Source organism: Pholis gunnellus (assembly GCF_910591455.1).
Source record: "Pholis gunnellus genome assembly, chromosome: 14".
Lineage (NCBI taxonomy): Eukaryota > Metazoa > Chordata > Actinopteri > Perciformes > Pholidae > Pholis > Pholis gunnellus.
Genome location: NC_136541.1, coordinates 24,073,824 through 24,201,760, shown reverse-complemented (window position 1 = coordinate 24,201,760; position 127,937 = coordinate 24,073,824). Strand labels below are relative to the sequence as shown.

Genomic DNA, 127,937 nt, shown 5'->3' with positions numbered 1-127,937 from the left:
ACACCAAACCTCGCTCAAAAACGTGTCACATGTATATCCTCGTGCCCTGAACATTAACACGATGAGCAGCAGAGAGTGAAACAACCACAAAAGGATAATTATTTTTATGGAATAGGCGCGGACATGTTTCCCACTTTTAGTCAATCAGCAAGACAGCTTTAAATTTCTTTGAAGGTAGTCTGGTGTAAATCTCGCTGTGTAAAATATATCTGAGTGTAGATGTACTCTGTGTAAACTGTGCTAAGCTTCCAGGCTGATTGTAATTATCTACACACGTTTTTACGTGCACGGCATATTAATGTTTACAATAAACAGCTGACAGAAATCAGTACATTATCCAGCCTAATCCTTCATATGCTCAATAATTATGAAAACAAAATGGTGTTGTGAATATCAGAGCAGGTCAGGTGTTATTTTTAACACGTGACAGTAAACTGTGTTGTGTACAGTGAAACTCTCAGTGGTGACTGTGTTCATGGGTTTGATACCAGCAGCCTGTAGACATATGGAAGGCCTCCTGCAGTAACAACACTGTGAAACAATTGCAAACATTTTGCACTTTACTTTGTTTTTTTCTGCATATAGTTATAGCGTATAATTTATTGTATGACATCTACTTTCTGTCTAGTCATACTGCTTTGTGCTACTGATCCTTTTAATGTGATATGTGATGTGAGAAAGTACCATGATGTGCATCAGTGGTCTGAGGGTTGTGTGTGTTTTTACCCTCAGATGGAGAGACAGCGAGATCCTTTTTGCGGCACTGGCACCCAGAGGCAGGTGTCGGAACTGTGTCAGTCAGGTGCCACAACTGTGGCAGTCGAGCGGCACTGAGCGGCACTGTTCGGCACCTGAGCGGCACTGTTCGGCACCTGAGCGGCACTGTTCGGCACCTGAGCGGCACTGTTCGGCAGCTGCCGAGCAGAGTGGGCGGAGTCACATTTCTAGAGAACACACATTGTTTTTACGACAGTTCAGCTGCCATAAATCAGTTTTATGATTTTAGTTGAGTCACCGGAGCCGCCCGTTCTCTGTATACATCCTGTGAGTAACCACGTTGTACTTTTTTGTTTGTTATTCATTTTATTTAAGTATGATTTTGCTGGTTTTGCAACAAAAGGAAACATAATACACTCCTTCCAAATTATTACTTTTATAGTCATTTACAACAATCGGCAAAAATAATGAAACTAAATCATCCGTTTTATTATCATTTAAAAGTATATATATAAAAACGTTTTTAAATGAAAACCCATAAAATCTCCAATCCAAAAATACATGTCTGAAAATATCTGAAATGTCTGAAAACAAGCTGCAAGTGACAATAGTTGTCACAGGAGTTCCGCCAGCAGTCAGAGGGGTGTCGGAGGGTGCCAGAGAGTGCCGGAGGGTGCCGGAGGGTGCCAGAGAGTGCCAGAGAGTGCCGCCAGCAGTCAGAGAGTGCCGGAGGGTGCCAGAGAGTGCCGGAGGGTGCCAGAGAGTGCCAGAGAGTGCCGCCAGCAGTCAGAGGGGTGTCGGAGGGCAGAGGGGTGTGCCCCCCCTGGTCCGTGTATGTTTTGATAGTCTGTTTTATGGTTTACTTGTTTTTCTTTTCAAGAGCGACGCAAAGTCAGACAGGTAGTTCGGAAGTAAGAATATGTCAAAAAAGGTAATAGAATGACCATATACAAGAAAATGGTTCGTCTATGATGCAAGCACATACCAGGGTAACATTAGGAGACAAATAAATAAATATAAATGAATAAATGTGGGCTGATGGGAGTGTGTTAGCAACAATAGTTGACTACATGCGATTTAATATTAATTTATCCATGTACACAGCAAGAATGAAGTTTTCGATTAATCTGTGGATTGTTTGATGCAATACAGTTTTTAATATAGTTTAATCAAGGTCATTTTTGTGTGTGCAGAGCTGTTGCTATTTATTCTTCCACCGTATTGCTTTGCTGCTTGAGTGAACGCAGAGCATAGCCTGTAATAGCCTGAATAAGAGTGTTTACCATTTCTACCACTAGATGGCAGTATACGTGTATTTCAACCATAGATTTGTCATATTTACTTGTGTCTTTGTTAATTGTCTAGGTTATTGAGACAGATGGATTTAATGCTGATTATTTCATCTGATATTTGATGTTGATGGTTAATTTGCAACCTGGTTGTATAAATCATGTATTTACTTGTTATTTGTATATAATAGAAAAGTGAGCATGTGTTCATGAAGCAATACATAATGACAATTGGAAAATAAAGAGACGTTTGGTTCATTCTTTTCAAACACTTCGCCTAATTTACCTACTTCATTGATTTAATTGTCACACTTAAATCCTGAATTGACGAGTGAAACAGAAGAAGTTAAAACGCCAAGATGAGAAACACTCTTATTCAGGCTATTACAGGCTATGCTCTGCGTTCACTCAAGCAGCAAAGCAATACGGTGGAAGAATAAATAGCAACAGCTCTGCACACACACAAATGACCTTGATTAAACTATATTAAAAACTGTATTGCATCAAACAATCCACAGATTAATCGAAAACTTCATTCTTGCTGTGTACATGGATAAATTAATATTAAATCGCATGTAGTCAACTATTGTTGCTAACACACTCCCATCAGCCCACATTTATTCATTTATATTTATTTATTTGTCTCCTAATGTTACCCTGGTATGTGCTTGCATCATAGACGAACCATTTTCTTGTATATGGTCATTCTATTACCTTTTTTGACATATTCTTACTTCCGAACTACCTGTCTGACTTTGCGTTGCTCTTGAAAAGAAAAACAAATAAACCATAAAACAGACTATCAAAACATACACGGACCAGGGGGGGCACACCCCTCTGCCCTCCGACACCCCTCTGACTGCTGGCGGCACTCTCTGGCACTCTCCGGCACTCTCCGGCACTCTCTGGCACTCTCTGACTGCTCGCGGCACTCTCCGGCACCCTCCGGCACCCTCCGGCACTCTCCGGCACTCTCTGGCACTCTCTGGCACCCTCCGACACCCCTCCGACTGCTGGCGGCACTCCTGTGACAACTATTGTCACTGGCAACTTGTGGCTACTACTGACACCTACACATAAGCAGAGGAAGAGTGAAAATATTTTCAGACATGTATTTTTGGATTGGAGATTTTACGTTTTTATACATATATACTTTTAAATGATAATAAAATGGATGATTTATTGTGTATAAATGTTTGTGTATTATGTTTCCTTTTGTTGCAAAATCATACTTAAATAAAATGAATAAGAAACAAAAAAGTACAACATGGTTACTCACAGGATGTATACAGAGAACGGATGGCTCCGGTGACTCAACTAAAATCATAAAACTGATTTATGGCAGCTGACCTGTCGTAACAACAATGTGTGTTCTCTAGAAATGTGGCTCCGCCCACTCAGCTCGGCAGCTGCCGAACAGTGCCGCTCAGGTGCCGAACAGTGCCACTCAGGTGCCGAACAGTGCCGCTCAGTGCCGCTCGACTGCCACAGCTGTGGCACCTGACTGACACAGTTCCGACACCTGCCACTGGGTGCCAGTGCCGCAAAAAGGATCTCGGCCCTGCACCTCAGATGGCCCGACGGATCGCGTACAGCCAGAGATGGGCAGTATTTCTATTACTTGTATTTGAAATACGTTTTTCAATTACTTTTGAGTATTTTGTAATTTGTATTTGATAGGGCTGATTAAAAATCAAATGTAATTTGTAACAAAATACTTTAGAGTTGAGTAATTTTGTATTTAAAATACTCAAAATACTTTCTCCACGAATCAAAAAACAGTTCATGAGTTCAGTCTTCAGATCTTCAAATTCAGCTGATTGTCTGTCAAGTTAAATATTGTATCTTGAGTGTGACAGATGTCAACTAGCTTGATGTATAACTTATGCTGGGTCTGGCTACATAGGCTATTGTATATACATGGTGATGGTTATAATATCAAGCTAGCGATCGATGCTAACATGCTAATGACGCTAGCATGCTGTCTAGGCTAGTGCATAGCCAGTGTTTAGCAAGTTAGCTTATCAGTCGAGTAGCTAGCTATAGGAAGAGGGAGATTGGGAGCTTGTATGTCATATGTGATGAATATTTTCTTGTTGATACAAAGCCAAAGTTTATGGGCTGTCAAGTCCCATTAATACAAATATATATATACATAGTCAATCAAGTTGTTGTCTTTTAATAGCTTTGCTTAGTTACACTGACATTCTGTGACTGTTCTTCCTTTTTGTGGGGTTCATCAGAGCTTTGTGTACATTATATAAACCTGAATGCTCTGCTATACCACATGGTGAGAAAACAGAAAATCCAGAAAAAAGTATTTCCTATATTTTAAATACAAAATACATGTATTTTGTTACATTTTCTGGCACCAGTATTTTGTATTTTGTATTTTGTATTTTGTTGTAATACATTTATTTGGGGGTATTTTGTATTTTGTATCAAAATACATTTTGATGTATTTTTGCCCATCTCTGCGTACAGCAGCGTCCAGATCCCGGACCCTAACTGGCCCGGAGTCTCACGGACCATCCTCAGGATCAGAGGACCCGCCTCCCAGATCGGCACCTCACCTGGACCCTCACCTGGACCCTCACCTGGAGCCTCACCTGGACCCCCCGCCAAGAACAGGAGGCTGAATCCGGAGTGGAGGAACCAGTTTAACAGCTGGTGGTGCAACAAGGCTCCTGGACCTCCAAGCATTGTGAAGCACCAGGAACAAGGTGGATCGATTCAGGTAAGTCCACCTAAACCCCCTCAGGGACCCGGTGTGCCTGTAAAGGTAAGTCCAACTAAACCCCCTCAGGGACCCGGTGTGCCTGTAAAGGTAAGTCCAACTAAACCCCCTCAGGGACCCGGTGTGCCTGTAAAGGTAAGTCCAACTAAACCCACTCAGGGACCCGGTGTGCCTGTAAAGGTAAGTCCAACTAAACCCACTCAGGGACCCGGTGTGCCTGTAAAGGTAAGTCCCGGTGAGCATCGCCCGTTATGGGACCACCCTGGGCCGGAGTGGGCGAGGAACGTGAGGCTTTATCTGGAGAGGAGAGACCAGTTCGACAGCTGGCGGTACAACAGAGACCCTGAACCTCCAGGTAATGTTCAGCACCGCAATCCTGGTAAGCACCTTTATTCATTTGAACTGAATTTAGCTGACTTTGAGATGACTTATTTAGACTGAAATGATTGTGTTGAATTGTTTAAGTTGTATTACGTTGTTTTGGATACAAGTATTAAGTTGTATTTGACTTTAGGAGCATGCTCTGTTGAGAAGGTTCTCCTGGTCACTGCACAGAGACTCAGGCAGGGTGTCTGCACACAGAGAGTGGTCTGGGGGGGATAGCGTGAACCTCCAACGTGTTTCGACCCCCCAGGGAAGCTCCTCTGTGCAGAGAATTAATAGGATGTCCACAGCATATCAAGGGGGTTCACATGTCTGTTGATGCCCACCCTTAGTCCGACAAGAGTCCTCAGTGACGAGGAGAGGAGAGGAGGAGAGAGAGAGGAGGCGAGAGGAGAGGAGAGGAAGATAGGAGGAGAGGAGAGAGGAGGAAAGGAGAGGAGGTGGAGGGCGAGTATGAACCCTCTCAAAGAAAAGGTAAATATTAATTTATATTTTTTTCTGATACAGCTGCATAATTTATATGTTCACCTTCATTCTGTGAAGATTTTAACTCTACTTACTGTTGTCTGTATTTGTTGTTTTTAGAGAGGAGAGGAGGTGGAGAGGAGAGGAGGAGATGAGAAAAAGTTCACCAAAGTGTGTACTGTTTTCCTCTTAGCAGAGTATTTCGGACCAAAGATGAACAAACCAAGACCCCCCCCCCCCCACACCCCCAAGACCCTGAAACCACCTTTTTAAAAGTGCTGACAGAGCGAAGATCTTGTACATCTGTTTGTTCAGGGTCCTCGCCTGAGAACAACATAAACACCCCTCCCCCAGCTCCGGATCAAGGTGCCGCTGTATCTGTTTGTAGCTATTGCCCCGTATACAACCCTCCACTGAAGGTCTGCTGTCCGCTTTTCAACGGGCAGCTTGTACAGAGACCACCAGCTGCCTTACGAGGAAACATCTGGACCAAAGAACTCAGTCCACCTCGACGACTCCATCCCTGCCAAAGAGCGCAAGTTCACAACCTTGTGTGGTAGACGGCTTTTTTTCATGCATCCTGAAACTTGTCCAGGTGCAGTGTTTTAAAAGTGACTGTCACATGCCACTGGTCCCACAGGGTTCGGTTTGCGGCAAACTCTCTCTGGGTTATCGACAGAGCTGTAGAAAGATGTTAGTCCAGTAAGGTCCAAGTTCTCTGGTTGCAGGAGGAACAGCTGCTTGTCGTAGCCCAACCGCCCAGCTCTCCTCAGCAGCAGCCGAGCTGTGTCGAGCCAGCTTGGGCCACAGTTGTGAAGCAGTCTTTGAGCTGTCCGGAGTCTAAAGGAGACAATTTTGGACTGGATGTCAATCAGTCCGTGCCCTCCTTCATCAACAGGCAGGTACAGAGCTGCTGCCCGGACCCAGTGCCAGTCTACGCTGGCTCTCTGGACGTCCTCTATTAGGCCTCTCGGTGGCGTCAGAGCAATAAGTTTGTGCCGAAGAGTTGATTCAACTAAATTATTGGCAACCAGAACTCTTCCCCTGTACGACAACTGGAGTAGCAACCATTTCCATTTAGACAACCGAGCGCACACTTTCTGCTTTACTTCCTCCCAGTTCTTTGCTTGAAAGCCCTTGTTGCCCCAAAAAACTCCCAGGACTTTCATTCCCTCTTTCCCCCACTCAGGTCCACCAGGCAGACTGGGCGCTGCCCGGCCCCTCCACCGGCCCACCAACAAGGCTTCACTCTTGACCCAGTTCACCCGCGCAGATGAGGCCTTTTCATGCAATGACAAGTTATCCTGCAGACATTGAACGTCCTTCTGACAAAAACACATCATCTGCATATGATGTAATATTTTATTACTACAAACAGAAGTAATAAAAGTACTACTTTATCAGAAACATGATCCCTGTCAGTGTTTTACTGTTATTTATGGATATTACATATGCATTTGTTTGCATCATTATTCCTGCTGCAGATGTTTCAGGTGGAGCTCATTCTAACTCTTTTACACTCTGTTGTTCAGTTTGGATAGTTAGGAAGGGTTTGAAAAATGATAATGTGCAAAGACTAAAGCTGCCAGACAAGTGGAGTGGAGTAAAACGTACAATATTTCTCCTGTTTTTTGTCATACTGCATTTAGAAAACTATATATTGGCACATAATAAATATGTAAATACAACCGAACACTGAATAAGACATTTTAAGCCACCAATAATGTAACGATAACTTTCATTAACCGAAAACACACTGTGAAAGGGTTAACAGTTCTAAACGAAAATGCCGACAACTGTATTTTATTTGACTCTAAATGGACCATAATTTACTAAATGAACATCATGCTGTATCGAAGAAGACTTGAAACTAGAGATTGAGACCATAAACTCATGTTTACAATGTTTACTGAGGTAATAAATCAAGAGAGAAGTAGAGTCATTTTCTCATAGACTTCTATACAACCAGAGGAGTCGCCCCCTGGTGGTCAGTAGAAAGTTTATGGCTCTTCACTTCAAACCCAGAGGTTAACGCCTGATATTAGCCTCAACATTACATTATTCCCTAAAAGTGTGATGACAACTAAGGTTACAAGCTAACTCTGAAAGTCACACCCCTGTGCATGTACACATGTACATGTATATGTGTGCATAAAACCACAAGTCTAAGCGTAGTTGTTATGGCAGACACATATAACAAAAAAATCATTACCTTGCCCTTTTAAATGAAAGAATGGTGCATCCAGAAACGCCTCGCCAGTGTGCTACGAGACCAGCGACTGGGCAGGAAGGGCAAACAAAGAAAGCAACTGGACTTGCTAGAGACCAAAGACCAAGACACATTTTGAGTGAAAAGATAATAGAAATATTGTGAGACTGGGCTCAAGTATTACAGCCCTGTCCTTTCTTAAGCAGGGGGTCATTGCAAATTCATTTCTATACCCCAACAGCATACTTAAGTGCCAAGAATTGGACAAAGATTTTATGAAAATGTCCCACATCTTTGGTGGGAACACTGGATGATGCAACCTCTCATGCAGGGGGGCACTGAGAGCTTTCCAGTGCTTCACAACAGAGGAAACAGAAGATCATCTCTCCTCTCTGTGAGGGCACTGTTTAGGATGTTGACATCTAAAACGGTCATGATTGCCCTCTAGTGGCCTTTTAGACGAGCTGCACCACGGGTCAGGGTGGCGGCCATTTTAGTCTCTGGGGCCTGTTCTGCACGGGTTAGGTGCAGATAGATCACCACAGGCACTGATTTTATCTTCTTCTTCTTCTTGTTTTTCATTACACATGCACAGTTGAGAGCGTAGAACAAAGCACAGGGCAAGGCGTCGGGTCCCAGCTCCAGAAATGAGAGGTAGGCATCTTTTGCTTCACCACAATGTATCTGCAGGACACCTATGGTTAAAAACCATGTTTTTATTATTATTCTATAACCTTCCTTAACAGCATCACAGTGTTTCTGTGCTGCTGAGGCAAATGGAGCTGGAGCTGGAAGTTTGTGAAATGTCCCACTATTTCTGAGCAGTGAGTCAACAGTGCACAACACTCCCACCAGAGTTTCACTTTGCACTTTCTGTGCAGTTTTCCAACCAAAGCGCATATTTCAGATCACAGATGAACAGAGTTTTAACATTTCTTTGGGCTTTTACATCTCTGTTTCGTCCACTGTCGCTGCATTTATGAAGTGGTGAGCATTTCTCATTCCAGTGAGACGTCTATATGTTGTAAAAGAAAGAAAGAGACCGTATAAACATTTATAAAAAATACATAAGAACAGTGCCTGTCTCCGCTCCATTCAATCGTCCCAGTGAGAGCGACAGCACAGCGCCAGGAACTGGAAATCATAGCAGCAAAGTGGCAATCATTCATTTTATTATTTACACCTGTGCTTTTTCCATACTGTGACAAGTCAAAATGTCTTCCTGTGAAAAATGCCTCCGTGCAGGTCGCACTTAAGTCATGAGCTGGAACAGCTTTGTAGGAATAAACCGTATGTGTAGGATATATATATATATATATATATATATATATATATATAACATACAAATCCACAAACAAATAGAAAAATCCACGCACAAATACATACAAATATATTTATGATTTTTTTTTTTACATAAATATAAATCGTAATTTATTTATGTGTGCATTGGAATGTATTTGTGAATCGTTCTGCGTGCATTTGTAAATCGAATATATTTGTGGATTGTTCTGTGCGCATTTGCGAGTCTTTCTGTGTGCATTTGCAATTATTGAGACTGATCTGACCCCATAGAGGACTGCTGTAGTTATATGAAAGTCAGTCTTTCAGTTGTGCGGCCTCAAAGCAAAACAAGTGATTTGCATGCCCGGGTTAATTCGGATAAACCTTGTGTGGAATAAAAAAAAAAAAGATATCACACAATTAGAGGCTTCGTCATAATTTGATGCAAGAATATCCTTTACATTTCTCCCCGAATGACAAAGAAATTGCATTAAATTGACCTATGAGCCCCTTTGTTGTAGTTTAGCTTTCAGTTGGTAAAAATATATATCAGTATTATTAATGAAAGGAAAGGTATACATAATTACACACAAATTAAAGTAAAAAAAAGAGATCCATATCAACATTCCAGTGTGAATCACCATATTTCCTCATATGCCAGTGATGGTGTGACACGTATTTAGGCCATCAACAGTTTCAATCCGGTGAATTTGGCAAGGTTTTCCTATTCCCTTTTTGTATTGCAGCTTCTATTCAACTATGTAGTTAAGTAACTGAATTGCAACGAGCCATTACAGCGAGATCCTCCATCAGCCTCCATCCTGGTGTAAACGATGATAAAACAAGTGATTGAGTTTTGTCTTGTCTTTTTTTTTTTGGTAGGAACGTAAAAGGAATCCATGGAGCGAGACCTTAACGGTCTCCAGTCCACTACAGATCACCGTGGTCCAGACCATTTCAGTCCCAGAGACGAGCGGGTCAAAAGTAGAATCCCAATGTTTTTCAACAGTTTTGTTCCAATTCCCAGTGGTTGCCACTAGAGGGTGCTATAGACTGTAGATAAGAAGTGGACGCAGTCATCGTGACATCACCCATTGGCGACTGCTGTATTGAAGCCTTGAGTTGGGCGATTTCACCTTCGCCATCTTGGAATATGGTCGTTGTTGTTTTTTGCAACTGCTGATCGGAAGTTAAAATATTTGTACTGTGGAGGAGTGAGGTAGAGTCGGCAGTCGGCAGTCGGCAGCGGCAGCGACCTGTCAATCACAGTAGCCCCGCCCTAAAGCATACTCATTTTCTCATAGACTTCTATACAATCGGACTTCTTTTTGCAACCAGAGTCGCCCCCTGCTGGTCAGTAGAAAGAATGTAAGTTTTAATACACTTCCGCATTGGCTTCCCTCGGCAGAGCCGGAGAGTTGCCGCCTGATATTTACATACTAAAAACGCTATATTTGCTACCTTTTCCGTACTTACATTTTGCAGCAATATTTCTCTGTTTAGTAAAAAGCTCCTCCAAAGGCCCTTTTTCATTACTGCCACTTCAATGCAAAATTAAAATAAATTTGTGGGCTACTTGCGCAGCTAACGAGTGATATGTTGGCCCTCCATTTCTCACAAAGCAGGGGATACCCACAGTCGTGGACCATCTCATGTGATTTATTTTGGGAGCCAACAAGCCACAGTCTAGCACTAAGCGGTTTAACTGTTGGCTCTGCTTTTCTACCATAAAGCCCTCACAAAGCCTGTGTGAGCTGGCTCCTCAGCTCGGCGCCGCCCCCTCCACTTTTCCTCCTTGCAAATACCTGTTGGACTATGTTTCCTTGGCTTCCTCCCTGCATGCTTTCATGTGGTAGCAGCCAGCCACCAATCTCTATTCGGCCGTGTCGGAGCTCCTCTCTCCATCCTGTGAAATCCCGCCGACTGGCTAACCCCCCCCCCCCCCCCCCCCCCTTCTTGCTATGCCTCTTTGGCAAATGTTTTTTGGGCTTTTTTTTACATTTTCTATCGTGTATCTTTTACTTGATCTTCCCAAGCCAGCGTGACCTCTCGTACTGTTGCTGTTTCTTTTTTGTCTCTGTCTTCCTCCACTCTTTACCTTCCCTTTTGTGATCTCTGCCTCTCTTCTGTTACCGTTTTTCTCCCTAATCTTTCCTCTTTCTGCTTCATTATTTTTGCGGCCCGATGGAAAATGTTCCAAGCTGGGAATCTGCTTCAGACGAGCACTTCTTTTGAAGCACACCGAAGTTAATCTTCTTTTGTTCTTTTGCCACGTGTCACTGAATGTGTTAGCTTCCTTAGCAGGAATTACAAATTCTATATTGGATAATGTTTTCTCCCCCAAGCTCCCATTATTGCCCACATTGCACCATAAGTTACGTCCGCCAAGATGAGGCATGTGAACCCAAGTAGAAGAAACAAGGCAACAATGTCTGCAATCTCGGCAAACAAAAATAAAAAGTTTGCAGTAAATTCTTCTCTTTTTTCTAGTACTGCAACACTGCGTTGTCATGGTCTTTTCAACAAGACGTTGCAAAGCTTAGTGAATTTGCGGTCATGTCCTGCTTTCTGAGATAATGTGAACATACAGTGGTACTCCCCTTCTCCCCTCATCTCCTCCTTATCAGAGGTAACAATCGTCTCCTCTCCTCCTCCTCCTGCCTCCTCTCTATCCTCTTCATCTTGTAGTTCCACTTGGGGATCTGGAGCTGGTTGTAGTCACTGCTCCATTTGAGTTTCTCAGGTATGAAGCTCGGAGCCGGGGCTTTGCAGAGCCTCACCTTGGGCACCACGATGCCCGGCCGCACGCTGCTCCTCCTCATCATGTTCAGAGGCAGGAGGCTCGCTCGCCTCATGGCCACCGTGGCCACGTCGCTCAGCAGCTGAGTCTGCAGGCTGGCCCTCCGAACCCTCGCCTTGGGGATGAGGAGGACCTGCGAGTTCTGGAAGAACCTCTTGTAGTTGTCCAGTCTGTCCGGGCCCAGGCGCTTCAGCTCCGACACCCGCTGCCTCCTCAGGATCTCCTGCACGGCCTGGCGACGCTTCCCGATGCACGGCGGGCTGCCCGGGCACACCGTGCGGCAAGCCGTGGCGATGACCGGGCTGGAGATGGCGGTGGTGATTTGGACCATGTGGTCAAAAACACCGTCATCCACGGGGTTCACCCTGTTGTCCATGTAAATCCTATATGAGCAGCAGGACAGGAAGTTGCTCAAACGCCTCCGGCAGGACTTTGGCTTGTGGGCCTGGGCTGCCAGCTCCTGCACAAGAAGAGCAAACGCTATAGTTGGAAGGAATCTCTAGTTTAAAGCGTTATGTGGTGCATTCAATAGTAGGACTGTCGTCATGATGGATTTATTAACCTCCAACAGGGGCCACTCCAGCGAAAAGGAGTCACAGAACTGCTCAGCACAAGGCTTGGACATCAGGCGATGCATCAGATTGGCCGTCTCGTATCGACCAGTGAAGAGAGCCCAATCCCTGGGCGTCAGACGGCGGGCGCTGTCCTGTGCCTGGATGTCGCCTCCTGGAAACATTAGGAGTTAATCTGTAATCAGTGCCGTAATCAGCTCTATGCTTATCACCAACGCATCAAAGGAGCTCTCTACCCCGACACAAACATCTTATCCACGTAGCGCTCAGTATCATTAGCGAGAGCGCAGGTCCTTAATCATTACATCGCGTGCGTGTTACCAGCCAGCATGAGAGCCCTGACGCACTCGGCCCGGCCTTGCATGGCAGCCTTCATCAAAGCTGTGAAACCGTGACAGTTCCTCCTCTCGATGTCCATCCTTGGGAAGTAGTTGAGTAGGTAGTTTGTGATGAACGCGTGACCTGCAGACCAGAGAGAGACACAGTTTTTACTTTGGCACTAGCAAAGCTGCTTTTGTTATGCACCATATTGCCTTTGTCTTTTTTACATTTCAAACGCCATGCTAGCAGCTTCACAGAGCTGCTAGCATGGCTGTAGGAGCACTAAGATGGTTAGCGGAAGGCTAGCAATGGTGTTTGGATAGGATTCCTTCAAATTAGTATTGTCATAATCACATTCATACATTCATTTGTTACTGTATACACTTGTGTTGCTTCGTCAGATGTTGTTTTCTAAATTAGCGGCCCACTCTCTGTAGCCTATAGCGCAAAATGACAAATTTGGGTTTAATGCAGTTTTGTTTCGATTTTGTATGGAAAACAATATTGCGTTATCTCTGCCATCGTTTAAGCTAAAGTTAAAATGATAACAATATTTCTTAACAACATGCTCTGTTAATCCATACACGTGAATGACTGATTCAAGAGGACAAAAGGAATATATTTAAAAGACTAAATGCAGTAATTCAACAGCACAAACTGCAATTTGACAGCATGAATAGTTTTACATGTAAATATGCAAACAAATGTCTTTCATTTATTTAGTGACTTTGTATCCTACTTTGGGGGAAAAGTCGACAGTTTTGTGGTTAAGCTGCAAACTGATTTCAAGCTTATATTTTACAAGCCCCCAGGAAGAGCGCCGGGCTTTGAAGTACATTTTCATATTGTGGCCAAACGGTGGAATTTCAACTAATAGGTCCATTATTTGTGATGCCATTGGATAAAAAAAACGTTTTTCCATAGACACGTCTGTAACTATACAGTTGTAAAATGCACCGTGGCCAAATCCAGAGTTATTTTCCTTCCTCCGTTCATGTGAATGAACCCGATACTGAGGCCGGATCCATGGAAGATCTGGGTACTTTCTTCTAAATGTTCTACGCGGAAGTCAAACTTTTTTTCTTCTTCATGCGCCACAAAGTAACTTTCATAGGAATCCTATGCTGTATCCAGTTCTCCTTAAACTTCCATGATATTTTGTCAGCCACTCTGGGGATCGAACAAGTCACTTCATTGTTGCTGATGGGATGCTAATGAGTAAATCCCGTCTAAATCCAGACTAACAAGACTTGATCTGCTGAAATTCCTCGAAGGGAGCGCAATGCACGCAACAAGAATCCATTAAAGGCTGTGGATGGTTAATACTGGCTCTTCACCTCAGAGGACCTGGGTTTATTTCCCAATACATGTCTAGACACTTTCTACTTTCAGTGAAGGGCTTGAAGGGGAGTTTTTCTTCTCGTATATTCGACCACTCCGTCGCAGTCGTGTGGACTCGTCTTGGTCACCTGTTCCCTCTGAGGTGTTGCAGAGTACTTTGTCATGAAAAGGGGATCGATACTTCTTTTAACGAAGCAGAAAATTAAGGGTAGTCTGCAGCCATTCATCACAGGACACAGAGAGCCATTCGTCATCGTTAGCAGATGAGAGGCCACGGCCCCCGTCTGATACAAGCGGCTGCATAGCTGTAGAAGTCGGGCTTTCTAATGCCAAACTTACAGCGATTCTGGCAACTGGAAGCACCAGACGTCATAATATAATCAGTTCCTTTAATTAATAATGAAACTCAATTCTGCAATAAAATGTCTACCACCGTAAAGTATGCACCAAAACTTTGTAGGAGGAGAAACATACAAGGTAACATGTCTCACTGGGAGATTTTTTGGAATATTACATAAGGTAAAAAGGGTATTAATAGGTTTATGAATGCACAAGTTGGGCTTCATGTTTGGTCATGTAATCTGTGTCTGGACAGCCATATCCACATGTTTTTTTAGTCTTAGATTCTATTGAGGAACGCTAATAGTGAAACTGTTCCACATTGTGCGAAACCGAGGAGGAAGATGGGGAAACTCAACAAGCTCTCTACCATCTCTGCACAATCTTTCTCTGGATCCCTGTCGAAGTCAGCATGTCGGTATGAATCTGTATCACTCAAATAGATGGGCTACTTGCAACGATGACACCATTAGTTTACACCGGGTTGGTACTTACTCAATGCTTAAATACTAAATTGATATTTATGTACGAGGCTGGTCGAAATTTATGCTGGTCTGGCACAGGTCTTTCCTTTTTAATCGGAGAAGATTGTCATTTGAAGCGAGATCATATCAATAAGTGGCAATTAGAGCATCACTGCACATTACATTTCTGTTCAGCTACAAGAGTATTTTGATTAAAGGAAAGCTACAGTCTGTTGCATGAGTTTTATTTTTGGGGTACCGGCCGTCGGTTCTGTTCAAACAGACCTTGTACTCACCAACATAACTACTTGAATTTCGGAACCCAGCCAAAGCACTAGAAGTAGGTTGTGTCGAGGAGCACCAGCGTCAAACAGGTTGTAAACAAAAAAATGATTTGGAAGAAAGAAAAAGGAAGGCAAACGATAAAAAATCCTTCACAGTTTACAGACTGAGATCCTGGTTCAACTTTGGCCTCACTTTTGGTTTTACTTTGACATGAAGCAGCTAATCTGGCTAACGTTAACGTTAACGTTAACAACGTGGTCAGTTGTTTGACCACTCGTCGTTTCAGCACCATTGCCATGGTCCAAGATCTCAGCAATTATTTTGATGAGTAAACTTACAGCTCGAGCTATGGTAGAAAATACTTATAGAATCAACAAAAAGAAACAAGAATAAAATAACTCAAGTTGTAAAAAATCATGGTTTCCATTAAGTTGCTTTAAAGACATCATCATTTGGTGACCTGCTTGAAAGCACAAACTAACAACCACGCCTCCTTATAAGGTATGAAATGTTAATATAATAATGATAATGATAATAATAAAACTCAATCATACCATTCATTGTCAAAATGTCCAGCCAAAGTAAGTTACATTGCCCTACCTTAAGCCATTACTGGGTACTTTTCTCTTTATTTTCTATAACAATATAATTATTGCCCTATAACGAGCAAAGTGTGTTTTATTGAGATACTTCAATATTGTGACATAGCAAGTAATACATGTAATCATTTGGTATCTAGTAATAATGAGAAAGTGTTAATAATAACATGAACTTGTTATGAGAGAGGGACCTTGTGAAAATAAGATAATGTTCATATTATAACAAGAAACAAATGTTTTTGTTAGCAAATCACTGCCATGAATATTACATTGTAAATGTATAAATTAATTTGTTTTACAAGTAATATAATTAATGAAATAGCACAATCACACAGGTGTAGACGGGGAAAACGGATGTCCCGTCTGCATATTTATTTTTTCCAACACACTAAAGATGAAACCACGCCTACTTCTGTATGAACAAACCCATCACAGGGACTCACCGTGCCAATCACAGCAGGCACAGCAGCACGTCAGGCTTTCATCGTACGGAAGTGAGCGTGGTTTCATCTAAAGTGGGTTGGACAACGCTGGCCAACAAATAGCTTGGCAGATAACCTCCCGTCTTAGTACTAAGCTACATTAGCCGCTTTCTGGTGGTAGCTTCACAGTTACCGTACCAAGTGGAATCAATCTCCTCTCGACAAGAAAGCAAATATGTGTATTAACTATTTCTTTAACTAAACAAACAGGACAAATCTCAGTCGAGTGCAGTCTGTACACGGTCCGGAAGATAAATTCTAAGAAATACTTGCCTTAACAATCCTGTAACTCAAAGATCCGAGGTGTGTATTTACCTGCTTGTGCTGCAATGATAAGAGCTGTGTTGCCCTCGTTGTCCTGCCAGTTAACATCAAGATACGGGCACTGAGAAAGGGCCATGACCACGTCCGTGTAGCCATGGTAGCACGCCATAATCAGACCTGACTGAAACACAAAAAGACAGGAGTGCTTGAGTTTCTTCTTCTGATTTTAGTTTTGCTTTTAAAACAACCAAAATGGCTCCTCGGGGCTACTGGGAGGCACGTTTGTGGATTCATAGCCATATTTCCTCGCAGGAGAAAATTGTTCTCATAAAAAAGGAAATAAGGCTCATCAGGAATGTGATCAGATCTGCCAGACCACATCTGGAGGTGGTGCGTGGATCATGTATCCAGTCCCAGATCACATGTTAATACCAGGTGTAACTCAGAGCTATGGGAAGTGGTAAATGGGTCAAAGTTAGATTAGAGTTCTTCTGTCAAACGAAATCTTTTTAACAGACACCACCTCCCGGACTCCAAAGAGAGGAACAGTGAACAGAGCAACCAAGATTCAAATGTACCAATCTTAAAAATATGAAAAATAAATATACACACAATGCAAGTAAATCAAAGTCCACCAAACAAATAGTTTAATGAGCCACGTTCTTATTCAATCCCACCAATATAGGTGCATTTTCTTTGTTCCCACTGTAGTACCGAGTGACAAGTAATAAATGATGCTTTACCTACTTACTACCTGCTTCCTCTGAGTAGTAATAAAGCACCTCAAAACGTACAGTTGTAGACTAATTATGTCTTTATGGGATAAGACAAGAACTTAATTTCAACGCAGATAAAGAGGAACATTTAGATTGTGAGACTGGAATTATTTCCAAGCTTTGTCTTTAAGGTGAGAAAAAAAGAGAGAATGTGTGTTACTGAAATAACTTTGACCGAAATAACTTGAACATACACATACTGTTGGAGCCATAATGTGGACGGGAAGCCAACAGTTTTTGACCGTCTCAAAGCAACTATTCGTATCAAGGCAACTTGTTGTGTCAATGTGGAGTCGCAGGTGATATATTATCCAGTCCAGTATCTTGTGTTTCTGTTATGGTGTCATGTAACCGGAATAAATGGATCAACGGATCGAAAGAAAGACAGCGCATTGGACAATGAAATGTTTGTGGAACACGCGTCCGAACAAGTTCTCCTGTTCACCCCCCAGTGGCATTTAGATAGAAAAAATGGATATTGGTTAAAGTCACTACACATACACTTACACTACATGTTGTCATTCACCCAATCACTGCCTGCTCTGATGGGCAGGGGCTAGGTGCCACCTTCCCATCAGGACTCTAACTAACCATTCACACTCATTCATACGCTGCAGGCACAGCCTATGGTGGCCACCGCCGAGCCTCTGATGGAAGGACGACCCGCTCTACCACTGAGCCACAGTCTGAACGTCGAAAGTCATGAATTATTGTTTGCCTCAATATAATCCCAATAGCAAATGTCCCACCATGCACATTTCCATGGCAACATATGCTGGGTCTCCAAGGTGTCCTGAGAGACATTACTGTTGCACTACTCCATGACAATCCTTCTCTGTCTGTTTCCAGCCCTGCACACAGTAGCACACCGTATCTCTGAGCAGGTCCTCAGGTCAAAGTCTCAGGGAGCCCTTCAGAAGCTGAGCTCTGACGGCAAGCTGCTGCTCGACACTGTCTCTGTGCAGTTTGCACTCCCCATCTGTCACCGTGAGATTAACCAACTGCTCTGAACCTTCCTTCAGGATTTGACCCTCAGCGGCTCGCTGGTGTTCAGGAGCTGCACCAGGACCAGCTGGCCTGACCGCAAAACCCTAATGGGACTGCCGGTGAGAGGAACAGCCGAGTTCACTCAGGGCAGTCAACTAATAATTAGTTGATGCCTTAACAGGATGAAATATTGGAATATATATATATCATAAACATGAAAGAAATTCATGTCTTATTCTTTGCTGAACTGAACTCACAACATCTCAAAGAGTTCTGACTGATGCTTCTAAGCTGTGGACATAACATTTAACAGCAACAGTTATGAAGGTTAAAACGGTACTGAGTGACCAATCAACATTGCGAGTGTCATGATGTCTCTTTGTTAGGGGCAGTGAGTTGCTTACACCATGACCAGTAGTGTTGTAGCACTGATACTGCACATTCAGATCAGCTGGACATGGGCTCATTGAGACTCCGATTACTGTTGCGATCACAATTTATAATCAAAGTTCAAGGGACTAGTTTGTGTGTTTTAAGCAGTTTTTCTTAGAATTGTGACTAGCTTTCATAACTGGTATAACACACATAGCACTTTGCAAGAACTTTGTGGTAAATAGATTTTTACCTGCCGAAGCAGCCATTGGTTTCCATTCATTTCCACACAGTACGACAATCAACAGACTGATTCTTGAGTTGTGTAACCTACCATAGTGGATGGTAAGTCTGCTTAAACTTTGTTTAAAATGATGCTATTGTTTCAAAGTGACACTGTAGACTATTCGAATTATTCTACACTTAACCTAACTTGATCTTAACTTAAATACATTGAAACCCTCGAACTCTGCAGATTCATACAGCTCAAACGTACACTGGTGCAGTCCTTTTAAGCCTGATTATGGTTATGAAACACCATGTACAGTATTATAACCCTTTATTAGCAAAATGAGGTTTCCAATGGAAAAACATTGGGATTCTTTTGGGTTCAATTGGGGTAAATGTAAACAAAATGAGACTTTGCAGGTGTCAAGTCAACAGAAAACTAAATATTGCATTAAAATGCATAAAAGTCAGACACCTACTCTTCTGTTTCGATCCGTCTCTGTCACTTCCTCTTCGGTCACTCCTTGTCTAATCATAATCTTGACGATGATGGCGTTGTTGTTGCAGCTGGCCTTAAAGAATGAAATGGGCTCGGGGCTGTCGGGGCTCGGCGAGCGGTACATGTGGGACGCGACCGAATTGTCATGGGGATAAAAAGAATCGTCCGAAAGAATGCTCTGTGTGTCCGAGCGATCCGGCAGGGCCTCGAAGTCCAACTCCTCGAACTCCTGGTAGATGTCGTCCTCATCCTCCCAATAGTTTGGCCTGTAATCGACTTCACTCTCCTCGTCATCTTCCTCTCCAGATACCTCACACTCTTCGCCATTTTCGTCAACATTGGTGAAGGACATGGCAGGTTTATCCATAGCCACTTTATTAGTCTTAAACGGAATCTCACCCAGTTCCACACCTCCGGACACTCCATTCTTCAGAACCTTTAAACCTTCACTTTGTTCCTCTGTTATTAACACCATTTAAACCTTTCCCTGCCGTCCCACGTTTTTATTTATTCTTGTGAGGCGCCAGGATAACTGTAGGACGACCTAGAGCCTGCTGCAATACGTTGAATCATGCCAGGGATAAGGTTCAGCAGAGGTCACAAACGGGACATGAGATCATCACTTACGGTCCCAATCGTCTGTCATTGTTGAATAAATCTTCTCGGGATGCCATAGAGATTAGGATTCTCCAGAACCCCACAAGACAATGTCATTTAAAACAGGTTTGATCGTATGCATGTTCTGAGGAAGTTGCTCTGGATTGGTGATGTGACCAAAGAGCGTCACATTTTCTGTCAGTCGCAATTAAAACATAAAAAGAAGTGTAGTTTGTTAAGCCCAAGAGTTTCCACGAGTTACAAATTATAGAAAAGTCATGATCCTTCCCGGTGGCACCAAAAGCCTCGTCCATCAAATCTCCTAATCGTGGCTTCAGAGCCCAGACGGGCAGCTTGAAGTCTTGGAAGTCTTGATGAGAAGTTAAAGCGAAAGTTTTCCTCTGGAGAGTAGAACAGGCAGCCGTCTTGGTTGGAAACACCAACGGCCACCACTAACGGCAACTAATTGTGTTTCCCCCACGGAAAAGAACGTTGAGCTTCCTTTGATGATGGCCGGCAATTGGATGAGACACATTCTCTAGAACTGAGCCACGGTAATCCTTTTAGTCGTTCTCTCTCTCTCTAGCTTTAGCTGTTGTGTCATGTTGCCCTCCCCAGTGCCAGGACGGTTTTAATGTTTTCTGTTAATAAAATAAAGTGTAAAATGTAATGGTACAGGCAAGCAGGGAATGTCTTAACATTTAAAAGTCTTAATATCTGTCGATGCTCTACACAGGGAAAACTGAAAAGAATAAGCTAGTGAGCCAGTGTGTTCTTTGTACAAGACGTTGAACGCCCTAAACAGAGATTATGCAAAGTAAATGCAACGCATACCTGAACATGCATGCCAGGGTTTACACCGCCACTCATTTACTAAAACAATAGAACTTGTTTAGTTGGGAGAACATGATTAAATATGTGAATGTCTGTCTCGTGTACAAGATTATACATGGCTGGACCTCTCCTCCGCTCAAACTATGTGTTATCACAAGAACAACTGGATATCGACTCACAAGAGGTGCACAAGAGAGACAAGTGAATGATTAGTAGTTAACATTTATTATGACAGATGCTGCGTTAATGAGTTACACAGAAATTCTTTGGAACTATGAACAGACAGTTCATTTAAAGCTCAACTAAAGAAATGGTTAGTTAGTACCCAGCTCTGTCAGCACTAGAATGTAACTGCTCCTCTGTCTGTGTTGAACTTCCCTCCATCTGTCTGTTGTCACCAGTCTGTCTGTTGCCGGTCGACCATCATCTACCTGCATGCATGTCTTTATTGTTGTTTAGCTGTGTCTGACTGATTCATGTATTTCACATACTCTGCATGCTTTTATGTTTTGTGCCTCTGACACGGATGTTTTTTAGTGTCTAACAACTGCAGCATAATATTGTCTTTAGTTTCTATTTTAACATAATTATCCCTCATTTTATTTGCGTTGTGTGTGTTGACTTTGAGAGCCTCTGTGTTGCATGTCTTGTTAGTACTTGACAATGTATAAGAGTGTCCTGAGTGAAGATAATACGTATATTAATATTCTCACTTTTTTTTCATTGTTTGTGCACGCATTATAAAGCGTCAATATTGTTTAACCTTTTAAATTGAATCTTATATTCTGTTTATTTTGTAACATCTGTCTCTTGGGACTACAGATGAAAAATAGCCTTTTGGCTAACTCTGGTACATTTACAGAAATGTCTTTATCAATGTGCACTGTCCCTTATCAAATAAACCAATAAATAAAAATGCACAACCTTTGTTCTGACTGAGATATTCCTTATTAGAGAATAAATGTCATCAGTGCAACAGTGACCTAGTTTGTGTACAGGGTGCAGTGGAAGACAGTTCAGGCCCTACTGCCACCTTCATCAGTGTCTAAGTGCAACGCTAATCCAATCACCAATAGGTCATATTACAATACTTGGATCCCTTTTGATTAACAAATGACTTTTAGAATCAGTTAGGCAGAATACTCTACAGTAAGAATGTGTAATAAAGTGCATAACAGAAGGTCGGTTAAGCAGAAAGTGACATCGCTCTCACCTCTCACCTATAGAAGCAAGTAACCGCTGTTTATACTTTACAGGTTTTATTTTTATGGTTTACAAATTAAGACAAGAAAATTCAAGTTTCCAAAACTATCAGGTTGCTCAAATTCTTGTCAAAACGTATTTTTTGTAACCTGAATGTGTCTGATTGCATTGCAGCAAGCAGAATAGTAAAATAAAAATAAATACCTAAAATCAAGTATTTGCATTATCACCACTACTGGAACATTGAAACCATATCAAATCAGATGTCTTCAGAGTAAAATATGTCTGTGCTATAAATTCAGTGGTGTTCAAATATCAACATTAACCTCTCAGTGGTGGTTGTCTTACAGTTGCTTATAACTTTTAAAGCATCCTATAAAGATCTCTGCTCAACTCTAGTACCTAACGCGAGGTCAAATCCTTATTGGCAAGGTTGTTGGTTTCTTTTGGCCCAGGTCTGAATCTTGTTCAAAGTAGTCCGCTGTGCCAGAGAGTATATATACGCTTCACACTCGGTCTTTGCTTGAAGTCTGGTTTTACAATAGAAGGAAAAGAAACCAAACTCCTCAAGACAGAGCATTAATCTCTTCAGAGGTCGAGGGGGGGGGGGGACTCACAGGCACTTTGCAACGGGTTGCTTTCGAAAAACAAAGCACAGATTAGAAAAATCGGCTTTAGCTTCACAGTAGAAGTCTGGTTTTAGCTGCATATGTTCTAAATATGCACTTGGTTTCCACAACTGTTAAGACTTTGCATTAGCAGGTCGGTAATTGGATTCAGCAGAAATAACCTTACATCCTGTTTCCTGGAGCTGTTTCCCATCTGATCTACGGAGAAATAGATAAATAACTGAGGGACGAATGTGAAAAGCAATAGGAACTGCCATGTGCTGATCAGTGTTGACAGCCCATCACACAATGATGTACTACTACGAGTTGGAAGAAAAGAAGAAGTACTTCTGTAAGGACGGCCCTCTCCATTACAAGACATGTGGACCGCTTCAAGGAATAAGAGACACATGCTAAGGGTTGAATGTTTTATTATACTGTTGATTGGTTTGTGGTGATGTTTTCAGGTAGAATTGTTGAAGGCTGGGCCTATAAAGACCAACATATTATTAGTTATTCAGTGTGGCTTTGTGGCACACTGACTGTAATCCTGCGGGTTTATTGTTGGAGTTATCCTGTTTTTCTTTACTGTTGGAATGCTTGTGATGAAGCCTGTCATTTAATATCCTCTGCTTGTGTGTGTCAAACATTATGAATATGTCTCCTCTCCCCCTCTCTAACCCACCCCCACCCTTTCAAAATAAAAGCCCCATAAAGCAACTGTATCTTAACATAAAGCTCAGAATGAGATTCATACAGAGATGGAAGCATCAGTTTCCTAAGGTGGAGAGGAGACAGAACGTATGAAACACACAAACCTTATCAACTCACTCACAAACAGGGTGAGTGAGAGAAAGATGCCCATGTGAGTTTAACCATTCCTGGTTCAAGACTCTGATCTCTCTAGCAATTTTTCTCATTTGGGGATTAACCTGTGTTCTAAAAAGTACAACTTTCTAATCCAACCATTGTCCTGCTCTGCCAAGTCTTTCCTCGTCTCGCCCACTTGTGTCATGGTGTGTGTACATCTCACTGGAATTAGGAAACTTGTCAGAATACCCATATTTGATTGGCTGAGCTGCATCACGTATATCTCTAAGTCATGTGTGTCTGTGAGTCTGTGTTCACTAATTAGCTCAATCAGAATCACTTGTGCGCCTGCAGCCTGTTCATGGAGAAAAAGCAGGGAAACACCGATCAAACAAATCCTCAAACCCCCATAACCGCAGCTCCTATTGCTCCGATATGAATACATGAGAGGAAGGATGAGTTGAAGAGCAGATCGACGGAGCCTCTCCCAGCTGTTAGCAGACTGTTGTGCTAGCAGGCGAATGAGCTGTACCCAGCATGCAGTTCAACGGTGAAATTTTATAATTGTACAAATATTAGTGTTACAAATTGTTTATGTGTCACAGACTGTTGTGTCGTGGTGTTTTGCTCTGTTAATTGTTATAAAGTTATGACAATGACTAGGGGTCCCTCTCAACACACATAAGATAACTAGCTTCGACTCTTACCCTTCTAGCAGCAAACTATATATGTAGCTGCCTGTTGAAGATAGGCAGCAGTTGTTCCGGCTGTGTATGACGTAATGTGAAAAATTCATATCGTACAGACTTTGTGGATTCTCCATCACGAATACAAGATTCAATTCAAGAGTATGGATCTAAAATGCAGAAAAGAGAGAAGCGATATCTCAATCGAACCTCAACGATACTACCGGTAACATCGGCGTGAGTAGCTACATATTGCGACGTCTTCGGGCAGTAGAAGCCACACTGTCAAAATGTCTTGCGAAAACTTTCTAGTTGTAGTTCTTATTTGTGTTTATGATGAGGTCATTCTAGTTCTTATTAATGTTTATGATGAGGTCATTGTAGTTCTTATTCGTGTTTATGAGGTCATTGTCATTCTTATTCGTGTTTATGTCATTGTAGTTCTTATTTGTGTTGATGAGGTCATTGTAGTTCTTATTCGTGTTTATGAGGTCATTGTAGTTCTTATTGTTTATGATGAGGTCATTGTAGTTCTTATTTGTGTTGATGAGGTCATTGTAGTTCTTATTCGTGTTTATGATGAGGTCATTGTAGTTCTTATTCGTGTTTATGAGGTCATTGTAGTTCTTATTCGTGTTTATGAGGTCATTGTAGTTCTTATTCGTGTTTATGATGAGGTCATTGTAGTTCTTATTTGTGTTTATTTCAGTGTGAGGAAGAAACGGCACACTCTGATCTGGTCATTTCAACTTTTTATTATAGTGTCATATTACTTAACAAACACTTAACAGACATTACAACATACCTTCATGTTACAGTACATGCCACTGCCTTTTTGCACATATAAAAATAGAAATTCAAGATCAAAATTTGAAATGTCCAGCTCAGTTCAAGAAGATACTTAAAAGGTCACTTTAAAGCATCATATTTATATATAATGAGAGCATTCCACACAGCAGCACTAAAGTCAATGTCAATTACAATCCATATCAATAGAAAACTAGCTGGCCATACTCCAACATCAAAAAACAAATCCATCCTCTAGTGAAGCCCACTGTGACACACAGACGTCTTTCAATCTTTTTGGGAGGGAAGTCAATGTGTTGACTGTGTTACAATGGAATCTGAATTGCAAACTGTTGTAAAACGTGCACATTAAATCGTGCACATGAGAAATACGTTTTAGTGTTCTTTAACGTGCACATCTCCCCCTCCCTTATGTGGCCGGCCTGTCAGACACTGGTGGCCCCGTTCACAAAAGTACATATTATGCAAATCATGTCATATTGCTTATTACTAGAAATGTGTGGCCTGCTGTGTGTGCGTCGTAGAACTGTTGTGCGGCACGTTTGTTAATTTAACAGCAAAATAATAATTATCTGAAGCATCATGCCCGTTCATACTGCACATGGGCAAACTCGTGCTTACACACCTGTGGCTGAACACTCTCATGCACCTTACTGTTTCCCTGATAATGCTACTTACTAGTGAATAACAATGGAGGATTGTGTGTTAACAGCCGGTGGGAAGCACAGTCCGGCTCGGCTAAATGACGGAGTTACATTTAACGTTAACGGAAGTTGCATAGAGTTGCGTTCTGACGGGTTAAAGGTCCATTGACTAAAAGTGAGCATTGGGCAAAGCTAAGTGATGTAAAATTGTTACAATGTGAAATGTGATCTTTTGACGAGACACTTGAATCAATACAGTGGTTTGGAGATGTTTTCACAGCAATATAAAATAGATATTAGAATTGGGAATTAACTGTTGTGTTTTTTAACGCACTGGTATTTGATCGGTACTTTCTACCGGCCGATATGCAAGTTCAGGTATCGTACCGTTTCTTATCAAAAGCAATCAACTAAACAGGAAGTCACTGTGGCATGACTGTAACAAAACAGGGAACAAATGATTTCATAGAGAAATCTATTTGAAAGTGATGAGATGTGATCTGTGGGATCTAGCTCAGCAGGCGGCAGCGATGGACTGAATGATTAATCAGAGCACAGCAAAGGAAAACCTGAGGTGTTGTAAGTTGGTTAACCTAAAAGAAAAACGTGGGAGCTTGCCAACCAATTTCCTGCATTTAATCTGGTTGGTTGTACTCCGCTACATTACTAAGTGAGATGAGGTAACTAGTAAAGTTCTATTATCCGTCAGCGTATTTGACCCTTTCTACCCGCTTCACCCAATGAAAACCAGTGTTGTGTTGTTCATGCAGTTGTTTTTTGTCTCCTCACAGTTATCAGAATGCAGACAGGCAGTAAAAGTCGGAACAGCCAATTAGCAGCATGACTATATCTTTTTTTTTAACCTCTCGGAATAAATAGTTTTGTAAGATCAGTGTCACAGGCACATTCTGAAATGTTCTTAGACGGTTTTTCCAGTTGAAATATTCTTAGTTGAAACCTCACTTCATGACCTCAGACAGATGCTACACAACCCATTAGTTTCTGAGGTTATCAATCATACATCTACAGCTTTACTTTAATAAAAATCTCAGGACTAACAGCTCACTCCAGAACACTAAAAATCAATGAAAATATCTAAAAAGCAAAAAAAAACAAACAACCTCAATACAATCACGTTGCTACATCAGGTACGTCCCTCCTCATCACTGACCACAGAGGCGTTCCTGTGACAGTCCATACATCACCTCTACGCCTCCCATTCAGAGACACTCGGGGTTAGCTAGACAATACTTCACAACACACATTCAAATGGGAAGCACAGTCTGAGGTAACGGAACCGACTTTAAAAAATATATATAATTACAACTTAAAATGCCAGCTGCGTTTAGGACAAAATGGACAAAGGATGCACAGTTACCAACTTTGTGGTTCTAGGGTTTCAACTCTTTTTGCGGCTTGGCTAACAACCTTGTTCAGAAAAGAGTTTAGAGACTATTTTGTCTTCACTCGTCAGCGGGTTGTGTGGTCTCCTGTCACCGGTGACAGCTAGGCTGCAGGAAGAAGATGAGAGGTTGGTGTTCTGACAGCCAAGCACGGAGAGAACCAAAGAGAACTGAAAGAAAAGCTTTCCCCACAGGGAGGTGCTGATAGCGCTCAGTGACGGGCAGAGTGAGTTATAGCTCCACTCAGGCCTACGAGGAGGTGCTGTAGGAGGAGGTCGACATCCTCCTGCCCGTCTTACGTTCGTAGTTCACGAGTCGCTGTCCAACCAGGTATCTGGGGGAGAAACGGGAAAGAAAGAGCCGGTTGCAAATCAGTTCTTAACATTTCAATGCACACAACTGATTTATGAGACTTGTGTTTACTGTAAGAGGTGCGAGCAGCTGCTCCCTCGCCGTAGCCTACATGACGCCATCACGACGTGCAATATGAATACCTCTCACATACTCTGTAGCTCTCGCACAGCACTGCAGCTAACTGACTGATACGCCAGCCCAACTACCGGCCGTCTACCGCCATCAAAAGTAGCAAAGCCCGCCTCCTGCTTGATTTGATTGGCTGTGCTTTTAGTTCATTCATATTTTTTTGGGCAACTGACTTGTCGTTCTTTATGTGTTCGTAGAGGCGTTTGAACTGTCGTATCTGGAAGAACAGGATGGAGAGCAGTATGACCACCATCAGCAGGAAGGGATAGATCCTCCTCTCCACCAGGGTCTGCATCTCTGGCTGCACACCTGGAGAGGAGGAAGGGGGAGAAGATACAATAAACACTGGAACACAATCTCCTCCTGATGTCTGCGATGTCTTATCTCTAGGGACTGGTGGACTCAGAGTTGAGGTAACGGAGTAAATGAAAGACACGAAACACATCGATTGTAGTTGGGCTCTGCACAATAACTAAACTCCAGATTACCACAAGGGCTGGGAATCCTCCGAGTCAACATCAAAGACACTGAAGTTGGCTCTTTGTAGGCTTTGCATGATAAGGGCTTCTCATACATTGTCCAAATGATTAAGGATCTGCTGTGACCTGACGATATCCAAGCCCGTCTTCTACCAAATCACTATAACGACCAAATACATTGATTTATGAAGTGCTTTCTTACTCATCCACTCGATGGGTTGTCAGCTTTATTAATGTGGTTTGATCAGGCTGAAGTCCCGTTGATTCAGGGGATTTTGCAGTCATCTATTCTTCTTATCATTATTAATTACCCATTAAATGATTCTATTTATCTGAACATTTTGAATGGAAGTCAAATGAGATGCATGTGGCGTTTTCAAAAATATATTTTTTACTTCAAATCATTACTAAAAGGCAATGACGAGGTGAATGCAGTCGTGTATCATTTCTCCATTCTGAGCAGTTAAATAATCGAGTGTTTCAACTCGAGGCGGGTCCTGACCTCTGTACTTTTAGGGGTCCTGTCCCGATGACCATCTGTCTGTACTGAGTGTTGCCTATGATAGGGTGGAGGGACGTATGGAGGGGTTAATGTTGTGTAAAGCTCTAAAGAAACAACAATGGTGAAAGTGAGAACTCTGCACTCATTTTCACCAACTGAGATTCATTTGTACCGAAACAAAAAGGTGCTGTTTGGTACCGCCACTGAATTCCAGGTGCTGGTATCCAACCCTCGTTTCAACATTAATGTAAATCACCAATGGATATTAAAATATCATCTAAAATAGGGGGAATAAAAAGAGTTAATTTCCTTCTTGAAACCATCGCTGACCCCACTCAGAGGAGAGATGAAGGAAGCCAACATCTGTTCTCTTCCTGGATCACCTTGAAGCTAATGAGGGTACATGAGGGTGCCCGGACGTTCATCCTCCACCCAGACTCACCCAGCAGTGGTGTAATGCCTTTAGAGATGGTGTAGGGCACACTGAGGGACAGCAGCAGGACGCAGATGACGGGGGCGGCCAGCCCGCGCAAGATGTAATGGAGGTCAATGTTCCGGATACCGTTAGCATACACCTGAGGGAGAGAGAGGGCTGTTTCACTTCATTCCAATGACGGTTTCATTCTTTCTCTCATTAGTAGTGACAACTACAAGTAGTGATTAGTTCTTTGAATATGCATCTATACAAAGCTTTTTATCTGTAAGGTGAGCTGTCAGTGATTTGTCTGGTTTGGTTCTTGATTGAGTGAAGCTAGCAGGACGTACGACTGACCTGCTCAATGACGGTTTTGAGCCACCACTGGGGGCCCATCAGCGTGATGGCAGCAATGATTTTAGCATGGAGCACTCCCAGGGCCCAGTCCTGCCACACACAGAGAAATAAACAGTTAACAGCCAAGACACAAAAGGTTTAACATCTGCTCAGTATCACCGTATCAACATGTGTCTGCTCAACCTGTTGGTGTGTCCTTACTGAGCAGGACGCTGAGTGACAGCTGATATCCAAACAATGAGTTGATACTAATGCCATAAGAGTTTTGGTAGGTACCAAACTTTTCCATATCCGACCTGATAAAAAACAGGTTTTTATAGAAAGCATTTTTTCTTTCATTTCATGAAATAAGCCGAAGTTATCTAATGTTTAATATCACTAACAGCCTTAACAAGAATACGTAAACACAATCTGACCCAACATTGGGTTTGTAAGGTTTCCATACTCAGTATGTACTACATTTGTATTTAGGTTTGATACCCACCGTGCTCTCCTAAACAGTCTAATCAGTTCTGAATCCATTATATTTCGGATAGATGCAATCAAATGGTGTGTAAAATGTCATCACTCGTATTCACACACACACACAATTTGGGGTACAACGGATCATAAAACTCACGGTTGGGATCGTTTAGCGGTTTTGAGTCGTGGATTGGATCAGCACAAAAGAAAAAAAAGGAGCAAATATAACTTTTAGAGATCCTCGATCACGTTTCTTTGCTGCTGGTAACAACTGCTGATCGTTGGCGACACATTGGCCAATACAGACAAGTTGTACAAGGCTCCAGACTAGAGCGTTACAGATCAACGATGGTCCGTTACACCACTACATACAAGCGCCATCCTCTAACCTGCCAGGGGTAGAAGAGAGGAGTCTGGTCCAGTTGGACTCTGAGAGGAGCGACGACGACCAGCTCAAACAGCAGACCCAACAGCAGAGGAATCACGCCAGCCAAGAGCACGGCCACCACAACCGTCTTCAGGATCTGTTTCCAGGCAGACATCACATCAAAATACAAACAGTCGCCATATATTGCGGGTAGAGCTTGTTTTTTTTGGGGGGCTGGGAGGACCAGAGAGACACATTACCATGAGGGTCCACTCCTGGACTTTGACCATGATGATGGTCCGTCCCTGTGGCATCCAGGAAAGCATCACGGTGGCGCCTCGAATTGACAGCCAGCAGATGTACAGCCCACTGGCCGCTGTGTACAGCTCATGAACCATAGCACTGCCCATCCAGAAAGACATTAGCCAGCGGCCCGCACACACTGGGGGGGAGGGAGAGGAAGACAGGCATGGAGGCGTAAAGAATGACGGAGAAGGAGAAACGTAAAAGTAAAAAGCAGAACATAAAACGCCTGTTTGAGCCCACAACTTACCCGGCAGGGTGAGGCAAACCAGACTGGCCAGTAGCAGCGTCACACACATAAAGGCCACCAGCAGAACGATCTAAGCAGCAAGAACAACAGGATCACATGGTGTGGGAAACATGAAAAGCAGCACAGGCTTCAACAGCGGCAGAGGATACGAATGTATGAGAAGAATGACAGCGGGGAATCACCTTGAGGGGGAAGCTGGCGGGCCGGTGGTACGGCTGGAAACCCATAGGGCCGCCCTGCTGCAGAATGGCCTGATGGGCGGCGTGAAGCCCCTCCCCCAAGCCAGGGATCCTGTTGTTGTTGTTATGGCGACCAGGAGGGTTGTTGTTTGGCTGGTGGTCCTCGTCTTCATGGTCCCCCAGCAGGTAGGAGTGAAGGTCTCTGTGGGGAAGCCATTGACAAGGTTGGCAAAGCGTTTCAGAGATGGACGGAGAATGTTGCTCATAGTTTAGCCCTCTGCAGCTAGCTTAGCCTCACGGATACAACTGTAACGCAGACTGATCCATCGCTCTAGTTTGCGTTATTATATATATATTTAATCTTTTATCAGTACTTTTATTCCATTGTACCATTTTACATTCAAAGTTGCAATACGCCTGTGTGTGTGTGTGTGTGTGTGTGTGTGTGTGTGTGTGTGTGTGTGTGTGTGTGTGTGTGTCAGACATACAGCATGTATCCAGCTGTGAATGTCCAGGCGTGGACGAGGCCTTTCAGCCACTGGCGAGTGTGACCCTGCTCCAGCAACGCCGGCAGAACAACCTGAAGCAACAGCAGCTCAAGTGACAGCTCGCTGACGGGGGCGTCGCTGCAGAGACAACACACCAACCAAATTAATGTAAAGAGAAGCAGACATTCTTGGTTGTGCCTTGGTAGAGAATAGACAATGTCGTCTTCATCTTTGAGACACAAAGAGACGGATGATAGCTAGGTTTTGTCGTGTGTACCTGTAAAGCATGACGTTGTAGGGCAGGAAGGTTGGGAAGAGCAGTTTGATGATTCTGATTGGAAGCCAAAGCATCAGCAGAACTATGGAGCCAAACACCACCTGGAAATACACAGCGAGAGAGCAACAAATCAGTGTTTGTTAAAGTATCCCTGCACCATCACACAGACGTACAGGAAGTTACAACACGCATTGGACCATCGCTCCTCGAGCCTGTCTTGTCATTCACACAACGATTGTCCAACCCAGCACCACCTTGTACCTCAGGACGATCCAGGTGTTTCAACTAAAAGGTTCCATCTGCTGGCTCTACACCTCCAGCACCAGCATCCAGACCCAGGGTGATTCTAGCTTCCTCCTTTGTTCACAGGCCCTATGCTGACTCAAGACGCATCACATCTAAATCGCCAAAGTCCTTTTTTTTGCAGGTTTTTGCTTTAACTTATCATGATAAAGTCAATGTTGATTATGTGTTGTAATGGTTATAGAATGACACCATCAGCATTTAGATTGGTTCCCGATAAGCCTCACTTTCATTATGCAATCCTGTCTGTCACCGGGTACAATCCCCCAATAAAATGAAGCCTCGGGCACAAAAGAAATGCGTCAAACAAGTGCAACCAAAACAGGAAGAGCATGGTGCTTTTGTTTTCCCTGACAGCTATCAGTAGCTATCTAAAAGTAGCGGAAATGGCAGAAATGGTTATTTGAATTGTAATATCACGCTTCAGGTTTGTTTTATTCTGGTCTCTGAAAGTCTGCACAGTATCTATAAATGTATTTGACTTTATACGACAGCATATCTGGCCACTGAGGAAGAGGTTTGGGATGGAACAGAGCAGGAGGATACTTGACTGACCACAGAGAGTATAAACCTCCGCAGGTGTCTGTAGATGGGCAGGTGGATCATCTCCTGGACTGGGTTGAAGTCTGGATCGTTCAGGTTCCTGAGGAACCACAGCACACCAGGCCGGAGCACCTGCAACCGCAGAAACACGCGGGACATTTAACAAAAAAAAGTCTGTAGATGGTTACAGAGGGTTTTTTTTTTTTTTTTTACACAAGGAGTCCTGCACTGACCTCTCGGAGCAGAAGGATGAAGGACGCGAAGTAGAAGACGTAGACCATGCCGACCAGCCAGTGGAGGAACATGGTGGTGCCGGGGGCCGAGTCAAAACTCTGCTCCCTGTCTTTCAGAGTTGCATCAAACATCTCCTGCAACCACCAAAGGACGTGCTTTATCGTTTGTGTGTATGTGTGTGTGTGTGCAAAACCATAAACTAAATGTGTTTTTAAGAATTTGTCCAATAAATGTAATATTTTGAGGTTTTTTTTCAAAGTGAATCAAATGTCTTGATCAAATGTGTGGCCACTGGATGATCATGATTGCATTTCTTTTGATTAGTTCGTCATTAAAGGGTCAGTACGCGACTACATCAACGGGATCAAATTAGTTTCTTACCAGCGAGCAAATGTCGAGCCACCAACCGCAAATCAGTGGGAACAAGCCTATCTCCATGACAACCAGCAGGGACACCTGAGGCATATGAAAACACAAATTTAAGTTTCTTTGTTGCTGTAAACAGAATGTAACCCAATCATTACCGTTTGAACTCCTGCGTCTCTAACTTACCTTCACAACAATGTAGCAGACACCCAGGAGTCGCCTGGACCGCTGGAACTTCACCAAAGAAGCAAACGCCTAAAAGGAGGCCCGGTTAAGGGCTACCACCGACACATTCAGTCTGTACTTTAAACATCTCTCAGGAGCACATTTTGTACAAAAAGCCACAAACAGCAGCTCCACACAGCCATAAGAAGCAACGCTACGGCTCACGAAGCACACAGAGGATACGTGGCAGACTATGAGAGCTCCGGCCAGGAGGATGTAACCCAGTATGGTGGTGACGAGGCCGTCGAAGTGGGACGCTTTGACCTGCAACCAGATAGAATAGCATCATCAAATCAATCCCATCGCTGCATGTAAAAAAAACTAAATAACAGTAATAGTGTGACCGATGCACTTACATATTCTTCAAAGCCCAGACCGACCACTGAGAAATGGCCGATGTGATACGGGCAGAAAGCTAGAGGGAAGAATCTCTGGTTTAATGGAGAGTGTAAGAAGGCACACACGACTGTCTTTAGACAATTCATTCATTATGAGTTATATATAATAATAACAGCACACCAAAGGCTCGATTGATTATCAAAGGTAATGATTGTTTAGTACATCTGCACTATACTGCAGGTTGAACTCACCAAAGACCAGGATGAAGAGTGTGTTGAGAGACACCACCCAGAACACATGTTCCTAGAGCACACACACACACACACACACACACACACACACACACACACACACACACACACACACACACACACACACACACACACACACACACACACACACACACACACACACACACACACACACACACACACGTTGTTAAAGGGAAATTCGGGGTATATAGTAATTCAGCCTGGTGTGATTATCCTACATGTGGCCACTCTGAGTTACAACATGAATCATTTCAACCGGAGTGCAGAGACGAGGAGGTAAACGTAATGAAAGAGACAAGAAGACACCAGGACTGCCCTGAGAGAAACCTTGTGTTCCTGCTCTTCACAGCTGACTGAGGAGAGAGGACATCTACACGTGTCCACAGATGTGGACTTTGTTTGTGTTTCACCTCAAAATCAACTGGGAGAAAAAATAAATAAAAAGAGGTTGGCTTAACCAAACGGTGTGAGGAAAAAAAAAAAGCCCTTTTTATGTGAGTGATTGCAGTATGTGCGACCCATCAGTAATAAACACTTGCATGTGGTTATACATTCCACTGGACCCACAGTGATCCATTACAAAGGTACCAGTAAGTAGTGGCATGCATAGATCCCCATGCAGTTAGCCGGGGTGGCTATTCTAGAGCGCTACTCTGACATGATGCATGGAAACATCTGGTTTATTTGGACAGCTGTAGGGGGCTCGCACAGCTTGCCCCAATACATGACGCATCGCACAGTTCATCGTTTCCCTGAATCTCTACAAGGGAGGATGTGAGTGCAAAGTCAGCATCCATTGAGCCACGATGGCCACATTTATAGGAAATATGCTCATTTCAGGCACACTTTGCATAAGAGTGTGTGTGTGTGTGTGTGTGTGTGTGTGTGTGTGTGCACTTACCAAGAAAACTAGGGAGCCATCCAGCCCCAGCATCTGGGACACAAACAAAAAAAGCAAAGTCATAATGATCCTTCATGATACATATACATGGCAATATCACCAGTTTCATTAACTGCTGCTATTATTAATAGCATCTGCATCTTCTACCAATACCACGAAGAACACACGTTATGACAGGTCGGCTGCAAACAGCATCCCTGAAAGTGCTGCAGACACACAGCGCACAGAGACGGATATTTCCTGTCACAGCAGCTTTTAGTCTGTCAATTAACTGCTACCCTGCCTGCACACTTTGCTCTTCTAGCACCGTGTGTGCCAGCTTCATCACACCACTTTATGGGGGTGAAAAAAATAGATTCCCACCCTTTCCCAGGTCAACTCCTCTGCTGCACGGTCCCACTCCAGGGCGTTCCAGTTCAAATCTTCTGCAAAGAAGGAGAAGGAAACAACTGAAACAGCTACAATGTGCAGAGAAAACATGGCGGCATTAGCATGTAGGCTGTATCGCTACTTTTAAAGTGTATCCCTCTTCTTTGGTCCTTGCGTTTACACTGACCTTGTCCTCCATTATTGGCTTCGGCAGCATCCTCTTCCCTGCCCTCCTCGTCGTCCTCCTCGTCTTCCTCTCCGTCGTCATCTTCGTCCTCGAGTTCAGCCTCGTCCCCGTGGTTGCCAGCTTCGTGCGGGTTGGCGGGCGCCTGTCCGTCCGGGCCGGCGTTTGCAGGTTGCGGGGCCTCCGCGGCATCCGCAGCAGCCTGGGCGTTGACGCCGACGTTGCCACCTGGAACCTGTAGAATCGTGAAACAGTTCCTTACCCACAGCGTAGCTCACCCGTACTCATGTGGCTGAATAATCATTAACCATACTCATAGTTTAGGATTTGGCAAATTACAAAGGACAGCGTGACAATGTTTGAAGCTGCGTTCCTCTTGTCAATAAGATACGTCAGTCCTGAACTCGTGACCAAGAACAGCAGCAGAACCTGGCAGCAACTCTTTTACACAGTTGCTTGTGTATAAAGACGAGCCCATTCTCTAAAAGATGACTGCCCTGAAGGTTCCTCTGAGAGGAAGCACTAACAGACAACACTGGCAAACTGTGGGAGAAAGGGGAAGTCTTTCCAAAATGTCCTCAATTCATCATTTTATCTTCTTAGATACTTGAAAATGTCTTGATAAGCAGATCAGTTGTTGAGTTTTGGCCAGAAGCGTGTTTTGCGAGGTCAAAACCAGGTTGGCGTTTGTTCCTAGTTTGAAGGAATTCCCTGAGGGTGTTCTTGAGATATCGCTTTCACAAGAAGGGGTGAACTCCAACATCCGATCCGTTTGCTCTTGAGTCCAGGTGGAACAAATTTAAAAGAAATTTCATTAAAAGAGCAAATTTTTAACCAAATCAAACTAAGAATAAATGCCTTAAATAATCGCAAACTCCCCTGGCTTATCAGTTAAAGATATGAAGCCGTCATTGAGCAAACTATGTCAGAGTGCAGTAGTGGAAGCTGCTGCTTCTGTGTGCAGATAGACGTCTCACTGATCTCACCTGGTGGGCTGGTGCTGGACCATTGGGCTGGTTGGGAACAGGAGGGGGCTGATTCTGCTCTAACCACTGGGGGGCGCCACCGTGGACAATCTGCTCTCTGAGCCAGACCAGGCTGATGAAGGCGCACAGCGTGCAAGTGACCACAAAACAGCCCTGGAGGCAGTCGGCGAGCAGGTTTTGCCTGCGAGGAAGAAAAGACGCACGGCAGCGTTATCAGGTTTATCGCGGCAAGATCACACTATGTCGCTGCGGAGAGAGCTGAGCTGGACAAAAGGGAAAGAAAAGATGGCGTGATGGATGGAAGGAGCTTTTGTGAATAACCACACTTGGGATCACAGATAAGATCAGAACATTCAGTCTTCATGGGACTCCGGTCTACAACATATGGAGAACACGTACAGCTGCAATAAAGAGGATCCAGTGTGAGAGACAGAAGGGCGAGATCAAGAACAGAGAGGAGTTCAGACTTACGTGGAAAGCATATCCAACGGCAGGGTGAGGAGAGAGCTCACAGAGCCGGTGAATAAACACTTGTAGATACGACCTGTTAGAAAAGCAAACAAACAAACAAACAAACAATCTGAGAACTCTTTGTTCCACTACCTTAATAAAAGCAGTCATTTGTGGTTTAAAACACTCAAGTTCATTTGTTGCTGCATGGTGGGTTGAATGGTTTTATTTGAGTTTTTTTGTTTCATCTACTTTAAGTGCTTCCAAGTTTTAAACAAGAGCTTAACCCTTCATTTTCTAGTCAACTATTGCCTAAGCTTTGTTAGACGTTACACTAACAACAGTATGCAAATCTGACCAATTCTCCTTTCATTTACAATGACTTACATGCGGTGAGAGGCACCACGCCGAGCCAGGCGAAGGCCACCAGCGTGTAGTGGAACCAGTATCTGATCGCTGTTCCAATACTGGTGACCAGCCCTGCAAAGATGTCCTGCACAGGCAAGCGGGAGGGCATGTCTGGGGAGTAGACTGGGGTACAGCGACAACGAATGGGTAGTTTAGAGGAGCCAACAAATGAATGCATTTTAGTGTGCTGATCCATTGTACTGACAAACAAAACAACTTACTTGGTGTAAATGCAAACCTGTGCTTGCATAATTCACAGTATTCTTTCCTGCTGTGTTTCAACCACTGCAGTAAGCTGTGGGAACAAAAAAGACACCTTAGTGAGTTTACTCTGTTTATCCTACGAGTGCAGTCGCTCCTCCGTGGTTCTGCAGGAAAATAACACAACTTTCCCATGATTCTTCACAGCTGAAATGTAAAATACTTTCATTATGTCTGCTCGTTAATGTTGTTTTTTCGATGTGTAATTAACTCTAAGCTGCCCGAGATAAGTATGCCGTGTTGGAATAAACTTCAGCAACATCTGTGAAAGCAAACAGATTGACAACGTAGACAGACAGCAAGCTGCCGTTAACCTTGTAGATACAATCAAAGGAGAGGAGAGGAGAGAGGAACCAATGAACGCACCATTCCTGATGGATGAACTTGATGCTGCCGGTGCACACACAGGGGTGGTAGAGCGGCTTGTCCTGGCAGCCCTCCGACCGGCACACGCGGCAGATGTCCCCTGCACAATAGAACATAACTTGATTTCATACTCCTGAAATATTCTCATTTCATCCACGAGGCACGCTGCATTTCTACAAATTCAACACTAGTTTACCTTGATTCAGTGTCATGACACACCTTTGATGTAATGACAAATGCATGCAAGCTCTTTTGCAGCATGTGAAAGTTTCAGGATTTAAACTTGGGATGAGAGTGTCTGAACAGTGAATAGTTGGGTACAGCTCCTATTCGTGGGGCAAACCGTGATCCTTGGATCACCTGTGTGTGTCCCTGCATGACCAAAGTAAAACCACTAGAATTAGCCGTCAATGAGGATACCCCAGAGTACACCTGACCGGCTTCATGTAGAAACATTTAGCTGTATTCAAAATAGGAACAAGTGACGTTACGCTACTTCACAATGCACACCTGGACACACAACACCAAGATACATGCCCGCACGTGCTGTCCAATAGTTAAAGTTAAAGTCTAAATTAGTCCAAGCATAGAGACTTGAGGATGTTAACGATATTTCATATTTGTATATTTATAAGTCGGTGCTACGTTGTAGAACCAGATTCGTGGATTGACAGGGTGATGTGTCACCGTTACGTTAGCTAAGATAAATGATCATACTGTGAGTTAACTTACGTAACATTATAACGGTAGCGTCACACTTATTAAGCTTATTATTAAACTTAATCTAGCGTTAGATAATAAGCTAGCTTGTTAGGAATGACTTTAATACGGCTGACTTCTAGGATGTGAACCAGCACATATTTAAAGCAAACAGAGAGATAGCGCTGCTGACTGTTTACCTCTTCACTTAACGGGTGCAGCTAATGCTAGCGTTAGCTAGCTAGCCAGCTAATTGGCTAGCTTAGCGGTTTCTTCAATAAAAAAAGAAGTGAAACTTTGTCGAAGTGTAATACAATTCTGAACCTGGTCATTACTACTGACAGCACGCACTAGTGCGTTGGCATGTGATAAAGGCGTCGTGTGTATCGCAGTTGTTCGTTAACACGGACAAGTTGATCAAGTTTTAACATTAGCTACCTTCCTCAGCGGTGTCCATCTCGGCTAATGGGGCGGCCCTGCTCCACAGTCAGTCAGTGTAAAAGCGAGGACTGGTAGCCATCTACATGTAGACATTTCATTTAGGTGTTTAGCTCAAGCTCTGACTATCTTTGGCGTGAACATACGCTTCATAATAAAACCTTTCCCCCCCTCACAGTGCATCTAGCGGTCAGGACATGCTCAAAGCCACAACTTGAGATTGTGCGGGGTTGTCACCACTAGGTGGCAGCCAAGTGCAACACACCTTTATTTATAAATACACACGCCTGGAAACAGAAACAGGACACAGTGCAGGAGTTTTCTGTAGAGGCTGTACAAAATAATGTGGTTGGCAATCTTCTGTCAGACAGACCTGCTACATTTGCCGGACATTTAGCAATACCTTTGTCTTTTTGGAAATAATAAACAATTCAACTTTCTATTAATAATCAAGTCATGCAATCAATCATGGCACATACCATTTCTTTCTACTTTCTCAAATCATTAACTCAACCATTCGTGTTCCCTTTTATTCCTGGTCTGGTTTTGAGCCTCAAACGTGTACCAAACATGAAATGCCGGACTGATCATTCCCCCGCCTTAGGTATGAGCGCAGGTATGCAGACATGATGGGGCTGATGAGCCTGTGATGACTGGAGACTACTGACTTAACATGAGTGTAATCACTCATTGAGGCCATTGTCAATCACTTGCTTTTCACAACTTGGTTCAATCTCACACTTGAACATTAATGTGGAAGGACTTAACACGTTTTAGCCCATTTTTTAACACTCATTTCAATTCAACCCCAGAGTAGGAATTGCATGGGTGTAAAAAAACAAAACACCCAAGGGTTCCAACATGTGATGACAAATTAACAACAAGTGTTGACATTTATGTGTGCGAATCTGGTGTTGCCATTCTATGTTGCAGGTGTGATTTAAATGTCTTGGCATCGTACACCCACACGGTGTCTATGCCCTCTCCAGCGGTGTGTTCAGGGACCCAAGTAGGGAAGGGGAAACGACAGGCCACCACTTTGGCTGTGCTCGGTAACTCGCTTGCCAGCTTCAGCTCCAGCTGGTCCATCTGCAGATAAGGACAACAAGAATTAGGACATCGAGAGTAAGACTTTAGGATTCTAAAAACTTATGTAGCAAGATTTTTTTTTAAAAATAACTCACCATTTGAGGGACTCCAAATATGACAACATTGGAATATTGAGCAAAGCTGACCTAGCAAAAGAATCAGATTCAGAGAGACAGAGTGAAAAGACCTGCATGTTTAGTGTCACCTCATGTCTGTAACAAGAAAAAAAACATCAACTACTATGATAAGATAAATGCATTCCCCCAAAATGTGGTCACCACTTCTGATTACTATATTAAACAGGTATCACTGACCTTCCACAAATCTGAGATGTGGAAGGAGGTGGAGTGGTGGACTCCCTCCCTCATGGCCTTGTAGCGAGAGTACCACACCAGCCAGGGGTTCAGCTCAAAGCCTGACGCTTGAAACCCATGCTTGGCCGCTGCGATCACCTGCGAGAAGGAGGGAGGACGAAGGGAAAGTCCATGGATCAGCGACATAGTATCAACAATGTGCAGCGGACTGGAGCAGCAGTTGGATGTAGAGCAAGTCTGGTATTCATTTGAGAGCACAACTCCAACATAACATCACAGTGAGGCTATTCAGCTTAGTAACTTCCTTTGAGAATTGAACCACTCTCCTACTCCTTCAATAGAAATAAACAATGGTGTTGGTGATATGCACTACTCTACAGTAAGTATTTCTGGGACATTTAGTCAGCATATCGAGCACGTTACCAACACCATTGTTTACTTCCGTTCTCCGTATCTTGTTAGGGTTTCATTTGTTTGGGCTCCACAGGGTAAGACAACACAGCACTCACTATCCTTCCATCTCCACTGCCAATGTCCACCAGGGTCCCTGACCTGGCTCGCAGACTGCCGAGGACATTCTCCACCTGAGCCGTGGTCGCTGGGACGAACGGGAGGCAGACTTTTCTCAGGGCAGGAGCGAGAAACGGAGCAGCCACCGCGTACAGGGCGACCAGCGAGCCTCCCAACACGCCCGTGACAACGACACCCACGCGACTCATCCTGCTCCTTTTCTCCTTGACGTCGCTCTTTAATTGTCCCGTCGCTGCAGAGTCCGGAAAAAGCCCCTCTTGTGACATGTTGCCAGCTTAACAGAAACGGTCCTCGTTATAAGTACGTAACGTTCACTAACTTTAGCTGAACTTGAACTGCACGAATGACAGCAGCGACTCGGCTATAGTTTAGCGACCCAATGTAAATGTCATGAATGCAATCTGTATTATTCAGTCCACACTTGCTCATGCTGCAAAGCTAAAAGCGCAAAAAAACAGTATTAACAAAATAATTAGCCACTGAAAAGAGCAATGGTCCTGTTATTCATGCGTTATAATCTGTGCAGCGCTCTTTCTCATCCGACAGGATGAAAAAGCTAAGCGAACGAAGGTTCCTCTCTGCCTTCGTTCCCTGGTCAGTGACGTAAGTGCAAATCATTTAAAACGAAGTGACAGCCTACACACACACACACACACACACACACACACACACACACACACACACACACACACATTGAATGACAATGCCATGGTGCCATGCAGATTACAGGAAGAAACAGATGTTTAATGAAACAATTAAACAGAGACAGCCATACAATGAACAGAAGAACATCACCCAGAACAAAACGGGACAAATCTAATTGAAAACACATAAATAAACATCAATAAATCCACCCAAACAAGGAAAAACAAACGATTAAATAATATATCCATTTACACAGCAACATACAAAATAAGTTTTAAGCCAACTGTATTATATCTGCAAAACAATATTTTGCATGTTTCTGTGTGTGCTGACTTCAGGCCTATGACTAATATGTTTCCAACATATCCTGTCCTTGGTAATATCTATTCTTATTTGATTCTGGACCTATGCTGGAATGGAGTTGCAACATTGTTCTTGCTTTGGTGGTGCCATGATGTCCACACAGATAGAAGACACTACAACACATCATTCATGAAAATAATCTTAAACACAAACAAGGGACACAAAAGGGTCTGTGATGCTTTAAAATGTGGGAATTGAATTATCTCAGTGTGTGTGGTTATAAATCCTCCTTTGATCCGTTCCTGTCGAATCCTTTGTTTTCCATGACGCTCCCACATCAAAGAAAAGCAATATTCAAAACTTACAACAGTTGCACCAAAACTCTTCAGCGGAGAGATATTTTATTATAAATACTAGTGAAAAAAAAAATCAAGAAACACGAACAAGAGCTGTAAAGATCAACAGTAATTCATATAAGTCAAACTGAAATCTATTTTTTTTTAAAAAGTCAGGGTTGTCACATCCCCAGATAAAGAATCAAGGTGATGACCTCCTTTCACCCCTATATCTTAATTTGTCGCCTTCTATTAGAAGTCGTTGGACAGTGTACGGTGGACAGCGTGATCCTGCCCTGACGCGCCTCTGTGCATATGATAGTGTTGCATGTGGTGCTGGCTGGTGGTGGGATCATCATCCACCAACGAATCCTCCTCCTCCTCCTCAGCCCTGTACCCCTCCGTCCCGTCCTGAGAATAGCTGTGCTTCATCACCAGGATGCTCCTTCGTCCCGCCGGCGTGGTGTGGTGGGAGAGGCGCGGTGACTGCTGGCCCACCATCGGCGGCGGCGGCGGCGAGAGAGCCCCCCCGTCGGCCGCGATGTTGGCGTCCCTCACGCTCAGGTTGCTGCGACTGCCGTGGACGCTGCCGTGCATACTGCCGTGCACGCTTCCCTGAAAGGAGCCGCAGTGGTGGTCGCGGATGCACTTGGAGGAGGAGCGGCGGAGCTTGTGGAGCTTCTCGTAGTCCTCGGCCATTGCGGCGTCGGTCAGGTCGCCGGACGGGGCGCGGCGCATAGTGCAGAGCTCGTAGTGAGGGGGCTCAAAGCCAGGGTGGAGGAGGGCCGGGTCGAAGTCATCTCTGTGGAAAAGAAGACACACACACACACACACACACACACACACACACACACACACACACACACACACACGTATGATGCACACAATGTCAAGGAAAACGCAAACAAATCTGATTGTAAGTGTCCAGACACTAACAAAATATGTAGTTAGCTCTACAGGCCTGTGATTTGTGCACTCGTGCACTTTCTCAACTGCATTTGAAAGTCCACAATAATAACTAAATCAATTTGCCCTTTAGTTATTGTTTTACCCAAATAAAATGGTTACGGTGGCACCAGAAGGTTGAAGTCAAGCTTTTGTCTGCAAGTTATCAAAGATGTTTTTATACATTTTTAAAGCTGCATTAATGTTGTTTTTTTGCTACTTGGGAGAAAAAACAATGAGATGAAGCTAAGAACTAAAGAGAACTTACAGGAGAGATTGCCACTACAAGCGACCCCTTTTACTACGTAATCATTAGCAGTGGTGGAAGAAGTAATCAGATCTCTTTCATAACTAAAAGTAGTAATACTATAATGTATAAACACTGTTGAAAGTAAAAGACCTGCATTCAAATTTTACTTAAGTTAAAAGAATAGCAATATTAGCATCAACATATGCTGAAAGTAAAAGTACTCTTTACGCGGAATGGCTCAGAATAATATACATTATATTATTGGATTATTATTATTGATGCATTAATGTGTTTATCTTTATATACTGCTGTGTTGCTTAAGCTAATATAATACATAATAACGTATTAGTTGATTACATATTTCTTTAAAAATCGGAATGAAATCTCACCTGCGGATGATGTATTTCTTGCGTGGCTGTTTGACCTGGATGATGACAGAGATGATGAGCAGGATGACAACCAGGCCACAGGTCACTACAATGATAGTGATGTTTGTGTTATCCAGCGTGTCCAGGATACTGGCTTTCCTTTTTTCTAGTTAGGGAGATAACAGAGAGAGGAATAACTTATGTGTTCAGCCGCAGCCGACGTATGGCTGCTTTCTCAGCCTTTGTGTCAGGGTACCTTTGCAGTGATTCTCGTCCCACGGGTAAACACAGTTCTGGATACCGTTGCAGACCAGGGTGTGGTTGATGCACATGTTGCTATGGCAAAAGAAAGTTTCCTTTTCACAGGGAGCTGAAAGAGAAAAGGCAAGAGTCATGCAGCTATACACAGCAGACTGAATTATAGGTATTCGTTAGATAATATTCAGTGGCTCTATTTGCTTGTGTGATATAATGTTTTGTCATATTTCATCTTTGCGCAGAAGTGTACATTGCTGTTTACGACTCTGTCACAGCGGACATTTCCACCAGATGGAAGTAGGACATTTTTCAATATTGCTTTTTGTTTCTTTACTTTTTTAGCTTGGCCAAGTTAAAAACACACCACGCATTGACATTGTCCCTTTATAAAGTTGCTCTCACACCAAGCACAGATTGTAGTCTGAAAAGTTATAACGGAAATTTATAAAAAATTATTTTATGGTTTCCTATGAATGCTTGCACACATGTGCAGTACCTGCTGGGGAAACATCTTTCCTCGATTTCTGCGGATTTCCACATGTTTGACCATGAAATCCTTTGTTGTAATTAATATCATACAAAATATTGCAGTCATTTTGGATAATAATTATCCATGTGCTTCTGTTTGTTGTACGGAGAGTATGGATTTTAGGAGCAATGGTCGTTTCTTTTCAGAATTAATGGCCCGCCGGACAAATGAGCTCTCTGTTGATGACCACGGAGTCTACAGGCTGTTAAACCAAACAATTAACTATAACAACCAATTCAAAGCAATTCACATTGCAATTAGCCATTTAATCCATAGTTAATACAGAATATTGATTAGTGCAGCAATACATTTGGAAATTGTTGTATAATTGAATGAAGGCTTTGATCTCTACATTCTTGATTTAATGAGGATAAAACCAACAAAGTAACTGAAGCCGACTTGATCTGATGAACATCTTTACCTATCAACACTACTAACAGTCATTCATCAATTGCTTTTAAAGTGAGCACGTAAATCGCGAGCCATGCCCCGTGAAAGTAAGGTGCATTTTTTTTATTTGGACCTTCTAAATAACCCTTTTCAAGAATGTTTTTAGTGACATTTTTAATGTTGAAGACAACTATAATATAGAGAACCAAAATGCTACTGGAGAAGCTATATAATTTAATTATTGGGATTTCTACTCTCACATATGGATGGTGTGCGCCTGTAAAAGAGAGCTTACAGATAAATGGAGATTTACTCACGCTCATGGAAAGTTGTAAAGAGGATCCTGAATTTGCTCTTCCTGCTTCCCTCATCTGCCCACATTCTCACCACGCCCACAGAGGAGACCAGCATGACATCGTTGGCCACCGTGGAGCAGAACTTATTCTTCAGGTGCTCAACCGAGCTGCTGCCGTCGTAGATGGCAACGAAGTTCCGTTTGCACTCATTCGAGTTGTGCATCTCATACTCCAGAAAGCGCATGTAGATCTGTGGGTAAAAGGCAGAAGGCTTTTCAAAGGAGTATTCCACATTTTTTACAACAGCCAATTCACCTTCCGCTAAGCCCCGCCCCCTGCTGCTACAGCCATCAACCTGTCAGAGCTACCATGGAGCCCACACTGTCCAGTTGTCCACTGTCCACTATACCAGCTTGAAAATCAAGAACATGTTAAACAGTTGCATGAGAATCTACGGAGCAGAGCCGGATAGTTGTCAGACCCTGGTCAGAGCTGGCCGATGCTATGCTATGATTGGCCAGTCTGTGTTTGAGGGGCGAGACTTAACGAAGGGTCAGTTCACCTATACTCACCTGTTAACACAGTGACACCAAAATTATCCCTCATTAATTGTATGGCTTTTGCTCATATGTTATCATTTTTAGCAACATTTGAGCAGAAGATCGAACATTTTTAAGTACATAATATGTCATACAGGGAATGCGTTGGAACTACTCATGGACTCATGACAGGCTGAACATTGGGGGGAACATTTTGTTGATGTTGTGAGAAAGACAAAATGGCATTTAATTACTTGTTTGAATTCTTTGAAATGAATGTATTGGAAGTGCTCTTGGTCCAACCTCCCCCTGTCCAACCACTTAAAGTCAAATTTACAAAAAATTGTCACACCACCACCACATAACAACACCAACAGCAGTTTGACATATACAGACCCTTGATCTTGGTGGAGCCTTGATGTACCACCTGCAGTCCACAGCCTCAGTCGGCAGCGCCCGGCTCTCCCCGGCTATCTGGGTGGATTCCACATAGCCTTCCGGACCGCTCAGCTCAAACTCACAGACTGTGGATAACAACATTTTTGGGTTTATCAATGTGAAATTGTAAAAAGAAAAGACTTGCTCAATATTATCCCTTCAGCTAAAATGAAGACTTAGTCACATAATATAAATGTAGGTCAACATCTGTATGAAGACATATAGCTGTTACTGTTATCCACAGTTAGCAGGATCTGCATTTAACCTGCAGCAGGTCTAGTAGGACATTGTAACATAATAACAAATGAAATACTCACATGGCAGAGCTGGCAGTTCCCCAAGCCCTTTGAACTCCGGATCTAAAAGCAGAACATAATATGTTTCCAAAGAAATACATCTTTGGAATATTTACTCAAGTCTCTCTTCACTTCTTCACATGAAAATGAAACAATTTCAAACTCGTACTCGAACATGAAATGCTTCTCACATTGTTATTGATAAGGGTGAGTACCAAATGTGATCTCTTTATATTGATTTAAACCTGGATGTTATTTAAAACTGCTAATTTCTAAAAATATGTGAACCTTCGCTGAAGTATTCGAAATGCGTCCATGCAATATTCACCGCAGCACATTTAGTCTGAGAATAGAGAAAAATAATCCGGTGCCCAAAAAATACCACAGAATAAAAATGATAATATTAAAGACATATTGCAAAACAAAATCACAGCTGGCCAAGGCTTACACATAATCTATGTACCGGCTCACTCCCCCTGCTCTCATTTAAACTCCCCAGATGCCCTTCATCAGAAAAAAGAAAAACACAGACTATTTCTTTTCCCTGTCTCGCAGCATGCGACAGGGAAGAGAAATTGTGTTCTAAACCTTTGTGCTGATGAATCTACTTGCGAGGTGGATTATAAATCCTGATATACCGGCTTAGTTCGGGACGGATTAGGCCCCACCAGTGGCAACCTGGTGATAAAAACATCACTTATTTTTTGTTTTCTAAATTCTCCTGAAGACACTTAGTTTGGCATTGGGTGAGGGGACACTTCAAAGAAACTAAATACCAAATAATACAACATGTACAATTGACACCCAATCAGGAAAGAAATGTGCTTTAAAGGACACAGCGTGGAATGCAGAGTGAGTTTATTTGTTTATTTTAAAACCATAATTTCCCACATCTTCAATTGTTATCATTGGTAATGCAACACATTGGTCAGTAGCTGTGGTATAAAAGAGCAGTTGATGGACTCAAATTGGAAAAAAGGACTCATATTAATCCCTTCATGTTTCTTAGCCCTGCCTCTGCTTCAGCCTTGTCCAGATTATTCACAATGATTACATATACGTGTGAGTGCTTCAATGCCACTCCCACAGGCGTTACACCCTGTAAGATAGAGGATGGTTGATGTAAATATCTTCATATTATTCAGCTTGATGAAGGTGTGTGGTGCAAACATATATACTATCGACTATTGGATGTTACATTTTCCAGAGGATGCAAATAAGAACAAACTTACAAACCTAGTGACTAGGTTATATATTTAGGTTCTGCTAAATGACTAGCGCACACACAGATGTGAGCATAAACTGGAGGAACACATGCAATAACGATAGGAGTCTCTGCTAAAGTGTAAGCAGTGATAGCATTCAGTAGCTGGTGCACAATATGTTTGCAATGTCCAAACTAGCCAACATTAGACGTTAAAAGCATTTAGTTGCAATTTGCAGAGCAAAGTTTAATTTTTTTATCTTGCGCACACAACATATTAACTTTCATATTAACGTAAGAAGAATGAATGTTCTGGGGACGGAAAAAGAATGTGCTCATGCTCTGTCACATTGTTCACAATTTGCGTAACAAAAGCTGATTAATGCAGTGTGCATTGACCCCATCAAACTACTGGAGTTTAGACCAGTGATGAGTGGAATTAGACAGGAGATTAGCTTTTGGCATGGGAGACTCTACATTTGATATAAACAGACGAAAGCAGCTTCTCCTGATCTGCCAATTATTAAAAGTATCTTATTTAAGGGATAGTTCATGTTTTCAGCAGCCTGTTTATTGTTTGCTATATTTGTTGAAATGTATTGACAGCAATCAATAAATCAAATGTTCTGTCAAAAAAAAGAGAAAGAAATCCGGTATCTGTGGCTGTCACAAGACTCTATTAGCCCATCCAATCATTTGATCCGGCTCGAATCAAATGATTGGATGAGTTAGGGTTAGTTAGGGTTACCTGCCAGTCGATTGCCAACAATTGCCAAGTTGTTTACGTTCATAATACACTTGGGGCAGTGGCTTTGGAGGGAGGCGGTCAGTGTTGCCGACTTTGCCACTCGGTTGAGCAACATTTGGAGCTAGCGCTGATATACCTTCATCGTAAAAGAGTTGGCAATGCCGAGTGTTTTCCCTTGGATAATAATAATGTCCAAGCATTTCTCAAAAAATATAAATGCTAAAGTATGCTTAGTAAGTTGTTAACACTGGAAGGTAAGATTCCCTGTAGAATTTAGTGAAACAAAAAGAAATGGTGTCTGATATTTGCGGAAATATTGCACTGAGCCCAGGACGGACTCACAGGACTCTTGTCTAAAACTGGAGCATCCCTTGCGGAATGAAATGACAATATACAGAGGTTCAATCATGTTAATCTTTGCCCCCCCGTCAGTGTAGGTGGCCTATAAAATCTGCTGCTAATGAAGCCTCTGCCTTGGACTCTCTTAAGCTGCTACTGCGGCTCAGCGCTGACAAGCTGTATTCCCCTGAAGACAAGCTTTCATTAACTTGTGTGTGTGTGTGTGTGTGTGTGTGTGTGTGTGTGTGTGTGTGTGTGTTTGCGACTGAGGGAACCAGTCCGTATGTGCGTGCATTTGCATAAATGCTCCCCTCCTCTCCTCTTCGTCAGCTGCAGCTGCTGTGCCTGCACTACAAATGAAAATGAGAGTATACGTTTCCAGCAGGTTGCCACCAGAGCAATATCAAAGTTGCAATATGTAACTTTTTTTTGACATCACACGAGTGTCAATGTGTGTTTTAGTTGGAACACATGATCTGGCCGAAAGGGGGAGAAGTCACAAAGGGGAGGGACTGTGTAAAAGAGGCAGCCAGTTTTGGCAATTCAGCAGCCAACATTGTGAAAATCTCTGCATGGTGGTGGATTGGGAGAGAGCGCCAAGGACAGGAGTTGAAGGGCTTAGAGTCGTAGTAATACTCTAACATCAACCCTGCCAGCCGGCCAGAGGGCCAGCTGGTATGATACAAGATCAACAATATAGCAGAAATGATAAATTACGCACAGAACGACATGAGTTCATGTGACGTTAGCGCGACAAAGTCCACGTAGGGGGAGGTCGGGGTGGAATCAACAAAACATCTGCCGACGCTGTCTTTTTAAAAGCATGAACACAGTCATCACCCACCTTTACCAAGTGACCTTTACCACATTTATTTCACACAACTACCCAAAAAGTCAACACTAGTGAAACCAGCCGACACACTGACTTGGTTCCATAGTTTTTTTCAGGGTGGATATAGTTTTTTCATCATTAACTCATGCAAATATGTTCTAGTAGAAACCAGAATTACAAGTATGAACCTGAAAATAATCACGATATGTCCCTTTAAGTGACAATGTGATGGCAGAATTTGTATGCACATTTTGTCAAATGAGGACAGACTCTGGATGGATTACATATTATGATTTATTTTTTTTACTTTTCATATTTAACATTATGTTCCTCCATAAATTAGATTATGTGACCAGAGAAGAAATTGGATACACTATTTTCCTTTCTCTTGCTTGAATTACAACCGCTTGGCAAAGGTTAGAGGTGACAACAAACCTTTAGTTCTTCTTAGTAGAAGTAGTTTGGTTAAGAAGAAGAAAAACATATACTTTATTAATCCTGCAAGGGCAAAAGGACCTATGCATGCTCTATTTATGGAGAGATGTGAGTTAAAAGGAAAAGAAAACTCTATGTCTTTATGTTCTTGGCCACTTTGTTTAGGCAAATGTCTTCGCACACAGGTGTGTATAAATATTTAGCAGACACAGAGCAACACAAGCTTTCATTTTTAGCTGTTTTTGTGTCCTCCTGATGAATGTAAGTTCAATATTCGCTCTCCCTCCAGCTCTGTTTTGGTCTCCACCAACTACTAAGGGAAATATCTGTCTGTTTAGCAGCTTAATGCGCCACTACCTTCACTATCTAGTCTCTCACTTTGCCTGTCTGTAGTACTGGGCAGGAAGTATGCTGGGGATTTATGAGAGCTTAGGTTAGGGTTAGGGTTAGTTAGGTTAGGGCTTTAGGGTTAGTTAGGTTAGGGTTAGGGTTAGTTAGGTTAGGGTTAGGGTTAGGGTTAGGTTTGGTGAGAAGCGTGGCCCACTGGCACAAGGGGGCTGACCTTTAAAAATGTTTTGAAGAAACCCTTAAAATAAAAAATAAAAGACAAAATGGGGAAAATAAAATGGAAAACATTAAAAAAAGGAGAGAACATTAAAAAAAGGGGAGAAAAAAGTAAAAATAAAAATAAAGAAAAAATAAAAGAAAAAAAAGGGTTAGGGTTAGTTAGGTTAGGGTTAGGGTTAGGGTTAGTTAGGTTAGGGTTAGGGTTAGCTAGGTTAGGGTTAGGGTTAGGGTTAGGGTTAGTTAGTTAGGTTAGGGTTAGTTAGGTTAGGGTTAGTTAGGTTAGGGTTAGTTAGGTTAGGGTTAGTTAGGTTAGGGTTAGGGTTAGTTAGTTAGGTTAGGGTTAGTTAGGTTAGGGTTAGGGTTAGTTAGTTAGGTTAGGGTTAGTTTGGTTAGGGTTAGGGTTAGTTAGGTTAGGGTTAGTTAGGTTAGGGTTAGGGTTAGTTAGGTTAGGGTTAGTTAGGGTTAGGGTTAGGGTTAGGGTTAGTTAGTTAGGTTAGGGTTAGGGTTAGTTAGGTTAGGGTTAGTTAGGGTTAGGGTTAGGGTTAGTTAGTTAGGTTAGGGTTAGTTACGTTAGGGTTAGGGTTAGTTAGGTTAGGGTTAGGGTTAGTTAGGTTAGGGTTAGTTAGGGTTAGGGTTAGGGTTAGTTAGTTAGGTTAGGGTTAGTTAGGTTAGGGTTAGTTAGGTTAGGGTTAGTTAGGTTAGGGTTAGTTAGGTTAGGGTTAGGGTTAGGGTTAGTTAGTTAGGTTAGGGTTAGTTAGGTTAGGGTTAGGGTTAGTTAGTTAGGTTAGGGTTAGTTTGGTTAGGGTTAGGGTTAGTTAGGTTAGGGTTGAGGACCGTATAAAAACAATGAGCTGAACGAGCTGCAGCAGGTGATAATTGGGTTCATCACTACAAGAAAACCCTTTTATTAAACACAGTCATGTGATCTATTGCTAATATAACAATACTGATTATTGCAGTTTAAAGCTTAAAAAATATGTATAAGCACGCATTCCTGGTAGATTAATTTGTACGCTATACCGTCTACCCTATCGTCCATCACTCACCTTGCGTGAAGTTATACCGGGCAGAGAAACCGATGGCCTCCAGTTCACCATCAGCCACAAATTTGATATACAGGTACCTCCCACTGGAGCGGACGTACGCTGGGCTTTCCTGCCCGCAGAAGCGACCGAGGATGGGAGAGAAACCGAATGGCCCATCACGGACCTCGATGTGGTCGAACTTACACTCCCAGGACGGCTCGATGGAATATTTGTCATCGAAGAACAACTCAATGCACTGTCGGGGAGAGGCTGCAGGAAGGGGGGGGGGGGGTTGAGGACATGGTGAGATTAAAATCAGGAGCGGGGTAGAAGGTGAGTAAGAGGCGAGAAATGACAAGTGAGAAAGCCTCACCTTCTATGATGTAGACACATTCCTTCTCAGGAGGGTATTTCTCAGGGTAGTTGGGAGAGGTGAAATACCCCCCCTCAGGCTCCTTCACCCAGGTCCCACACTGCCCTGCTGGTATCACACCCGAGTTGTTCTTCACTGCTGGAAAAGCACAGGACGACAGGCAGATGAAAGAGTCCAGCACAACACCAGCTGTACAGCTCTTTGTGTTTGTCGTTTCTTCTTTTTAAAAGCGTGGATTGGTTGTTGCATACTTTAATATTATACCATTTTTTTATTGTGTACAGTTCAAATAAGTGGGTTTTTAATCAGACTTCTGTCCTTGTTGGCGTCACAAAGCTGAATTAGCTTCCCGTTTTTAAATTGTGGGAAACTATTTACAAAGGAAAAAGGCACAATCAACTATTCATAATTAGCAAACTGGTGATAAAATATTTCTGTTATTGGATACGTGTTAATATGTCCATCTAACGATGAACTTTTTTGACCTGATTTGATGTGTTAATATCGCTTTTTGTGAGATGTTATTTACTCACACTGATCATTTTCACATTTGATCCCCCCATTAATCATTCAGTTGTGTTGTCAATAGAAAAAAGTTCAAAGTGAAATAATGCTAATCATATTCTGATATTCTATTTCACATTCCAGTCATATTTTTTTTCTCCACAAAGTAAAAATTATACATATTTTTAAAAAGTAGGCTACTCCATAATAGTTTTTTTAGCACTGCTCTGTATGTGCTATAGCCGAAAATTCCCCAAAGTCTTACAACAGTTAATAGTGAAGAATGAGCGATGATTTACCTTGAGCTTTTATTTTGGTAGCGGAGGCACCTGACAGCTCAGGTGAGATGAGGCTTGCTGCTATCGCTGAGAGAAGAGAAGAGAATTGAAAATGAAGATTGGTTTTTTCTGTTTGTCAGAAATCTGCTTGAACTTCTTCTTCTAAGAAATAGAAAGTATTTTTCAAACCAAAGACAGATAATACACCAGGAAGCACGTACACCATAAAACAGGATTATAAACAAATGGCTTAATAATTATTATTTTCCCTTAAAGGCAAGGGAACATTATGAAACGGGTTCACAGCTGTAAACTCACCGATGGGCAGCAGAAGTTTGTGCACCATTTCTGTTCCCTGAGGATGAGGAGCTCAGTCACAAATATTGCCATTAAATAGTCTCAATCAAACGTCTCTTCCTTGGGGAAAAGTGTCCATCAGTCCCTCACAACATGCGCCACAGAGAGTTCGACATTCCAATCTCTCTCTCTCTCTCTCTCTCTCTCTCTCTCTCTCTCTCTCTCTCTCTCTCTCTCTCTCTCTCTCTCTCTCTCTCTCTCTGACTCCCCGGAAGCTCAAAGGATTACTCTACAAACCTTCGCAATTTCTGCACCACCTTTAGGCTGCATTAATCCTCTCAGACGATATACGGTCTCGTTCAAACTGGGCCGAGGCTGGTTCTGCGGGGCTGCTGCGCTCGGTGACGCGCATCCAACGGCTTTACAACTTTATCCAGATGTTTCACGGAGCAACAGCTGGTTGTTTTCGGGGCTACAAGATGATGCCATTTGTTTTTTCTATTTCCAAACACTGAAGTTTGACTATTTTGTCCACTTATGACCTACGTTTACGCATTTATATTAAGACTATTACATTTTACACAAACTATGCATTCATGTTCTCCAGCGTAACTGTAGATTTTAAGTCTTGACTAAATTCAACATTTTATTATTAATAGAGTATTCACACTTTTAGAAAGCAATCTATATGTTAGTCAGCTTGATTTGAGATTATTCTGTAGTTTTGTGAAAGGGATCCGCTTTATGAACGGGTCCAAATCGGATCTGTGCCGGATCTGTTCTGGATCTTTGACGCATATCCGTTCCAGATCAGTCCCGCTGTGTAAGTGGACTCCGATTCGGACCCGTTTTGCGGATCTGGGTCCGGAGGGGAGTCAGTTTGCTATCTGGGCTGTTCAACCAGTGAGGGGCTCAAAGTGGGCAAACTGGATTCAAAAGTTTCAGAGACCAAAAGCAAAATCCGACAATACAAACAAACGTCCAGGCAGACTATATGCTACTCTACAAACTATACAAAGCACCACATTGAGGATAAATGTAGAGCCAGATTGATGTTGTCTGAAGGTCCCGCTGTCGTTCAGGGGAGAAACAGCAGGTGGCGCTGCAGACCAGCTCTACTCTGGGAGTCGATCACTGGTCTTTGTGGTGCATCTGCTGCTGCATCTTATTCAGCATCTCCTGCATCCTCTTCAGCTGCAGACAGAGGACGTTTGGTTAAACTCCTGAAAACATCCTGAATCTGATGCTGTGTGTTTAATCCTAAAATAGATCAAAGAACATAAAGACTCTGATTTATAGGTAAAAGTCACTGCTGTGGATTTAAACATGTGGAGGGAAAACATATATTATATGGAGCTGACTAATAATTAAGAAATACTGGAACTAAATACATGAATTCATTCAGTATGTTATTGATGAAAAGGAAATGGAAATGTGGAAAGTATTGTATTGTGTGTAAATGAACTGTATAAAGTCTACATATACGTGCAGGTTGTAGTATGAAACTGACATGATGACTTAGTGTATTTCTTTCTTTCTTTTTTAATAACAAATCATTGATTTGATCATATTTATAATATATAATAATACAATGTGTTTGTTGTAGTTTTAGCCTTCTGTGTTTATTTCAGTGCAAAAAAAGTATACTTTATATTGAATTTTTTTTGGATATGACTATCTATTTTTCTGTGTGTTTTGTACTTTGTCCTTACTGACCGCCAGAGGCAGTGTTAGATACTGAATATCTTTTATCTCGCGTACTCCCAGGTCGAGTCTTTATATCAACAAAGTCACTTGTGACCTCAGTTGAATCCAGGCCAACCTAACCCATTTCAAACGCCGGGGCCACAGAGGCCGCAGGGGCTCCTCCAGAGGGCTAACTCCGGCATGCTGTCTTCTAGAGTGGATCTGCTGACCGCTGAGCTAGCCCAGATGGAGTCGCTTCTCCTGACCCTCCACCCTTGCGGGGAAGGCTGATGCATCAAATCACTGAGTACAGTGAAGGGCGGCCCTCCCATGCTTCTAGGCCCGGCTCCTGTTCCTCAGCTCGTAATTCTTTGGATGGGGCAGTTGACAGCTCCATGGGGTCAGCATGACACTGCAGCTGGATCTACGGCAGCGGGAACCTACACCTGCTAGTGCCTTATTCAGGCGCGTTCATGCCACCTTTACTGTTCCTCCCTCTGAAGAATATCGGAGGGAGTTGCATTCATGCTGGAGGAACACCAAGGCTCTCTCCCATCTGACATCAGATGGCTGAACCCTGGCGGCCATGCAGGATGTGGCGAAATTTAGCCTTGAGCGTATGCCAGCCACTGAGCTGGCTACTGCTTTCCTCGTTTTCCCTGAAGAGACTCTGAGGCCTGATGCCAGGTGCCCTCGACCCCAAAGACTGGTGACACAGATGACCGAAGGTTTTCTTTTCTTCTTTTCTACAGAAAGTCTCTTCTTCATCCAAGAGGGGGCAGCAGGTGCTTGTAGAAGAGATCACACGCTATCAGACATGTTGAAATTTCATCCTTAATCTCCAAAGATAATCAATGTTGTCTGGCATCTAAGTGCACACACAAACAGTAATATTCATTTAAAACTGTGGACGTTACCTGGTTTTTAACGAAGTGTAATAAGGACGTTATTTGTATATTTGGAGCCCTTTTTATGTTTCAGTCATCAGTCATTTTGTAGCAAGTAGACACGGCTTACAATGTTAGAGTTGTTGCTGAAACGACTGGTTGATGAATCGATTAGCCGGAAACCATCTTCACGACCGATTCATCTATTCGTTACATGTCGTTTTTACAGCAAACATGCAAAACATTTCCATCGTCCCGTGTTGTCACTTGTGAGGATTTTGTCTTTTTGTCTCTGGGACATTTTGATGGACATTTACTTTGAAATGGTAAGGTGCTGATAGATGTGTTTATGTGAGAGTAGTTTGAATATATTCTGTAGATTTACCAGAACCTATGAAAGCAAAAACTACAGATCATTTGGGTAAATTGGTGGACTCTTTGTTTTCTAGTTGAAATGCGCCGTCTATGACACATTCCATAATGTGATCTCACCTTTACGCAAACTATCTTATTTATTATCATTTTACTATCATGTTTCTTCTGTTTGCTGGAACACTTCTCCGCCTGAACTTTGGACCTCAATGCAAATTCAAAAGTCTTCTTTGTGCTGACGGACAGTCGGAACAGAGCATGTTGGAGCAGAGGAAGCAGTGAGAGAGAGAGAGAGAGAGAGAGAGAGAGAGGGAACTCACACACACACACACACACACACACACAGACACACACGGCCCACACACTTTCACAAGTGTTCTAGTGTTTGTAAAAGGCAGATGAATCAGTGCTTTGTGGTCGCGTCACAGGGGGAATATTGGCCACCCTGCTGGATGCCGCTACACACACACACACACACACACACACACACACACACACACACACACACACACACACACACACACACACGGTAAGGGACCCTAACGTGATCTTAGAAATGTTCACCTGCAGATGTTCATGAATGGGATGTTTGATGCATTTTATTGTTACTCTATAATAATTTCCCACTATTGTTTTGCAAGGACCCAGATATGATTGCAAACTGCAGGTTCATGTAGAATATGCGGAGTGACACCAGAATAAAAGGCGCTCTAGTGATACAATATAAGACTAAATGTCATAAGTGCATGGTTGGCTTCTTAATCCTTAGGAATCTTTATTATCTATAATGTAATATGTATTATTATCTATTTTCTGCTGCCAGTAGCTAATTCTGACCGTGTGTTCCTGTCAAACAAAAAAAGGAAAAACGCATTTTATTTGCAACAGGAGTGGGCTGCTCTCATAACATCCACACGTCACTTCTAGAGCGATCAAGTGCCTCCTCATATTGATCAACTTTGGAGTTCCAACACGTGTGAGTGCGTGTGAGTGCGTGTGTGTGTGTGTGCATGCGTGCGTGTGTTAGATGAGGGGTGCAGTAAGGGGGAGCAGGCAAGAGGGTTTGCGGAGGCGTGGTCCCGTGCGTTTGCATGTTGCTAAGCAAAGTGCCAATTTGGCATATACACGCAAAATGAGCAGCAGCCCCAGGCAGCCAGTAGCGAGCTGAGCCAGCTAAGGAATTCAACAGGTACCTATAGACGTTTCCCACTTTCTCTGTCACTCTTCCAGCGCGGACGTACCGACTGCACTGCACTCATTCTGTGTGATGGATGGATTTACAGACTCCACAGATTGGAAAACGGTCACTCTGCAGTAATCTCTGGCATCTGGAATATTGCACCTGGGAGATATTTCCATCAGTTTGGCGCAATTTAAAGGTAAACTTTCACTAGCTTATGCACTATGACATGACTAGACTAATATTATTTAGGACCTCTGTGTGTACATTTGTCACCCACAAGGGGGTTATAGCTTAATCACGCTTTGCATTTTAAAAGTAGGCTTTATTATTACTGGAATCATTTTTACAATATCCTCTATAATGGAACTTGTTATTGGAACTATTGTTTTTTTTTGTACAAAATATATCTTTGGACTGTTTCGTTCTCAAAGTGATCATTCAAAGAAAAGATAATAATAATTATGATTGTATCTGTTTGTCAAAACTCTGCCTCCCTTTCAGTGCATGTTGACAAGTAACGTACAGTAACGCATGCGCACTAATTCTCGTTCGTGTGAAAATTCGGTTCATACTGGTCCTACTGTGCGTAGTGATGCAGTGACCTGCATATGCACTCAGGCTGCTGGAAGCTGCATTAGACTTACTGTTTGAAGTGGAGTCCCCCTATGATTACAGCATTATTTAAATGGAGACAGAGGACAGATTCAAGGTGCCTTTGGGCTCTTTTATGAAGATGCTGTAGTGTAGGTAAGCTTACTAAGAAGGGGAGAAATAAATGTGTGCACTGATCGATGTAAATGTAGCCTGATTAATGAGCTACTGTAATAATGAGCTGGGCTGCAAGAACAGCTTTGCGGAAACTTTGTTCTCTTGTGCATCACTGTAATGAAGCTGAAATCTCAAAACTCATGCTATTCTACTTGAACATCCCCTCTCTGTTTGGCAGACATCAAAACGTGTTCTTCATTAAGCAGCAGCATTCTGCCCGTCATGAAGAGGTCCCTTCCTGTCCCGGGATGGGTCGGAGTGGCAAGCTTGCTCCTGTGTTTGACCCAGACCATCCTGGCCATGGTCCTCAACAACTCCACGCAGCTGGAATCCATGCTGGACAAGTACAGGGACAGGGACGAGGAGTGGTGGAGGGCCAGGTCGAGGGGGAGGAGGGCCATCAGCGAGGGGGACATGCACCTCATCCTGGACTTGCACAACAAGCTGCGGGGTCAGGTCCACCCTCCCGCCTCCAACATGGAGTACATGGTAGGTGCTGAGGACGCAGCTGTCGGTCATGTGCTGTCGGTAAACCTCATCACACTGGAATACGTATTATCATTTGAAAGAATACTACCCTGCACACATTTCTGTTTTTGATTTAACGCCACCAGTATTTGGATTGACTATTCACTATGGGCCGTCCAATCATACTTAAGCAACCATAACGGGGCGCCAAATTATTTTTCTTGAGGTTGCGAAGTCATGACCCACCTGAGAAGTGAGATTGGTTAGTGTTAGGGTAAAAATATCAGCGTAAGCCAATCAGAGGACGAGTAGGGCGGGTCATGCCCTCGCCATCGAAAGCTTTGGCGGAGTGCATTGGCCACTAAAAGGGATTCTCCGCGTTTAAAAATACTTTTGAGCCCTTTCATGGAAACCAAAAACATAAAAATGTAAGGTGTGGGTTGCACAATGTGTTTTCTGCCCTAACGTAAGATGCAGTCGTCAGCATGTTCAGCTAACTAGCTCACCCACAGTCGTAACCCAGCTCTACTTCCAGGGCCAGAGCACATCCTTCACCAACTTGGTTGTATTTGTTTGTTGTGTTGCTGGTAAGACGCATTCACCATAGTGTGCAAGCCGGTTCTGGATGCTGTCAAAGTTTAGGTGGAGGAGCTCTGTCCTGCTCCTATTGGATTTGGTGAAGTTTACACTCCAACGTCACATGATGGGGCGCTACATTTGCCAAACACACCGGCATGTCCACATCCTATGTAAACTAGAAAAATACTAGAATTTAGCTCTACATTGCAATACAAAAAAACAATTCTGTTTTATTTATGTCCTATGTTTTCTACACATCATCATGGTATGGATGCTGATTTGTGTCTTTTGCCCACTAGCCCCGATCTTTAAGAACTTCCCTGACTCAGACTGCCGGTGTAGCTCTGCCAGCTAAAGCAGAGTAGGGGAGGAAAGACGGAGAAAACAATCTGCAATCCAAAGCCACCATCTGGCTAGCTGCAGTTGCCCGGCCTCGCTGACCCTGGCCCATTTCCAGCTTTCACCCCCGCAGTGTTGTCCTGCCCTCTACCTCAACCAACCTTCCCTCCCTCCCTTTCTTCCTGCCCTGCGTCTCCTTACTCTATCGCTCCATTGCTCCTCCCGCTGACTCTCTTTCTCCCTGCCTCACTGTTTTGCCGTCCTGATCTTCGACCTCACAAGCGTTCCCCTCTGGCTTTTTTCTTCGCCCGGCTCACTCAAACCCTGGCCGAGGCAGATGTTATCTTTTGTTTGATCCTCCGCGCATCTCATTTTGGGTGCCACGCTGGTGAATCTATTTCAAACACTTCGAGCCTCGTCGATTGAAGTGCGGGGCACGGGACTGTAAATGTATGTTATGTACACTAATCCAGTGTTCCTTCAGCAAGGGATACTATTACTGATGATAATGATGTGGTATGGCCGGGGGCTGGTATTTGGTTTTCAGATTGCAGGATTCTGGAGGCCAAAGGGGCTGCACTTTCATCGCAGCTCTGACTTCTTAGTTTCATACAAATGCACACTCGTATGTCATCTCTTGCTCAGCAGATTTTCCTGAGACCTCTTTTAAAGGTCCCCATAATCACAACCACTTGTAGGTTGAATTACAAGCATTCTGCACACATTGAATTCCCAAAGCATTCGTCCTAAATCTGCTGATGTAAGACTGCACATCTTGCACTTAGTTCTGCAGTAGAGGTGGTCCTGGCATGTGGTTGGAAACGGCTCTGTGTTTTTGGAACTTAATGCTCTTTGGAATGCAAAACGAGATTGTTACCTTGACCTTTCTCCAAAAGGCTGCTGGACAGTCCATCTTCTTCTCTGCTGGATAATTGAGGGTGATGAATTACAAGAACAGACAGAATAATGAGCTGGCAGAGATCATTAGTATCCGCTGTAGATTGTTCGCAGTGAAAGTTTTGTGCTGAGGTTGAACTTCATCATAACCTCCAAGAGTTGTGACACATGGCTTGTGCAGGTGGGCAGTCTTGCCTTATGAGCGGGCTTAAGGGTTCGACTCTTAGAACGGACAACTGCGTGGTAACGACCTGTCAATCAAAGTCTAAATGAACATCATGCTGTATTGAAGAAGACTTGAAACTAACGGCGAGACCAAACTCATTTTTTACAATGTTTACTGAGAGAATAAATCAAGCGAGAAGTCATTTACTCATAGACTTCTATACAACCAGACTTCTTTTTGCAACCAGAGGAGTCGCCCCCTGATGGCTGATGGCTGGCCAGAATGCAGGTTTGAGGCACTTCCGCATTGGCTTCACTTGGCATCTGTCGCAACAGAACTTCCACCAATGCAGTCCCATACAATATGTCCACACAGTGCTGCTCTCAGTTAGACTGCCCAGTTAAAGGCAACATCTCACTTGTGCCCTGCAAATGTTTGTTCTGTCTGCCATTGACTTAAACTAAAACGCACAAAGCAGGCGAATTCAAGCATGTTTCCTGTTTTCTTTGAAGAAACAACCTTCTCTGTCATTCTTTTTCTGGTGATTGCAGTCATTACATTTACCAAAGCCTAATGTAACTGAGTTTTACTGAAAATAGGTTCACACAAATTGGAATGATAAACATTCTATCCAACAGTAACAATATATATGTATATATATGTAATAATCTTGGAAAAATATAGCATCACATGGCAACCTGTGTTGGTATTTCAGCCACAGCTGAAGAAGGGTCATGATATCCCTTCTCCAATCAGGCCTGAACAGTAAGCAGTGCCACAGTGAATGGGCAACAGTGTGCACAGTTTGTTAGCCCTACCAAACATATGGAACACATTATGGTGGTCAATCAGAGCAGTTACAACTCCACACTTGAGCATTATCCTAATGCTTTTTGACGCGTGTTAGCCGTAATGCAACCAAACAGCTTGCCAGCACCGGAGCACACTGCACCTATTCTTCTCCAACAGTCAATTTAACCTTGCTCGCAACATTTGAATTGCTCAATCCTATACCCACGGTCTGCTTTGTTCAAAATAGGTTTCAGGTATTTTAACTTCAATTGAGTTAAAAAAAAAAAAAAAGAGACTTTTATTTGTCAGCCTTTCGTTTTTTTACGAGACCAAAACTTACTGGAAACAAGCTATGAAACAACCACATTGAATAGTAGCACAAGGCTGCAAGTTGATGTGGTGGTGGTGATACCTCTCTGTTTCCCTTCTCTCTCATGTATGTGTCTGTGTGTGTGTGTGTGTGTGTGTGTGTGTGTGTGTGTGTGTGTGTGTGTAGGAGAGGCCTAGTTTTGACTATACTGTGTTAGATTTACGAGGGGCATGCGTACAGCCACTGTATCCTAAAGGAACGTTTATTTTGCCTTGAATATGTAAGGTTGCATTCAGATTGCTTGCAGTGGAATTTATGTTAGTTACGTTTACTCAAAGAAGGTGATGACATATCTGAAAAGACGCAATGAGTAGCAATTAAGGCCACAACTACGGTAAATGGCCACTTAGCCCACTTAAATCATGAGGGTAATCCAGAGTGGGGTTTCAGGTCTGCAAACATCTGTTGGAGGTAAAGCTGCTCTGGACTCATTGAGTTTAACCTCAAGAGTCCAGGAGAAAAGTAATATTACCAAAACTAATGCTTTAGGTACCAGCTGAAAACAATATATTAGCTACTTACCCGAGCAAAGTTCATCTCTTCAGAGGCAAATAACTCTTCAACAAAAGGACCTAAATGATGTTCTGTGTGTGCTCCCCAGGTATGGGATTACGAGCTAGAGAGGAGCGCGGAGCACTGGGCACATACCTGCCGATGGGAACATGGACCGAGCCACATGTTGACACAAATAGGACAAAACCTTGGAGCGCACTGGGGCAGGTGTGTATGTACAAAGAGGTGGAGGGAACTGTCTTAGTTAAACTATGTTTTTCACACCATGTGTTATCATAAGAATAGGTACAATATGCACCATCATGCTCTAATTCATGTTTTTTACCTTTATTGTTTGGTTCACTCTCACAGACCTGATCAGTGTTGTTTCAAGCTACAGCAGACACACACTATGCTACCTGTCCAAAACCAAACAACAGATGACCAGCCTGGTGTAATTCAGCCAGGCAGGCTGGTCTCATCCAGCATTCAATGAAAACTAATCTGCCATAATTCGTAGGAATCCCACGAAATTATTTTGGATGTTATCCACGTAATAATGAACGAGGAAGTACAAAGACCACAAAGGGCGGGGAGGTAGATGGGTCCTACAAACAGCAATCGTTCAGCCAGGAGACTGCTGTTTGTTCCCCACGTGAAGCGAGAAGTCAATGTTGAGTTCAACGTCTGTGGTTGTTTTCACCCAAACAACAACTTTTCCAAAACTTAACTAAGTAGGTTTGTTGCGTAAACCTAACTAAGTATTTCACAATCTTTTCCTAAACCAAACCAGCTAGTTTTATTGCCTAAACCCAAATGAGTATATTCCTGTGAAGACGGAAGTTTATGTTGAAAAGATTGTCTGCATGTAACTGGCGGGGCGTCAGATGCTGATGCTTGGGAAGTAGTAGCCCTCAGCATCGTGATACCAACACACAAAGGCACACTTTAGCTTCTGTATGAAACGCATTGGCGACACTATTAGACCCTCAGAGCAACAGACATAGAAACGTAGAGTCAGATGATCCGTAGCTTAAGTTACGTAACAGACATTCTTGTCTCTGTCAGGTGGTCAGAAACATGACTCCTAGAATATGCTAGTGTTGCTTCGCATCTGCTTGGTGTGTTTGGCTTACGAAGGTCAAAATATATCAGTTTTACTATGTTTTCTTTGTAGCTTGTTGGTTGTGTCTCCAAATAAAAGCCACGCCCACTGTACACCACACAGGTGTTTCACTTAATGTGGCTAATTAGCCACATTAAGTGAAACAAACAGCAGTCTCCTGGCTGAAAGATTGCTGTTTGTTGGACCCATCCACCCTTTGTGGTCTTTGTACTTTTCTTTTTTATTATGGCATTTTTCATAGGTATAGCTAATGCTGGATGAGACCAGCCTGCCTGGCTGAATTACACCTGGCTGGTCATCTGTCTGGCTGGTCCGGACTGTAAAAAGGTCTAATTCAAATTGTGGGTGTGTGTTCTGCTTATTCGTGTTCTTGCACTAAAAGCCCAGTAACTAATGACAATAATGATGACTGAAATGATCCTGGAAATGGCTCAACTTAACTGACACTTGTGCTTTTCCTGCTATGACGCGTTCAAATGTCTGCTGTGAAAACTGTCTATTAAAAAGACAAGACCTTTTGCCTTTTTTGGTCCATGGGGATATTTTAGACTTTAGCTCCTTATAACATTACTAAACAAACAAGATTGCATTCGTACAAATGATACAGTATAACACTTCCTGTGTGACTTTAGGGATCGCCCCCCTACCTACCATGTCCAGGCCTGGTATGATGAGGTGAGGTACTACAGCTATCCCTACTCCCAGGAATGCAACCCACACTGCCCATTCAGATGTTCAGGACCTGTTTGTACTCACTACACTCAGGTAAGAGCTGGTTTCTCACACAGGTGTTTATAGTCACCGAGTCTGATTAGACCTCTAACAAGAGATCCAATCTTTTAAAATGAATACAAACAAAATATTCTTCTGTGAATATATGAATTCTTTCCTTTATCAGATCTAAAACAAGTCCCTTTTTTCAATTTATAAAAGATTATCGCTATTGCTTTTGTTACTGTGATAGTTGCATGATTGTTGCCTTCAGCTACAACAGGGGTCAGCAACCTTTATAGTGCCATTTTAGAATTTGTATCTTTAGGTAACATTTTTTAATGGATCTGTAATTTCATTCCATCCATCTAGGCGACGTGCATAGCAACATACCTTTAACAAAATATCTTTCTCCCATAAACGGGTTATTGTAAATTTATGTCTGAGTCCGACAGGAGGAGGCTGCCATCCATCAACATCTGAGTTTAAATCATTCACCCTACCAACTTCCCACCAATGTTGTTCATCAGCAATAGACTGATGGTAGTTTGCCTACCCCTGAGCTGCAAGCCCCATCAAATGTTAGAGGACCACTGAACACGTCGCTTTGTTTGTGTGTGTGTGTGTGTGTGTTTTCTTTTCAATTTCCAGTTGGTGTGGGCTACTAGCAATCGTATTGGCTGTGCCATTAACGTGTGTTACAACATGAACGTGTGGGGGATGATCTGGACTAAAGCCGTCTACCTGGTCTGCAACTACTCTCCACCGTACGTTTTTGCTTGTTTCGATACCATAATGTGTAACTTCCTCGAAATATCAGAGATTGAAAGTGAAATAATAAATTCAGTCTTATTGGTAATAACTACAAACAAGAGATACAAACAAGATATGAACAGTGCCAAAGTCTGTTTACGTGTGTTGGGAAGTACCACTGTACATGTGGGGAAAGTTGTTCATAGCTAAATCTGATATATCAAGTGATGATCTCATTTACAAATGAAAAAGAAAAATCTGGTGGTGCGGAGCTAGAAAAAAGTAACCTAGATCGAGGCTACACTATTACCATAACACCCCCACATCTGCAACCAAACTGTTGGCATTCACGTTGCATTGTGGGTAATGTAGACACCAGGTCTTGACAAGGAGGAGGTGTCCATCTTGAGTCCATCAATGTTATGTAGGAGTCAAATGCTATATTCCGTGCATAAATGCAGTTTCACAAACATAGTTAAATATTTCAGAATCCTTCAACATTGTTTATATTAAAACACAACTTTTTGTCAGTGTTTTTCATAATTGATTGGATTTCTCTTCAGGGGCAACTGGTGGGGTCATGCTCCATACAAATATGGAGCTCCCTGTTCTGCCTGTCCAGCTAGCTATGCTGGAGGCTGCAGGGATAATCTCTGCTACAAAGGTGAGTCTTGGTCTTGAGTTGTGGTTTTCTGCCATGTTTTGTCTCCTTGTATACCTTTGTACATACCCAACATTGTTAGCGATAGTTTCACTGACAGAGCATGGGGTTTTTAGTAGTTCACAACATTTGGCAACCCCATGGAAAGCCCCCCTAATATTGTTTTCTATGTTTCAAGTGTAACATAAATACAACTTGTATAGAAAATGATTAAATGTTTTCAGATGGCGGCGTTGACAGGCGTCCTGCTCCTGAGATTGAGGAGACCAACTACATTGAACCGGAACCGGAACCAGTGAGGGACAGGGAGCCCCAACCCAGGGCCCAGACACCGAACCCCTCGCCCAATGACAACCTAGAGAGAAACCAGGTCGTCAGCACAGAGCAGATGTGTAAGGACTACTCTCACCATACCACAGCTGTCTGAATGGTGCGGCTTTGAGAGTACACATTATTACTAGTATTAAAATGAGATTGTGAAAAGCCCTCGTGTGTTTGTTATTGTAGGTCAACAGGTCGACTGCGAGACCAAGCTGAGAGATCAGTGCAAGGGGACCACCTGTAACAGGTACATGCTCGGGAAAGTGGTGACACTGCAACGGACGGATGTCAAATAATGATGTGCATGCAAATTCTGGAAAACATCTGATGGACCAAGATAGCTGTGAATTATCAGGACAGTTCAGATAGAATTTGAGTTTTAGGTAAAAAAACGTTGAATTGTACTAACATTTGTACAATAGTATGTGCTTCTATTAACAACAAAGCACCAGACGTGTTCACTGTACTGTTTCCTGTCCATAGATATGAGTGTCCGCCAGGCTGCCTCGACAGCCCTGGAAAAGTGGTTGGGACTGGATATTATGACATGGTAAATGGTCCCCAGAGACCAATTTTTAAAACTGGCATTTCACTATGTATCCACAAAAAATGTCATGTTTCTTTTAAAGTTGCCATGAAATGGTTTTAAGTTGTTTTATCACATATGTATTACGCTGGTCGTCACTTTATCATTTTTATGGTTTTGTGGTTATACTTATTCTATAAGCATTTTCAAATCTATTGTATTCTACTTTTTTTCCAGTTGATCCAAACATTAGCATTTTATTTTATTTTATTTCATATTTTTACATTTTGCTACTTTGAACAACTGTTTTGATCATTATGAATTATATATATATTTATTCAATTTGATATAACATTGTACTAGTTTTAACATCCCAAGTTTTGTCAATCGCTTGTAAAGCACTTTGAAAGACATTTGATTTGTTTGAAAGGTGCTGTATAAATAAAGTTTGATTGACTGAATTATTGACCTGTGTGCCAGTATCTGGCGCACCAATGAAATGGTTTTGTAGGTATTCTTATTGGTATTTCAGAGTTAATTTCCAGAAAAAACAATAAAATGTTGATGACTCATCCTGCAATCGAGGGTGTATACATCCAATGAACAGATAATAATATAGATGTGACACAAGATTACCATTAGGATACATCAGCACCACAGCTTTGGATATCGGCTTGTACATGCATGGTCTCACTCCAAAAAACGACGTCTTCATGGTTGTCTTTTTTTGCCATTTCATGCCTGTCGGATTGGTTGATGAAATCAGCTGGCGTAGGCCATGGTGGTGGCGAGAAGTCTCCATGTTGAGCTAGTAGCTACTGTCATACTGGAACGCACATTCGGCACCATTGGCTATTGGAAGCACCAATCAAAATCCGCAACAAGCTCCTCCGTAACTTTCTGTTTTTACAGGAAATACGAAAATATCGGGAATCAAATAGTACTGGTTTCATGGGAATTTTCAGATATACCTTGCCGCCCATTATTATTCACATCTTTATCTTTCTTTGCAGCAATCCAGCGTGTGTGGAGCCGGCTTACACTCTGGTGTTATTGACAATGATGGAGGATGGCTGGATGTGACCCGACTGGGCAGAAAGCAACAATTCACTAAGTCATACAAGAATGGTATTCAATCAATCGGGTATGATTAGTCCCTGTCTTCAGTCTTTATCTATTCTAGTATTAAGCAAAAAAAGTGAGTTTAATACAGTCCGGATGTAAATGTACTCCCTGAGTGGGCACTAATGATCTGTGGTTATGCAAAACAGACCATAACTAATGCAGCTTTCTTTAAATTCACAGGAAAAACAGAAGCGCAAATTCCTTCAAAGTGGAATCGGTGCCTAGTAAGGAGCATACAATATATTTGTCACTTTGAGGACACAGATACAGTCACACGTCGTCTGTATACAGAAACACTGTCATCTCGCTGTGTTTGTCTTTTTCTTTTCTCCCAGTCAAGGCACTATCATGCGACACCACCGGTGCACTTTTCTGCCCTTTCAAGAAACCTGTAAGACACTGTCCCAGGTAACATTCTGCTTTAGATTCATTCACTCGGGAGACTGAAAACATCTCAATGTTTGAATTAAACCTCAATGAGCCAATGTGTCCCAGTCATTGTCAGTAATAGGGGTTAGCTGTTTGGCCCATGTGCCCTTACAAATCAAAGAAAAGTAGCAAAACTAGCTCAGAGCATCAATGAAGGTAAGTTAGCATTTGCAGAATTTTATATTAGATCTTGACAAAGTTTTCCTGGTTTGCCAATTTATAATCTTTTATTTACAATCCAACAACCTGTAGGTCTTTAACTCTGCCTTAATAGTGTTAATTCAACAAATGAGATTTGTTTGGGCCTTCAGATAGGAAGAACATAAAGTAGTTCCAGTGTATGTGCTGAAAACGTCCTCGGACCCAAAGTGAGCTCTGACTTTTTCTTCAGGTCGTATTGTCCCAGGAACTGTCTGCGTGACAGTCGGGCCCGAGTCGTTGGGACAAAATTCTACTCAGATGTAAGTTCTTGTTCCTCAATTTTCACAAGTTGACTTTTAAACGATGGCTTTATTCAAGTGCAAATGCCTAGTTCAAACCATATGACTTTAATCCTGATTTTCCACTCACTGAGATCCGCGACGAAAGCCCCAGATCAGAGGCAACTGGATATGTGTAACCAACGGTGTTTTGGGATTCAACCAGTGCTTTCACCCTGATTCATAACACACATATAACCACCCGGTCTGAAACGGCGTCATCTTCTCCACACGTAGAGGGACCAATTGATGATTTAATGAGAACAGCAGGAATTCTTCTTAGGGTTTGTTTCTTACAGGTATGATTTGTTGTAACAACAGAAATCCAGTATCTGCCGAGCAGCTGTTCATGCTGGAGTGATCCAGAATGAGTCAGGCGGGTACCTCGACGTGATGCCTGTGGATAAAAGGAAGCAGTACAGTGGCAGCTACCAGAATGGCATCACTTCAGAGAGGTGAGATCCAAAAAGTATATGAAGTACATTATGTACAGTGTATATATAGAAGAACTAATATGAATGTATACATATTTTCAATTTGTGTGTATTTGATTTGAAGTTGGACCTTGTTTTGAGTTCAGATTTTTATTTGCAACAACCTCTGTCAGTGTGATGATCAAATTGAATACATATTAGAATAGAGCTTTACATCAGAACCTTTTAATTGCTGTGGAAAACAGAACGTCATGTTTACCACCGCTCTGTTCTGTCCTACTTCTTCCAGCCTACTGAACCCAACAGGTGGAAAAGCCTTCAGAGTGTTTGCAGTCATCTGAAAGCCACTCTCAAAGAACAGAGTAGCATCCAACATTGCCACTTCACATCCAAGCAAACCCACTCATTATCATCCTGCAACCTGTAATTACATTGATTGCATACGATAAATAATTCGGCTTCTGATACTTAAATGTGTAACATGGCTTGACTCAAGGTCTCCCCTCTAAGTTTGGTGAAGGATGATCCGGGATGTCTCTTGCATTACGTCTCTCCTACATTTCTAGTGCTGACCCCAATAACCACGTTGGGCTGCCATGCAACTTTCTGACATGGTACCATGACTTCATTTATTTTTCATCACTTAAAGTACAATATACACCACCAGATTTAGCACCGCTCCAAATGCCCACCACCATGTTAGAATGTGAAGGTCAAAGTATAACCTCAGAGATTTTACCAAAGTCATTTTAGATTATAGTGCCTCATACCATCTACATAATGGGACAGTCAGATACAGAGTCATAAAATCTGTTCTGGCGTCGTGTGGGAACAAGATTAGACTATTTGGTCAAACCATCTGGGCTGACCAATTGGATGATTCTTTTTATGTTCAATGTTTTAAAGTTCAACTCGTAACATTTTTGTTTTAGATGATCCATGCATAGCAATTACAGTAAATAGTTATGGTAAATAAACTCTTGACTACGGTGAGGTTATGGTTAGGCAGCTCAAATCCTTGGTCAAGGTTAGAGAACGTTTGCGGTTTCAACAGCTAACATTCATTGTTGGTCTGAAAGAGGGGCATCTCTTGAACACATCAATCACATCACGTCAGCAAACCTTACTGGTGTGCACGCTTCCCTGAGCTGCCTCGCAGCATCATGTGTGTTGGGGAATGATCCATGTGGCTGTATTTCAAATGTTGCCTATTGAAGATATAATTACCATAAATCAGGCCATACACACCAGGAGAGGGATTTGACCTTGACCTCCATATATCACTTTTCATCTGAGTGGTTTTATAATATATAAACAATGCAGGCAGTACAATACAGATTGTATATTTCTGTACATAATAATGTTGTAAATAATATTGAACACTATGTAATGCTTGCTACTGTTGCCTTTTTTCATTAACCTTTCTAACACATTGCCAGCCATACAAAGACCAACACAAGCCACAAGCAGTGGATGCTGAAACAGACTCTGCATGCAAATCATATATTTGTCCCTCAAGCTTTTATTTTTTATAAAGGACAATCATTATATTCAAATGTCTGTAAATATTGTTTATGTAACATATTGTTTTATTTTATACTGCATTTCCCAGCTTTTGTTAATAGATTTATATAAATGGACCCTGGCTGGCCAGGAATGTGCACGGCAAAACCACAATTAAAACACTTTGAGATGGAATTCAGATGTGTTTCTGTGTCATTTCTTATCGTTTTAAAGAGCCAATATCAATAAACTATATTCTCACTGCTCACCTAAATTCTACTAACCCCAAGTTACAGGCTTGACTCTGCTCCTCAGTTGACATTGTATTATATTACACTTGTTTTCATTTTTTGCGGACATATGGTTGAGTGGCCACACTATTTTAATATCAGTCCCTGCAGCGTCCAGATAGCCTGAGGAATCTGGGCATCAACATTTCAACAACGTCTCAAATTTAGCTGCGGATCAAATTTTTAAGTGAAATCTTTCTTTTTCGAACGCTGCGGGTGTTTCCAGGAACTGTGGGGAACACAGAGGAAGAGAAAGCTGCTTGTTTCAGGTCCAGGGAGATCTTATCTTACAGTTGGCTTTGCGCGTTTCAAATAAAGGGAAAAACCAATCCAACTTAAAGAAACAGTTCACCCCAAAATCGAAAATGAGCATACAGTCCTATTCATCTATCTTCTTCGGGGGAACACAATCGGAAGGATTGTGGAGGGAGTGCAGAGCGGATTGTTTGTTAAATAGCCTTTTGTCCGCACCGACCCACAAACTGTCTATGATTGTTTCCGACTTGTCTTCTACAAATATTTCCAATATCTCCAGTGCGTTGTAAAGTCCAAAAGCCCACATCTATTGAAAGAAGATACATGTATTAATTATTTCAAAAATAATATTTCATCTCGCAAAATATTCGATTTCATCCCATATTTGTCGATGTTTAGCCTTTCAAAAACAATCAAACATAATGGAACTATATGGCACATTTTTGTAAAACTCAACAGCAAAGTCTCTTTCTGGAAATCATGACTCAGCTACTCAAGACAATCCATAGACCTTTTTGTGAGCAGTTTCATGTAGAAACTATTTTCCTTCTACTGTACTACACCCACCAACCCAATCATCGCGCACAAGGAAGCGTGCATCTACTCATGGATGAGAGGTTTGTGTTTATAGTTTATAGCTATATATATATATATATATATATATATATACAACGGTACTGCAAGCTCACCAAGCACCGCTGAGATAGCTAACGTTTCAGCTCAGCCGAGGATGAAGCCATTGATGTTTACATCTCGCGACAAACAAATGTTTGGATCACACAAGTCTGAAACAATCCTACGCTACCACAGATACATTCTGGGTCGGCTCATCAATACAGGAGATGTATTTCTGATTTTGGGGGGGAACTGTCTCTTTAAGATACATTTTTTTTGTTATTGCTGCACCCAAATGCCAGAAATATTATAACTTTGTTTAATTCCAGATTCACAACATTCTGGGAATAATAGTGTCTCATGTTACAAAGTCCAATGAGGAAAAGAAGCACTTTTAATACCACCAGCCTGACCTAGACATAAAGGTTTCATCTTTCATTCTTCACCTCCTACCCTTGTATTAATCAACGAGACATTTCAAGGCATTACCACATGTGTGTATGTTTTGTATCACTTCTCATTTTTCAGTTGAATCCCAGTGAAGTGAGTTAACGAATGTGCTCAGGACACGGACTGTGCCAGTGGCTGTACACACAAAGACTAGCTCTGTGTTTCGCTAATCTCACCATCTCAGGATGTATTTCCATTCCCTTATCTGGACGAGCACACATGTGTCCCTGTCAGTCCCCCCGTAAAGCTACAGTTGGTCACTTTAATAAAAATAACTTTTTGTCACATCTGCTCAAAATGTCCTGAGAGTAGGTGAGGTTCCTCTTCCTCATCTTAGTTTCTTAATATCATTTGCAAGATTCCATTGCGCACGAAAGAAAACAACCAATCAGAGGCGAGGAGTCTGTCAATCACCTGCGGCGAAGCACAACAACTCCAATCAAACTGTCAAACTATAGCAGCGCTGAGCAAATATGAATCAAGGTTTTGTCAATGTATTGCCTGTTTCTCTCCTCCAATGTTTTCAGAATCCCCTTTTAGTGTACTGTTAAGCTGTACAATGAGAACGTTTGCTCCAGAGGTGTTTTGTCTGTGCTCGACTGCTTTCAACATGGCGGGCTGGTCGCAAACTTATCAAAATAAACAATTTCCTCCTGTAGCTATTGATCTTTCTTTGTGCTAATGTTCAAAAGTATGAGCATTTAAATGACTGGGAGATACGCAATTGGGAAAACATTTACCAGGAATTGTCTATAAACATGGGAGAGTATCTTCTGAAACAGCATTTAATAATGGCTCTGAAATGGACATGACCATGTCCCTGAATCCATATCATTATGAGCCCAGATGAAATATGCTGGGTTCGGGCCAGGTCTCCTGGAGAAAATGGGCAAGCATCGCAGTGCTGTCAAAATTCACACAACCCTGTTACAGAGGCGACCATTGGCGCAGGACGTCTGTGATCTGCTGCAGTCAGTTAGCCAGCCTGTCAGTCTGCCAACATGCGAGCCAATTAGTGTTTCTTTTCAAGCATTTAGAGTAGGCAGGCAGCCCTTCATCATTGTGAAATTTAGTTTGAACGTCATAACTCTCAGTCAGACAGGCAGCTAGTTTTGTCAGACAAATAGCCACCAACTTAGCCCGGTTTACTGGAATGGACTTGTTTGGCTGTCATTCAGGCAAAAGCTTTCCAGGGTTTTCAGAATACTGGTTTCTTAAAGGAATAGTTTGACATTTTTGGAAACCTGACTATTCATTTTCTTATAGGGAGTAAGAGCGATCGAGATCAATACCATTTAAATGTCTACAAGTATATTTGACAGGGACCACATATAATAAACTCATATACTTGACATTTTATGCATAATATAGAAAGGTGCAAGGAATTACAAACAGTATATACATACAACACGCACTCTAAAATACTGTTCATGCATAGTCACAGGATGAATACATTATTTAAAGCACAGTTGTGGTTGTTTGATTATTTAACAATTACAATTAATGATTGCATTCTTGATTTAAAAAATTGAAATTGACAGTTCCACATTTTTAGCTGAAGAGTAAAGGGCAGAATTGATCCTTTGGGGGACACCCATTGTGTTCATTCTTGGAGATGACAGCACAATATTAATCCCTACACATTGGCTTCTGTCTTATAAGTAAGACTCCATCCACTTAATAGCATTTGAAGAAAAGTTAAAATCAGAAAGTTTGGAAAGTAAAGTGGTATCCATCATCTCCTCCAATTTACGGCAAGAGAAAGAATAAGCGTATTATAGGAGATTACCAACTATTACCCTAAAGTCCGTTTCTCAACTCGCTCATGCACTCGAGTCTTTGTCGAGCTTTGACATTTTGCCTCTGAACGTCTATAGCTTATAGGAATGCACTGTGTTAATAGTTTATTCATCACACACAGGAATGAGTCCTAAAAGCCAGAAATGAGTTCCTGTTTTTGCTCTTCCGTTTCCCTTGTCTCCCAGTAAATGGGTTTTTGGATCGATGCCTGATATAAGGTCTGCAGTTAACACAAGCTTGAGACTTTTGTCCTACGGTATGAAATACGTCAGTAAATACTGGACTCCTGAATTTTGAATCTTTTATGTTTCTTAAAGAACAAGGTTGCTGACAAGTGGTTCAATGAGACAACAGAGGTTGTCGAGGACATTAAACATCATCATGCAGATTAGTCCGCCTTCACAGCCTCGTTGTCTCGCGCTCATGCTACCGGGGTCTTGTTTGTTTGTAGCCTAACGTTAGCTTTTTTTTCTGGCAATTGCATTTACCCTTCAAATATTTTAAAAGTGGTGTTAATTTATGAAGATTATCTTGCTGAACAAATTATGTAGTTATCATAAAAGTCTGTTGTCCACAGTTTGTTTTCTGCAATAATCCACAATGCAATGGAAAAAATCCTATTGTCTTTTTGTCGAGGGAACAGGGGCGATGCTAGCTTCCGGTTTGGTCCCTGCAACACTATTGTAAAGCCGTATGCATAGTTACTATGCATAACTACAAAGATTTTTCTGCGTTCTGTGAAACATGGCAGTGTGCAGTATTCGAAAGGGCCCAGGTGCACTGCTCGGAATTCCGAGCCCCCTGAGAAGAAAGGAAACATGGCCCCTTGACCTTGATGTGTTGAACTCAGCAGAGTATAACCTGGCATCTTTGAGAGGGCCCCTACCGAGTTTGAGGATGTACACTCCCCTCCGTTAGCCACACTGCTCAGCAAGCCACTGCATACGTTGAATGCTTCAGTAAATCTGTATCAGGGCCAAAGCCTTCACTTACAAACCAAACTAAACTAAACTGAGTCACCCTACATTGGCTCTATATTTTGAAACTATATGCATAAGTGTTATCTGATGACTCTTTAAATAATGCTAGTTACAGGTCTTGAACACTGGTATTTGTGTAAGTCTACAGCACATTCATGTGTTGCCAGTTTTAGCATTAAAACCTTTTTGATTGTGTGTGTTGGTCAGAAAAATACAGAAACGTCAAATGGACGTAGCAATTACGGGGGTTTTTGAGATGTGTTTGAAATTTGGACACAGCTGGCCGGGCCTGAAACACACCGGTGTGTGCGTGCGTTTAAGTGTGTGTGTGTGTGTGTGTGTGTTTATGTATGAATATACCTCTGTGGTTGAATGTGTAGTTCTGCATTTGTCCGTCATGTGTTGAAGTGAGGCACTTTCTAAATATGCAATCAATCTCGTGCTATATAACTGGCTCCTCAGGCGGTTAACTCCTGGGCGGACACACACCGTTTATGTGGGCGAACAATCACTGTGGACAGGATGAGAAGCACTGTGTGTGTGTGTGTGTGTATGCTGGTGTTTGAATGTGTGGTTGGACTTCCTCCTCTCAGCCCTCCACCACTTGGATTTAGATGTTATTATCTCAACATAGTTAGCAGCTGTGTTTTGGTGGCGAAACATTGTAATCATCTCCCTACTGCTGACTTTTCTATCGGGTTGAGACGTATTTATAACTGTTGACTGTTTCACTCCACTTTCTCATCACAGATGGAGAAGCTTTTCAAAGTCACAAAATCCTACTCGGTGGGCCTTTGTGTCAGTTCATTCGCCCATATTGAATCATTTCTGTTTAAGTGACGACATCTATCTAGGGATTTTATGAATTTACTCTCTGGTAGAAAGACAATATGGAAAGTCAAAGAAACACTGTTCAAACCTGCAATTCACAAAGCGAGAAAGTATATATAAAAATATAGGTAATTTAAACTTTCTCATGATTAAACAAGGCTAAGAGTTCACAGCCCTGTAAACGGCTCTGTGAGGCTGTATTTTGGCACAAAGGTGCTTTTAGCTACATGCTAACTGCAGCATGCTAACATGTTCACCGGTAACGTTTACCATCCCCATCATCTTAGTTTAACGTGTGAGAAATACAATACAACACAATACAAGAAATAAACCAACAAACCTATACACAACCTACATACATATTGTCAATTCATTCAGCTAAACCTGATATTATACTGGACTAAAGGTGCTAAAGTCGAAATTCAGAACATATCTATTGTATCCACACAGCTCTCAACATGGCTAGAGCTAAGCCCGCGGATCACAGTTTACGGTGCCAATGGCGGTAACAGTGCAAACATCGGTAACAGTGCTGAAAGAGCTAACAGTGTTAACCTGAGGGGGAACCGTATCGAGACACCTCTTTTTTAGTTAAATCAGTTTCCAAAACACCATGAGTGTTTTTCGTTTCTGCGCCTACACGTCGTCCCAGTGGGAAACATGGTTGCTGCCAATGCTCTGCCCACTCTGCAAGTGAGTGGGTGATGACAGGTAACAGAAATATATGCGAGACAGATATCTCACTCAGTCGTACGGTTTCTAAACTCCCTCGACAAACATTTCTGTTGGACTGCATACAGTAACTGGTCAGAGTTCAATGCTGCTCAGTACATCTTAAACCTTGTCTATCGCTTGGCACAATCACCCTGTTCTGCTTGTCTCGCTTGAAACTAGAACTGCCTGGCTTCTTCTTTACCTTTAGTGATTCCACTATCCTTGCCACCTATTTTTTACTCCTTTCCTATCCACTTAATAGTGCCCATCTAATAAGTCTGAGCTGACTAACTCCAGATGGAAGGTCGATGTGTAAGAAGTTTAATTCCTGAAGCGCTCTCCTGCTCTCCCATCTGTCATTTGTAGTCGTAGTGCTTGTTTGTCTTAGGCTATAGGAAGAACTGGAGGAGCGGTCTATCTGTCTGTTATATTTCAAGACGCTGACATGAAGACGATCATTGACACAAGCTCACCCTTTGCTGATTGTACTACTCATTTCATAACAATAAAAAGCATTGATGGTGAATTTTGGCTTCACCAGAGTTCCACACCTACTACACCCCCCCCCCCCCCCCCCCCCCCCCCCCCACACACACACACACACACAAACTGATCCCAAACTCAAATGATGGGCTTTGGCAGCTCTCCCTCTCCTCCCTTTTTGTTGGTAACCCACATGCAGACCTTCATTGCCAGCAGAGTGTGGCAGAGGGTCACTGTTTTACCACAGTCCCACAGGTTTCACAGACTTTCTTCTTACCCCCTGATCCTCTGCTGTTGGTCCCCACCACCATAGAATCCCCGTAGAAATTTTCCACTCGCACCAAAAATAGTTGTCTGACTGCTGGCCACGCTCGCCTGGTGCCCTGCTGTCGCTTACGGCAGGCTGAGCACACAGACGACACGACGACCAGACGATTTTCATCTTAATAGTTATAAAATTCATGAATTTATTGTGTGTTTTTTTTTACTATGACAAATGAACATCCAGTTTTTGTAAGACGTTGTGTGTGAAAAGCATTGAGAGTTTGAGAAAGAGGGCGATGAAATAAATTAAAATATCACTGGGTGTTCTGGGCATTGCTGTATGTAGAGTGGGCATGTCCCTAAAAAAAGATGAAGGGCGAGGACAAGGTAGGCACTGTATCTGATCTTCAATGCTACTATACAGTATACTACTTTGGCCCAAATACCCAATTTATTATTAAATGAAAAGCTACAGTTCTAGAATAATATGGTTGAAGGATGCACACAGTGGTGTCTTTACGGCACTCTTCACAAATACTACACTCTTAAAAATGCTCTCATCAACCCATGGGTTCTGGTTCCCAAATCAAATAATCTTTTGCCACTAAAACGTTCAACATTAGATTTGGAGAGAAAACAGAGCCTTTTATGTTTGACTGTTGGGTAGCCAACTAGCTAGCTAACCAATAATTACCAATAAATACAGATTAAAGCTACCTGTCACATACTTAACTTAACAACATATCTTAACTAGGTGGATCACCAAGAAGCATGTGGTAAGCAGTGTAGAATTGGCAACAAGGGAATCAGCGGAGTGCAATAGCTTGTCAAACTACATGCAAGGGCATTAACCGCCAAACATCACGAATGCAACTTAAACAAATTGACTTTGACGAATGGTGACCGACTTCTAGGTCCATGTACTATTATCGAGTTGTTTGAACAACTGGTCACTTACTCGTGACTTCCAGCCAAATGCGTCCGTGGTTGTTCCTAATAACTTACGTAGATAAGAAACACAAACGAGTATTTAAAAAGTAGTGACCACTACTAGCAGCCTTGACACACTGAGTCACCAATTAACACGGTCACTTGAAATAAAAAACACCTCTATGACTGCAAGTTAATAAATGCGTTAATGTAATGTAATACTCCTTTCCACCCAAATTAGGGTAAAAATGCAGGTTTTTTACATCAAAATAATTATGGTATGAACTCCTCTTCCATTGACAATAGACTGCAATTATGCCTTTCTGTTTTCTGTTTTTTTAGTGTGACGTTCGACATCACGAACGCAACGGAAAACAGGGTTGGTAAACAGTGAAATTGTTACATAGAATACTACTTACTACCTTTGTATATATATATATATATATATATATATATATATATATATATATATATATATACTGTATATGTTCTTATTCAATCTCATTTAAACTCGAATTTGTGGCTGGGATTACAAAAAGTAGCAGAACTGAAGTTGCCGAAAAAGGCACGTCAACCCTGGTGGAATGAATGCAGATTGTAACTTTTCCACTAAATACAAAAGTCAGATGTTAGTATGTGTTCGTGGGTTTCTGTCCAGTGGGAAAGGGGAAACTCTTTCACTTTGCAATAATGCTTGTCACCGGTTACGATTTCTCTGGAAAATGAAGGCCGGATTTACGGCACAAAGGAAGTGCGTGAACCATGGGAAACCAAAACAGGAAAAGAGGATAGCAGTTGTTTTCCCCAGGTAGCTATGGTTATCCCCAGGTAACCAAAGAGACTATCCTTTTTACATATTCGGAGTTGAAAAGTTGTCTGTCTCCACTTTAAATGAAGTGTATTTGGCTAATACTACTACTACTTAAAACGCCTTTAAAAATTGTGTAAACAAAGAAGTGGCTAAAGTTTTTAGTCAGATGGCAACAAAACTATCTTATGTTAATGAATGTACCCTTTCTTTATGTTTGTGTCTTTTTGTTCCTGTTTCTTATTTCATCAGAGTAATGCTGCTCTTCAACCAATGTTGTTGTTGAGAGAACAAGGCCCTGTAATGTCTGTACTTTCTGCCCATTTAATCACTTCATCACAAACACCATTTCTAAATCATTTTTTTTTTATATGGAGGATAAAACAAAACTCTATGATCAAGTAGAATGATTATAAAGAGCCTAAGGGTTATTCTAAACAACCACAAAGAACCTAAACTAAAAAGGCTGAGTACACAACCACTTGTTTTTATAGCTTTTTTACAGCTCAACAAAACGCTGCAATATTGCTTTATCTAGAAGGAAACTGCAATTCAGTTGCTATCAGTATTAATAATTCAAAGCTGGATTCTCATATTAGATAATCAGGAGAAATGAAGATCCTGGAGCCGATCCACATAGGGGCACCGCGGCCCTGATAAACATGCGTCCGCTTGCCCTGATGATGCGTTTTGCGGTCCGACAGCACAGTGCAGGCAGTTGAAATGTATTCCCTGTGATGACACGAGATCGTCCAAACCCTCCAGTATGTTTGCTCAGCTACCTGGTGTTGGACTGGGGGAGTCAGTAAACAGGTAAAAAACGCTACAAATAGAACCTAGCCACTTAAGAATATAGTCTTGAGGGAGGGCAGCCTGTTCTGTCTGCGTCAGCACTGACCTTTTTGCTGTTTGCTAAAGGGATTTGATTTCAACTCGAACTCTCTCGCTTTCCCCTGTTTTTTTCTCCAACATTCACACTTAAGCCATCTGAGAGGTATAAAATGGCAGTTTTGTCCACGGAGGAGAAGCTGGGGTAGTTCAGTTGTGGGCCAAGCAATATCCCGCCAACGATAAGCCGATTCCAGCAAATTAATGTTTGGCATTTTCAAGGTGGTTGAATGTTCTGAATCTTGCCCGAAAAATTCTAAAGCAAGCATGCATGCCTGTAAACACGCATGCATTTCAGCAGGAGTTCAGGGTCAGCACAAAACCTTGATTGAGTGCCTTCAACAGCGCTGAGACTTGTTGTCACAAGTCCTCAAGCCACTGAAGTATGTATTTCTGCTTATTACTACCTCCTGCTGTAAACCATTGCTAAAACCTATTTGCACTCATTCACCCGCTGGTTGCTCACAAAGCTATAAATGTCCTTCCCTCTGAGTTGGACATTGACCGAACCGTCTCTCAGTCTCTACTATTCACTGTCAACTTAATTGTTTAGTCCTCCATGAACCTACAGCACCCTCTGCTGGCATTACACGGGCAGACCTTGTCACTATCACTCGATGCTGTATGTGATAAAAGAAAATGTAGAACTTCTTAAAAAACTAAAGAGCTGGTTTAGAATAAGAGTTATAACATTAGTCACTTGAATGAAAACTAGAATGAAAAGCGAATGCTGACTTTAAATATTTCAAAACTCAGCTCCATCGTACTCTACTTTTCTAAACAAAGCTGAACAAACAGCAGTTTTCTTCGGTGGTATCCAGTGTGGCTCTCGTGTCCGGGAGATTATCTGGTATCAGGCCAGCAGTAGAAAGGGTGTTTCACAGTTAAACATGAGCCATGTTTGCTTTCACTGCTGTTCCAATCCACTTCTGTCCATTACGGTCTACATTTCATGGCACACTATATTTTATGTTAACTATCACAATTCTCAGCAGTTTTAGAAAAAGGCCTGCCGACGAACACTCAAAGGCAAAACAGCTGGTCAAACATCTGGGCGGCCTACATTTTTAAAAATTCAATATCACTCTACAATGTTGTGTTTAATTAAGTTTAGTCAGAGAATCATGCGGAATTGATCAACATATGATACAGCTTTGAGTCTTAACTGAGTCTTGAGTCCTCCGCCAAACTAAAACACTAAAGAAAGTCAGCAGTGTTATATAAAGTGGGAGAGTTTTCAGATCCAGAGACCGAAGTAAAGTTAATACTAAAGAAAGCTAACACTGTATCCGGAGCCAAACACACATGCACGCACACCGTCATTCCTCGATATGTCTTTGGAGAGAAAGAGAATGACAACAACATTAGCACAGTAAATATTCAGGACACTAGTGTAGAAATATATGGCTTAGAGTCCAAACAGACAAACTGCATGATGACAAAAAAATTAAGAATAAGCTAAAATGTCCCTTTAAGTCCCTTTGCCCCTCCAAGGACAATTCATGACTTAGATGTATTTCATTTTAAAAATGAAGATGTCATGGTAGTGCCCCCAAAGAAGTGCTGCCTTTGCTTGCTTTCACATATGTCATAGATGAAGTTGTGGCTCCTTTACATCTCAGTAAACGTTGTAGCCAATTTCCAAACAGGCATTATTTGGATAAAGTGACCACACATTCGGAATCATAATGGTTACTTTCTTGCTTCAAAACTTAGTCAAAACAGAATAAAACTGGTGACAAATACTAACAGCTTGCTCAAAATCTCGACCACCAAAGATTGACATCCGTCTCAAGGTACCCAGACACAATGCATTGTGGGGCAGTTGAGTATGTGAAGTAAGCTAAAGTCCCATATAATTCTTGCTAATGTAGCATACGTCCAGGAATTTCTCTAGTACACGAAATCCACATACTATACTATGTGAACCCACTGAAAACTCAATTGTACGTCATGTATGAGTAGTATGTTAGTACGTGATTTGGAACACAGCCTTTCTCTGCCAGGGGAAGAGGAACCAATCATTTCAGGAATGTTTATTAATGGAGCCACCGTTTTCATTTTATTATTCAAATATTATTATTGTTAGATTTGCCAAGTGATAAGCGTTATAGTGTCAAAATAGGTTAAATAAAATAAAATAAATGTACAGGACTAGCGTGCTATGAAAAGGAGAATTTGTATTATTTGCTGTAAAACCAGTCTATGAAACTAGAAAGGCAAGGTATAAAGAAAGAGCCATTACAAAGAAGCACTTCTTTAGTGAACAACAATTATTATTATTATTGGTTATTCTATTGTATTCTACAGTAAGCCTCAACCTGAAAACAAAAATGGCAAATGGAGTCTGGTTATATTTACTGGACCACCGTACTGAAGTGTCCAAACAGACAATGCTACAGAAGAAAATCAAGACTGATGAAGAGATGAGACATGCAAAAATACACATTCCCACCGTACACAGTACTAATTTTTCATTACTGGCATTGCTGCATATCCTACTAAAGGAGGTTTTCTATAAAAGCCAACAGTGCATCAAGATAAATCTCCAACATTCTTGTGAAAACCTTGCGTGAGAGTGCCAATAAAATCATTCCCAGAAACTGAAAACATGTCATGTTTATTTCTATCCATTGTTAATCACAAACGCAGTCCTGTTCCCCTGAGACTGTCCATTGTCTTCTATGCTGGAGTATAGTTTGTGCCCAAGGTTCTCAAGGTGTTTCCTTTGCCGGCACAATGCGAGTGCGCATGTGAGCGTGTGTCAGCACCGCTACCCATAATGCACTGTGGGGGGAAAAAAAGCAACGCCTATTTTGTTTACCTGGAGGAAGCAAGAGACAGAAGCTACCAGCCTGAAGAGAGGAAACAAAAGGAAAGCCAGTGGAACGGAGAAACAAAAGGAGCTCGTGCTTGGATTGCCCCTCTTCAAACATGAGCCAGCTGTTTTCAGTCAAAGTGGATTTGATAGGTACTCTGGAAACGTTTACAGATACTTAAAGAACTTGTTTCCCTGCCTTTTGGCATGACAAAGGTGTGAGTCAGAGAAGTGGGATGGTCAGAGCACTGGGAGGAGCTGCAGTGGTCTCCATGTATGGACTCCAACTCTGTTCATATGGTAAACAGAGGGTCACATGGGGCAATAGTCTTGGAGCAGTGGGGGGGGGGAGGGAGCAAAAGGAACAAGGAGAGAGTGAAGAGATACACATGCTGCAGGACTTTGGCCTGCCTCATGCACAGGAGGCAGTGGCACTTTCACCCTGAGTTCAGAGGACACACCATTACAAAGAGGAAATGGAACCAAAGATTTGGAGCGAGTGCCATGTTGAGGTCAAACTAAACTGCCTCACCGGAGCTTTGATTTGACTTGCTTTGGATGTTGTTGTTTTTTGTCTCTTCCCTGTGGGGGTGAAAATTGGAAAAACACAAAGTGCCATCCCCCAGACACCCACTTTGAAACTTTCTTCCAGGCAACTGAGGAGCCAACATGCCCATCAACTTCACCGTTGTGCCGGTGGAGGATGCAGAGGGCAGCGGCAACAGCGCGGCCGCTGCTGGGGGCAGCAAACCTGTCAGTTTGGGCAAAATCTTTGGGGAGGAAGACGATGAGGACAACTCACAAGGACCTCACTCCGGTAAGGACACGGTGTAAGACAAAACCTCTACTTTGGCCTGAAGAAATGCTCATACAGCTGGGGAGGCCCGCTTTTAAGACCCTCTTATTCCTGGAACCTATCCCAGCATGCACTGGCTGTTGAAATGTGCACGCTTGATGAACTGTATGCGCTAGTGTGTAATTGAACTCGTACAAACGGAAGCACACTGACACAAACAAACGCACACACAGCTTTTAAGTGTAACGTCGTTCAACAAGATAGAACTTGCAGGGCAGAGTTGATTAGTGTAGTGGCAGAGGGTGGGGTATGTTGTGTATGTTCAGGCTGATTATTTGACATGGTTTGACATAGAACCTACGCAAAAGTGAAGATACTGCACACTGCTCACTTGGAGGAAATGCAGCAACATTTCAGCTCTCTTGTTAATTTTTAACTTCTTTGCCGAAGAAAATAAACTTCCAATATACGGGATTCAGATCATTAATATTGCAGCCACTAACTATTTGCTATTTAAAGATATAGTGGATTTATGTCCCCCCCAAGCAGAGAATAAAGTCACTCTCCGATAAGCACTTTTAGTGCCGTTAGCGGTGTTAGCCACCGGCTCAGCCATCTCCATGTTAAGAGCCGTTGAGAGGCAATAGAATTACTTCCAATCTCGAGTATCGTGCCTTTAACGTTTATTTACAGACCATGTATCTCTGTTTTGTTAGCTGTCTGACTATTTGCCTACAATTGCTGTTTATATTTCGACCAAGATAATGGATTCAGTCACGATTCATACATTTAAATATGTGATTTAGTTTAACTTCACCAAATCGTATAAATTATGATTGTTCATATTTGATTGCAAGTCAAAAGCTGAGATAGCAGCTACAGAAATCTGCTACGGTAGTTTACTACCTCTGTGAAGCATTTGCTAAGTAGTTCAGCTAACCGTTTTTTTCACATTTGGATGAAGACACTGCCTCTTTGAATAATGTGGAATGATTAAAAAGTCAATTTAGCTTCAGTTAAGGCCAAAGTTGGGTTTAGAAACTTTTGAATGATGGGCCAGATTCATAGAATAATATATTATTATAGAAGTATATGAACTATTAATGATGTGCTGCTATTTGTTACACCAGACAGCCTACAGTCATGGACAGATTAAGAGACAAGATGGAAACACAATGTAAAAGCCAAATAAAGCAAGACACAGACAGAAAGAGATGCAAAAAAGACCAAAAGAAGGGCATTGCACCATCTTCTTGCATTTCTTTGTGGTCGTTTTGTGTCTCTGTAGTTGTTTATGTTTCGCTCTGTAGTTTTTTGTTTATTTTTGTGGTTGTTTGGCGTCTCTTTGTGGTTGTTTGGCGTCTCTTTGTGGTCGTTCTGCATTACTTTTTAGTCGTTTTATGCCACGTCTCTTTGTGGTCTTTTTGTGTCTCTTTGTTTAAACCTGGCAGATATATATTGGAAAGCCTCTTCACTTGTTCACTCATTAACTTCTTATATAATAGCTGTTTATTTTGGACACAGGGAAGGCACGCTAACTCGACTGCTCTTAAACCAAGTTTCGACCAAAACCTTCTTTACAGGTTTGTCTCCAAAAATCCTGCTTTCCTTTAACATTGATCATTCAGTGTTGTGTGTAATGCCACTTATCATTTTAACTTTATATTTCACCAACTAAGCTATAACTTGTTATTAGCTCTCTCTCTCTTTATCTGTCTAGTTGGCTATGGCAACTTAATGTTTATGACAAGGATGAAGAAATCTGCAAACGAGTGAGCAAGATTTCCTCAGTTTCTTGAGAGGTAATAAGCACTGAAGGTGAAGCAACGAGATCAAACTATGAATACAGATTTTGATGCTGTGGTGTCTTGTCTTCTTGCCTTTAGCTAATATTTCTGTCTGTGCATGTTGATGGGTTTAGTCACCATCAGAGATCAGTTCAGATTTCCTTGTGTTTGCTGTTCATTTTAGCGAGGCTGATCCACTGTCGGAGGGATCTACTTTGGTTCTACTCTGATGCAACATGACAGAATGCAGTGTGTTCAATAGCCAAGCATCCACAGGTGGTGAATTCCACACTACGATGATAACATGCCTTTGTTTTGAAGGCGTTGCATTTTTTACAGCAACATTCACATGCAAGGCAATTCCTGTTTAGCAGGCAGCTATGGCCTACCCTCCCCGAGGTTATCTATGAATCATTGGTTGTTCACTGAGTTATTGGGTAATTCAAACATGCCAACTGTTTAACTGAGCGTGCTAAGACCTGGAAATGAAAGTACAAATCAGTCATTTCCAGGACATTATGAAAATAAAATGTTAAAATATCTGACAAAAGATCTTATTTTTAGTGTGAAATTAAAGTCTTTTCCCACATTGTCATACAACAATCTCAGTTGCAGGTATTGTACAACCTGTCCCTTTAAAGTATTGCTCAAATCGTAGGAAGATGTACAACAGCTTTAATGTATCGTAGATTTAATGTACGTCACACAGAAACAAATCGATCATGGATGCATTTGTTTATCTCTCGACATTCAGTTAGAAGCAGTGAGATTTTCAGAATCTCTCTTAATCACAAACACACACAGGCACACAAACTGATGCCATGGACATGTAGTCACTATGCTAAGCTAGGCTAATTTTGACTGAGATATCCTGGCTTTTAGTCCCTGTGGGTTTAGTCCCAACAGCACTGGATCCTACATTTCCCAGAATGCAAGTCAGTAGCATGCTATCGTTAGGCCGAGATGAGGAGTGGGTTACAGAGGCCTGGTAGGGTCACGTCTTTCTGAAACTGAACTTGATGTGACAAATATGTGGCGTGCCCCTTTAAAATATTCATACATGTTTTTTTCCCCACTGTGAGCAAATTTCGAAAAACCAAACTGTCCCTTTTAATGGGAGCCCTGCACTACAGTGAGTACTTGTACTCTTCAGGTGTTTTATCGTAGAGGCAGAAGTCATGGAAGCTTAAGCACTCAGTGCTGATTACACAAGATGGTATCTGTAAAAACAATAACATCAGCACTATCTCCTATGACTGGTGTCGTGTTTGGTGTTGTTCCACTTCCTGCTTGAAGTATTGTTCCTTAGGCTGCACACAACACATGTGTTTTTTTGCGTTTTGCAGGTCTTGCAGAAACCTTTATTTAAGTATTTTATATAAAGCAAAAGATTTGAAGTTAATCTAAAACATGCACACTCCAATGTTTCCTATCTAAAAATTACTGTATTGGACAGTGATATCTCGTTTCTAAATGTATGGTTGAACTTCATCCCCTGAGATCAAATATTCAGTTATTCAGATGTATATGAATTTATATTAATTTACAACTTCTCTTTGACTAATTGCCAAAAAACGTTTTGACACCCCACTACTAAAAATTGCATTAAATTTACATTTCTACGGAAAAACCTGTGGTGCTAACATTAGCAAAGTACGTTTGCACATCGTTAACTAGCGTTAGCACTTCTATGCTACGCTAGCTACCGAAGGTATACTGAATGTATAAACATGCTGCTTTTGCTTTGTAATGATTGTACCAGTAGATAAAGACCTACTAGGAATTACAGGAACAGTGTTGTTCCTTAATTTCGCTGTCTTCTGTTTCGATCCCTCGGTGATGTGATTGTTCACTTTTACACTGTGATCTGTAGGCTTTAGCTTCTACCTTTCTACCTTTATCTTTTTAACCTGTTTTTGCTGCTGATCAGTTTTGCATCCTGGATATATCCTTCAAACACATATTGTAGACCCTTTGTCTGCTTCTCTATAAAATAGCTTTCTTTCTCCAAAAATGTTATTATATTTTCTAAGGGACTTCAGTTAGTGACAGTGTGGGCTCCATGGTAGCTCTGTTAGATTGCGTTTGGTTTTCCGTGCTTCATACCAGAGGAAACTGTATTTTGATTTGTACATATTGTGAAGTACTCGATGAACTAAACCTCTAACCTGCTGTTGAATATAATAAATAAATAATAAGAGATACTTAAACTTTTACAATCTATCGTGCATTCATTTAACTTCTGCATTCTTTGATAAAAGGAAGATATCTTTCTTTCAGTCAAGCATTTCATGTAGGTTTAGGATGAGACTGAAATTAGGACATAGCTTTAAATTAGATTGATTTTGTCACTGTGAGAGTTTAGGTTAAGTAGTTGAAGGTCAATGTTAATGTCAGGGAGTGAATGTTCAACAAAGGTGTGTATATATATATATATATATATATATATATATATATATATATATATATGTGTGTGTGTTGACCTGATTCCAGAGTCCAACAGACAGCTCAGCAATACTGTGACATTGTTTCAAAGGAACATGCTAGAGGAGCTGCGTGTGCACTTTACTGTTCTTGTGCATATTGCTAAATATGCCATGAAAAAAACATTATGCTGGTGACTATTTGTGTGTGTGTGTATGCAAAGTATTGTATGCTTTGCTGACAGAAATACAGTATACAAGGTAGAGAGGCAAATCATTCCTACAGCATATGTATGTGTGTTTGTGTGTTTTAGTATGCACACCACATATCCATTTGTATGTGTGTGTGTGATAAACACAGGGTTCCCTCACCATGTCATGTGCATCCACAGTACACTGTTCTTCTTATAAAATGCTCTTCACTTATCTCTGAACCACTGTCAGGTGTTGGGTTCTTCAAGGCAATAAAGAGGGGCTGACAACAGTGTGGTCTAGTGTGATAACAAACGAAACCTAATAAACTGAGACCAATGCATGGGGAGGGGCTAAAGAGACAACAATTGAGGAGCCGTTTGAAAGGCACACCATGTTACTCTGTGGTGCTCTGTCTTTACAAAAGCTACTTACAGCAAAAGGCTAACAGTGGGCGGGGCCTTAATTTGTCAATTTTTTATAATATAATTGTTACAATTTGCATAATCCAAAACACTATCTCTGGGTTCTGATGTTATCCAGGTTCCTTAAGGTCAATATTATTTTCATTCCTCCGACAGACCGTACCGGATGTAGTTACATAAAGTAAAAATAGAAGATGGTCTATTAACCCAGTGAGCACCAACTGGGATTTCAGCGTTGATTTCTGGTTGAACATCTAAGACCTATTTTCACCGTCTTTTCAACCGGCTAAAATGGGGTTACAACATCATCGTGTTACAAAACACCAATAGTTTTAAAATATTGATGGTTTGTTCAGTTGTAGGTTAAAAGAGAGATCATATTGAGTACTCTGAACGTATTTCTCCAAAGTCATATTATGTGGTCTACACGAAGACGTGATTTCAACGCATTTGATCTTTCATATAAAACGTCATAAATATGGAACTATAGACTGTGTGCTGTCAACAAGATGCTCCCAGGACATCGTAATGAGAGCAGTGTACATTCTGTCTGTATGTTCATATAAAATACTTTTGTGTGCTTACTACTGGAACACGCATGTGCAGGAACTTAGGCTCAGAAATCTTCTAAAACTTTGAAAGTTGCACTGGTCTGGAAACTCGGCACGAGACTGATAGACTAAACGTGAGGCTTCAAGCGAACAACATAATTTGTAAGTACTTGAACTACTGGATTCCAATATTGCAAACCGAAATTAGCACCATTAGTATCATTTTATGCTGCTCACAATGCTGTTAGCTTGTAGCGTTAGCATGTTAGCTGGTAGCGTTAGCTTGTAGCTACAGCAGCATGGGCCATAACATGTGTGTAGTTAATGTTGGAGACGTTATAAAATCAAGTGTTTAGGCCATTTTACATGTAAAATACACGACGGAATGCGAGTGGGGATGTACAGTTTAAATATGGAGGAAGTGAGTACAACAAAGTGTACTAATATATTGTACTATTATGTACTAATAAGAAGACATTGTTGTTTGGCTTACAGCAATATACAAACAATATAAAGTATTATACTGTGCAATATACAAGACAGTATCTTTCCGTTGAAAAACGGTTAAACAAGTCTTTTCCATAGGGTCACCGGTGAAAAGACGTTCAAAAATGGTCTAAAAGTGAAAATGTTTTTTCTAATACTTGTTTTATTTACAGATGTCAACCTTAAAAATAAGGCAGACTTTCTGAAATCGGCTCCTGTGTGGCTTTGTCAACGACATTTAAAGAAGGAAAGGGAGATTATGGTTGTATATAAAGAACATTGTTTGTTATGTTTATATTGTTGCTTAATAAATACAAATGAATTGTTGCCTGTGTCACTTAGTCTTCAATGTCCCGTAGGTGGAAACTGTTGATGTGTTATATGACTATATATTTAATTGCTACATATTGAACTCTGAGCGTTCAAAACACGTTTAAAACACGGTGATGTTTAAAAGACGTTTAAAAGTGGTTCAAAGGTGAAAGTTTTGTCAACGACTATTTGACTATAAGATGTTGATTTAAACGTTAACGTTTAGACCAGATCACACCGGAATTTGCAATATTGGGTTTCAGCTTAAAAATGTGGATGTGGTTTTTTAGTAAGCCTCTAGTCTAAATTGATGATATACTATTATTAGCACAATGTACAGGATGAAACATTTTAGTATTGCAAAGTCCGTTGAATAAATGTTTTTTCTTGTCAGTCAACAATAACATGCTTGATATGTTCGAAACTAGCAATTCTGAGCTTTTTAATGCTTGTTCCTGCCAAAGTATTTAACCAAGGACTATATTATCTTTGCTAAAAACAGAATATCTTGTTACATATCTACGGCAATGATTCACAATGATCGGCTGTGAGAAAAAACAAACAAAGCGAACATTGCTCGAGGTACTTAAAGAGACGGCCACGAGATGGCAACAGACATCAACAAGTACCACTGTAATCCCCTGAGCCAGAGGTTTCTAATTAAATCATTTATTAGTCTCAAAGCATGGAAGTCTTCAGTAATATACAAATATTGATCAATATTCATTACGATTATTACTATTTCATTGTTTTGGGGAATTTAAGTTATTTGTAACTTGGCTTTATATAAATAAATAGTGTTTTGAAGTAAAACTCCCACTAAATAGTCAACATGTAAGCAGTAAACATGGCCAAAACAGGGAACCTGCCTGAGTACATCTTTATCAAGTGTATCATAAATGTTGTATTTGAGTGTGTTTTCATGTAGTCCCTGTTGTAGTAAAGAGTTTATAGTAAAAAGACTGTACTTGCATTTTCCACTTCACTGCTACTACAACAGTATACAGATACTACACAAGAACAGTACCTGGTAATCCAGCTGCCCCTGTCCCTTGCCGCTCTATCAGAGGTGTGCATCTTACAGTATGTGTATTTGTTGTGTGTATCCCACCAGGAGACGACAGTCAGAGAGAGTCCACTCCATTCATCAACACAGACGATGACAGAGAACGTTATTATGAAGGCAAGAACATGGCCTTGTTTGAGGTAAGACAAAACAATTCTCAGAATGTCCACTGTTTATGAATGTTAAACCGTTTGATGAACATGTAAAAGGAAATCTAAGGTTACGTTGTGGAAGAAATATAAGACCTCTGAATGAGTACCTTAAACTATGTACAGGCTGCAATGTTACAAAGACGTGAGAAATATAACAAGCAGCGAAGCCACAAAGGGTCTCTAAAGTAATCAATATGTCTTAAAATCAATTCAAAACAAACCGGGAGCCGGTGGAAGGAGGCTAAAACAGGAGCGATGTGGTGGCACGTCTCGGTTCTTGTTAAAGCCGAAATGCTCTTGCTTTGCTTCATTCGTGCTTTTTTCTTTCTCTGTCTCCCTGCAGGAGGAAATGGACAGTAACCCAATGGTGTCATCTCTTCTCAACAAGCTTGCCAACTACACCAACCTGACGCAGGGTGTTCGAGAGCACGAGGAGGCCGAGTACGAGGATGGGGTCAGGAGGGTCGCTGTCATGGTGCGGACCAACGTTTTTTAAGCCCACGTGATGTTCAGTAGGGATCGTCAGTTTACACTGACACTGGAAGGCTCAACAAGGGTGCCAATACAGGGCAGTCTGTTTTGGGGCCTTTAAATGCAGTCTGTTACTCCCACCAGCCCACTGTGTTGTTATGATGCACGACCCCCCCCCCCCAAAAAAAACAACTATAGTTTCCACGTGTGTCCTTGTTCTGAAGTGTTTCATCTTCATTGTCTTTGTTGCCATCAACATAGCACTGTCTTTCTGAAATCCATTCAATGTGTGTGATTTAGTGAAACCACATTGCTAAAGAGATAACTGTTGGTTATCTAATTCATCTTTCAGGAATTAAGAAAGACAAAGGCATGATGATGAACTTCAGTGTATGACCTTCTGATTTTAGATATATGCAGTAGAATGAGTTTCTGCCAAAAGAAAAATAAATAAACCCATCTTTTGAGTTTTGCAGTCCAACAAGCTTTACATACGGCCTGGGCACAGTTTACTGTCGGCGTTGATCTTTGAGATGGTATCACGAGGTGATAAAGCAGCTTGTAAACATCTCCAATGAATGGGCTGCATTGTGGGAAAGACGTGCCGTGGTCTTTAAAGTCTTTCCTCTTGTGGGATTTATAACAAACTAATTTGTGGATTTTGCATTGCCTGTAGTACAAAAGAAGTACAGTGAACTGCTAGCTGGGACAATCGTTGGGTCTCAGATTTGGGCTTCTGGGACTGGAGCTGTGCCATCGCTGTATGGCACATACACACTGTATGTTATTGGATGGGTATTTCAACTGTAAGGAGAATCTTAGAAACTAGTGCAAGGTCTTTGCCATTTGAATAGATTATTTATAAAAAAAATGTAATTACCTTTTCTTTCAGATTTGTTCCCCTGTGATTTGTATTTACCTAGAGACACAGAGGTGAAATCTGATTGGATAAAAGCTCTCCTTAAAACAAGCTGCACTGGAAGCAGAGCAACTGAGGAAGACAGGAGCTGTGCAATGAGAACATAAGATAATGGGAAAATATTTAGAATACATGTAGTGTATTTGTGAAAAATGATTACATTTTAAAATAGCTATGACTTTGTGATTCTGTCTAGGCCAGCAGAGAAGGCCTTGCTGGCCCTGACGTTCCACCACTGGCAGATAGTGAGAGATCTATATTGAATCACTTTAGCCAGATGCCGAAAAAAGAGAATCTGTAGAATTTTCTAATTCCGTTTATAATTATATTTCCTCACATGAAAGCCTTAATGCTTTTTTAAAGTTTCTTCCACACTGCTAGGAATACAAAAAATACTGGACCCAGCATTTTTACTTTATTGATAGCTAGAGGTAGTTCAATTTAAATATATTAAGTCTAGAATCAGCCTGTGCAATACTCAACGTGGATTAATAGTATATAAACCTCTCCACAAATCCCCCCAAATTCACAGAAAAAAAGGAAAAAAACTAATTGCTCTCATTACTGACGGCTAAACCTGCACATGAAAATTGTTGAAAATATTCTCCTATCACAACAATACTGGCGTCCCTGATTATACTGTCTTCGGGTGACAGACGGTGGGACCTTGAACTGTAGCTTTGTGTTAGAGACACTGATGATGTTACAGTGAAACCCGCCCCCCCGAAGGAGCTGAAGAGCTGTGCCTTTCCTTTAAAAGCGGAGGTCTGAGACTTGCAGAGGGAGACTGAGGAGGGGAAAAAAGCAGAAAGGAAGAGAAAGACGAGCTAACAGAGAGACACGATGTGGGATATCTGGAGATCAACATCAGGCACGTCACAGTATTTAGGCAGACAACTGAGCGCAGTGGAGAAAGCGCAGGACAAAGCGTTTGTAACTGGGAAAATGGTACGTACACCTGGTTGTTGGGGAGACAAGAAGGTATATAGTAAGTGTTTGTGCAGCGTGATGTACTGTAAATATCATGGAACATATGGGAAATGATGGTGAGGCTGTAAGCACAACAATGTTAGTTTGTAACTAAAGCTGTTGTATGGATCTTTATTTCTAATATTTTAAATATATTTTGCTTTTGGATGTAAAGTTAAAAAACGTGCATATGTATATTTTTCCCCACACTGTCAAAGAATAGAGTTTAAAGACACTCAGTGTGTATGTTTGAGATTTAGCATGTTCTAATAATAGCATATTATTATTCTATATTCTATATATTATTATTATAAATCCTGACTGTCTAATCATGTCTCCGTGCTCTTATTATACCGGGGGTAGAGTTTGCAGAGTCAGGATAGCAACTTAACTTAGCAACTGTTTAACATGAAAACTCTAACTTTTTTTTATGAAAGTACAGGATTCTTAACATTTTGAAAATAATTTCTCACAAAACAGTTAATAAAAATGAAATGCATCAACGTCTCATTGAAGTCATCGTGCACAATATGACTCTTCCATTACATATAGTCGGTAAAAGGAAATTAAATCACCCTGTAAAACAAGGCATGTGCAAATAAAAATGACTTTTATTAACCAATTTTAAAATTATAAATGATAAATGCACGAAAAGAGAAAACTATTTTCTTTCATAGCTTATTTTCTTTAATACCTCATAACATGTCAAAAGCATATCTTCAGTAATGTAATATGAATGAAATGTATATAAAGGAATCCAAAGGTCACATGTATTGTAGGAGTCTCCCTCTCATGTTTACCCTGCTGATCCTCACCTCTGTGCATGTGTGCGCTTGTTTAATCTGTCCCCAGGTGCCCCAAATGGGAACCTTCATCGGAGTTTACCTGCCCTGCATGCAGAACATCCTGGGCGTGATCCTCTTCGTGCGTCTCACCTGGATCGTCGGCACAGCAGGAATCCTGGGAACCTTCGCCATCGTCTCCATGTGCTGCATCTGCGTGAGTGATTCACAAAACCAACCGCAGAACGTATTGACTTTCTCCTGAACACAGACACAATCAGCAGAAAGAAACGGGGCGTCGAACTGAGTGAGGTGATCACACTTCAAATGAGATGCGTTTCTTTTGGGGATCAAAATGGGACTGGTGGCACCGACGGCACTGTGAATGAAGGAAAGACAAACAAGCGAGGCCCCCTCTCGACCGTAATTCTACAAATGCCGAACAATTCAGTCTGAGATTTAGAGCATGGCAGACAAAACTGCAGGCCAATCAGCACACCCTCCTCTGGCTCTTTGAAGTCGATTCACGCCCGAGCTCAGAGGGGCCTTTTGCAAAACGAGCAGAACATTTGCGTGTCATTTACAACCAGGGCTCATACGTCAGCGGCTCTGCGGCCAAACAGAGAGCTGACTGTTTGAAAACTTTGAACTTAAAATTCTCAGTGCTCATGTGATGTGAACAGCCGGGGCACTCAACGCGCCCCTGCAGTTAAATGTCCACTCTGCCAGGCTCTGATGCTTCAGACCAAAGAGATGAGAAAGTCTGAGGATGTGATGGTCGTGGTGCTGTTTCTAGAGGTCGCATGTCATCAGTACGACTGGGTGTTGTGCTGCGTTCCAGACAACTCGCAGGTCTGAAGTTATCCCGTCGATATTTCCAACTTTCGACCTCCAAGCCTTGATCGTTACAAACTGATGTTTCTTTGGCAAGTTTACACACAGCAGTGCGGCCCCACATTTCTCTTCTTTGGTGGTACTTTTAACGTTTTCACAAATAAATTGTGTGCAGAGAAGATACATTTCAGAGATTGTTTTCTATGACCAGACACCCAATAATGTTGATGTCATATTTGAACAGCAATTTTACATGCAGAACAAGTTTTACTACAGGATAGTATGTATTTAGTTGATGGTTTAGCATTTAAAATGTGCGTTTCCTTAGTTGTCAGACAACTGAAGTCGATGGATTTTCCCCAAGTTTACAGGTAGGAACACTGACTTTAATAAGTCTTTGTTCTTTTTGTAGGAGGAGGTCAGACATTTTTCAAGTTGTCTGGAACGCAGCATTAAACCACAGCACTTGTACATGTAGTGACTGAAATGTGTTCATTGTGTTGGGTATCAATGACTGTCAGATACCTGCCAGACCTTTGTCCCATCTATCCTTAGTGATGGGATAAATAATCACGAGAGTGATGTCATGGCTTTTCTTCAGCAAGAACTTTACTGCAATGAGGAAAAGATGGCGGTTTCCCCGAGGTATGTGGGGCGGAGACCAAAGCAATCGATCTCAGACTCAAGATCAAGACAACTATGTAGATCACAGTTTAACACTAATGTATCTTAAATTACACCATAAAGAACAATGTAAACAATGTAGGAAAAACACATTCTTAGTATTTAAACCACTTATTCACATGTAATGAATTTGATCTCTTGTGGATTTCGTAAAACGTCATGTTATTTATGAATGATCTAATCACATAACAGATCATGAAATTACCATTTTCTTTAACTTTTAAAACTTGTCACACCAGCGTGATCCCACATATTCAGTTTAGAGAGAACAACAACAACAATCAAAAAACCTGCAAACTAAAAACCAAATTGGACTATAGAAGTGTATGTGACTGGAACATGATGTGGTCAGAGTTGGCTCGGTATACAATCACTTATAAAGCCACCGTAAAAAGACGCATTGATTTTGGGGCATTTCCCTTTAAACGACATGCTGTTACAGTTCAACGGTTCTCCTTGTTTCTTTCCTATTTGGGATCTGGACTATAAAAGCAGGACTATGTGGACCTGCATGGGATTGACTGATTGTAGCCCTTATGATTTGTAACTGTATTTACGTCTGTGTTACTCTGTATTACGTGTACTTATTGTCATGCTTGAATGACCAGCAGTGGACTTTCTTACATTTCACTCCCTCTTTTTTTTTTTTTTTTTACTTTTTTATGGTTTAACAATCAAAAAGTTTAGCTTCTCTTGTCAAATAATAAAAAAAGGATTTTGCAAAACATTTTATTTTTTATATTATATTCTACCGTAGTAGAAGTACAAAAGATCCAAAAGATCCCATAAAGATTATTTAGTTTCCAAGGAAAACAATTCAATTGATACACAGCCCGTAACAGTAATGAGTTGTTGCTTCAACACATCCTGGCAGTATTTAATGAGTTTATCCTGTGAAACCTTTTGACACTAACGTGTGTCCTTTCTGCTTCAACACAGACCTTGCTCACAGCCATATCAATGAGCGCCATAGCAACCAACGGAGTTGTCCCAGGTACATCATGAAACGTTTTGTTCATTTGTATTATTGACATTTTTTTTTTCACGTGATATAGTGTTTTCATTTACCACTGGCAAAACCGTCTGTAACATTCTGTAGCTATATTACGGTGACTACATCACCCTTTGTTCAACAGCTTATCTGTGGTGAAAACAGTCATTTCCTAAAAACCTCACAGGAAGAAATCGTAGAGGCAATCTTAAAAACAATATACCCCCCCCCCCCCCCCCCCCCCCAAAAGAAAATGCCCCTAAATTCTTGCATTTCATGCCTAACATCCTCTAGAATCTGCTTGACACGTCACGATAAATAATGTTATATAAAGTGTTTTACTGAAAATCCAACTGTCAACGGAGAACCTTTAAACTCAATAAATAATGTAATGGTTTTTACTGCATTACCTTTTGATTGATGATAAATGCTAGTGTCTTTGTTCAGCACTCTCCCTCATAGGCAACATACAGCCCCAAAGAACTCACTCACTTCTCTCCACTCTGACACTTAATTGCTAAAGAATTAGATAAACATATTAACATTTTGATCAAATCAGACCTTCTCCCATCATCCCCCAGTGAAAAATGTCTTTTTTACGAAATAAAGTTTAAAATACCAAGGAATACCCGTACCAGCAATCAAACTAACTGGGATTCTATTTCTCCAAAGCTGGCGGCTCGTACTACATGATCTCCAGGTCTCTGGGGCCTGAGTTTGGAGGAGCGGTGGGTCTCTGTTTCTACCTGGGAACCACCTTCGCTGGATCCATGTACATACTGGGCACCATAGAGATTCTGCTGGTATGTTACACACTCTGGCGGATAAGAGATCGGCCACGTCTGCAGTCACTTCTGCTGCACGTTAATGACACACTCACTCTCTTTCTGATGCCTCCTCCCCACTGCCAGACCTACATCGTTCCGACAGCGCCGGTGTTTGAAGAAACGTCAAACAATATGAGAGTCTATGGCACATGCTGCCTGTTCCTAATGGCTCTGGTAGTGTTTGTGGGGGTGAAGTAAGTATCCACACACACACACACACACACACACTCTAACACACACCAGCATGCAGACTCACATGTATTCCCGTTCTTTCTGCAGGTATGTGAACAAACTGGCTCTGGTGTTTCTGGCCTGTGTGGCTCTCTCCATCATGGCCACTTATGCGGGAGTCATCAAGACGCTCATCGAACTACCAGAAATGAAGTGAGTTCCTAAGAGCTGAATAATAATTTCTTATTTAACGCTGGCATGTTTTTCAGGACAGAAATGTTCTTATTGGCGATATGCTAACTTGAACTCCTTTTAAGTGGATATTTATGCAAAATGACAAATGGGATGCACTTCATTGCATTCATTGTGACTGTTGTGGTCACGGCTGTGACACATTGGTTTGTAATATGTGTAACACTAACAACATGCAGGTGTTGTGTGTGTGTGTGTGTGCAGTGAATTGGCCTGGCTGTATTGAAGCCACGGTATTCCTTGACTCCTGTTGTGTATTGGTAACACATCTGTTATATCTGATATAAACATTGTGAGCACCTGCTCCCGAGTTGCCAAATACGGCAGCTTGATCAGAAGGGCCCACATTCGCACTCTACGTGGCCCCAGTTGTGCTGGGAGTAAAGGAGTGTAAAGAGCGTCAAAGTCCGCATTTGGCAGGATGTCGCGTTGGATGGATGGGTCCCATGTGAAACCAAAAGCCTTATTTTAAGATACGTAAGCAAGTTAAGTTACATGATGTCACGTAACATACTTAACTTGCGTTGCATAATTAACTATGCAACAAATGTTAGTGTACGTGAACTTGCCCCAATATTCTAGCTCAACGACGCTGCTCTGCACCGCTTTCATATGAAGGTTACAGCTGATAACCCTCGCCGTCATTGCAGTAGCGTAGCACACACCCTCTGGTTTACCCTCAGGTAAACACTTTTAGCTTTGTCAGCGCTATTACCGCTGTTTGCACCGTTAGCTGCAAGCCGTCTGCTCAGCTGTCGCCGCTATGTTGGGAGCCACAGGGAGGCGATCCCTCTGCTTCCACTGAATATCAAATTCAGCGCATTTAACTTGAACCACAATCTTTTCCTAAACCTAACAAAGTTTTTTTCTTGTAAGCAACAAAGTCTATTCTCAAAAGCGGAAACAAAACTGACGCTAGAGAGCTAAGTTTAAGTGTATGGCCTCTCAACAAGCTGCTGATTTGACAAGATGGGAGTGAGAACATGTGCAAAACACAGCTTTTAACAACCACTGTAAAAAAAAAAGAAATTGAAAATTTCAAAAAATTCAAAAATTCTCTTTCAATCATTGTACACATTTCTTTTCCATCCTTCACAGTGTCTGTCTGTTGGGGAACCGATCTCTGAAGAACGATATGTTTGAGACGTGCGCCAAGACGGTGCTTGTGAAAAATGTCACCGTGACCACGGAGCTATCGGGCCTCTTCTGTGACAACGCAACTTGCGACGATTACTTCGCCCTAAACAACTTGACAGAGTTACGGGCCATACCTGGGCTCCTGAGCGGAGTTATCAAAGGTGAAGCTAAAATCCAGTATTGTTTCTCTCTCATGCCACCAGGCTAAACTATCAGCTTTGTCCACAAGACATTCACTGTCCAACGAGAATGGATCCTCTATGTTCATGCGGCTGTTTTTCCTCCGTGTCTTTCTGCTAGACAACCTGTGGGGCGACTATGGTCCAGCTGGTACGCACATAGAGAAGAAAAGCCAGCCTTCAGTACAAGCCAAGGACTCGGGCAGAGACTTGCCCTACGTCTTCAATGACATCGCAACCTACTTCACTCTGCTGGTGGGAATATACTTCCCCTCCGTCACAGGTAGATCAAATACCAAACAAAAGTGAATAGGTTAGGAGTCTAATGTATTGATGGGGAAATTAGGATGATTATGATGTTATATATTGAAACACGTTGAAAAGAGACGGAAGTAGACATAAGTAAAGGATCACAATACTTCCTCCATAACTGACTCTAGCTCTCATGTTGTGTGTGTGTGTGTGTTTGATTTCAGGTATAATGGCTGGTTCCAATAGGTCTGGTGATCTCAGAGATGCCCAGAGATCCATCCCAGTAGGAACCATAATGGCAATTCTCACCACCTCTTTCATCTGTATCCTTAAGACATATATACACACTACGGTACAAACCATCATATGCATGTGTAGGAGGTGTATCAGGTGATGACAGAGAGCAGCAACTCTGATTTTGACGATTTTATTAGATTAGGCTTGTTTACCGCAAAGTAAGTACAACGCGCAAGTATTTCTATCTTAACGTCTCGCTCAGACATCTCCTGCGTGGTCTTGTTTGGAGCCTGTATTGAAGGAGTGGTGCTGAGAGACAAGTAAGGGTATTTTATTTAACTCTGTAGAGAAACAAATGGGAGCAACATTGGTATTTTACAGGTAATAGAAGATGGAAAGCTTTTTTTTTTTTTAAATAGTTCATTTGCGTGAAATGGAAATGTGTCTTTGACGTAGCTCACACAGTAACAGTGCACTTTGTGTTGTATCAAAGATGCTCTATAATAAAGATGACGCACACTTCCTGTTTCCTAAGTGGGCGTGGTCATGGCCATGACTCTCAGTGGGCCGTCTCCTTTCTGAACTGCCTCTCATGGTGTGCGTGCTTATGGTGGTTGCAGGTTTGGTTACTCAGTCAAAACGAAGCCGGTGATTGGCATTCTGGCCTGGCCATCGCCTTGGGTGATTGTGATTGGCTCGTTTTTCTCCTGCTGCGGGGCGGGGCTTCAGAGCCTCACCGGCGCCCCCCGGCTGTTGCAGGCCATCGCTCGGGATGGTATCATCCCGTTCTTGCAGGTCAGTGGGAGAAAGACCTGTGTTTTAAAACATTTTTTATATGTTACAGTCCTGTGTGCTTTTACAGTCAAGCGTCACCCTAACACAAAATGACTCTTTTCAGCTTCCTCTCATGCCTCATGACATTGCCGTGCGTGTGCGTAATTACACAGTAACGGCATTGTTTTGCTCACCAGGGCCTCATGCAGCATGCCGCATATAAATAATATATTAGTATTTATTTTAAAAGACAATAATGCTTTTATAAAATAATGAAATTAATTATTTATTATATTATAAGTGGTAAAAAAAACATTATATTAATTTAAAGCCTGCGCAACATCACGTGGAAGAGAAATTGTGGCATTCGCCAATTTCCACGTTCGTGGAATTTTCGCTTTGGTCCACATCTGTCGGGCCAGTCGTGTCGGCTACAGATTAACTACAGAAAACACTCGTGTGACCTGAAATCACGAGACAATAATCTGAAGGAATTTGGAGTTATAATATGATACAAAAATATTATATATTATTTTTAATCAAATATTAAAAAAGAATGTATAAATATTATATATAAATTAACATATCATTCACCAGATTATCCTCGTCATCATGGCTTGCCATATTATTTTTAATTTTTTAATTTAGTTAGGAAACCTAACCCCAACAGCTGCCTACGTGTCTTTATGCAGGTCTGCCAACTTTCACCATCTCACAAACCTCACAGACATTTAAGATAAGAAAACCAAAGTTTTCTTGCAAACTTATGATGCAATAATTAATTGGTCTATACAATGTCAAGAAATTGTAAAAATAAATATGCCCATCACAATTTGCTCAAGGCTCAAGGTGATGCCTTTCATTTCTCTCTGGCGTTTTTTCCTTGATAAATGACTGAAATAATGACTCAGTTGTCACATATACAATATTCTAAATATGCTACATTGCAGTAAGATTCAAACCAAAACATGTAATGCTTCTTATAATATATGAAATTCAAAAGTTTTGGACCATGATGATAAGAAGTGTTTGCGTGTCTCTCTCTCAGGTGTTCGGTCACGGGAAGGCTAACGGTGAGCCCACCTGGGCTCTGTTGCTGACAGTGGGGATCTGTGAGATAGGGATCCTCATTGGTTCTCTGGATGCCGTGGCCCCCATCCTCTCCATGTAGGTGGCTTGACCCTGTAGAAAACAATTAACAGTCGGTCTGCTCTCTATCCAACCTGTTGTCAGTCCGTGTTACTTTTTCTTGCCAATTTTACAACAGTCCTTTCTCTCTTTAAAAATCTTTCTTTTCTGTTTTTGCTCCGCGCTCAGGTTTTTCCTCATGTGCTATCTGTTTGTTAACCTGGCCTGTGCTGTTCAGACTTTACTCCGCGCCCCTAACTGGAGACCTCGCTTCAAGTTCTATCACTGGTAAGAACACTTTCCTACTAAAGGCAAGAACATGTAAGATGTAAGCTTTCCAAAGCTTTGATTAAAACCACAGATTATGGTTTTTACACTTGTATAAATATGTAGTGTGTGTGTGTGTGTGTGTGTGTGTGTGTGTGTGTGTCCGGTAGGACCCTGTCCTTCTTAGGGATGAGCCTGTGTCTCTCTCTCATGTTCATCTCCTCCTGGTACTACGCCCTGGTCGCCATGGTGATAGCCAGTTGTCTCTACAAGTACATTGAGTACAGAGGGTGAGTCTGTCGGTTTCAGTATCATGACAGTAGAGGAAGCTTTATATCTTTCATGCCACTGAGACCCATCAAACATATGAACATCTAATTTTATTTTTGAAGCATTTGGGTACGAGATGAAACACTTCCCATTTTGGAATGTTGTGGTTGCAGGGCAGTGAAGGAATGGGGAGATGGGATCAGAGGCCTGTCCCTAAATGCAGCACGCTACGCTCTCATCCGGCTGGAGGAAGTGCCGCTACACACCAAAAACTGGAGGTGAGAGTGTGTGTGTGCGTCGTGAATTGCTTTAATCCGAATGAAGCCAGGGGAACACAAGCTGGTGTGCTATTTGCAGGATCTTTATTTCTTGTCATGCCTGGAAGTAACTTTCCCTATGAGTCTAAAATGAAAATCTGTGCAAAATATAATCTAAACAAACATGTACTTAGCGGCAATACAGTAAATAAACAGTAAATTGCTGTACTAATTTACTGTCGCTCCGCAACTTTGTCTGACTCATGATGGACAGTTAAAAAGAAAAGGATCAGAAAATGTATTCCACGTATTCTTCTCCCCTGTCAAAACCATGCACCTACATTACCCACAATGCAGCTCACCCGCTCTCAGTTCAGTCTAGGATTCAGGTGGGTTACGCTAGTAGTGACTCATCTAGCCTCGAGCCAAACTTCACACTCCCCAAGACATGTAAACAAAGTTTAAACAAAGAGTAAAACTGGCACAATTTCTCTTTAGTATAACAATAGATTTGTAATATTTTATTCTTAATGCTTATTTTTTTCCCTTGTATTCTACTACTAACATGTATCTCCCTTTCTTCAGGCCTCAGCTGTTGGTGTTGTGTAAGTTGGACTCTGACCTGGTGGTGAGACACCCTCGCCTCCTGTCCTTCACGACGCAGCTCAAAGCGGGAAAGGGACTGACCATCGTCAGCTCGGTCTTGGAGGGAACCTTCATGGCCCGAGGGAACGATGCCAAGACGGGAGACAAGGTTTGTCAGTCTGCTCTGCCCGTTCAGTCCTTTGCGTGGTGTTCAGGTCTCGGGCCTCCTGTGTATTTTCAAAGCATACTGTAGAAGCCACAGGCACAGCACCCATTTAAAGCTAATGTAAAAACCGTGTGCTCATTTACATGTTCAACCTATACGCTCACTGGACACTTTATTAGGCAATATTTCCCCACATGTGGGAAAATATTAGAAAAAGTTGTATTGAACAGTTCATATCATATGGTGACAGTTGTACCTTTAAAAAGTTGCCACTGAGTGTATGTTGTATCATTTTCTATGCAGCTACAATCATTTAAAAGTGATATTATCTGCAAAACAAGCACTTATACTTTCAGAAAATATAAATTCAAGTTCAAATAAAGAGTTTTTTTTTTTTTTTGAAATTATATATTTTTTTAAATCCAGCGAGCTATTGTGTTGGTGTATTATTTGTTTTCTTTTCTTTCACATACACGCTAAATAATGTCAAAATACCTTTATGAACACATTATCAAGTTGTAAAGGTTCCAGCCAGTACAAGTCAGCCCTGAGTGAGGACTGATGGATGTGTTTTTGTTTTTTTGTAAGCTACCACACCACAATTACAATCAAGTCTTTGTTGGTCCTGCTTGAGTGTGTTTATGTGTCTCTGTAAGTAAAAATTTCAGAAAAAGTTTAATGCAAACTCAAGTTAGTCATCCTTCATAGAGTCAGTCATGTCAAAGACTAGTATCAGTCTGAAGCCTGATAATTCTGCTTACAATCAACTTACATCTAATTCCCCAAATTTTCGTCACCAATTCGTCACCCAAATCCGTTTTACCATCCTTCCCCTTCTCCCTTTCTTCTCTCCTCTTGGTCCCCATCAGAACTTGAAAACAGCCATGGCTGCAGAGAAGATGAAGGGTTTCTCCCACGTGGTGGTGTCTTCCAACCTGCGAGACGGCTTCTCCCTGCTCATCCAGTCAGCAGGGCTGGGAGGAATGAAACACAACGCCGTCCTGATGGCCTGGCCGACAGGCTGGGGACAGGCCCGGGACCCCTCCGCTAGGGCGAACTTCATCGGTAAAATACACGGGAACGCAAGAGGAAAACACAGGAGGACAGTAGAGGGAGACTCAGAACCCTGACATGAAAAACATTTGAAATGCTCGCTCTCTTTCTCTCACTCTCTCTCTGCAGAAACAGTGAGAGAGACGACGGCGGCCCAACAGGCTCTGCTGGTTGCCAAGAACATCGACCATTTCCCTGGCAACCATGATCGTCTGAAGGAGGGAACCATCGATGTTTGGTGGATCGTACATGACGGTGGACTGCTCATGCTGCTGCCATTTTTACTGAGTCAACACAAGGTGTGTGTATGTGTTGTCTTTTCCTTTTAGGTGATTTATTTCACCAGCTTTTCACTGTCATTCTCTGAAAGCTAATTTGTGTGTAAAGGCTGCCAGTCTTCCCTTATAATAATACAAATAATTGATGTTGTATTGCTTCACGTAACTGCTTTGAGATGGCGTAATTGCTGCTCACATGTCCCTCCTAAAGTAAGGTCACAGTTAGGATTGAGTACTCTTGGATTGGCAAACTAACTGTGTGTGTAACCAACAGCTGATTCATCTCTTACCTCTACAGGTGTGGAGGAAGTGTAAAATGCGAATATTCACAGTGGCCCATATGGAAGACAACTCCATCCAGATGAAGAAAGACCTCCAGATGTTTCTCTACCATCTACGTCTGGATGCTGTGGTGGAGGTGGTGGAAATGGTGGGACGATTTGATATTCAGTCAATTTATTTTGGTTTCTAATGATGGTTGAGCCAGGTGGTGGTAGTTTTACCTGCCCTAGGGCAAGATACAGAAAGGCTACCTGTTTCTCTAAAGTGCCCTTAATTAGAATTAAGGGCCCTTAATTGGCCACACCGGAGTAACTACAAATCTGTTCTATGTGTCCCTCCAGCATGAAAGCGACATCTCAGCCTTCACCTATGAGAAGACGCTGGTGATGGAGCAGAGGTCTCAAATGCTGAAACAGATGCAGCTGTCCCGCACTGAGAGGGAGAGAGAGGTACGTGACACTCTCGTTTGACACTGTAAGAAGTCTGATAAAAACGTCGTCATTACACACACATTATAAGGATGTGTCCCAACCAACAACCATCAAGATGTAGGAGTGGCACATTTGCATTGTAATTAAATTAAATTTAACTGAGACTTTGCTAAGCCCCGCCCCCTGCTGCTACTCGTCAGGGCTACCATGGAGCCCACACTGTCACTAACTCTGCATTCCCTGAATAAATATAATCTCAATTTTTGAAAAACAACAAAGCAATTTCAGAGAGAAGCAAGCCAAACAATATATGTTTGAAGGATATATCAGGATGTCAAAAAAACGGGTTAAAAGGTAGAAGCTAAAGCTACAGATCACAGTGTAAAAGTGAACCACCACATCATCCGGAGAATGAGACAGAAGACAATGAAATTAAAGGAAAACACTGTTATTCGCTGTTACAATCATCACAAAGGAAAAGCAGCATGTGTATACATTCGGAATACCTTCAGTTGATAGCGTAGCATAGAAGTGCTAACGCTAGTCAATGATGTGCTAATGCTAGTTGGCTAGCTGTTTTATTTAACAATGTAGTGTTTTACAAACGTGTATCTTCTTCCAACCTCTCCGGTTAACAAATATCTTTATTACACAACGTTTAAACATGACCAGCTCTAAATCCGCAAAACCCGCCTGAAGATAACAAAAATCTGAACCCATTGCATGGGAGTCTACAGAGCAGAGCCGCATACTTGTTGGACCCTGGTCAGAGCTGGCCGATGCTACACTATGATTGGCCAGTCTGTGTTTGAGGGGCGGGAGTTGGCGAATGGTCAATTGAAAGTGTCACCAAGAGAAACTTAAGCGCTATCCACAACACTGTAAGCCACACTAAAAACATAGTAAACTTTGATGCAAAACCACACTATAAATAGAGCTACTACGCACTCACACTTGTATATTCCATTTAGAAATATTCCGGTGTATTGCTAAAACTTTAAAACACAATGTAGAAATGCTATAACAAACTATAAACTACTATAAAATACTAAACTGGTACAGCTGTCATCAACCCAAAGGCAAAAGCATAGGATAACTCCTTCTGTGTTCTGCTGCTGTTCACCTTTGAACCCCCCCCCCCCCCCCCCCCCAACCCCCAACCCCCAACCCCCAACCCGGCTTTGTGATTGGACAACGGTCTCAGATTCAGAGCATCACAGATGTATCACGAGGCTCCATAAAGAGGAAGAAGCCGTCAGGTGCCCCTTCCCTCAATGCCATGAGGCAGCCACGGTGGCCAAACGATCCATTTTTCATGCCATCCTTTCCTCGCATCATTATTCATAACACCTGCGATGCTTAAGACAGTCAGGTCATTAGAAACTGAACTCGGGGTTAAATATTCTGTAGATACTGAGTGGGCAGAGATGCAGGGACCAGATGCTGCCACTAGAGAGAGACACATTTCTCACTGAGGTCCTTTAAATGTGCACCTGACTCGCAGTCAATCCAGCATCTAGGGAAGGTGAGGGCTCTCCTTGGTGAAAACATTTTTAGGCATGTGTGTTTATTTCCACAGTGTCATCACTATCAAACAAGCTTCACGCTTGAGTTATATGAGCCCTCAAAAGTATTTAGTACTTAGTATTTTAATAGGAAGAGAAAAGAGAAGGATTTTTGATATAAAATATGTTTTGCATATGACAGGAGTTCACAATTGTCACAGATTGGCAGAACTAGAACGTTTTTTTTTATTTCACTGTGTCATTAAAGGAGATCCCATTGACAGAGGAGGAAGTTTACTGTGTCCACTGTAAAAGACAGTTTCTGTGTTTTTCTTGTATGTGCTGTCATCACCATGAACCTGTCTTCCCTAAAAATAACTACATCTACATCTAAATAATTTGTCTTCATATCCTCCCGCATAATGACATATTTGCAATGACAATATGCTTTGTCGGTAAAATGTATTCAAATGCTAACATATATTACAGGATGCTACTGAAGGGAAACGTAGAATCAGTTGGATCTTTTTGAGTTAAGCCTTTACTACAAAGGGTTTAAATCGAGATTCAACTTTTCTTACTAGAAGTTGGAGGAGGACGAGAATGTAACGTGGCTAAAAAACACCAAACTGACTTTTTTAATCATCGGACTTATCCTTTGTTCAGGCACAGTTGATCCACGACCGGAACACGGCGTCTCATTCCGCAACAAGCGACAGAGATGCAGGTGCCACGCCGGATCGCGTCCACATGACCTGGACCAAAGACAAACTGGTCAACGAGAGGAACAGACAGAGAGAAGGCATGGGAGTTAAAGACATCTTCAACATGAGACCGTAAGTAGATCTAGCAGCGCTGCAAATCATCTCAAAAGCACACTGCCTGATTTCTGTTACAGTGACCCCAAACATTATGTTTATATGTAACTCTACACTAAACAATATGATTCATTTGTTGGGTTAAATGTGGACATTTCCCATTGTATTATTCAAAGGTTGTCCTCTTAAGTGCATTCAATAACTTTGCTATTGGCTTATAGTTTACAATGTAATTTGCAAATACTGTTTGATGGCAGAGGAGCGCTAATTATTCAAGATTTACCTGCATCTAGATAATCTAAAAATACAGTCGGGAGCACCCCTTATTATTGTATTAATGTTGAATATGTTTTTTTTCTCTCCATTCCTCCAGTGAGTGGGAGAATCTGTAAGTCACTTTATCTTTTGCTTTTTGTTTGCACATGCATTTGCTCTCTGTGCATACGTATTGTGCATGCTTGTGTGAAAGTAGATCACCAATTATATTTGCATGTTGCTACATGATGACAAATATGAAAGCTACATGTGCATTTGCCTACAAGATCACCAGATCCCCAGCCACTCATGCTGTGCTTCCTGTAGATTGATTGAAAGATTATCATACTAAAACAGCCCTCTGACCTTGCGACGAATGGCAGGATAACCGATGCTCTCACTAATGTCTGTGGTCCAACGTAGCAACCAGTCCAACGTGCGGAGGATGCATACAGCTGTGAAGCTGAACGAGGTGGTGCTCAACAAGTCCTGCGACTCGCAGCTGGTCTTGCTCAACATGCCGGGCCCGCCGAAGAACAAGAAGGGAGACGACAACTGTATCCTTTTTCAGCTAATCAGCCACAAGTCATTCAGTCATTTAGTCAGAGAAAGTTTGACTTATTAGTCATAGTTAAAATAGCTAAAAGATTGTAGGAAATACTATGAATTGCTTTCCTCCCAACAGTACACACAATATCAAGCTAGAGCCAGCAGGCAGTTAGCTTAGCTTAACACAACGACTGAAAACAGGGAGAAGCAGCTATCCTGGCTGTGTTCAAAGTGAACAAATTCCACCTAACACCATGAGAGGTCACTAACGATATTTATTAATTTATTAAAAAGGATCCCCGTAAGCTGATGCCAATTGCACCAGCTAATCTTCCTGTGTCCCGAAATCCAGTACAAATTATTCATCATATACATACACAATACATGATATATATTTTTTGTTCAATCCATAAAGCTTAAAAAAGACTTAGCCTCTTGAATTAGAGGCTATTAAGTGCTACCTTTAGACAAAGCCAGGGTAGCTTTGTTCCATTGTTTCCAGTCTTTATTGCTAAGTGAAGCTAATGGAGTAGCAAGAGGTCATGAGCAAGACCTCTCTTGTGTCCTTTTCTAATATCAGTCATCTTATCCATTCAAATTTAGCGATTAGGCATATCTTTCTCACTTTGGACACAATGCTAAGCTAAGCTAACTAGCCACTGGCTGTAGCTTCACACCTACCATACATTAGAGTGCCACCGACCTTCTCATTTAACTCTCTCAATACTGTTAAGTGAATAATTGTATTTCCCTAAATGAATAACTATTTAATTTAGGTCAATAGTAGAACAACTAATACAAAAATGAGTTATGTTTTAGGTTTTGCAACAATTTAGGCAACTATGCAGATAAAATGGAAATACTCAAGTAGAGTACAAGCACATCACATTTGTGCGTGAGTACAGTTCTTAAGTCATTTCCATCACTGACAGGAGCATTTTCTTAGACCCAGCATTTGAGGTTTTTAAAACTAAATGAATAAATCTGAAAATAGCATTATGTGTTACTGTGACGTGTAGTATGTCCTTAACCAGAATGTGCCTCACAGATATGGAGTTCCTGGAGGTCCTGATGGACGGCCTGGACCGTGTCCTGTTGATTCGTGGAGGTGGTCGGGAGGTCATCACCATCTACTCGTAGCACCGAGAGGTTCCTAAACGTTTTGGATGGAAACACTGTTGGGCAGGGAAACCCAGAGGGCAGTGTGTTGGCAAAAGGAAAAGGCAATCATGGGCAAAGATGTCGGACAGAGGAACTACAGCACACTGCCTCTTACACTGTCGGGGGAAAAAAAAAGGAGGACCATGATCGCTGGGAAGGACAAGGGAGGTTCTACCTGCAGCACAGCCTGAGCTCAGTGCATCGTCTGGGGCCACAGAGCGCTCTCTGCACCCCCTCCTCCTGGGGCTCCTTAACTCTGACACATTTGTACACTGTAAAATGACTACTGTGTGGTTGCACTGTGGAGATTTTCTTTCCTCAGTTAAACTATGAAGTTTGTTGTCATTTTTAGCATTCCACTGATTGTTGTAGCTGGCTACAGGCTCATCGGTTCCAACGAAGGTTGCTAACATAGTGCCTTTATTTATCTCAGTACCGTTAATCAAACTTTTCATTGATGTATGACAAGAGCCGACTTTAGAGTTGAATATGTTTTTAAGCCATTATATATGACATGTTTGCCTCATGTCACTGCATCAGAAGTCAAAGAGCCATTGATCACTATGAGGATAGTTTAAGGGCAAACGTGTGCTGAATGGATTGTGATCTGTAGATTGTCTTGGACATCGGCTGGATATCGGCTGTTTATGTTGTCCCAGATAACATCTGTGTGCCAAGTGTGATTAGAAAGGAGGAGGTGAAAATGCAAGAGGAAATGCAACTTTTGTGATTTTAGCATTTTAGTTGAGTTGACGATGTATTTCACTTTGTAATGGCGCAAAATGTTAAGGCGTGAGTACATGACAAGCTAGCGTGCGCTGAGCAACATGGAGTATATATGGTAGTATTTCATTCAATATTACTGTTGTTTTTAAGTACAATATGTAATGTGTTGGCTCAACAAAAGAAGACAAAACAAACCAAGAAAGTTTGGTACACTGACAAGCGAATTCACAAAGAAAGGATTGCTGCCACTGATCAATCAATTCAATCGCTTGCTACCGCTATCTTAGGTTTCATTCACAACAGATATAAGATAATGATATTACATCTCAATCACACCCATAAACAATACCAGAGAAACAATTGAAATGTTTAGACCGTGAGCTACAGGACTAGACCGAGGAGGTTCAGAGGATTCCTCTAAACTTCAGGCAGGGAGTTTAAATGTGACAGAGAGAAAACCCTATTTGAGATACGATATCGCAGCCTGTTAGTGCTGATGGTGTTTTCAAACAACTTTAGACTTTAAAAGAAAATTACATGATGTGAAGCGGAGGACTAAAAAAACCCAAAAAACATCATTCAATGCTGCCACGATCAGTGAAACGTCTGGGCGTGACACCTCTTATAAATGTGCTTCATTTACCGCCAACTCTGAGGTCGCTAATAATTTCACTGTAACTGCGAGTGGCATTTGAGGTCTGCAGGAATGACGTATTTTTGTAAGCCAACCCCCAAAATTTAGTTTAGCACCGATTCCCTGAATGGGATTTTTTCATTGGAAATTTGGATTTTTGCAGAAAATAAGCTGTGTTGCAAACACAAGCTTATGATACTTAGACGTGTTTTTCCAGCAAATTAATCTTACCAAATGTCCCCCATTTTTATGATTTTTGCGCCAAATGTATGTATATTACCTAATTTAAATGTAAAAAATAGTTTTCCTTATTTGTGCAGGCTACTGAATCTTTTTTGTGAATTCTTCCTTGAGTCTTAAGTCTGCAAAATACAGAAACTTTTGTGTGTCAAGTTGTTTTGTACGTTTCCTGTTCTCGTCGTCGACATAACGTACAACGCAAAATAATGTCCAGAAAAGTCGTTGATGCTTTTGACTTAACACGAGAAGTCTGCTGCTTTTAATGACATCTTCTGGGTGATATGTTGATGCAATATCTCCAGACACCCAAGACGTCTCCAGACATAAAGAGGGTTGCTGCTGATCTGTTGCACCCTTGTAAGTAAAGACAAACGCACAAGCCCAACAGTACTTTAGGCAAGTAAAACTACTTGGTTACAGTTGGAGATATTCTAGTTTCGTTTGTTTCTGTGTTTGTAGAAATGACTTGTTTCTTAACTCTTTTAATGTGCTGGAATATAAACTGTACACAAGCTGCATGCAAAGTGAGCTTCCTCTAAGGAAGCTGGTATGTAACTGTAATCGATCATGCACCTGGTGTTTTCACCAGACAGTATGAGATTCTGTATTCTGCCGTCAGTTATTTGGCAAAATAACGGCATCAAAAATCAATGGTGACAACAGATTATATACAGATAGATATATCTGTGCCCTAGGGACCATTTGTGCCTATAAATAATAAAAAACAAGTCTGTTTATTCAGACAAACTCCCATAACATTACAGGAAACATGCAGACGTGCAGAAAAGAGGCGGGAAAATGTCAAAACAGGAAGTTACTGTAAGAGACAAAGGAAATGAAAAAATAAATAAAGCTTAATGAGTGTTTGGTCAGATTTAGATCACTGTGATTTCTCTGATTGCCATCTTATGATTTAAACATTTATTCTTTTGCAGGTTCAGTACCTAAACAATCTGAATACATTCTTTATGTTGCCACACTTTTAGTTTTTTCTGTATTTGGCGTCTGTCATAAAAAATTATAACATATACAAGAAAGTGATTTGTTTTTTTGTCCGATGGAATACGTTCCCGTCTGACCCAGATGGTTGGCCGAGCTGGATCGTTGTTGCCTCTTATGTAACTGTCTCCAAATATCAATCTCATCCCAAAATCATCATTGTCTGTCGGCACACAAAAGAACAAAGGAAATCTTGGAGCTGCAGTAAGAAGCTTGGCCTTGGATAAATGGCATCCTGTTTGAGCGGTTAGCTGGGTCAGCCGGCATAGAACAACAACAACAACCCAGGTCTACAACCCTGCTACATTCTGTGCTGCCTGTACTCCTCACTCTGCGCTCACTCGTCTTTTGCTAAGATTCAGGACAGTTTTGCGATTTATTGTTTTCCTGATGGGAATCTTTTATAGAGGCCAGAATGCACATTAAAAAAAGTGTCAATGTGGAAAACAATTCATAGAGCTTACAAAAAACAAAACGGAGAAAATGATGGGTTCGTATCTTACTTCGTGCACATTTGGTTTTAACATCCAAAGATTTGCACGATCTTGCTTCTGTCGTGTGAGTTCAGCTAAACAGAAGTGCAGCATGCAGTCATGATCCTACGTGAGAGATGTCCTCTACAGGCCCTGGCTCAGATGTGCATGTTATGAGATCATGAATGGCACAAGCATGCATATATATGTATTATTTATGTGCTACTGTATGTGTGTAGTATGGCAGGTTGTGGGTGTGTTTTGTCAACAATACAGGCCTCCAAATGAAAAAAAAAATAATTGTTTTATTTCGATCAGATCTGCCTCAATCTGTCTGAACGTGCGAGGTGATTTTATACTGACTGATAGAGTTATATTTATTTGAATAGAACTGAACAGACTAAAATCCCTGTATTTATAAGCTCTGCATTAGACAGCACAGCTTAGCCTGACAAGATATCCATCCACTAGCAGCAACAAGCAACGGAACACTCATCACTGGTAACTCAATGAAATAGAAGTTTGATCAGAACAGATATTAGCAAAATGTTTGCAACATTTAATAACAATGTACTGCCAATACTATTAAATATACGGTTTGCTGATGTGTCCTCAATGTGCATGAGGTCAAAGGGTCTACTGTAGCCTGGAAGGGTTACCGACATTCAAATAAACAATGTGGCATCAGGTGTGGGCCTCACAAACAAGGCAATCCAGAGTCTCTACCATCAGGATTTATTTGTACATGCAAACTGTTTAGTTTTCTAGTTGGCTTGTATTTACTATGCTATAGTTGGTCGCAGTGGTGGGCCGTCAGGGCCTGCAAAGCCTTCTCTGCTGGCCTAAACAGAATCACAAAGTTATAGCTATTTTATAATTTAATAATTTTTCATGTATTCTAATTATTTTTCCCATTTGCTTTTTTTCTCATTGCACAGCTCCTGTCTTCCTCTGTTGCTCTGCTTCCAGCCTGAAGCGCTGCCTCCAGTGCAACTTGTTTTAAGTAGAGCTTTTATCCAATCAGATTTCACCTCTGTGTCTCTAGGTAAGAAGAGAGGCCCGAGGCCCGCTAGGAAGCCTTTGCAGTTTAAGTAAATGGGGACAATATTGTTGATTGTCATAGTGTTCAACCAATCAGATCTTTAGTTTGACATGCTGGGCGTATTCTTTGACGTGCCAGAGCTGCTAGGTAGCCTACAAGTACGTCAGCATTAACGTGCAGCTCAGCATTAACGTGCGGCGTGACTGTTGTGAAGCTGAAGCTAGCTAGCAGAACTTTGTTGTAGTAAGAGTTCAAGTTGAAAGATATGTAAGAAGTTATGACATTGACATGACATTTTTTGCGTTTTACTTGGTGTAGATTCTTTTTTTAGCCCTGTTTGAATCAGTAGGGAACAGCTAAACACTGAGGGGAGAGTTTGTAGCTTGTGTGCTGCTAGTTTAGCGCGCCTCCCAGAACACACACGCCACACCAGGGTACAATGTTTTCTTTACGGGGTCAGAGTGTCTCTTACGTTGGGTGGGTTGCCATATTGAGCGAAGGCCACCGAAAACATATTTCCCACAATTTCAGCTTCTGCATTTTTCAAAGGCACTAGTATTATTCAAACGTATTGTTCGGTTCGTAAGTCTCGTACCAAACGGTTTCATATGAACACGTGTATTGTTACACCCCTAGAAACAAATAATAACCCGTAGCTGTGGCGTCATAATGAGGTTATTAGGAGGTGGTTCAACTGTAGTAGTACAGCACTGAAGGCCCAGGTATAACATGCACGGCCCACCACTGGTTGGTCAGCCCACTTAAGTCCAGACTGAAATTTGGATTGATTGCCATGACATTTTGTACAACTATTCATGGTCCCCAGAGGATGAATCTACTGACTTTGGTGCTCCAATGAGTTTTCCTATAGCACCACCACCTGTGGTATTGATTGAAATCTCTGCGTATTGATTGACATAAAATTACATTAGGCTCACAATCATAGTGTTTTTTTGTTTTACAAGAATCCAACATGCACATGTTAATAATCAAGAAATACTTTTTTTATACTTAACCCCAACCCATTGCATGTCCGGCTAAAGGTTTCACGGCTGTGATCCCTTAACCTGTCAGGTCATAACTTTAAATTGTCAAGCTGTTTGTTTTCTGACCAAATACCTGCAAAATAATTGACATTCCCATTAGCCTCAACTGTACTTCCTGTTTAGTGCTACGTGGTAAATGCTAACATGCTAAACTAAAATGGTTAATATTACACCTGTTGTAAAGTTTATCCTTTACAACAGGTGAAAAGGTCTTTTTTTTTCTCATCATCTAGACTTTCTCCAAGTATTTTGTATCTTAATATAGATAATCGCTGTCTTCGATAATTTATATACATCATTTTCAGCATATTCATATTTTATGTTACTAAATGTATGCAGCTTTTGTTTAGCTCACTGTTTTTTCAGTTCTCCCAGCAACGCATCATCTTCCCACAGCTTTCACTGACCTTCCAGTGACACCCGGGGCTTTGGCTAAAAAGCGTTTTCTTTTCTTCCACTTATATCTGAGAGCTAAAGAGGGAAAACACAAGTGCTTAGGAAGGGAATGCAGTCTGTGAGGACAGAGGATGTGGGGGGGAAAGTACCTTTTCTTTTCTCTCTGAGCCATTATCATTCCAACGTGTGCTAATAGTGGGGTGTTAACATCACAACACGGATAATTTCACTAAGACTCCCTCTGATCTTGTTGACCCCTGAAGCTTGGGACAGAATTCGAGCACTAAACTGGACCAGTTGCTTCTGTACGCTGCTCTGAAATGTAAAAATAAAAGACTAAACACTAGATTTAGACTTATAGGATGTGCGTTGTAAAAAAAAAAAAGAATCTATGTTTGTGAACAGTATGGACAGAGTGTCAGGGTGTGTAATATATAATGGTATAAAAATATTTTCCTGCCAGACTGATTAAAGCACTGAAATATTGGGTGATGCATACATTACATGTCTTGAGTCAAATGACCTTTCTGGAGCAAATGGTCTCTGTTTTAAAATCTAAATATGAATTCCTTCTTGGTTTTGGAAACCAAACAGTTACCGTCAGCCGAAGGCAACTCGCTCGCAGCAGTGTATTTCACTCAGGGAGTGAGTTTAAATCTAATGGAAAGGCAACAAGCAAGATAAATTCTATGACTGGTAGACTTTGAGACTGTTGAGACTGTTTTCAGCCTGCAGGTAGTGAATTGGTTTTCAGTCTTGTGCTTTTTGAAGGCACTTGCATATAAAACCTTGTATCTCTAAAATAATTGAGTTTGTTGAATGTGGAGGAAAGACAAAAAACACATCTCTATTCCCCAAGGCAGGCTGTGTTCTTAACGTGAGTACCTGCCTCACAGCCACAGATCCAAAATATTGGTCCTGCCTCATGGCATGATGGGGCCTTGTCTCAAAGTCTAGTTTTAAAGTGGATTGATGCAACTTTAAAATGAATAATTAACTCAATCATCCTCTTTAAAATAAAAAGGTTCACAAACCTTTGCTCAGTTCAATACATACAGGGGTTGAGTGGCTACAGACTTGCTTGGTCTGGTATGACCAGTAGCTTACGGTGGCTATTGTTAGCCTATGCTAGTAAACTTCAAACAAATATGGCTAATCAGTTCACTGATTTCTACTGTAGTTGTTCCACTACTTATCAGCATATTACATAGGAACATTTCAGTAGTTTTACCATAAAACTAAAGCAAGGAGTCGTCCTATGTGTCCTTTTCATATCTCGAACAATCCATCCGATCTACTTCACACTTGGCTACTGTATTGCTGGGGACCCAAGTGAGCGCAGTGTCGAAGTTGGTGTAATTTGGAGGCTCGACACATTTAAGCATCGGTGCGCTTTGAACACATGATTCCTTTTTATTAAATGTGGCTGCCACTCGTGGCCACTGATCTGTAAAAGTGAAGTAGTCTCGCTTCAAGACTTTAGCTATTTTCACTATAATTGGGTTAGCCTGAAGTGGCTCACTGACCTCCAGGATCTATATTCTTATGTTTTATATTCCATCCATGATATTGTAATCTGATTTCCTATAAATAATTTTGGAATGCATGAAGGTGGCAAGTGGGTTGTCAATAGCCCCAACATTCATTTTAATACATTTTAGTAAATTCATATTGGATATTATTTATCTTAATAACATTTTACAGATTAATTTGGCCGTGCTATTTGCTATACGCTCCTATTCATTAATTAACAATTAATTGATTTCATTGATTAAGGTGTTTTGGGAATATTTAATCGCAGTCTAATATCAGCTGCACTTTAATCATACATGTCTATCATATTATTTAAAAGAACTTGAGTCAAGCAGCAGGTTAGGAGAGATGGTCCACTCAGTGAGTGGGGGGGGGGGGGGGGGGGGTTTCTCCTTCAAGAGAGTCAAATTTCCCAACTTAGTGGGTCTGAGAGTCACTCGGCTCAGAACTGAGAGAGCCTTTGTACTGGCAGAGAGAGCAGCAGTGTGACTTCAGGTCTGCACAGTGAGGCAGAGGGACCACGGAGTTTGACGGAATTTCATCACACACATGCACTTGGAGTTCATTTCCAAACCTGGATTTTTGTTCCTTTACTCAGCAAAATGTTTCACGGGTAAGGCAATTTCATTTTACTTCAACGTTTTTTTTTTACATGTAAAGAAAGCAGAGTGGACTTTACCTGACTTTACCATCCATTTCGTATCTTCACTTCAACTACTCCTCAGAGTGGATCAACATTTCTTTAGCTTTCTTAGGGTGAAATACATTTCACTCGCAACATCAGCGTTTTGACATTTATTTTTACACCTGTTTTTTTATGTTTTAAGTCTGCATAAAATGCAACTTATGTAACTGATGTGTCTCCTCAGGTGGTCTCTTGTTCTGCATCCAGTCCTGCTGTGTTGGCTGGCCGCTGCCCTGCAGGTTAGAGAAGGTAAGAGCCATGCTGCTGCAGCTCTTTCTCACTGTTAAGCAAATTACAGCTGTGTTGGATCCACCACAGGAGAATGGAAGGGCTAAAACAGTTTGTCATTGACTCAACATTAAAGGAGTTCTTCCTCATGTTGTTGAAGCCTCCCATGAGAAAATGTTAGGACCATGGAAAGCAATTAAGCCTGTTATTGATGACCATTTTAAAATTATTTAATTTCTTTGATGATACTGTATCTCACTTCAGATCTACTATGTTAGGCGTCAGTAAAGTTTGAATGTTAACCCGGTAAAATTAAGAATATTTGTCATCTTGTGGCAGTAAAAACCTGTTTCCAGTTAAAGGTTTCTTTGGTAAATAAACAGAGTAAAGGTATAAGGAATTGATTCAGTGTTTGTTCTAATGTAAACTGCAAACGTACAGCTAATCAGGCTAGTTAACATTGTCTTCATGATATGAAATGCCCCTAGTCTTGGAAGAAACGCTAGTTTAGGTCCTGTAGTTAATAAGCTAGTTAGCCAAACTAGCTAACTAGCTTATTAACTACAGCTATTTTAGCGGACAGAGAAATGAGAATCCTGCTATTGTTTACCTCTACCTGAAATCTTGTACCCAGTTTTTTCAAATTTACGAAGAATTTCGCTCGGAATATTGGGCACCATCATCATAGTAACCTGCATATATGCGAGGAAACCTCAAAATGCTACACTAGCACTAAACTGAATAACTATTTGACTTAGTCGACTTTGATGATTACATGCATGTAAAGTGTAGAACCCAACATAAGTCATCTTGACTTAAAGACCCACACATTATTGTAGCACTAAAATTAAATTAATTGATCCGGTTTGGTTTCAGAGCTCCAGCATGAAGTTTTTGTGGGTGAACAGCCAAAGAGCTGCTCAGTGTGGGCTGTGATACCCGGTCAAGTTTTAGAAGACTGACCAAAGGGATGCAGGGAATTAAGCTACAACATGCTAAATAACTAAGGTAAAATGTTATCCGTCAATAAACCCTCTTTAATGACAATGGCAGGATTCAAATGTCCCCCACTCCTCACACACGGTCCCACTACGTAGCCCTTACATTTCCATTTTCACACCTCTGTCTGCAGCTGTGGGTTTCGTTTAGTTATTCCCTGCTGTGAGGCTCCTCTTCTACAGCTCTGTGGGAGAGAGATAGTTTGTTTATTTGGCAATAGAACAGGCTTCCTTTGCCCTCTATAGCCTCCCATGTGTGTGTTTGTGCGCAATGAGGTGGCAAGACGAGTCAAACGCTGCACCAGGGTGAGAAATGAAGTGTTTAGTGTGTATGGTAATGGTGTGAGGGGTTTCATCCGCACTGCCCTTGCTGTTTGTGTGCTGGAGAACATCAGAGAGGACCAGTGTGGGTTGGTTCACACGGAGCTTTGAAGCGGGACCTTGACAACACAACTGTGCCAGTTTAATGTCAGCATGCGTAGGTTAGGTCGGAGTGTTTTTTGACAATGGATCACGAAACAAGCTTTCTCTTTCTAACATTTACAAACAGCCAGAAATAATCCAGGATTCATGTTTTTTTTCCTTCACACTGAACACAGTTCATCCCATTACGGACTGCCACAGACTTGACAGTTAGAGTTAGTCTTATGATTCGAAAATCATATGTTTAAAGTCCAAAACCAACTTGGAATATCAGAGTGTTCCAAGTCGAGCGAAACCTTGAGCAAAAAACAATAAATGTAATTTCCTTGACTCCTGGAGTCCTGGACGCAATGCTTATTCCAACTGTATTCATTCATATTGGCCGTTGGTGTTTGGTAGTTCTAACTTTCATGTTCTGGTAACTTTAACCCAATATGACAATCTCTCACTGAAACACCTTAGTAGCTTATTATTGGGCTCTGCTATATGAGACTGTGGTGTTTTCTATTGGTCCAGTGCTCGTATAGGAAGTAGTGTGTCCTATATGCAGCGACATGAAGAGTAATGGTGGGGTTATGCTCAAACTAAACTAGATCATAGAACGCTAAGAACCACCGCACTCACAGAAGGGTTTAAAAGCCCGCCATTATAAGCAGTCCTAAGGCCGATAATCATTGAAACATGGGGCGAACACTTTTCGGACAAGCTATTCTTGAAGGCATTCACAGTGTTGTAGTGTTGCACATACTAAAAGTCACAAGTAGTAGTGTAAATAATGTGAATGTGTGTGAGAAGTTACAATTTTTAACATCTTTTGGGATAATAATCTAAAATCCTAGCGTTGCTTTTAACTGTTTCTGTATGAACAGCCATCCTTACAAAAACAATCTGAAAACACACTTTTTAGTTGGTTTAGTGTGTTCAGCTTTTGAGAGCTTCAGAAACACGACAAGCTGAAAGAGCAACTTTTATCTGATTGTTTTCCACACTCTAAACTCCACCCTGCATGTCCCCCTAAAAAACACTTTTTTTCCTGCCTCCAGGAACCTTCACTTTCCATTTACCGTTGGTTGAGTTGCTCTGAAAGGATTTCATGTTTAGCCAATATAAATGATTGTGAGGTGAGCCCAGTAGGAGTCTGTTTTGGAAGAAGCTCGCCTCTGTACTGTACAACTGTGGTCACATTATTTGTTTTCTGTCAAAAACATATTTTAGTGTCAGCTTTACCGACAAGTCTTTTAACTGCTTCCACTCTTGACCTGATTTGGTCTCTGATGTTACGGGAATAAAACTCCCACCGTGCTCCATTCAGTGTTTTATGAGCCTAAAAACCTGGCAAGTGTGAACGTCATAGAGCTGTATGAAAGGGCCTCCACCTAAATGTCTTCAGTATATTGGAGAACCGAACGCCCTCGCTGCAGCGGCGTCCTGTCTGGAATGTGCTCACTCAGCCAGAGTGACTTTGATTCGAACAGAGTCGGGCACAATGGGCCAACTGTAAAAGGTGTCATTGCTGTATGTGTGTAACGGTCAGCTCGATGGGATGAGGGGAAAAAATCACTCACTGGAAACTTGAAAATAAGAATGGGTGTTTCTTTTCGGGGTCTCGGAACTTTCTGTTTTTCCATGATGTGATGCTCACTGAGATGATGTAGCTCTTTAGTCTTGGTTCCCATTATAGAGGAGAAGCTGTTGTGTTGTTGCAGAGGAAGCTACACTGATATCAGAAGCATGTGTTAAATTGTGTTTTTAAGAGATTTAAAAACTCAAATTTACAGCTTTTTACTGTAATTTGTATTTTTTAAGAAAGGAAACAGAATGTTTTCTGTTTTGTTTGGGTACACCGTTTCCATAGTTACCATCTGGAGCATGAATCATTATCATTGTGCGTCTGTTCCATGCTGTCTACTCGTTGGGGCAAGACACATACAAAGAAAGTATTTCAACTCAAAAACTCTATTTACTTGAGGAGAGTATTAATATTCCGTTTATGTGCACATTTTATGACTGTTATTTGAGACATTACTTCAAATAAATCAAAATATTTGATTGCAGCTATTTTTGGGTTTTCATCATGAGTTATTTGTTGAGCATTTTATCAATAATCAATTAGTTTTTTCTTTCGATGTTAAAAAATAGGAAGAAATGCAGATCCCAAAGGCCAAAGTCTTCAAATTACTTTTTTAGTCTCAGAACTAAAGTTATACTTTCAAATAAGACAACAAGCGAAACCTAGACTGAAAAGTAACTTAATCTAGAATTCAAATCTTTGCCGATGAATTTCCTGTCGATAAATGAATCCAGTAATTACCCAACTGTTCCACATCTAGTTCAGTGTAAAGTAAAGTAAAGCGATGCTCATGTTGATGCCAGTCGTATCAATTCTTCAATGTATTTAAAGATTTTTAAAGTAATGATAATCAAGGGAATTCAGACAGGTTACATGTTTACGGCCTAAATGTTTGATGCAGCGTGAAGATAACACAGGACAGCATTCTATAATACCCATCAGTGTCTTTGTCCTTCTGACACAAACTTACAAATCAGTGGCGTCCTCCTGCGTCTGCTGTCTGTCATGTAAGACCTGTCGCTCCTCAGGCCCACATTCATTCACAGCATCTACACCTACATGACAGCCGAACCTCTCTGTGCAGAGATGAAAGTGAGTTTTAGAGAGCTAATGCGATACCATCAGCCAGTAAATAGTTGGCGGATGACAATGATAACCCGACCTGCAGTTAGTTTTGTGTCATGTAAGGTGGCATTTCTCTTCTCGCTCTGATTTTTCCAACCAGTCTGATTTAAACATAGTTTTAATCTGTAAATTGGGAAGTGAGGCCCATAAAGACAACACTATCTCTTAGGAGTTTGTCATGCTGGCTGCTTTTCTCTTTTCTAACTTTGAGGAAACTTCAAGAAACTGGTTTTAAAGGAAATGGTGAAAGTACACTGTTCTTCTGTGTGCTTTTGCATATTTTGGTCCGAGTCTGCGCCGACTGAAATGATACACTCTCCCTTTTAAAAACACAACTTGGATGGTCACGACACTAACTTCCGAAACATCTTTATCACAGCAGACGGTGTGGCCTTTGCTCTGTCCTCTATGTGGACTTTTATGGAATAATACGGCAACGCTCCACACATTCTCAGGTCCTAGGTAATCCAATTGGTGTATCATTTAGAAAACTGAATTTGGCCAAACGCTGAACTTCTGAGGTTGCTTATTATTCCAAAGGCATAGAGAATAGAAATATCTAAACCGTTTTGTTTGCTGAGGGTTAACGGTCTGTGTTTCTTACCAAAGTACATTGTCTGTATCTTTGAACTCTAACAAAAGGTTATTTCCTTTTGCAGCAAACATTTGCAAAGCCAATTTTAAAAGAATATTTGAAACATGTCATTGTTACCATCTACGTTTGCTAGCTTGCCGTCTTCTTCTTCTGTGTCTTTGTTGGGGCATTTCTGCGTGTCTTGGAGAATTACCGCCACCTGTAGCTAAGTGCAATACCTTGAAACCGTGAGCAGGAATCTATGTTGTGTATTGCTATTGGGGTCATGGCCCGATGCACCAAGACATGGTATATTGATGCACCTACTGCGGCGCAAGTTCCACCCGGAAACCTTTAGCTAAACACTGTTAGCAACATGTGCTGATCGGAGTTTGTTCAGTGTTCGTGCACTGTAATACAGAAGTGTTTTAAACTGTTCCTTATTTTTATGATACAAATTGTTTACCAACATTGCCTTAGTGTCCAGAAAGAGGATTTTGTATAACACTTGAACCACTGTTTGTTCAAACAGACATTCATTGTCTGCATTTAGGGGTTTCCCCCCACTGTACAGTACTTGCACCAAACTGTGACTCACTCATATCTTGAATTAGTGAAGGGGGGTTTAAGTCTGTATCAGCATGTTTTCACATACAGGAATACAAAACATATCTCATTGCAATATTAGCTTCACTCATTTTTAATTGTATATCTTTTTATTAGAAGCCCTCCTCAGGTTTTGTGTTCAGTCAAACATCTTTGACCAACGATATTACAATTTACAACACTCTTTAGAATCCTGGAACTAAACTAAGCATTCATTGCAAAGACTTGAAGTCTGTAGAGTGCACACCTCTTATTTCTCAGGCCATGTCCACACGACTACGTTTTCCTTTTAAAACGCCTATCCTTTGTTATGTTTACACTGAGCGTCCACTCTAGGCCGGAGGTTTAGAGCACGTAGCAGCTGTTGTGCAGTTACATTCTGCATTTTATAATCCTATTACTGCCGACATGCGGAGGAAGAAGCTGTTATTGGAGCAATTAGCGAGCGGCGTGTCCAGCGGAGTTTCCAACCATACGGAGCGGACGTCTCAAGTCACCGTTTGAAGCTTTGAGGAGGACGATGTACACAAAACGGAGAACTTTCCTTTTCTTATCAATGATAATTTTTTCTGCACAACTATTGTGAAGTCCACACATAAACTGTAAACGAACAAAAGCATTAATTGTTCTCCAGTGCGACATGTAGAGCTGCGAGTATGAGAACAGACAACGAAACCGAGAGGAAACGAGTGAGAGACGTGTGCTCACCATGTTTATTGACCCATAATCTAGTAAACTTGTGTTCATTTTAAAGTAAATGTGATGTGTGTGTGTGTGTGAGAGAGAGAGAGAGAGAGAGAGAGAGAGAGAGAGAGAGGAAAAAGCTGCAGCCTTGTAACTAAGTTTGAAAAATAAAACTTTCCACGAAATTTGTCTGTTTGAGTTTATAAAGGAAGATTTTAGAGGAAGATCTTGAGTATCAAGCACTACCTTCCATTATTAAAAACTACTATAATACTCTGTCGTATTTTCTGTAACTAAGCAACCAATCTACTTCCTGTTTACAGCAGCACCCGCATGCCCAGTGTACAATACTTGCTGCGTGATATTTGTTTTCAGGCTTGCGAGTATGGACGGAAATAATTTTGCAAATTATGCTGAAACGTCCGTGTGGACTACTAGTAAACGCAGTAGTGTGGATTTAGCCTCAGTCTCCTTTCACCTCTTTATCAGAGAAGAAAATGTTTAACTTAATCTAAAAAATACTGCCTCCCACTATGTCTGGGCATTCTGTACGGACTCCTGTAACGGACTCGTCGTGGGGTCGGAGAGCTCTGCAGCTAAAGAAAGCCACTGAGATGTTTTTACTTCTGTGACTGGAGGAGGACAGAATGTTCTCAGGACACTCGGGACTAATTATTAGATCCTTTTAGGAATTAGAAGGAAAATCTAAATTCGGTCAAGTTATGTAAACTATGCTTCTGGAGAATTCGGCCTGAGTGACCCGACCATGTGCCTTAACAGGACCAATCAGGGCTTTTCTGCATAAATGTGTATCAAGAGAGGTTTTTGTGCAATCAATCAGTGCTAGACTTCAGTTTAGTGCTGACTGTACACTTCTAAACATCTGCACACGCACTGGCCGATTAGAAAGTCTCAACAGATGCACAAACACAGAAAAACATCATTTTCCTCCTGCCGTTCCGAACAATAGCGAATTTTGTGGTGCGACTTCAGTGGGCGCATGTCAATAGATGGTGCTCTGCCAGAGGGGCCGCGGATGGAACATGATGAGATAATATTTTACTGTCACATTTCTCTGAAGGTTGTCTTTCATTCCAGGCCTCGTCCGGCATCGGTCACGTGAAAGAACCCCCACACCCCCCCACACCCATCACTGTGCCTCCCATGTGTTTCATTAACATTCGTATTGGAGCAGGAGATGAGTCGATGCGGGAAGCAAAGCAATTAGAGGTTGTTTGCACTGAGGACAAAACTTGCAGCTGAGCAAACACCCCAACACCCCCGCATGCACACAGACACACACACACACACACACACACACAGTCTCACATTCAATGCTCTGTGCCCTACACACGCATAATCAGGTCATAAACGGATGTAAACAGTACAGCAACTTGTATCGATGGTACCACATTTTTTGAGAAATTGATGGACTGTCTTGGTTTGGTACAAATCAGTTCATCTCAAATGATCTCTGTCTGCTCACACCGTGAGACGGCATGAATAGAAATGACTGTGATCTCAAAGCATGTTTGTTTGTTTACACTATTAGAGAAACCTTTCTAGAAAATGTAAGAATGCAACATTTTCTGGCACATTTACCAGGTTTCATGTACTAATGAAATCAGCCACACACACAAAGGCTGGGGTGAAAGCCAGGACGCTCTCTGTAATGGAAACTGTCCTTCTGCAGATGCCCACCACTGACCTCCTAACTGCTCCAAACAATGCATTCTTTTATCTCAAACATGGTGTAGGCCTCGCAGTGTCGCTTTGAGCGAACTTGTGTGTGTGTCTGTGTTTGCGTGTAATATGTGTGTGTTCAAAGTCAGAAGGTCATCCGTAACGTTAGCGGATTAAAATGCTTCTTGTGTTAATGACCTGTGGATGGGCAGGCAGCCTGTAAGCCATTACACCAATCAGCTTCACTTACCGTAAAACTGTTCTAACTTCATTTTATGGCAAAAGTATACATTTGTCCATTTGACCTTAAAGCTGCACTTATCCATATGTTTTATTTAGAAAGAATTGAATGACTTTGTTTTATGTGAGAAGGGATGCACAAGTGACAAATCTACGGAGAAATGATCTCCCACCTCTGTATTTCCCCCGGCTCTAAAGAGTGACAGACAAAGTTAGCAGCTAGCTATTGAACGCAGCGGAGCACTTAGCAGCTAGTTAAATACTTTTCCCAAATATTTTCCACAGGAGTTGGTTGAGACCAAAACGGAGCTAATAGGACAGTGAGGGTTAGGGTCTAACATTCACTCAGTGGACAGAAACACAACTGCACATATATGTTGTGTTGCTTTTTCTGCTTTGCTTCCCTAAGTTGCAAAACAGAGAGAGACTGTGTACATGTTGACAGAAGATGAGAAAATATTCCTTTGACAAATGAAAAGGCACAGTTCAATAAATCAATGCTTTGCTGCCTTACCTGGTAGCTCACGGCATAGCTGATAGATATCGCTGTAGAACCTCAGCAGGATGAATGGTCCATTTAACGTTTGAGTCATCTTGCTAAAGCACCCCCCCCCCTGTCTGACTGTCCCCTCGGTAACATTTAGATCATCTGTTAATAAGATAATGACAGTTAGATCAACTGAATTTACAAGTCAGGCTGCCTGTCTATCTGAGGCTGTGCTGTGTTGGCGCCATGTCTTCTCTAATGTGATTGGCTGGAGGTCTGCTCCGGTCATTATCCCAAAACGATCCAAATCTCAGTGATGCAGGCTTTCATCAAAAAACATAAATGAAATAAAAGCAGGGGAATGTGTTCGTGCCACTTTCCCCCTCAGATAGATTTGAACTCAAACGGCTGCTCCGCTACTAATATTACACATTCAAACAAAAGAGATGAAGTAGCCATGCACACACATTTGTATCCTCAAATACAATACAAGATCCTGTCTTGAGAGAGATCCGGCATACGGCATCAATCTTCTGGCCTGCCGCATGAATGTCTTGGGACTTTTCGTGTGTCCGTGTGTGTTTGGGGAGCAGGTCAGTAGTTTGGGATAATCCTACCCTGGGGTCACACTCTCTTCCTCCGATAAGCTCTCTGACTCCCAATTTTCTCTTCTTTTCTTTTGCCTTCCACTTATCTTCGCTCCTTTCTTCTCTTGTCCTCTGTCCTAAAGAAGCTCCTGTCTGTGCCTGCTTCTTTCTGTATCCTCCTCGCCGCTCCCTTCCTCTGCACATCCTCCCCCTCTTTTCCCATGCTTCAGATGAACCGGTCACAAAAAGATTTTAGGAATACTTTCAAAATAAATATACAAGAGCCACTGCTAAAAATGGTCACAAAACTGACATGGATGAGAATGATTATTACTGCTTCTACTGCTGACAGGGAATATTTGACTGCTCAGTCAGTACTGTTACCTTTGATACTCTAATGCTAATAATACCTTTACTTAACTCAGGACTGCAGGACTTTTACTTGAAATGGAGTATTTTCAAAGTGTGGTATTAATACTTTTACTGAAGTAAATGATCTGAATACTTCCTCCACCACCGACAGGTGTGTATGGAGATATTCCTACAGTCAGGGTTTAGTGGTTCTATTCATTATATTCACACAAACTGTTGTGTTGTGGCCCCAACAATCTGTTGTTTGTACTTCCTCGGAGGAGAGCTGATGAAGACTGATGGGTTGTAAACGCTCTCCCAGGCCGAACCGCCCCTTTGCCTGCAGGTAGTCCCCTTTGTCTTTGCAGGGGTTGGAGGTTGAGCTAGAGGTTCAAAGAGTGTCTGAGAGAGAGCGAGAGAGAGAAAGTGTGTGTGTGTTTGCACGTTATTGAGTATGTCTGTGCTTGTGCACGTTTAAAATCATCTCTGACATTCCAGGCATTTCTTTTTGTCTCCCACCTGCTGTCCTGAACACAGAAGGGGGATCCAATCAGACCGACAGGTTCTGTCCCGCTCACACACTCGCCACTGAACCTTGACTGTGTGGCAGAGCCGCCGCTAGAAAGTGCTGCTGCCCCTCAGTGACGTCGCTGTAAACTACATGTTGGGGGAACAAACCTTTGATGCAACAATTTGTATGGTACAAACAAGCAGATACACTTTTATGAAAGTTACTCTGTTACTTTTTCTACCTAAGACAACTTAGATAAGTAGTAAAAATACGTGATACTGAGTTAGTTTTTCCTATAATTTACCATTTTGAAAGTGTCCACTACACCCATGCTCACTTCTGATCAGTCACAAATCAAATCCCGACACAACAATACCTCATCTAAAATAAATGACTTTACTCTGAAATGGTCGTGTTATTGATGCACGTCAGCGGCTTAATGTGGATAACGACTCACCACTCCACATGATGACAGCGTTAGCCTCTCTCTTGGCTGGTCTTTACGATAAGAGCTTATAAATGTACTCAGTCAACAACATTTCCTGACTGGACATAGCCTAGAAATATGAAATGAAAACACGTCGTAGGAGGAGCGGAAGAGAAGGGGGGGGGGGGGGGGGGGGGGGTGCATGGGAAGAGCAGCTTTGCAACACAGGCCTCATTGACTGCTGTCCTAGCGCTATACAGTGTGCATGTGTGTGTGGTTTACCGTCACCTGAGAACAGGTCGTCTCTGTTGACGTCTGCAGCCCGCCCACCCATGTTCCTGCCTCAGGGTTGGTGAAGAGGATGTGTCAATCAAACTTACTGGGGGGGGAAATAGTGAAATGTCACACAGAAAGAAAAAAGCCCTTTTGAGTGGCACAGATGTTCTTGTGCTTGGTTGACAGAACAAGTAACCAATGTCTTAAGATAACTTTAAAAGAAAAGCACTTTGTTAGCATCTGTTGCGCCCAATAAATGAGTTTCTGTGTTGTTCTGGCACAAAATCACTGGCCAGTAAGCCAAAACCTCTTTCGCTCTAATTGGCACCAACTTGCACCCTCAAACACGTAGGACTTGTAAACACACAAAAACAGGAATGAACTATTTCTTACGTAAGAGATTTTGACTATCACGAGCATCTTTGAACAGGACGGGAGTCAGGCTGTTACAGAAACCCTTTTCTTTCTTCCGTGCGGATATACCCTTTA

At 41.7% G+C, this 127,937-nt stretch overlaps 6 protein-coding genes across 8 annotated transcripts; 2 read left to right on the top strand and 4 right to left on the bottom strand.

Moving 5' to 3' along the window:
- Nucleotides 1–11,691: 11,691 nt before the first annotated feature.
- ankrd33bb (ankyrin repeat domain 33Bb) lies at nt 11,692–19,886 on the bottom strand (the record flags this gene model as incomplete). The annotated part of the gene is made up of 5 exons (XM_079172773.1): nt 11,692–12,342; nt 12,445–12,608; nt 12,776–12,916; nt 16,601–16,730; nt 19,392–19,886. The coding sequence occupies 5 exons, from the start codon at nt 19,884–19,886 to the stop codon at nt 11,692–11,694; spliced, it is 1,581 nt and encodes a 526-aa protein (XP_079028899.1).
- Nucleotides 19,887–24,917: 5,031 nt separating this feature from the next.
- LOC306705941 (E3 ubiquitin-protein ligase MARCHF6-like) lies at nt 24,918–39,098 on the bottom strand. Of its 2 annotated transcripts, XM_079172829.1 has the most exons (26): nt 38,910–39,098; nt 37,773–37,872; nt 37,367–37,440; nt 37,125–37,268; nt 36,759–36,831; nt 36,288–36,468; nt 35,305–35,536; nt 35,112–35,173; nt 34,749–34,781; nt 33,827–33,878; nt 33,593–33,651; nt 33,420–33,500; nt 33,198–33,266; nt 33,027–33,101; nt 32,645–32,779; nt 32,424–32,543; nt 31,566–31,666; nt 31,289–31,426; nt 30,804–31,002; nt 30,622–30,691; nt 30,329–30,510; nt 30,091–30,225; nt 29,240–29,329; nt 28,910–29,042; nt 27,660–27,795; nt 24,918–27,337 (listed from the first exon to the last, which is right to left on the bottom strand). In XM_079172829.1, the coding sequence occupies exons 1-26, from the start codon at nt 38,926–38,928 to the stop codon at nt 27,253–27,255; spliced, it is 2,778 nt and encodes a 925-aa protein (XP_079028955.1). In that variant the 5' UTR covers nt 38,929–39,098; the 3' UTR covers nt 24,918–27,252. The 2 variants fall into 2 exon arrangements, with proteins under 2 accessions (XP_079028955.1, XP_079028956.1); XM_079172830.1 differs by lacking the exons at nt 30,329–30,510; nt 30,622–30,691.
- A 25-nt stretch (nt 39,099–39,123) lies between these two features.
- Nucleotides 39,124–41,366, bottom strand: atpsckmt (fATP synthase c subunit lysine N-methyltransferase). Its single transcript, XM_079172831.1, has 4 exons — nt 40,822–41,366; nt 40,313–40,450; nt 40,094–40,144; nt 39,124–39,998 (listed from the first exon to the last, which is right to left on the bottom strand). The coding sequence occupies exons 1-4, from the start codon at nt 41,107–41,109 to the stop codon at nt 39,804–39,806; spliced, it is 672 nt and encodes a 223-aa protein (XP_079028957.1). The 5' UTR covers nt 41,110–41,366; the 3' UTR covers nt 39,124–39,803.
- A 1,012-nt stretch (nt 41,367–42,378) lies between these two features.
- On the bottom strand, nt 42,379–53,086 carry LOC306706203 (neuropilin and tolloid-like protein 1; the record flags this gene model as incomplete). Its single annotated transcript, XM_079173165.1, has 10 exons — nt 42,379–42,928; nt 43,711–43,855; nt 43,946–44,059; nt 45,184–45,412; nt 46,098–46,225; nt 46,457–46,498; nt 51,607–51,855; nt 51,959–52,093; nt 52,762–52,827; nt 53,059–53,086. 10 exons carry the CDS (start codon nt 53,084–53,086, stop codon nt 42,379–42,381), a joined length of 1,686 nt encoding a protein of 561 aa, XP_079029291.1.
- A 5,069-nt stretch (nt 53,087–58,155) lies between these two features.
- crispld1b (cysteine-rich secretory protein LCCL domain containing 1b) lies at nt 58,156–68,942 on the top strand (the record flags this gene model as incomplete). Its single annotated transcript, XM_079173889.1, has 14 exons — nt 58,156–58,422; nt 62,146–62,264; nt 63,795–63,927; nt 64,525–64,640; nt 65,190–65,290; nt 65,512–65,679; nt 65,795–65,855; nt 66,092–66,158; nt 67,148–67,278; nt 67,440–67,483; nt 67,595–67,667; nt 68,080–68,149; nt 68,489–68,622; nt 68,891–68,942. The coding sequence occupies 14 exons, from the start codon at nt 58,156–58,158 to the stop codon at nt 68,940–68,942; spliced, it is 1,536 nt and encodes a 511-aa protein (XP_079030015.1).
- Nucleotides 68,943–82,242: 13,300 nt separating this feature from the next.
- LOC306706345 (solute carrier family 12 member 7-like) lies at nt 82,243–110,656 on the top strand. Of its 2 annotated transcripts, XM_079173380.1 has the most exons (27): nt 82,243–82,383; nt 82,883–83,047; nt 90,317–90,408; nt 90,764–90,895; nt 93,632–93,778; nt 96,019–96,073; nt 96,743–96,873; nt 96,982–97,091; nt 97,177–97,281; nt 98,419–98,618; nt 98,758–98,919; nt 99,113–99,211; nt 99,388–99,445; nt 99,746–99,920; nt 100,948–101,066; nt 101,217–101,315; nt 101,465–101,584; nt 101,738–101,842; nt 102,407–102,575; nt 103,442–103,637; nt 103,755–103,924; nt 104,202–104,333; nt 104,527–104,634; nt 106,788–106,957; nt 107,313–107,327; nt 107,618–107,751; nt 108,792–110,656. In XM_079173380.1, exons 2-27 carry the CDS (start codon nt 82,900–82,902, stop codon nt 108,881–108,883), a joined length of 3,243 nt encoding a protein of 1,080 aa, XP_079029506.1. In that variant the 5' UTR covers nt 82,243–82,383; nt 82,883–82,899; the 3' UTR covers nt 108,884–110,656. The 2 variants fall into 2 exon arrangements, with proteins under 2 accessions (XP_079029506.1, XP_079029505.1); XM_079173379.1 differs by lacking the exon at nt 82,243–82,383 and having other exon boundaries at nt 82,573–83,047.
- The last annotated feature ends 17,281 nt before the right edge of the window (nt 110,657–127,937 follow it).

Excerpts from the sequence above, each read along its gene's own strand:
- LOC306705941 (XM_079172829.1), bottom strand. Across the intron at positions 33,102-33,197 it reads TCTGCTACATTGTTGTGAAG|GTGTCCCTGCTGGTTGTCAT; the intron begins GTAAGTTAGAGA and ends CATATGCCTCAG. Across the intron at positions 31,003-31,288 it reads TTCACAGCTGGATACATGCT|AGACCTTCACTCCTACCTGC; the intron begins GTATGTCTGACA and ends GCTTCCCCACAG.
- atpsckmt (XM_079172831.1), bottom strand. The coding sequence starts at position 41,109 with ATGTCACAAGAGGGGCTTTTTCCGGACTCTGCAGCGACGGGACAATTA. Across the intron at positions 40,451-40,821 it reads GCAGTGGAGATGGAAGGATA|GTGATCGCAGCGGCCAAGCA; the intron begins GTGAGTGCTGTG and ends TCCTTCTCGCAG. Across the intron at positions 40,145-40,312 it reads ACATCTCAGATTTGTGGAAG|GTCAGCTTTGCTCAATATTC; the intron begins GTCAGTGATACC and ends TTCTTTTGCTAG.
- LOC306706345 (XM_079173380.1), top strand. The coding sequence starts at position 82,900 with ATGCCCATCAACTTCACCGTTGTGCCGGTGGAGGATGCAGAGGGCAGC. Across the intron at positions 102,576-103,441 it reads ATGCCAAGACGGGAGACAAG|AACTTGAAAACAGCCATGGC; the intron begins GTTTGTCAGTCT and ends GGTCCCCATCAG. Across the intron at positions 104,635-106,787 it reads GCACTGAGAGGGAGAGAGAG|GCACAGTTGATCCACGACCG; the intron begins GTACGTGACACT and ends TCCTTTGTTCAG.